General features: G+C 41.5%; 2 protein-coding genes across 3 annotated transcripts; one reads left to right on the top strand and one right to left on the bottom strand.

The window, feature by feature from the left end:
- Positions 1–13,673: 13,673 nt before the first annotated feature.
- loxl2b (lysyl oxidase-like 2b) lies at positions 13,674–83,441 on the top strand. 2 transcript variants are annotated; one of them, XM_021606388.3, is made up of 14 exons: positions 13,674–13,877; positions 22,619–22,987; positions 23,459–23,634; positions 41,504–41,715; positions 61,065–61,281; positions 70,158–70,341; positions 73,309–73,460; positions 75,320–75,487; positions 76,583–76,748; positions 77,063–77,303; positions 77,965–78,080; positions 78,496–78,632; positions 78,955–79,066; positions 81,804–83,441. In XM_021606388.3, the coding sequence occupies exons 2-14, from the start codon at positions 22,627–22,629 to the stop codon at positions 81,872–81,874; spliced, it is 2,313 nt and encodes a 770-aa protein (XP_021462063.1). In that variant the 5' UTR covers positions 13,674–13,877; positions 22,619–22,626; the 3' UTR covers positions 81,875–83,441. The 2 variants fall into 2 exon arrangements, with proteins under 2 accessions (XP_021462063.1, XP_021462062.1); XM_021606387.3 differs by having other exon boundaries at positions 13,676–13,877; positions 22,586–22,987.
- Positions 83,442–90,869: 7,428 nt separating this feature from the next.
- On the bottom strand, positions 90,870–131,179 carry LOC110525893 (golgin subfamily A member 7). The gene is made up of 6 exons (XM_021606386.3): positions 131,022–131,179; positions 119,015–119,140; positions 108,079–108,231; positions 97,882–97,983; positions 96,666–96,723; positions 90,870–94,897 (listed from the first exon to the last, which is right to left on the bottom strand). The coding sequence occupies exons 1-5, from the start codon at positions 131,028–131,030 to the stop codon at positions 96,682–96,684; spliced, it is 432 nt and encodes a 143-aa protein (XP_021462061.2). The 5' UTR covers positions 131,031–131,179; the 3' UTR covers positions 90,870–94,897; positions 96,666–96,681.
- Positions 131,180–131,807: the final 628 nt, after the last annotated feature.

Genomic DNA, 131,807 nt, shown 5'->3' with positions numbered 1-131,807 from the left:
ATAATTGTAGACCTCCACAAGTCTGGTTCATCCTTGGGAGCAATTTCCAAATGCCTGAAGGTACCACGTACATCTGTACAAACAATAGTCCGCAAGTATAAAAACCACGGGACCACACAGCTGCCATACCGCTCAGGAAGGAGATGCATTCTGTCTCCTAGAGATGAACGTACTTTGGTGTGAAAAGTGCAAATCAATCCAAGAACAACATCAAAGGACCTTGTGAAGATGCTGGAGGAAACAGGTACAAAAGTATCTATATCCACAGTGAAACGAGTATTATATCGACATAACCTGAAGCAAGGAAGAAGCCACTGCTCCAAAACCGCCATAAAAAAAGCCAGACTACGGTTTGCAACTGCATATGGGGACCAAGATTGTACTTGTTGGAGAAATATCCTCTAATCTGATGAAACAAAAATAGAACTGTTTGGCCATAATGACCATTGTTATGTTTGAAAGAAAAAGGGGGAGGCTTGCAAGCCGAAGAACACCATCCCAACTGTGGATGGCAGCATCATCTTGTGGGGGTGCTTTGCTGCAGGAGGGCCGGGTGCACTTCACAAAATAGATGACATCCTGAGGATGAAAAATTGTGTGGATATATTGAAGCAACATCTCAAGACATCAGTCAGGAAGTTAAAGCTTTGTCATAAATGGGTCTTCCAAATGGACCATGACCCCAAGCATACTTCCAAAGTTGTGACAAAATGGCTTAAGGACATCAAAGTCAAGGTATTGGAGTGGACATCACAAAGCCTTTCACCCATCTTATTGTGGGAAGCTTGTGGAAGGCTACCCGAAACGTTTGACCCAAGTTAAACAATTTAAAGGCAATGCTACTAAATACTATTTTAGTGGAAGTAAACTTCTGACCCACTGGGAATGTGATGAAAGAAATACAAGCTGAAATAAATCATTCTCTCTCCTATTATTCTGACATTGCACATTCTTAAAATAAAGTGGTGATCCTAACTGACCTAAGACAGGGGATTTTTACTAGGATTAAACGTCAGGAATTGTGAAAAACTGAGTTTTTAAATGTATTTGGCTAAGGTGTATATAAACTTCAGACTTCAACTGTACGTGGTAGTAGAGTAGGGGGGCCTGAGGGCACTACACTTAATATGTTGTGAAATCTGTTGTGACTGTATTGTAATGTTTTTTTAAATGTATAACTGCCTTAATTTTGCTGGACCCCAGGAAGAGTAGATGCTGCCTTGACAGCAGCTAATGGGGATCCATAAGAAATACAAATCGACACATGGATGAGCTGAACTTTGCTTGGAATCCCCAGCTTGCCTCATTTTCACACCAAAATAATACAAGTGTCTGTTCTTCTCATCTTCCTCAATTTTAAAAGCGTTCTTCAGCTCAGGTACGTTAGCAAGAAGCAGTGATTCAATTGTGGTATAATTCATTTTTTTTCCCTCATGCATTTTAGCTTCATCTGTTCTGAACTTGACTTGGAATCACCAGCTTGCCTAATCTTCCCATTGAAATGTTATTTTCATCCTCCTTACTGTTAAAAGTGTTATTCTTCTCACGTATGTTACTAATGAGCAGTAATGGGCTGTGACTATAATTAGGTTTAGGTATTTCTTCTTCACATATTACATCTTCCACCTATTGGTCTCTATCTTTATCCTTATGTGAATTACCAATTTGATCTGTATTCTCTGGTAAAATACTCATTGGTTTATCAATATCTTTGAAAGGAAAAATGAAAAGCCAATCTCCAGTAACCAGTAATTTATTTGCTGCTGAATCAGTAATAGCATTTCCAAGAATAGAGAATAATCTGTTGTCTCTACCGTCTTGCCTTTGTGCTGTTGTCTGTGCCCTATAATGTTGGTAACGTATTTTGTGCTGCTACCATGTTGTCATGTGATGTTGATACCATGCTGTGTTGTCATGTGTTGCTGCCATGCTATGTTGTTGTCTTAGGTCTCTCTTTATGTGTTGTGGTGTCTCTCTTGTTGTGATGCATGTTTTGTTCTATATTTTTAATCCCAGCCCCCGTACCCGCAGGAGGCAAAAGGCCGTCATTGTAAAGAAGAATTTGTTCTTAACTTACTTGCCTAGTTAAATAAAAGTTCAATCAAATTTAAAAATGTAACATTGTATTCAGTGTGAGCAGAAATTCTCACTGAACATATCTTTAAACCTAGATCTGTACAATGAATTAATCCCAAACATGGATGCAGCTGAGATTAGTCAAACTCTATCGGTTCAATGTGATCCTTTTCATCCTCAGACGGTAAAACATCTCGCTTTAAGGGATTTGCTAACTTTGTGTTCAAGCCAGGATACTCCACTTCTGAAACCTTGATTTTCTTTTGTTATCCTCATCCTCCTTTTCTCTGATTTCATTTGCTACTAATATTGCTGTACCAGGAGTGGTTTCACCCATCGTAGTGACAAGTGGTTCTGTTTTGCTCTCTTCCTCAAAACGTTCATATCCCCACCCTCTCCTGTGTCCTTCTCAGATGTTATACTTCGAATGTACCCCTCTCCTGCATCGTATATGGTTTCTCCTCCATTAACATCTTCCTGTGACTCTTTAGGTACAGTGAAAGAAAGTGTTTCTTCACCTTTATCCTCATCCTCAAGATTGGATTCACTAGACATTCTAATGGCCTTTTCAGTTGTAGAAATAATTACTGGAAAGATTTTCTCTTGATGTCTTATTCTTTCTGCTTCATTACCTTCTGATGTTGAAGCAGTGGGAGTGGATTATTCTGTCTCAGTTTCTAGGGGCTTCGTTTCTCTTTCCCATTCAGAACCTTCTGCTGTTACTTCTAAAAATGGGGAACCAGAATCGAAGGATGAGGTTTGAGTTTCACTGACTGCTGTTGTAGTCTTCCTGTAAAAACATCCCTTTGTTTTTTCAATATCCTCAACGAGTAATAGAGACACTGGAAGCTTCTTTGTTGATTGTGTCTTTAGTCCTCTTTCTCCTCATCAACATGTTTGTGTACATTATCTCTGTAGAAGTTGAATATTTGTGTATTTCTGTTGATTTTGTACTGGGTAGAAAATTGCCTGTTGACTTCTCCTGTAGTGTAGTGAAACCTGTAGTTTTGTCCTCTGTCTCTCCCTTATCCTCACATTCTGGTGTTGGTGGAGTTTTTGAAAGCTTGATTTCAGCATCAGGTTGTGGGCTGTCAGGTCCACTAGACATCTCACTGATCGTTCCTGTAGTTGTCATGTAATTTGTCTTGTGTTCATCCCTTTCTCTTATCATTTCAGTTGCCTCTGATATTGGTGTGCTTGTTTCATCCCAATCAGTGGCCAGTGGGATTGTTGTACTCTCCATCTGAAATAAGAAACGGGGCATCGGATTCAACAGAAGCTGTTTCGTCTTTACTGACTGTTGGTGGTTCAGAGTCTTTGTAGGTTGTAACACTAATTTCATAGCTTACTTTTCCTCTAAATTGTGATTGTGTATATCTGTAGATGTTGGATACCTTGCTGTTGATTGCTGCTCTTCATGGACATTTCTGGTTTTGTTGACATATCTGGTAGTGTAGTGACACTTGTTGTGCTTTAGTCTTTCTCTATCTTGTATTCCATTGAATTTCTTGTTGGAGTTTCTGAAAACTTAATGTCCTCTTCGGAGATGGGGCTCACACGTCTACTAGATGTTGCACTGAATATTTCAGTTGTTGTCATATAGTTCTGGTTGTCATCCTTCTTTTCTTTCATTTCAGTTGCCTTTTTATATCAGATACCCGTCATGCTTTCATCCCAGTCAGTCACCATTGGTTTTGTTGTCTTCTCCCTCTCAAAATGTTCTGTGGCTCTACCTAGAACTGGGGCATGAGATTCAACAGAAGCTTTGAGAGCTTCAGTGACAGTTGTTGTACGTCTTCTTCCTCAACCTCCTCAATAGTCTCTAATGATGTTTAACTTGTTTCTCCTATTTCACTGTCCTCTGACACAGGTATAGTTTGAGCCTGTTTGTTGGTTTTGGCAGTAATTTGATAGCCCTCTTTTTCTTCTTCATCGTGTTTGTCTATCGCTGTAAATGTGGAATACCCAGTACATTGTTTCTCTCCAAATCCATTTCTGGTTAGAAAATGACTTGTTGACATGTGTTGTAAAACTTGCATTTTTGTCCTCTGTCTCTATTTACTCCTCAATGTTTTGTGTGGATAGAGTTTCTGGAACTTGTATTTCCACATCAGTTTGTGGGCTCTCAGATTTACTAGACATTCCACTGATCATTCCAATAGTTGTCATGTCATTTGTATTTTCCTCATCCTGTTATTTTATCATTGCAGTTGACTCTGCTATTGGTGTACTTGTTTCATCCCAGTCAGTGGTCAGTGGCATTTTTCTGTACTCTCCATCTGAAAATGAATTTGGGCATCAGATTCAACAGAAACGGTTTGAGCTTCACTGTCTGTTGCTTTACCAAATACATGGTCTACATTGTCCTCTTCAATAATGTCTAGGTCTGTATGGTCTTCTGTTTTTTTCTACATCCTCAGTTGGTCCTTCGAAACATTGGCTCAACAGAAACAGTGTCATGCTCTATGGAGATTGTAACGCTACCTTTATGGTCCTCTTTCTCCTCTTCTTCTTTGTTAAGAGGCCAGCAAATATTATAGTTAAACTCAAATATGCTAATTGATTTAAAAAAAATTTAAAAAAATGAAAGATTGTTTAAAAAGGTATAGTCTGTAAATTATATCATAAATGGAGTTACAGTATGTCACACATGCAGCTAACAAAAACATAGGGAAATGTCTGCTCTACTCAAAATTATAACCAACTAATTGCAGCATTACAGCAAAAATTTAAGAGGCAAGCGGTCTGATGAGTACCAATGTAAGGAACTTGTCTGTCAGCCCTGCATTAAAGACCAAAATTGACTATAGAAAATTGTAATAAATGAAAAAGTATACCATTTTAACTTAAGGACCAAGAAATTGACAGCTGTCCCATATAGATTTCTCAGAATAAGAATAGACTGATGAGTTTCAGAAGAAGGTCTTTGTTTCTGGCCATTTTGAGCCTGTAATCGAACCCACAAATGCTGATGCTCCAGATACTCAACTACTCTAAAGAAGGACAGTTTTATTGCTTCTTTAATCATAACAATATTTTTCAGCTATGCTAACATAATTGCAAAAGGATTTTCTAATAATCAATTAGCCTTTTAAAATTATAAACTTGGATTAGCTAACGCAACGTGCAATTGGAACACAGGAGTGATGGTTGCTGATAATGGGCCTCTGTATTTATTTTTTTATTTTTTTTATTTCACCTTTATTTAACCAGGTAGGCTAGTTGAGAACAAGTTCTCATTTACAACTGCGACCTGGCCAAGATAAGGCATAGCAGTGTGAACAGACAACACAGAGTTACACATGGAGTAAACAATTAACAAGTCAATAACACAGTAGAAAAAAGGGGAGTCTATATATACATTGTGTGCAAAAAGGCATGAGAAGGTAGGCAAATAATTACAATTATGCAGATTAACACTGGAGTGATAAATGATCAGATGGTTATGTACAGGTAGAGATATTGGTGTGCAAAAGAGCAGAAAAATAAATAAATAAAAACAGTATGGGGATGAGGTAGGTGAAAATGGGTGGGCTATTTACCAATAGACTATGTACAGCTGCAGCGATCGGTTAGCTGCTCAGATAGCAGATGTTTGAAGTTGGTGAGGGAGATAAAAGTCTCCAACTTCAGCGATTTTTGCAATTCGTTCCAGTCACAGGCAGCAGAGAACTGGAACGAAAGGCGGCCAAATGAGGTGTTGGCTTTAGGGATGATCAGTGAGATACACCTGCTGGAGCGCGTGCTACGGATGGGTGTTGCCATCGTAACCAGTGAACTGAGATAAGGCGGAGCTTTACCTAGCATGGACTTGTAGATGACCTGGAGCCAGTGGGTCTGGCGACGAATATGTAGCGAGGGCCAGCCGACTAGAGCATACAAGTCGCAGTGGTGGGTGGTATAAGGTGCTTTAGTGACAAAACGGATGGCACTGTGATAAACTGCATCCAGTTTGCTGAGTAGAGTGTTGGAAGCAATTTTGTAGATGACATCGCCGAAGTCGAGGATCGGTAGGATAGTCAGTTTTACTAGGGTAAGTTTGGCGGCGTGAGTGAAGGAGGCTTTGTTGCGGAATAGAAAGCCGACTCTTGATTTGATTTTCGATTGGAGATGTTTGATATGGGTCTGGAAGGAGAGTTTAGAGTCTAGCCAGACACCTAGGTACTTATAGGTGTCCACATATTCAAGGTCGGAACCATCCAGGGTGGTGATGCTGGTCAGGCGTGCGGGTGCAGGCAGCGAACGGTTGAACAGCATGCATTTGGTTTTACTAGCGTTTAACCTGTCTACGATACTGGTTCCCAATTGGGGATCAACCCTCCCACGTTCAGCTGAAACGGTGGCGCATGGAACGCAAAAATATTCTTAAAAATATTTAACCTCCACACATTAACAAGTCCAATAGCTCAAATGAAAGATAAACACCTTGTTCATCTAGCCAGCAAGTCAGATTTCTAAAATGTTTTACGGCGAAAACATAGCACATATATATGTAAAACCACCACCAGACACAGCTCATTTCAATAGCCAAAACATGCAATCAACAAACGCAGGATTAAAAAATAAATCGCTCACTAACCTTTTGAAAATCTTCATCAGATGACAGTAATATGACATATTACACAGTACATATTTTTTTTTTCAATAATATGCCATTTATATCCATAAATGTCCATTTACAGTGAGTTCACCTTCAGAAATTACTCAAAAATGCCCGCAGGAAATCTATGTAGCGCGGCAAGATAACGTAAATAGACATCATAAACTTTGACTAAATATACATGTTCTACATATAGTTAGAAAGATACACTGCTTCTTTATGCAACCGCTGTGTTAGATTTATTTTTAACATTACAGAAATCGCACACTATTCCATATGCTGAGACAGCGCTCAGTTCCAAGCTACATTTCCACGTAATGTTGGAGTCAACAGAAACACAGATTTAAGCATAAATATTCCCTTACCTTCGATGGTCTTCGTTCAGAATGTTCTGGAAGGCTTCATACTTACCCAATACATCGTTTGGTTTCAAGTCTTGCGTCTTTGTATTAGCTACTGCTAATAACATCAGCTGAAATGCACCCAAAACGTCCTCTGGTCCGGAAAAGTTGCGCATCAAAACTTCAAAATTTCAAACTAAGTGCAGAAGCAAGCTTTATGATGTTTTAGACACGCAAAACAAACTTCAATTCAATCGGCCATCGTCTGCCCTTCTCTTGAGTGCTGGAACAAAGGAATGGCTGGGACCAATTCGCGCCCATACGCACAGCCTATTCTCTCGTGGCACGCACTAATTTCACTCCCATAGGGTCCATTCTCGCGGGATTTGAACGATTCAAAGCTCTAATGAAGGAGGACATCTAGCGGAAGAGATAGAAAGTGTCCCCAGAATCATAGCTGGTTGGGAAGGGTGGGGGCCATGACGTCAAAGTTGCTCCAACTTTCATGGCCACAAAAACTAGTTTGGAAGAATGCCTGCCCTGTGAGTTCTGCTATACTTACAGACATAATTCCAACGGTTTTAGAATCTTTAGAGTGTTTTCTATCCAATAATAATTTTTATTTGCATATATTAGCAATTTTTGACAGATTTTTTTTCCAGTTTACTAGGGGTACCCAATCTCTCCAAAGGGGGCGTATGTCTGCCATATCCTTAACAGGTTTTAAGAGCAGTTGGAGACCACGGAAGGAGTGCTGTATGGCATTGAAGCTCGTTTGGAGGTTAGATAGCACAGTGTCCAAGGACGGGCCGGAAGTATATAGAATGGTGTCGTCTGCGTAGAGGTGGATCAGGGAATCGCCAGCAGCATGAGAAACATCATTGATATATACAGAGAAAAGAGTCGGCCCGAGAATTGAACCCTGTGGCACCCCCATAGAGACTGCCAGAGGACCGGACAGCATGCCCTCCGATTTGACACACTGAACTCTGTCTGCAAAGTAATTGGTGAACCAGGCAAGGCAGTCATCCGAAAAACCGAGGCTACTGAGTCTGCCGATAAGAATACGGTGCTTGACAGAGTCGAAAGCCTTGGCAAGGTCTATGAAGACGGCTGCACAGTACTGTCTTTTATCGATGGCGGTTATGATATCGTTTAGTACCTTGAGCGTGGCTGAGGTACACCCGTGACCGGCTCGGAAACCAGATTGCACAGCGGAGAAGGTACGGTGGGATTCAAGATGGTCAGTGACCTGTTTGTTGACTTGGCTTTCGAAGACCTTAGATAGGCAGGGCAGGATGGATATAGGTCTGTAACAGTTTGGGTCCAGGGTGTCGCCCCCTTTGAAGAGGGGGATGACTGCGGCAGCTTTCCAATCCTTGGGGATCTCAGACGATATGAAAGAGATGTTGAACAGGCTGGTAATAGGGGTTGCCTACGTAGATATTTTATGTTATTTTAATGGACAAAAAATGTGCTCTTCTTTCAAAAACAAGGACATTCCTAAGTGACTCCAATCTTTTGAATGGTAGTGTATTTTAAATATATATTTACAAAAAAATATATGGGGATTGGAAATGATGCAGACAATTAGAATTGCATACACCCCCGCAAAAAAAAAGTTGCCAAGATGTATCACCATCTTTAGATAATCCCTGTTCTGTTCAGCAGAAAGAGTTGTGGGTTCTACATAGGTTTTCTCCTCTTTCTCAGCGTTTTCTTCAACATACTTGTCGGACAGAGGTTCAGACCCTCCAGTCCTTTTTTTTTCTGTGTCGTCCTCAATTTCACTAAAAGCGGTAATTTCATTTGTCATGTGAATGATTTTGTCTTGATCCTGTGTGTTATCTCCAATTGCCGCTGATGTTGGTGGACACTCTGTCAAACTAAAAGGATCAGTTGTCACAGGTTCCACATAATTGTCTAAGACTTGTGTTGCAGTCTCTTCCCATAAGTCCTAATGGTTCTGTCAAGTCCTCCAAAATCATCATCAGGTACTTCACTTTCCACAGAAAACTTCTGATTTTCATTTTTTTCTGTCATCCAATTGGATTCATTACTCTCATCCTCAATTGTTTGTGTTTCTGATTTTTCAGTTCTCCATACACGTTTATCCATTTTACAGGAGTATATCACTTATTTTCTCATGGTGTGCTTTCTGAAATATTTGGTAGACTACATAGTTTATTATGATTTTTGTCCTGATTTTATTCTCATAAATTGTGCAGATGTACAGTACCAGTCAAACGTTTGGACACACCTACTCATTCAAGGGTTTTCTTTATTTTTCAAACTTTTTTCTACATTGTGGAATAACAGTGAAGACATCAAAACTATGAAATAACACATATGGAATCATGTAGTAACCAAAAAAGTGTTAAACAAATCAAAATATATTTTATATGTAACCCGATTTAGGAAACTAGGCGTATGTTGCAAGTCACGGCTTCACAGGATAGCTGTTTGAATGTAAAAACTTTTTTTTTTATCAAAATGCGTTTTTTGACCGAAATGCCTTCTCGAACATATGAACTTTCATGTGCCTTAATATCAAACTTGTATGACATCTGTAAATACTAATAAAATTGTTTAATTACGAGCCTAGTTGGTTTAGCCACAGAAAAAGGGAGCAACCTTCCTTTCCGGGCTGGACATGCCGAGAGATGAGTTTGGATTGGTCTGCCATATAGCCCGCATCTGTCTATTGCAGCTGGTGAGTATGTTTAGGTAATCATGTCGAACGCAGCTTTAAAACAAAAAGTATTGCGTAGTAAAGCTGCATAAACCTAATGGCAAGTTAAAGTGTACTGTTAGCTAGCTAATGTTGGCAGGCTGGCTCGCTAGCTAACGTTATGTGTATGCTCTCCACTTTTTGGAGGACCGAGTTTTGAAATCAGTGGAATTGATATGGTAGCTAAGGATATGGAGAAAAAACACCACTAGTCTGGATTACATTGTCAAACTAAGGCAACCATGCATGGCATCAGACAGGAAACGCTTCCAAACATGATGCATACTGGTAAGATTTTCAGATATTATACATTTTTAATTTTGACAGAAAGTGGTTAAATTTCAAGTGTACTGTTAGCCAGCTAATGTTAAGTGTATGATCGTATTCTTTGTATCTCAGACACATTTACTTGACTAGTTGTACCCATAGATCTTGGTTGTTTAGCTACCTGCAGATTCATGCAGGGTAGTAAGGTCATGAGTTGTGATTATGGTAAATTTTTTAGCTAGCTAGCTATATGTCTTAACAAAAGACTCCACTCTAATTTTGACAAAGTATTTTCATTTCAAGTTAGCGTTAGTGTGCTGTTAGCTAATATTTCATGGACACTCTACGATAAAGGCCTGATTGATGGAGTGCTGCAGAGATGGTTGGCCTTCTGGAAGGTTCTCCCATCTCCATAGAGGAACTCTGTCAGGGTTCTTGGTCACCTCCCTGACCAAGGCCCTTCTCCCCCGATTGCTCAGTTTGGCTGGGCGGCCAGCTCTAGGAAGAGTCTTGGTGGTTCCAAACTTCCTCCATTTAAGAATGATGGAGGCCACTGTGTTCTTGGGGACCTTCAATGCTTCAGAAATGATTTGTTACCCTTCCCCAGATCTATGCCTCGAAACAATCCTGTCTCGGATCTCTACGTACAATTCCTTTGACCTCATGGCTTGGTTTTTGCTCTGACATGTACCGTCAACTGTGGGACCTTATTTATATAGACAGGTGTGTGCCTTTCCAAATGACGTCCAAACAATTACAATGGAGTTGTAGAAACATATCAAGTATGATCAATGGAAACAGGATGCACCTGAGCTCAATTTTCGAGTCTCATAACTAAGGGTCTAACTCACTTATTTCTGTTATTTATTTTTTATAAATTGGCACAATTTTTTTTTACCTGTTTTTTTCTTTGTCATTATGGAGTATTGTGTGTAGATTGATGAATTATTTATTTATTTAATCAATTTTAGAATTTGTCTGTAAGGTAACATAATGTGGAAAAAGCGAAGGGATCTGAATACTTTCCGAATGCACCGTAGGTGTGTTTGCACACAGAAAGCTAAGTTAAGATACCCAAACTTCCTTCACTGCTCCCTCAACATCTTTGCCTTGCACCCTAGACATGTCAAGAACTTAACCGGTTTGGCAGCATACTATATTAATACCCTATTCTGTACCTGTCTAGGCACAAGCCAAAACGTATGTCAGTGTGTGGTCTATTAAGACATGTTGCCACGAGATTGAGAAAATTAAGACAAAGCTTAAATTGCAACTCATATCCAGGTCAAGTGAGTTTTTTCATTTTCGTTCTGTAGCTATAGGCGCGGTGCTGTACTGCTTTCCCCTCACCTGGGGGTAGAATAAACTGCCCTGGATGCTGCTGCATGCTGGTGTCATGATACTGGCTCTGGTCTGCTCTGTCCTGGGGCTCTGTGCTGTGTTTGACTTCCACAACTCCAAAGACATTCCCAACCTCTACTCCTTGGATTGTTATTTGCACTAAAGCATTCTTCAGCAGCCAAAGCACAAATTAAAATGGCATTATCATAAAACAACTGTGAATTCATATTTGGCCATATTATGACCTACTTGTGTTATGCCTTACTTGGCATGCCTGGTGATTGTTAGAATTGTTATGCCATTTTCTATGGCTGTGAGAGGCTGAAATAATGTTTGTTTTGTTTTCAGTGGGTGGTGGCCCTTGTTGGTTTCCTCCTGCCCTGCTCACCCATGTCATTCCACAAGCTGCTAAAACGTGCCCATGTGTGGATGGGAGACAGCATACTGATACTCAGAATCGGGTCCTACATCTCAGGGATCAACCAGAAACTCTTCTTAGCATTGTAAGAGACATTGTTCACTAGGTAAGCCCATATTCTTATGGCGTCTCAGATTGCGCTGATCTAGGATCAGGTCCCCCTGTCCATGCAATATTATAAATTGTGATGTAAAAGGCAAAACTGATCCTACTCTGAGACTATGAATATGAGCCTGATTAGGTTAATTTCATATTTTGTGTTAAAGGACTTGGAGGAAACAATGTACTGTATACAAATATTTCCATAATGTACAGACAAAAAATTATATTTATTTTAGCTTTATTTAACTAGGCAAGTCAGTTAAGAACAAATTCTTATTGTCAATGCCTGTTCAGGGGCAGAACGACAGATTTGTACCTTGTCAGCTCAGGGATTTGAACTTGCAACCTTTACTAGTCCAACGCTCTAACCACTAGGCTACGCTGCCGCCCCGATATCTAGCTGTGTTGACAATATTACAAAAATATTCAAAGTGTAAAACTTCAGAATAACTTCTTCAGAAAATGAACTACAAATGGGACACAGCCATATGCCAACCTGCCACCTGAGGCATTGGTCGCCTTTGGATTGGCCGTTCTGAAGATGTTCTCCAATCAGAAATGGAAGCGACCAGAGCCTACAAGTGAGGACATGAGCTACAGGGTGAGTGCAACAAACCTGATGTCATGTTGCCAAGTCGGATGTCCTGACCAATATATATGATGTGTAATAGACAAATCATATTTTTCCAACAATGCATGCGGATAAAGCTGTAACATATTTAATGCTGTTTATATGTACAGTACTGTATTGAAAGACTTGTGAACCAACCCTACTTCCTCTCCAACAGATTCGTTATTTGAATGACATTTTAGAAGCTACGTTATATCCCTATTCTACATACATACTGGGTGAACATTTATTCACTGATGTATTCAACTCCTTTATGTAATCTTTTAAAACATACTTCAATGTTTCCACATGCAGTCACTGCTTCAAGACAACAGCTGATAGAGAAAAGAGAGGAGGCTTCAAACCTGCTCTCAGCTGCTAATCGTACTCTGCAAGCTATCCATCACTGTTATCTGCTCTTGCTGGATTCCAATGTTCCCTTAATCAAATGATGAGACGTTGAATGTACTAGCCACTGCCAGGACAGTATTGTAAGCAATAATATATGGCCCAACCAGATTTGCATATTTACAAAAGAGTGGATTTGACATTGCTGCCTTGTTTTTATATGAATAAAACAAATACATGAATATTATGTACCCAAAGAAATGACTGATTCTGCATTTCTTTGTGACTGCCATTGCTGTTGGGCATGGCATTTAGGCTAGTCTCATCATTAAAGCTAGTCTGGGATTTGAGAATCTGTTCAATTATTTCTATTGACCATTCAATATGTGGCCATGCAAACGATCAATATATTGTGTTCTTTTGTGGTAATGAAAACTACATCTGCTTTGGGCCTATTCAAGAAATACACATTTAACATGATGGCTATATCATTTGCACATGGTGGCAGCAGTTTATCAAGGATCAGTACAAAGAGTAACTGTCAGATGCTGTCGCGGACTAAATGGCATGCATGGGTAGGTACAGTAGGGCACAATGGTCAAAATATGTGCGTCTTTGTTTTCTGCCAAGCATTGACTCATGATAAAGGTGCGATTTTTTGGTTCTGGGTGCCAATTTGTACCAATGTGTCACAAAATCAGAGTTGTTGAGCTGCATTTTGCTGTCCTTCTGCGATGCTGTCGTCCCAGTGTCGCTCCAAATATCCAGGAATTACGGCTATTCCACTTCCAGCGCTCACTGCTCAGGCCATCGGTGAGGTCATTTCAGCAGTGGGCGTAACTGGGCAGATCCACAAGGCATAACTTTGTCGGAAGCGGCATTGAAATTGCAAGGGGGAGTGAAAGTTTAGAAACCATCCGAAAGTCACGTAGCAATCCTAATCCTTGGGGAGTAAAAATATACATTCGTGACTTGGGCATCATATCAGGCAGCCATATATAGTCTTCAACAGGATCAAGATCATTTTTTGATAATCGTCTGTGGTGAGAGCTTCTTTTGGAAATAACTTGAAAATTGTGTTAATCAAACAGTCACTAAAGGATATTACTGGAAAAATGTGCTTGATATGCTATATGGTCTTTGTGCTTCTTATTAAATTTAAGCAACTTTGGCTACTTATATGCCACGTATAACCAAATGCACTCTGATTTCATGTTGATAATGAAATTTGGTTGTTAACGGTTTCTATGTCTAGACTTTTGTATTTGTAAAATTGATTGTAGACGATAATGAGAATACATCGCAGCCTGTTTCGCAATGTTCACAAATAAGGATGCCAGCATATTGTGGGAACGCTGATAATATTTATGCCAGGAATGGATAGTTGTGGGATTTGTGAGATGAAAGGTGCACAGTATTCAACCACAGTTCAGTTGCAGTTACTTGGGGCGAGAGAAACAAAATGCCTCTGCTTTTGTGGACACTGATCTTACTGATTTCTCACATGATGATGTGTGATTGCAGCCTCTATAGCCTATAGTGGTTGTGTAATTAGGTAGCAGAGAATGTTAGTTAAATGGCATACCTATGTATTCTTACCTGGATGTGCTGTTCTGTGCTATAAATCAATGGCATGTGCCAGGAGTTCTCTGGCTTGATTCTAGTTTACTGTATTGTCCTTGAAGGAACAGTGAATAACTATTCAAGTTGATGGATTGGTTAACTTTGGTACACATTCTATGAGCTGCCTGTATGTAATGCATTTATAGCGTCTTCTCTCACCATCCCATAGTGCACGATAAGACTCCTTTCAGTTCTTCTATAATTATCCAGTTAGTTCTACACATTATAATGGCCTGAGCACAGGTATTGGGAAGGCTCCAACTCTTTCTGACCTGACATATTGAACCCGGAACCACCACCTTATGACCTAGATGCCCTACGGCCATGAGTCAGTGGAAATTGGGTCTAGCATTCTCGAGGGGAAACATGACAAGTAAAAACTAGTGGCCATTTTTTTTATGTCTCAGCGTAGATTTAATGTTGTCTTTCTTGTGAAAGAAGCGTTCTAGGTGGTTGATGGATGCTGCTGTGTTTAGTTTATCTGCCTGCACATATTGGTTTCCACTGAAGACTAAATGGAGGCAGAGCTTCCTGGATACCTTGCTTTGTGTGGCGGAAGCTAAATGACTTCTGTTTGATCCAAGGGGTCACTATTTCATGGGGTGGGCCATCTTATACTTTTGAATCTTTACCTTACATTTGCGCTAGGAATGTTTTTTGTGATACTGTACTGCACTCCACTTTGAGCCCTTAAATCTTTGAGTGCTGAAGCAGGATGGAATTTCAATTTAAGATATGGTCATATATCTTAGATCCCAGATGACATTTGTCATGAAGTACTGTATCTTCTGTGTGCATCTTATCCATGTGGTTTAATGAAAACATTAGAATGGTTATTAGGCTGTGAGGAGATGCAGACCCTGTGGGCTTGACTTTGTAACGTCTATGTTTTGTAACTTGTGTAACCAACTGCCCACGTTACATTGAAGAAAATAGAAAGATGCTGGAAAATGGAAAAATCCAACCCCCACTGCCAGATATACATAGCCTTTAGTTTACATCACTTGAAAGCCACTATATTGTTGAATTGCTTAATGCCTTGTGTGAAATGTTGCTGCAGTCTTAAAAGGAGTTATGCTTTAAAAAAAATCAGGAATCAAGGTAAGACCCAAGTACAGACTGTGTGAAGTAGCAATGTTTATTGCAACCACAGGGACAGGCAAACGACAGGTCAAGGCAGGCAGGGGTCGAATAACAAGTAACAGTCTCAACGTCAACAGTGAAGAGGCGACTCCGGGATGCTGGCTTTCTAGGCAGAGTTGCAAAGAAAAAGCCATATCTCAGACTGGCCAAATAAAATATTAAGATGGGCAAAAGAGCACAAACACTTGACAGAAGGTCAGCATCCCGGAGTCACCTCTTCACTGTTGACGTTGAGACTGGTGTTCTGCGGGTACTATTTAAGGAAGATTCCAGTTGAGGACTTGTGAGGGGTCTGTTTCTCAATCTAGACACTCTAATGTACTTGTCCTCTTGCTCAGTTGTGCACCAGGGCCTCCCACTCCTCTTTCTATTCTGGTTAGAGCCAGTTTGCGCTGTTCTGTGAAAGTACACAGCGTTGTACGAGATCTTCAGTTTCTTGGCAATTTCTCGCATGGAATTGCCTTAATTTCTCAGAACAAGAATAGACTGGCGAGTTTCAGAAGAAAGTCCTTTGTTTATATATATATATATTTTTGGAGAAATTGTTTAAAAAGGTATATTCTTTGTAAATTATATCATAAATAGGACTTGTGGAGTTACAGTATGTCACCCATGCAGCTAACAAAAACATATGGAAATGTCTGCTCTACTCAAAATTATAACCAACTAATTGCAGCATTACAGCAAAAATTGAAGAGGCATGCGGTCTGATGAGTACAAATGTAAGGAACTTGTCTGTCAGCCCTGCATTAAAGACCAAAATTGACTATAGGAATTTGTAATAAATGAAAAAGTATACCATTTTAACTTAAGGACCAAGAAATTGACAGCTGTCCCATATAGATTTCTCAGAATAAGAATAGACTGACGAGTTTCAGAAGAAGGTCTTTGTTTCTGGCCATTTTGAGCCTGTAATCTAACCCACAAATGCTAATGCTCAACTGCTCTAAAGAAGGCCAGCTTTATTGCTTCTTTAATCAGAACAACAGTTTTCAGCTATGCTAACATAATTGCAAAATGGTTTTCTAATGATCAATTAGCCTTTTAAAATTATAAACTTGGATTATCTAACAGAGCGTGCCATTGGAACATAGGAGTGATGGTTGCTGATAATGGGCCTCTGTACACCTATGTAGAGATATTCCATCAAAATCTGCCGTTTCGAGCTACAATAATAATTTACAACATTAACAATGTCTACACTGTATTTCTGATCAATTTGATGTTATTTTAATGGATAAAAAATAAGCTTTTCTTTCAAAAACAATTACATTTCTAAGTGACCCCAAACTTTTGAATGGTAGTGTAAATCAATGTTTTTCTCTGTGACTTCATGCCACATGACATCCTGCCATGATTGACCAGAGCGGAGTGATAGTTTGTTGTTGTTGTTAAGCCCCCCCAAGCCTTGGCTTCCAGGCCTCATTCATGCTGTTCTCTAGAGCCCGGGGAAGTTCATATTAGAAAAGTAGGTATGAGTGTAGCGCTCATTGCCAGCGGCTGCTGGGTGATTTTTTTTAAACAACCACCCCTTCCACATGCCGCTTTAGAAGTGCAAATGATCCAGAGTGAGCTCATTTATGGTGCTAGAATACTATCCTGTATTTTTTTTAATGTATATTTTGGAAATGGTTTTTATTTTAAAATTTCAAAAGGCACTTGCACATCTGAGCTGTCGTTTTTGCAGGTGCATGGTAACAGTTTACTAAAATGAGAAAAAAAGAAGAAACTCGCACACACTGCTCTTGATAGTATTACTGCTCTTTAATAAGCTTGATATAATTCGGTTGAAATGACACTACCCAATGTGGGCACCACTGAAAATTATTGGCTTTCGGTTTCAACTCTCCACCTCTGTTTGAAAGTGCCTATTCACATTTTTGGGAGAACTTTCACAGGCTTACATAATTCATACTGAAAGTATGAATTATTTCCCTCCACCTAGAAAAACTGTACCTCAATTGACCCTTCACCAAGCACCACCACAGAATTTTGGGTAACCAATCACAGCGCAATGGATAGCAGCTTTTGTCAGTCCCTACACCTCGTACAAGCTCACGTTTGAAATCATGAAAGCCAGTGAGGCAATGGCAAAAACTGAGAGATTTCTTTAAAAAATGTATTGTCTAAATGGCTCAATAATATAACAGTGCACCAGGGGTACTTACTACTGTGATTCCTGAAATGCAGAGCCTGTATTTTCTAATCCAAAATTACATTTTTGTTACATTGTTTGCTAGCTCGGCTGGTTAGCTAGCTCTCAGTCTCATTTGATTACCAAACGTTGATAACGCTAGCTAGATAGCCCCTTAAAGTACCACACGAGCAGAAATTCACTTTTTTTACTGAAAGACGATGCCCCGAGCTTACCCATGATGTTGCACAACGATGGAAGTCAATAAGTCAAGGTTTTAGTCAAAGTATGATATATTTGGGCTTTAAGTGGGAAATCTGAAGGGGGGACTTTTTTTCTCGAGTCGCCTCTATGATATGACATGATAATATTTTTAGTCTACATTGATTTTCAGCCAAACAGCTTTTCTCCAAAGCCTACACTTGGCCACCTGAACTATGCAGCAAATTAAAATAGGGGTGCAAACCTATGTTTTTGCACCTCCACTTTTTTTTATCAGAAAGTGTACATAATCCATTGGATAATTGGTAAATGTTCACTTATTTTGTAGCTAGTCTGTATTAAAATTACGATATATACAGTGCATTTGCAATGTATTCAGACCCCTTGACTTTTTCCACATTTTGTTCAGTTACATCAATCTACACACAAAGTAATTTTTGTTTTTGTTATTTAAAATAAATAAATAATGGTTTACATAAGTGTTCAAATCCTTTCCTATGAGACTCGGAATTGAGCTCAGGTGCAACCTGTTTCAATTGATCATCCTTGAGATGTTTCTACAACTTGATTGGAGTCCACCTGTGGTAAATTAAATTGATTGTACATGATTTGGAAAGGCACACACCTGTCTATATTTAGATAAAAAAAAAAAAAAAAGAACAAATTCTTATTTTCAATGACGGCCTAGGAACAGTGGGTTAACTGCCTGTTCAGGGGCAGAACAACAGATTTGTACCTTGTCAGCTCGGGGATTTGAACTTGCAACCTTTCGGTTACTAGTCCAACGCTCTAACCACTAGGCTACCCTGCCTATATAAGGTCTCACAGTTGGCAGTGCATGTCAGAGCAAAAACCAAGCTATGAGGTTGAAGAAACTACCTAGACTCTTCCTAGAGCTGGCCGCCCGGCCAAACTGAGCAATCGGGGGAGGAGGGCCTTGGTCAGGGAGGTGTCCAAGAACCCGATGATCATTCTGACAGAGCTTCAGAGTTCCGCTATGGAGATGGGGGAACCTTCCAGAAGGACAACCATCTCGGCAGCACTCCACCAATCAGGCCTTTATGGTAGAGTGGCCAGACGGAAGACACTCCACAGTAAAAGGCACATGACAGCCTACTTGGAGTTTGCAAAAAGGCACCTAAAGGACTCTCAGACCATGAGAAACAAGATTCTCTGGTCTGATAAAACCAAGACTGAACTCTTTGGCCTGAATTCCAAGCGTCACGTCTGGAAAAAACCTGGCACCATCCCTACGGTGAAGCATGGTGGTGGCAGCATCATGGCGGGGCGATGTTTTTCAACTGCAGGGACTGGGAGACTAGTCAGGATCGAGGGAAATATGAATGGAGCAAAGTGCAGAGAGATCATTGATGAAAACCTGCTCCAGAGCGCTCAGGACTTCAGACTGGGGCAAAGGTTCACCTTCCAACAGGACAATAACCCTAAGCACACAGCCAAGACAACGCAGGAGTGGCTTTGGGACAAGTTTCTGAATGTCCTTGAGTGGCCCAGATAGAGCCCGGACTTGAATCCAATCAAACATCTCTGGAGAGACCTGAAAATAGCTGTGCAGCGACGCTCCCCATCCATCCTGACAGAGAGGATCTGCAGAGAAGAATGGGAGAATCTCCCCAAATATAGGTCTGCCATGCTTGTAGCGTCATACCTAAGAAGAGTCGAGGCTGTAATCACTGCCAAAAGTGCTTCAACAAAGTACTGAGTAAAGGGTCTGCATACTTATGTAAATGTGATATTTTCGGGTTTTATTTTTAATACATTTGCCAAAATATAAAATATAATGGGATATTGTGTCAAGGTAAAAAGTCAAGGGGTCTCAATACTTTCCGAATGCACTGTATAATCATATAAATCTACGTAACTGAAGGGATTTGGTCAAATTTAGCAGAGTAAGAGAACAAGTACAGTCCACAGAGAGAACTAGAAAAGTACTAGTTCCTCCCAAAAACTTTAATTGCAGAGGGGTAAATCAGGGTCACACAGAGTGATTCTTGGTAGTCTTAAACAAATCTACTTTGAAACAAAAGCATACAATTGTGTTCTTAGCAAAGAGCATTTTCTCAAGCAAGTATTTTGCTAGGATGTCTTGATGTGGTTTCAGTGGGGAGGGGAAACTGATAATTTGCTGCTATTGGCAGAGAGGTTTGGAACTCTTTTCTTATTGGTCTATTAACTAATTTACTGCATGGTGAAGTCACCATGGAAGGCCAAAATTCCCTCCCACCAAAACAAGCTGAAATTTCTGTCGGTCTTTTCAAATAGCTCTTATACTAAAGGGGCATTATTATCATGTTCACAATTTTACAGTAAGTTTAAAATCAAATGTTATTTGTCACATGTGCCGAATACAACAGGTGTAGTAGACCTTACAGTGAAATGCTTACTTACGAGCCCCTAACCAACAATGCAGTTAAAAAATACGGATAAGAATAAGAAATAAAAGTATTTAAAGAGCAGCAGTAAAATAACAATAGCGAGACTATATACAGGAGGTTACCGGTACAGAGTCAATGTGCAGGGGCACCGGTTAGTTGTTGTTGTCCTGACACCACACGGCCAGGTCTCCGACCTCCTCACCATTGGCTGTGTTTTCATTGTCAGTGATCAGGCAAACACTGTTGTGTCATCGGCAAACTTAATGATGGTGTTGGAGTTGTGCCTGGCCGTGCAGTCATGAGTGAACAGGGAGTACAGGAGGAGACTGAGCACTCACCCCTGAGGGGAACCTGTGTTGAGTATTAGCTTGGCAGATGTGTTGTTACCTACCCTTACCACCTGGAGGCGGCCCATCAGGAAGTCCAGTTGCAGAGGGAGGTGTTTAGTCCCAGGGTCCTTAGCTTATTGATGAGCTTGGAGGGCACTTTTGTGTTGAACGCTGAACTGTAGTCAATGAATAACATTCTCACATAGGCGTTCCTTTTGTTCAAGTGGGAAAGGGCAGTGTGGAGTGCAATAGAGATGGCATCATCTGTGATTCTTTTGGGGCGGTATGCAAATTGGAGTGGGTCTAGGGTTTCTGGGATAATGGTGTTGATGTGAACAATGACCAGTCTTTCAAAGCACCTCATGGCTAGAGATGTGAGTGCTACAGGTCAGTAGTCATTTAGGGGGTTACCTTAGTGTTCTTGGGCACAGGCACTATGGTGGTCTGCTTAAAACATGTTGGCATTACAGACAGGGAGAGGTTGAAAATGTCAGTGAAGACACTTGCCAGTTGATCAGCGCATGCTAGCAGTATACGTCCTGGTCATCCGTCTGGCCCTGCGGCCTTGTGAATATTTACCTGTTCAAAGGTCTTACTCACATTGGCTGCGGAGAGCGTGATCACACAGTATTCCAGAACAGCTGGTGCTCTCATGCATGTTTAAGTATTATTTGCCTCGAAGCGAGCATAGAAGTAGTATAGCTCGTCTGGTAGGCTTGTGTCACTGGGCAGCTCTCGGCTGTGCTTCTCTTTGTTGTCTGTAATGGTTTGCAAGCCCTGCCACATCTGACGAGCATCAGAGCTGGTGCAGTACGATTCGATCTTAGTCCTGTATTGACGCTTAGCCTATTTGATGGTTCGTCGGAGTGCATTGCAGGATTTCTTATAAGCTTCAGGGTTAGAGTCCCACTCCTTGAAATCGTCAGCTCTGGCCTTTCGCTCAGTGCGGTTGTTGCCTTTAATCCATGGCTTCTGGTTGGGGTATGTACGTACGGTCACTGTGGGGACGACGTTATCAATGCACTTATTGATGAAGCCAATGACTGATGTGGTGTACTCCTCAATGCCATCGGAGGAATACCAGAACATATTCCAGTCTGTGCTAGTAAAACAGTCCTGTAGCTTAGCATCTGCTTCATCTGACCACTTTTTTATTGATCTAGTCACTGGTGCTTCCTGCTTTAATTTTTGCTTGTAAGCAGTAGTTAGGAGGATATAATTATGGTCAGATTTGCCAAATGGAGGGCGAGGGAGAGCTTTGTCTGTGTCTCTGTGTGTGGAGTAAAGGTGGTCCACACACATAGTGTGGAAATATATATAAAACACAGCACAATCAAGTTTTCGATTGCAATGGGCCTTTAAGTACATGTAATGCGTTACTTGTAGCGCGTCACTACCCACCTCCGCTTGTTAGCTCCAAAAGTGGTTAGTAGCTGTGACTGCTTGCTGACAGTGAATGCCGAGCTTTTCAGAGGCTAAATACACTGCAAGCATAATTTTACCTGGTTCCCGTGAAGCAATCGTAATGACAGTCCACCACAACACACCCGAGTATCTCCTGATTAGCAAGGGGTAGTCTGTGTTTAATTTCATTGCGTTTTAAAAACACAGTTGGAGATCATTGTGTGTGGATTTTGCCTGTGGTTTGAGTGGTGAATTGGACTTCCTGGGAAAATGTTGTCCGAGATTGCATCAGTAACCAAGAGGGGCTTAGAGAAAGGTCAATTGGCATTACTGTAATTCTTTGAATGTAGGTGAAGCACTTGCTGCCCTTATTAATCTCCTTTGCTGCAATCCTGAATTCCAAACCCCAGGCAGTCTCCCTGTGAAAAACCATATGACAAAGTAGCCAAAGGAATTTTAAATGGGTAATGTTATTTTCCTCATCTCTGCCTACTCTCCCATAGATAACCTCTTCTGTCTACTGTCTGACTTGACAGACACCACCATGCTGGCCGCCTGGTCGCTCCCCTGCTGCTTCACCATCCTGTTGGGCCTGTTAGAACTGTGCCGGGCCCAGTACGAACACCTAGGCTACCCACACGGCTATCCACAGGGCTACCCAGAGCCTGAGCAGGAGCAGTACAGTGCCCCGGAGCTGCCACCTGACACACCCAGGATACAGCTGCGTTTGGCAGGGGACAAGCGCAAGCACAACGAGGGGCGCGTGGAGGTTTTCTATGATGGCGAGTGGGGCACAGTCTGTGATGATGACTTCTCCATCCATTCTGCCCAGGTGGTGTGCAGGGAGTTGGGCTACCTGGAGGCGGTCTCCTGGTCTCCATCCTCTAAATATGGGAAAGGAGAGGGTAAGATGTCCATTATTGCACTTCAAACCTTTATATGTGTAATGATGAGGGGAAATAATTGACTATTTTAAGGGATGTTTTTTTATTGGCCAGGATTAACCAATTTTCCTAGTGAAACTTTTCAATAGGCCATTTGGATTTATGTTTATTCTGACATATTTCACTGACAGGTCGGCTTTTCCATGAATAAATGCTGGATGTTTTGGATTACCGGTAGTGCTCTTTGTCTACGTTCTGACTCAACTTTTGCCGAAATGGACAAGGCACATCTGTAGCTTAGATCTGTTAGGGATAAGGTAGCCAGTGTACAATCTCAGCAGCATAATTGCTGTCAGTGTCCAGTCCACTTTTCCAAAGTCGCTTGGCTGTTTGACCACGCTAGCTACAACTAGTCAGGTGAAAGAAAGATTTATCCCTACAGAGTTCTTTTTGATATATCCACAGTGTGTTCAGAATCCTGATGTTTTTCAGGACGCATCTGGTTTGACAATGTCCAGTGCACTGGAAAAGAGAAGACCCTGGCACTGTGCACCTCCAACGGGATTGGTGTGTCCGACTGCAAGCACACAGAGGACGTAGGTGTGGTGTGCAGCGACAAAAGGATCCCCGGATTTAAATTCATCAACACCATGGCCAATAATGTGCAGGTAAACAATCTACCTTCTATAAAGCCTGCCTTAGTTAGACACAAAGGGGTGGTTTCCTAGACACAGATTAAGGCTAATCCTAGACAGAAAAAGGACTAGGTTTAATCTGTGTTCAGGAAACGGCCCCGAAGACACTTGACTTTGGTTGACGTTGTTGACTGACATTTTTACACTGGGCCAGAACATTTGGTTCCTGACTGCTCCTCAGAGAAAGCCCTCACAGCTGGTTTTATTGAGCTGTTCTGTGCAGAGTGAAGACACACATTTTGACAGCATCTAAGTATTACGTACATGTGGCTTTCAAAAAAAGTGAATAGTCAAGCCAAAACTAAATTGTGAACTCAAAATGATGACTTTACAGTCATGTGCACTAGCCCACGTGACGTTTTACAAAGAAAGTGAGGCTACTGGTAACTAACTAAATAAGTAATCATAGGTGTTGCACTCACAACTGTCAGTGTAATCCTGTTGGGCTCTTAAAGGCTTCATTGCGCACCTCATGGAAGTATGTCCTACAAGCCTACAGCTAATTGCAGAGTGTTATCTTGCTGTTCTGCTCACTCTGCAGGCCCCCGAGTTCACATACCAATCTTATGAGGGGAGTGCAGACCAGAGCTCTCTGAGTTTCAGCTCAAACCATAAGTTTCCATTTTTAAAATGTCTCTGAAATCAAGTGATGACAGACAGCACTTTAGAGTAACAGCTGGATGCCTCAGGGTGATTCTGGGGGTTTTTGTGCATTGAAAAATATGCACATCCAACATCCAAATATTCACATCAGGTGCAGGACAGAAGAACAGATCAAAGAAAAAAGAGATGTCCTTAACTCTGGTATGCTAACTTGGTGATTTAATCAGAAGCATTTTGATTAACTGGAATTAGTCAATAAACACAATAGCTGACATAGACTGTGACATAATTTTGAATTAGGCTTACAGTTGCTTAGGGCCGGACTACACGATGCAAACCTACATCAATCAAGCTCAGCCGTGTGAGTTTTATTGTCTAATCATGTTGCGTTCTCTGTTTGTGTAGTAATATTAACAAGTACAAGTTTGCTGCAGTTTGACAGGATTTTCATCCTCCCCAAGGCCAGGAGTTTTTCCAGGAGTTTTTTTCTTTAACCATGTGACCTGATAAAAAAATCTGGTTCTATCATATCCCATATTAAACCTTCTTACAACAGATTAATCACGTTATACCGTTATACCGTTACTAGATAAGGAAGAACTAGGGGCCCCAGATGTTTTTGTCTGCCACACCACTCTGGGACCTGTGATGCCACCTCTGATAGAGATGATAATGATCCAGAGAGCAGTGCTGTAGAGGTCTAGACGTATAGACTCAGCCCTTTGTGATCTCTCCAGCTGTGATATTTACTGAGAGAATATCAGACTCAGCTTTTCCATTCACTAAGACGTGGGGCATGTGTGGCTAGCTCCACACAGAAGCTCTGTGAAACACAGCCAGGCTTAGGCAAAGCCCTCCACACAGATTCCAAATGGCATCCTATTCCCTATGTAGTGCATTATTTTTGACCAGGACTCATAGGGCTCTGTTCAAAAGTAGTGCACTGTGTTGGGAATAGGATGCCATTTGGGGTGCAGACACAACCTTAATGGAGACTTTACCTTTTCATCTGGAAATGGTCATCTGGTGGTGACTCACAGCTGCAGGTTGAGGTTACACTAGGGTGCGTCCCAAATTGCACTTTGTAGTTAATATGGTGCCATTTGGAACATACATGGTCTAATGTTAGCGATGAGGACAGACTAGTGTGGTTCTGTGGTGGGGGATAATGAGAGAGGTATGGGGATTCAAATTAGGGGCTTTGGCTGAGAACATTTCCGCCCACATTTTAGAGTTTAGAGCAGTGTTCACCAACCTTTTCTGAGTCAAGATCACTTTCCGAGTCAAAATGCAAGCCGAGATCTACCGCTCAGATTTTTTTTAAACATTACTTAAAAAACTTAAGCCTATGCCACGTTAACCTATTAAAAACAGTTCTGAAGCAATGAGGTTTTTGCAGTAGGCTATAGGCCCAATACATTATCACTGCATATTGGCTATGGTATAATTGCCCTGCCAATGTTGTTCTTCTCAGACCATTTTGTTATTATACTTTTAAAAAATGTAGGTATATGATCACACTGGTAATAGATAATTTGTTGTATTACTTGTGAGGCACAATCATTTTTATTGTTTTATTTGACTGGACTGATGGCCTGCATCTGATGGTCAGTCTGAGAGGAGGGAGGGAAGGAGGGAGAGAGCAGCGATGAGGCTGCCTCTCACCCAACTCACCGTCCCTCCGCTCTCCCTCCCTTCGCTGAGAAAAGTCTTCCAGTTGATGGCGAAACTCAAGTCGCACTGCATTATTCTGCCTCATGCACCAATTCATGTTGTTACTCCTATGACCAGAGAAAGTTAAATATGCCTTGTGTTAAAAAAAGACACAAGCTGCTAATAATTACACAAGCTTATCGAAAGAATTTACTATACACCAGGCTGCATCACATCCGGCTGTGATTGAGTCCCATAGGGCGCGCACAATTGACCCAGCGTCGTCCTGCTTATACGTGTTTTAAAAAGTGTTGACAGTGCTGAATAACAACGTAGACATGAATTACTCTTAAAAACAGCAGCTCTTTGCTGTATTCATTGGGTCTGTCTCTAGTCATGGTTTTAAACGTTTTGAAATCTCACAATCTCACAATCTCACACCTTCACTGTGTGCTGGAGGAAACTGTGCCGACACGGTGATCTGAGCTATCTGATTGGCCAGCGGTAGGCCTATAGGTGCGCTTGATTTTCTCTTTGGGTCTGCCGGGTACGCAGAGTTCTACCTTCAGACACATCATATGGTTAAAAATGGGAACACTTCACCTTCCCTGTGCTAGGGCTGCTGAATCAAGGGCAACTACTGCCAACAATGTGAAACAAATATTTAAAAAAATGGAAAGGCTTTGTCGGTGGGGGTTTTACAGAAATGTTTGGTGATCGAGTAGGAATGCCTTGGCGATCGACCGGTTGGTGACCACTGGTTTAGAGACACTGTTGCCCTTTCATCGTGGGGCACATGCAATGTCTTAACGACAATAGCTGGCAAGTCAACCACAAAGAAACTACAAAGAAAATGTTTCAAGGAGTTAGTTAAGAGAGAGGTGAAACCGGAATCTTGTACGCAGTGCCTTTGGGGGTCCAAAGCAAGATTGGGAGGCAAAACGGCCCCCCCAAATCACAGGCAAAACGTTTTAATGTCCCCCTCTTGGCAGTGGATTTTTTTTTGTTTTTGTGGTGCTCCGTTTTTTTCCAGGAATTCTAAACATTTTGTTTAAAAGCAACATTTCCGCAATTCTTCACAATTTGCAACGGGGCAGAGAAACATTTGAAGTTTTAAAACTAATTTCTACACATTTTGCCATGGGGTGGTGAGAATTTTTTTGCAGTTTTAAATCTAATTTCCTGCAGTTCTACACATTTTGACATTACTTATGCCATATTCACATGATATCTGTGTGAGAGTTACTAATAAAATCCCATGGAGGTCAGGGTACCTGAACACATTCCCTGCATGTCCGGTCAGAAATTTGGTGATGATTAGGCGTAGATAGCAGCCGTTTTACAGACTCCTGACCAATTCTGCAATTTTGTGTGTTTTTTAATCTAATCATAACTTTTTTTGTCTTTGTCATCATTTCCTATGACCGTAAACAGCTTCTGGACATCAGAATGACAATTTCTACTTCAATGAGTCAGCATCCTTGGGTGAGACGGAGGGGGGAGGGGTGTATCTCCTTGTTAACAACAGCTGGTACACAATCTCTAAAGTCATGGACGTCTCGAGTTTTTGCTCGCCTTAGTAAGAACACCTCATGATAAGCTGTAGGGATGTAACGACTCACATTGGTCCACGATTCTAATGTGTAAGATGCGAGTACATCGGTCCGCGGACCCCAAACCGATCCAAATGTAGCATGCGTCGGTCAGAAAATTTATTCAAATGTTACGAATCACCAGTTCACTTTTTGTATTTTTTATTATTAAATGATTTCTACCTTCGGAAAATACCTCTCTCATCTTTTGTGACAACTGATGCGTCGTCTCCTTCAGTGTTGAACTAAGCTACAAGACATTTTGCATGCAGAAGAACCCCAGGCAATATCAGTAGCCCAGTCAAACTAGTGCACTGTGCCCAGCTTTGTGCATTGACCAACGTGAGGTAGGCATCCTGTTCCTGATCTGCCGGCACCTTCAGCATTCAAATGCTAAAATGTCTTGATATTAGGCTTTGTTAGGTAAGTGTCAACCTATGTCATTTGCTAGGTTATTGTTATCTATGCACTGTTGAAAATGGTGCTTTACCGGAATAAATGTAACCTACTGGAGACACAACTATCATCTGGCTATACCTGCTGAAGGGGGCTTACAATAGATTGTGTTTCAATTGTTCAGGTTCACCATCAGCAATAGTTTTGATCATTTTGCTTTGAACAATCTGCGTATGTGGTCATTTTTAGATATACAGAGTAAAGTTGATGATTTCATACAAGGACAGAAAAGAAGTTCACTCCGTAAATCTTCCAAACGGTCAAAACATTCATGGCTCATTTAGAAATGATAGTGATACATTACTAGCTCAAACACTTAATCTGCAAAAAATGACAGGTTAATTAGTGGGTGATGGTGATTTCATAACCAAAGTGGGGTGACAAAAAACATAGGCTACATTACCCCCCTTAAATGATAGTGGTAGTCGGGTGGTGGATGCCTAGTCTACCTTATGTCTCAGCTCAGGTGCCTACATAGTACATAGTACATACACCATAGACATACATAATGTACATACACCATAGACATACATAATGTACACACACACACACACATGCATCGAACCGAAGCGCATTGATTCGTTCTCTAATCAAACCGAATCGCACCTAATCGTTTCAAACTAAAATATATAATTTCGGTATTGTATCAAAGCCTAGATACACTTGAAGTCAGAAGTTTATATACACCTTAGCCAAATATATTTAAACTCAGTTTTTCACAATTCCTGACATTTAATCCTCGTAAAAATTCCCTGTCATAGGTCATTTAAGATCACTTTATTTTAAGAATGTAGGCCTCCTTGCTCGCACATGCTTTTTCAGTTTTGCCCATACATTTTCTATGGAATTGAGGTCAGGGCTTCGTGATCTCCACTCCAATACCTTGACTTTGTTGTCCTCAAGCCATTTTGCCACAACTTTGGAAGTATGTTTGGGTTCATTGTCCATTTGGAAGACCCATTTGCGACCAAGCTTGAACTTCCTGACTGATGTCTTGAGATGTTGCTTCAATATATCCACATAATTTTCCGTCCTCATGATGCCATGTGTTTTGTGAAGTGCACCAGTCCCTCCTGCAGCAGAGCACCCTCACAACATGATGCTGCCATTCCCGTGCTTCACAGTTGGGATGGTATTCTTCGGCTTGCAAGCCTCCCCCTTTTCCTCCAAACATAACAATGGCAAAACAGTTCTATTTTTGTTTAATCAGACCAGAGGACATTTCTCCAAAAAGTACGATCTTTGTCTCCATGTGCAGTTGCAAACCGTAGTCTGAGCGGCCTTTTAGGTTATGTCGATATAGGACTCATTTTACTGTGGCTATAGATACTTTTGTACCTGTTTCCTCCAGCATCTTTACAAGGTCCTTTGCTGTTGTTCTGGGATTGATTTACACTTTTCGCACCAGAGTAAGTTCATCTCTAGGAGACAGAACGCGTCTCCTTCCTGAGCGGTATAACGGCTGCGTGGTTCCATGGTGTTTATCATAGTGTACTATTGTTTGTACAGATGAACGTGGTACCTTCAGGTATTTGGAAATTGCTCCCAAGGATGAGCCAGACTTGTAGATGTCTACAATTTTTTTCTGAGGTCTTGGCTGATTTCTTTAGATTTTCCCATGATGTCAAGCAAAGAGGCACTACTTTTGAAGGTAGGCCTTGAAATACATCCACAGGTACCAATTGACTCAAATTATGTCAATTAGCCTATCAGAAACTTATAAAACCATGACATAATTTTCTGGAATTTTCCAAGCTGTTTAAAGGCACAATCAACTTAGTGTATGTGGGGCGGCAGGGTAGCCTAGTGGTTAGAGCGTTGGGCTAGTAACCGAAGCATTGCAAGTTCGAGTCCCCGAGCTGACAAGGTACAAATCTGTCGTTCTGCCCCTGAAATAAGTAAAGGTAAACAATTATGTAAACTTCTGACCCACTGGAATTGTGAAATATTCTATCTGTAAACAGTTGTTGGAAAAATTACTTGTGTCATGCAAAAAGTAGATGTCTTAACTGACTTACCAAAACTATAGTTTGTTAACAATACATTTGTGTAGTGGTTGAAAAACAAGTTTTAATGACTCCAACCTAAGTGTAGGTAAACTTCCGACTTGAAATGTAAGTATTGAATCTTCTTGAAATGTAATAAGCTGCAGACCATACTATTTACCGATAGAGTTTTAATCCCCCCAAAATTGTATCTGTCTATTTACCACTGCAAATGCTGGTTTACCACCACAGACTGCACTCAACCAGCTGTATAGGGCCTTAAGCAAAGAATAAAATGCACACCCAGAGGTGGTGCTTCTCGTGATTTTAATGCAGTGAAACTGAAATCCGTTTTACCTCATTTTTACCAGCATGTCACCTGTTCAACTACAGGCGACAAAACTCTCATCTTTACTCCACACACAGAAACGCATACGAGGCTCTCCCTAGCCCTCCTTTTGTCAAATCGGACCATAACTCTATCCTCTTGATACCTGCTTACAAGCTAAACTCAAAAAGGAAGTACCAGTTACGCGGTCAATACAGAAATGGTCCAATGAATCCCAGCCGCAAACTGCCCAGTGATGCGAGCCAACTAGACAAGCTAAATGCCTTCTAGGCTCGCTTCGAGACAATTATCACTGAACCATGCATGAGAGCAACAGCTGTTTCAGACGACTGTGTGATCTCGCTCTTCATAGCTGATTGTCCAGTCCTCTGGCAGTCTCTATTGGGGTGCCACATGGTTCAAATCTCGGGCTGACTCTTTTCTCTGTGTATATCAATGATGTTGCTCTTGCTGCGGGCGATTCCCTGATCCACCTCTACGTAGACGACACCATTTTGTATACTTCTGGCCCTTCCTTAGACACTGTGCTATCTAACCTCCAAACGAGCTTCAATGCCATACAACACTCCTTCCGTGGCCTCCAACTGCTCTTAAACGCTAGTAAAACCAAATGCCTGCTTTTCAACCGTTCGCTGCCGGCACCCGCACGCCCGACTAGCATCACCACCCTGGATGGTTCCGACCTAGAATATATGGACATCTATAAGTACCTAGGTGTCTGGCTAGACTGTAAACTCTCCTTCCAGACTCATATCAAACATCTCCAATCCAAAATCAAATCTAGAATCGGCTTTCTATTTCGCAACAAAGCCTCCTTCACTCACGCCGCCAAACTTACCCTAGTAAAACTGACTATCCTACCGATCATCGACTTCGGCGATGTCATCTACAAAATGGCTTCCAACACTCTACTCAGCAAACTGGATGCAGTTTATCACGGTGCCATCCGCTTTGTTACTAAAGCACCTTATACCACCCACCACTGCGACCTGTATGCTCTAGTCGGCTGGCCCTCGCTACATATTTGTCGCCAGACCCACTGGCTCCAGGTCATCTACAAGTCCATGCTAGGTAAAGCTCCGCCTTATCTCAGTTCACTGGTCACGATGGTAACACCCACCCGTAGCACGCGCTCCAGCAGGTGTATCTCACTGATCATCCCTAAAGCCAACACCTCATTTGGCCGCCTTTTGTTCCAGTTCTCTGCTGCCTGTGACTGGAACGAATTGCAAAAATCGTTGAAGTTGGAGACTTTTATCTCCCTTACCAACTTTAAACATCTGCTGTCTGAGCAGCTAACCGATCGCTGCAGCTGTACATATCTCCATCAGTAAATAGCCCACCCAATTTACCTACCTCATCCCCATACTGTTTTTATTTATTTACCTTTCTGCACTTTTGCACACCTGCACATGACCATCTGATAATTTATCACTCCAGTGTTAATCTGCTAAATTGTAATTATTCGCCTACCTCCTTATGCCTTTTGCACACAATGTATATAGACTCTTTAATTTAATTTTTTTTTTTTTTATTCTACTGTGTTATTGACTTGTTTATCGTTTACTCCATGTGTAACTCTGTGTTGCTGTCTGTTCACCTTGCTATGCTTCATCTTGGCCAGGTCGCAGTTGTAAATGAGAAATTGTGAAAGGTGGAAAAAAAATAATAAATGTGAGTAATGCCTTTAAACAGGTTAACATTCACAAGGCCACAGGGCTAGATGGATTACCAGGACACGTACTCAGAGCATGCGTTGACCAGCAGGAAAGTGCCTTCACTGACATTTTACACCTCTCCCTGACTTAGTCTGTAATAGCTACATTTTCCAAGCAGACCACCATAGTCACTGTGCCCAAGAAAGCTAAGGTAACCTGTCTAAATTAGTTTTGCCCCGTAGCACTCACATCTGTAGCCATGAAATGCGTTTAAAGGCTGTTCATGGCTCACATCAACACCCAGACACCCTGGACCCACTCCAATTCGCATACCGCCGCAACAGATCCACAGATAATGCAATCTTTATTGCACTCCACATTGCCCTCTCCCACCTGGACAAGAGGAGCACCTATGTAAGAATGCTGTTCTTTGACCACAGCTTAGCGTTCAACACCATAGTGCCCACCAAGCTCATCACTAGATTCAGGACCCTGGGACTGGACACCTCCCTCTGCAACTGAATCCTGGGCTTCCTGATGGGTCCGATCCCAGATGGTGAGAGTAGGCAACAACACACCTGCCACGCTGACCCTCAACACGGGGGCCCTTCAGGTGCGTGATTAGTCCCTTTTTGTACTCCCTGTTCACCCACGACTACGTGGCCGCGCACGACTCCAACACCATCATTACGTTTGCTGATGACACGATGGTGGTAGGCCTGATGACTGAGACTGCCAGGACAACAACCTCTCCCTCAACAACCTCTCTGCAAGACAAAGAAGCATGTGACAAATAACATTTGATTTGATCCAGTGCTCCTCTGAGAAGTCACTGTTTGCTTTCCGTTAAGATTTATTAAATAGGAATTCATTTTCTGTTTATTTTCCATTTATCATACACCATTTTTTTCAGCTATAGTCACAGCTATATACTTTGGGGACAGTATATAAAGATTAGTGCCCAAAAACTCGTGTCCTACTCCATAATCCTTCGGAATGTATCCTCTCACTGCCGTTCAGCTTTTACTGTAGACGATTTAGAGGTGAAGTTTGTGTTTGTGGGGATGTCTGACCTGTGATCAAGCACATGCAATTACATTCTGCTCCAACCAGATTTAACATTGAACATTCCTCTATGTTTATGAAAGGTCATTCTTGGCTCTGTACATTTCCTAGCTGGCTTACCACTGAGCTGCATTTATCAATGCAGACTTTATGTACACACCAATGTGTTCTGTTGCAGTAGCAATTTAGGAAACATTTGAGATGCATTCATTGCCTGCACTCTGCATCCGACATGGAACAAACAGGGTACTGTGGGCTACTAGAAGCTAGAAGGAATACAGCCTGAAAGAAGTTTATTATTGGTTGTTTTTTTGTGGGCTCAATTGGGCTCAATTGAACGTCAGCTGTTGAAACATCCCCCGGAGAGGTGGTTGATTGAGGTTTATTGAAGGAAGTAATATATAGTAAAGTAAGGTGTGATGGTGGTTCATAAAGGAGTATTTTTGTTGTAGTTAGATGATGTATGTGGTAACACGCCTTGAAACAACCTTGTTCTACTTCAATGTATTTACTTCCATTTGTTTTTGCTCCTTTGGTTTGGAGGAATCTCCTACCATGCTGTGACACGAGCTGGGGCTGGGAAGCTGGGAGGCTAGGTGGAGGCAGGGCTACTGTGGCAGACAGGTCAAATCTGTCCTAATGTTAATTGGGATTGAATGCTATATTATTTCTCTCCCCTTGTCTCTGTCTGTCTGTCTGTCTGTCTGTCTGTCTGTCTGTCTGTCTGTCTGTCTGTCTGTCTGTGAGTGACAGTCACTCACAGACAGACAGACAGACAGACAGACAGACAGACAGACAGACAGACAGACAGACAAAGTCTCTGTTTCTCCCAAAGCAATAGTTTCCATCTTCCTTACCTCAGTTTTTCCCCTCAGGCTTAAGGTCAAACCATCCACTTTTTCCTCTGTAAACCTCTGGCCTTGTCATCATAGTAGGGTTCTGTAAAGTGTAATGTCAAGCCTAATAGGAATGGCACCATGAACTTGACTAATGTGGGGTTGAAAAAGTCATTTGACATTTGAATTTGAACAACTGAATTAACTTCTCACATAACTGATGGGTAGCTCTCTGGCCACGTAACAACAATGAAAAGTCTACACCCCAGTGCACTGCATTCCCACAATACAATTCAACTGAATAGGATGTTTAGTTTATCCTCTGAAATACTCAGTCTAAAATGTAGCCCTTAGTCTCTTACAACTCATAGCTGTGGAAATCAAGATTCGTTTTTACAGTCAATGTGTGAGTTTGTGCCAGTGTGGCACAAACCATGAACTTCTGTGTCTAATTTATAAATGCCACACAGTAATAGATAAGGACATTTTCTTCCAATTTAAGTAGTTTATCTATGATTTATCTCAGATTCAACTACAAATAATAATTGCCTTATGTCTTTCGCCAAATAAGTCAAACTGTATTTTTTCAGGATTTGTAAGTTTTGTGGAACATCTGTTTCCACTTTGTCAACAAAGGCTCTTTTAATGTTTTCTAAGGAGCATGAACAAGTGAAACAGAGACGTGAGGTAAATTGCCTGCACTGCCACATCATAAACACTGTTTCTGGAAAGAACAAATCATCCATTTGTGTTGTGGCTCACAGAATAATCAGCACCCAACAGCGCTTGTCTGGTCAGCACATCACATGTGATCTTGAAACAGATGCAGTAAGCCCAGGGAGGGGAAAACTTGATCCCAGGAAGTCACTTTAGCTCAATACTGTTGTGATGTTCTAGAGAAATGATTTGTTCTCTCACTTGGAATGTCTATGTAACCCCGTTTCACAAGGATATTTGGTGAATTCTGTAAGAAGTCAATGGAGTTCGGGGTCTCTATTGGAACCATGTGCTGCAGGCTCCATTGCCATTGTTTTTGCTGGCATTAGCACTGTGTTTTGGTGGAGGCTTGAGGTTACAGTCTGGCCTGAGATGATGAGAAGTAGGATAATTGAAGATTACACACTAAGTCACACCATTGTCTAATTGCTCCAAACGGACATCCTTGCCATAAAGAGTATTGCGCCTTAGTACTGAGAGTGCAAGTGACACTTGAATCTGAATGTTTGCATTCGTTTTCCCTCGTGTTTCATTGGCATGTCTTATTGGTTTCAGTTGCATTTGAAATGCATATTTCAGTTCATTTCTCAAGGGCAACAAACATCATTGTGGATGTGACATTTTAGAACGAATGCCCCAAGCTCACTTTCTAGTGTATGATTCTGGGAATGGACTATTGTAGCCTACATAATAAACCCTCACAAATAGTACAATTGTCAGTGTTAGCCCTTGTGGGGATATTTTTGCTCTCCGGTTGGAGCTTCTCACTGGGCACAGATGTCAATGCAATGTCTATTCCACGTTAGTTCAATGTAATTTAATTGAAGTGACGTGGAAACAACGTTGATTCAACCAGTGTGTGGAGAGTGGGTTGGCTGATTCTTCTGTCCTGTGGTCAATGCGTAAGATAGCTCTAAATCATTCTGACACCAGAAAATAAGTTGAAAGACTCAATTCATGGCAGTTACATTCTGTTCAAATCCAAGCCCGGAGGGTTAGAATGACACACTCAGTCTGGTCTCATTCCAAAGGACCTCATTGAACTTGTTTAGTTGAATGACATATTCTCTTCAACTACCAATGGTAGTTACAAATGCACTACATTGATTTCATGGAGCAGTCAGGAGCAAAAGAGAATCACAGCTCAATGAGCTTTCCTGAAAGATGATATTTGATTGACAAACTAAAAGTTGATGAGATATTCCTTTCTCATTTACATTATAATAAATTGCCATTATGTTGCTACAGTGCCTTGAAAAATATTTATTCCCCTTGGCATTTTTTCTATTTTGTAGCATTACAACCTGTAATTTAAATGTTTTGGGGGGGATTTCATGTAATGGACATACACAAAATAGTCCAAATTGGTGAAGTGAAATTTAAAAAATAACTTAAAAAAAAAATATCTTAAAAATGGAAAATTGGTGTGTGCAATTGTATTCACCCCCTTTGCTATGAAGCCCCTAAATAAGATCTGGTGCAACCAATTACCTTCAGAAGTCACATAATTAGTTTAAAAAAGTCCACCTGTGTGCAATCTAAGTGTCACATGATCTGTCACATGATCTCAGTATACATACCTGTTCTGAAAGGCCCCAGAGTCTGCAACACCACTAAGCAAGGGGCACCAAGCAAGCGGCACCATGAAGACCAATGAGCTCTCCAAACAGGTCAGGGACAAAGTTGTGGAGAAGTACAGATCAGGGTTGGGTTATAAAAAATTATCAAAAACTTTGAACATCCCACAGAGCACCATTAAATCCATTATTATAAAATGTAAAGAATATGGCACCACAACAAACTTGCCAAGAGAGGCCCACCCACCAAAACTCACAGACCAGGCAAGGAGGGCATTTATCAGAGAGGCAACAAAGAGACCAAAGATAACCCTGAAGGAGCTGCAAAGCTCCACAGCGGAGATTGGAGTATCTGTCCATAGGACCACTAAGTTGTACACTGCACAGAGCTGAAATTTACGGAAGAGTGGCCAGAAAAAAAGCCATTGCTTAAAGAAAAAAATAAACAAATACATTTGGTGTTCACCAAAAGGCATGTGGGAGACTCCCCAAACATATGGAAGAAGGTACTCTGGTCAGATGAGACTAAAATGTAGCTTTTTGGCAATCAAGAAAAACGCTATGTCTGGTGCAAAACCAACACCTCTCATCACCCCGAGATGAGAGGTGTTTTTCATCGGCAGGGCCTGGGAAACTGGTCAGAATTGAATGAATGGTAGATGGCTACATGCAGGGAAATGCTTGAGGGAACCCTGTTTCAGTCCTCCAGAGATTTGAGACTGGGACAGAGGTTCACCTTCCAGCAGGACAATGACCCTAAGCATACTGCTAAAGCAACACAAGTGGTTTAAAGGGAAAACATTTAAATGTCTTGTAATGGCCTAGTCAAAGCCCAGACCTCAATCCAATTGAGGATCTGTGGTATGACTTAAAGATTGTTGTACACCAGCGGAACCCATCCAACTTGAAAGAGCTGGAGCAGTTTTGCCTTGAAGAATGGGTAAAAATACCCATGGCAAGATGTGCCAAGCTTATAGAGACATATCCCAAGAGACTGGCAGCTGAGATTGCTGCAAAAGGGGTCTCTACAAAGTATTGGCTTTGGGGGGTGAATAGTTATGCACGCTCAAGTTTTCTGTTTTTTTTGTTGTCTTATTTCTTGTTTGTTTCCCAATAAAACATATTTTGCATCTTCAAAGTGGTAGGCATATTGTGTAAATGATACAACCCCCCCCCCCCCACCAAAAAAATATATTTTAATTCCAGGTTGTAAGGCAACAACATAGGACAAATGTGAAGGGTGGTAAAGACTTTCACAAGCCACTGTATATAGACATCATATATTAACTAATTGATTCTGGATGATAGCAACAATGAGACAGCCAGAGAGAGGGGCCACTTGCTTCCTCTCCTTTGGTCCTCTCTCTACCTCCTCACAAAGACGTATCCCACTAATGGCTTTTCCATCTGCTGCACCCCCCCCCCCACTGCCAATTTCTGGAAACATAGAAACAGGCCACATATGTTAGAAGTATCTCACCGGCTGCTGTTTTTCTGCTGTGCTTTTCTACCACACCACCGCTGCAATCAACAGGCATTTATTTTCTAGACATTTGAATGAGGCACAGAAGTGCAGTCTTGAACTCTAAACAGGAAGTCAATCATTAAAGGGGTTGGGTACCCAATAGCAAGGAGGGAAGGTGGAGGTTGGGTTGCCATGTGAGTTTCAGTTACTGAAACAAGTTCACTCCTTTCTTTCACAGCAAAACAAATTAAAGAGGAGGGGTATTCAGAATAATATTTTGATGACTGGCTTCTATGTAAGACTATTAGGTTTAAGTACAGCTTGAGAGACTGCTTCATCCGTACAGGTAAATCCTGTATGTTAGAGTTCTTAGCCAGGGATAGTGTTTGTCTTGGCCAGTATAAGTCTGTTGGGAGGAAATTGTATTTTTATTATATCATGCCTGTCAGAGCAGTTGTATCTTCTGTCTGTGTATTCATCTCTGTAATATGTTTTGGAGTCAGGTCATGTTATTATTGTTAAGTACTATACCTGTTCACTATTAATGTAAAGTTCTGGAGGAGGTGATAAGTCTGTTATCTGCGAGAATCCTGCTTGAAGGTCACTATGGGCCCTGGTTAAAAGCAACTGCACTACATGGGGAAATAGCGGGCCATTTGGGAGGCAACCTTGGTTGCTTTTAACCAGGGATAATCTAAAACAGACAAGGTTGCGATCACCACAGTTTCCTCAATTATCATGTTGTCATGTCACAGGGTTGGAACCCCCAGATAGTTTTACATCCTCAGCATGCTGCATCTCTTCGCTCCACTCACTGGTTAATCCTATCACTGCAGATATCCCAGCAAATATTGACTTTTCATTTATCTGACTTTCTTTTATATGCATGTCCAGCCCTTATATTTAACCGTACAATGAAGTGTTTTACCATGTTCTTTTCAGGACAACCATGGCTACAAGTAGAATGTGAAACAATTTGACATAAAGAGTTATATTCATTCGTTTTATTGACGAATGTGAATGAAAAAATAAGGTCCTCCAGAGCAAGAACCTGATCAAATTAATTTATATGAATGATGTAAGTACAGAAATAGTTTGCTCAGTGGGAAATTAATCTCCACATAGTCAGTGACAACTTTGTGACAGCAACGATGTGAGCTTATTACAGTATTATAGACACTACAGTGGCGGTCGGGTGCTGTTTAAGATTAGGGAGGACATTTTTTTTATGAGCATGGCTTTTATATTAACATTGATAGGTTTAGATACTCAAATTTCCACTATACCCATCATGAGGCTGCTACAACCTAGCCTACGGATGAAAGTTTGTGGACACCTGCTCGTCGAACATCTCATTCCAAAATCATGGGTATTAATATGGAGTTGGTCCCCCTTTGCTGCTATAACAGCTTCCACTCTTCTGGGAAGGCTGTCCACTAGATGTTGGAACATTTCTGCAGGGACTTGCTTCCATTCAGCCACTAGCATTAGTGAGGTCGGGTACTGATGTTAAGCGATTAGGCCTGGCTCGCAATAGGCATTCCAATTCATCCCAAAGGTGTTTGATGGGGTTGAGGTGAGGGCTCTCGTTGCTGTGCAGCAACACTCCCCATCCAACCACGCTCCCCATCCAACCTGACAGAGCTTGAGAGGATCTGCAGAGAAGAATGGGAGAAACTCTCCAAGTACAGTTGTGCCAAGCTTGTAGCGTCATACCCAAGAAGACTCCAGGCTGTAATCTCTGCCAAACGGGCTTCAACAAAGTACTGAGTAAAGGGTCTAAATACTTATGGAAATGTGATATTTCAGTTTTTTATGTTTAATACATTTGCAAACATGTATTAACATGGGGTATCGTCTGTAGATTGATGATTGATGATGGAAAAATTATATGTAATCTATTTTAGAATAAGGCTGTAACATAACAAAATGTGGAAAAAGTCAAGGGGTCAGAATACTTTCCAAATGCACTCTATGCTTAAATATTTATTCTATTCTACTGAGCCATTTACTTTATGCTCCTATTATTATGTTTTCTTATTTCTTATTGTTGTAGAATTGTTGAGAAAGAACCTGTAAGTAACCATTTCGTTGGACGGTGTATACCATGTGTATCCTGTACATACAACTAATAAAACATGAAACTCGAAACTGTCCTGGGATTTCCTATGATCTTCTATGTAGAAGAACCCCTTACCGTTTAGCAATCATTGTGACCCTTGTGAGCATCATAGAGCAAAACATATTACCTGTGTGTTCATGAGAGTCTTAGAGTTTCATAGATAGTAAAATAGTTTGTAGCTCAAAACATTCTACAGAGGTTTTTGTAAAAAAGTCCTGGCCCCGGGCCCCCTCAGGATCCACCCTTGTCTCACAAACATTGCTTTAGCTCAGCCCCCATTAATAACACAGACTAATGGTTGGTACTGTATCAATGGTTGCAGATGAAATTGAAAATAGACAAATCCAATGATACAACCCAGAAGTCTGAAGCTTAAACACACAATGTTTTAAAGGGGTTAGATGTCCTAAACACACCAGCACTATGGTGGGACTGTTGGAGTTAATGTGGTCGTCTTTGGGAAAAAACAGTTGAGGAAAGAGTAGACTGAGCTTTTTCAGTTTCTCTGTGGTTCGGTGGCATCTGAACATTTCTGTGGAATGATGTCAATGACATTTCAGGAAAACCTTTCCATGGAGATGTAACTGGCCCTATGGGCCCTGGTCAAAAGTAGTACACTACATTGGGAATAGGGTTCCATTTGAGACACAAGCCAGTGGCTTTAGGTCTGAGAGGACAGGACCTGGGTTTGATTTGTGTCTCAGCCAGACCTTTCTCAGCCTATCCGCTAAGAAAAGACAAATATCCATCAGACAGTACTTCTCTCCTCTGTTGCCCATGGCCTACACAGTCACATAGCGCAGGAATGTGGGTTGGGGTTTTGGAAGAGAGGCTGTTTATTCAAACCCCCAACAGGCATCACAGAGGAAGGTCTCCAAGTTACTTTTTGACACAGACAGACATGTAGACAGATATATGCTGCCTTTGAAATGATACAGTATTGATCTGGAAATGCTTTCAGGAGAAGAGAGAAACACCTCAGGCAAGTCAGCATGTCACTCTCACCACAGATGGTTCAATAAGTGGAACAATATTCAAATCTTATTTCTTGTAATATTACAGTAAATGGAAGATCTTTGGTGGAGAGTTGCCATTGATTTTACAACCAATCATAATGCTTTGTGGGTGTTTTTCTCTATTTAGAACAAAAAATGAATCTGCACACTGGTAAAATGCTACGGAAGTGTTTAATAGGCCAACGTTTTGACCCCAGACTGGGCTTTCGTCACCTACCAGCATCTTTCCAGTGACACCCTTTAAAATGTGATAGAAAGTGTTGTATGAGTTGCCATGGTCACTCCTTTGATTTCCTTGTTGCCAAGCAGTTGCAGTTACAGCTGGGTCTGAGCTGTCATTAATTAGGTGATGGGATTGTAAAAAGGTTTGGGTATACTGTAGAGGCTTTACGAGGGAATGCAATTAGAGTGCCGAGGGGGGGTCGATGCCTTCGGTATACGATTATGTAACAAGGGAAAACGGCCAAATGTACTCACATGTGGAGTGGTTATTTTGAAGATGATAAGGAAAAGACCATAGAGTAAGAGAGGGCCATAGAGGACCACAGGGGAAGAGACCTATAATTTATAATGACTTACATTTTTACAATACAGATGCATCTTCGTCTATGAATGTGAAATGAACCCTACCACCTATTAACGCATCTGATATGCTCAATACCTTGCTCATTCAATCACTGAAAGCCATAGCAGATATATTGTATTAGCTGACACTCATATACTCAAATATGCACGTTTTTGTTCACAGAGTTTAAACATTCAGGTGGAGGACGTGCGTATCCGGGCCATTCTGTCGTCATATCGCAAGCGCATCCCAGTGACGGAGGGCTACGTGGAGGTGAAGGACGGAGGGAAGTGGAAGCAAATCTGTGATGTGGAGTGGACCAAGCACAACAGCAGAGTCATCTGTGGCATGTTCGGTTTCCCCGGAGAGAGGAAGTACAACGCCAGAGTCTACAAGTGAGTGAGAGCCGGGATTTTCCTTAACTGAATCCTCTTTGTCCCCTTTGGGACTTAAGGCCACAATGAGCTCCCTCTGTTTCTTCCTGTCCTTGGCTAAAGGGATGGGAGTGTAGAGATGAATACTGTATTCGTCTCTATGGTTGGGGCGTGGCAGCAGCAGGGTCCATTAAATTGGAGTGTTATGGAGCAGGACAACTGTACATATAAGTAAGTATGCCTTGTCCGAGCCAGAATGGCCCATCTCCTGTTTCTGTAGCGTGAGGCCGCCTTATGTACAAGTACATCCCCTGGACAGGACGCTACTGTACATACTGTATGTTTTTCTTGCAAAATGCTTATTATGTCAACTTGAGAGACCTTGTTTTGATCAAGCACGGGCCTTTATTCATCTTCAGACATGTATGTATTAAGGCTGGGGCGGTCAATGTATAATTTACACTTACTCTCCCAGTTACTCTCCTAGGCCCAGTGCAACAAAGCAGTAACAGACCCATACCTCATGTTAGTCAAGATTAATTATTGGTACACAACATAGAAACCTTGACTCTTAAGCTCTCCACTCACTTCACTCCGTTATTTAGCACGTGTGCGTGCGCTTGGGTGGAATCGAATATTTTGGAGCAACGCGAACCTTTTTGTAACATGATACACTAGTACATGACCACAAAGTATATGGACACCTGCTCGTCAACCATCTCATTCCAAAATCATGGGCATTAACCTTAAAATGGAGTAAGTCCCCCCTTTGCTGCTATCTTCTGAGAATTCTACTGCCAATGTTTGTCTATTGAGATTGCATGGCAGTGTGCTTAATTTTATACACCTATCAGCAACGGGTGTGGCTGAAATATCCAAATCCACTCATTTGAAGGGGTGTCCACATACCTTTGTATATGTAGTGTACCTCGCTGGTGCGCGGAATCCTAGACTCTCAAAAATAGCAAGATTCACTTGTGGGCGATAGCAGATGATAAAAACAAAGAAAAATCACGTTGAAAACATCATCACCACTGTTATCTTAAACCAACTGCACATTTGAATAATAGCTACATCCCACTGGGCAAATCACGTCATTTCAAGGTGGACAATTGAGTAATATTTGGTTGAGATGTTAATCAATGAGATTACAACATATATTCACCCACTCAAAAAGACAGCCATTTCCATTGTATTATCACTATGCTTTCAGACCTCTACATGCTTTGTAAATAGGAAAACCTGCAAAATCGGCAGTGTATCAAGTACTTGTTCTCCCCACTGTATACCGTGAGTGCAAATGAGGTAAGATAAGGGAGTTAAGTCAATAAATAGGCCATGGTGGTGAAGTAATTACAATATAGCAATTAAACACTGGAATGGTAGATGAGCAGATGATGAATGTGCAAGTAGAGATACTGGGGTGCAAAGGAGCCAGATAAATAAATAAATACAGTATGGGGATGAGGTAGATAGATGGGCTCTTTACAGATGGGCTATGTACAGGTGCAGTGATCTGTGAGCTGCTCTGACAGCTGGTGCTTGAAGCTAATGAGGGAGATATGAGTCTCCAGCTTCAGTGATTTTTGCAGTTAGTTCCAGTCATTGGCAGCAGAAAACTGGAAGGAAAGGCGACCAAAGGAGGAATTGGCTTTGGGGGTGACCAGTGAGATACACCTGCTGGAGCGCGTGCTACGAGTGGGTGCCTCTATGGTGACCAGTGAGCTGAGATAAGGTGGGGCTTTACCGAGCAGAGACTTGTACATAACCTGTAGCCAGTGGGTTTGGGGACGAGTATGAAGCGAGGGCCAACCAACGAGAGCGTACAGGTCGCAGTGGTGGGTAGTGTATGGGGCTTTGGTGACAAAACGGATGGCACTGTGATAGACTGCATCCAATTTGTTGGAGGCTATTTTAAAGATGACATGGCCGAAGTCGAGGATCGGTAGGATGGTCAGTTTTACAAGGGTATGTTTGGCAGCATGAGTGAAGGATGCTTTGTTGCGATATAGGAACCCGATTCTAGATTTAATTTTGGATTGGAGATGCTTAATGTGAGTCTGGAAGGAGAGTTTACAGTCTAACCAGACTCCTAGGTATTTGTAGTTGTCCACATATTCTAAGTCAGAGCCGTCCAGAGTAGTCATCGATTGAATAGCATGCATTTAGTTTTACTTGCATTTAAGAGCAGTTGGAGGCCACGGAAGGAGAGTTGTATGGCATTGAAGCTTGTCTGGAGGTTAGTTAACACAGTGTCCAAAGAGGGGCCAGAAGTATACAGAATGGTGTCGTTTGCGTAGAGGTGGATCAGAGAATCACCAGCAGCAAGAGCGACATCATTGATGTATACAGAGAAGAGAGTCATCCTGAGAATTGAACCCTGTGGCACCCCCATATAGTGCCAGAGATACGGACAACAGGCCCTCCGATTTGACACACTGAACTCTATCAGAGAAGTAGTTGGTCAACCAGGCGAGGCAATCATTTGAGAAACCAAGGCTGTCGAGTCTGCCAATAAGAATGTTGTGATTGACAGAGTCGAAAGCCTTGGCCAGGTCGATGAATACGGCTGCACAGTAATGTCTCTTATCGATGGCAGTTATGATGTTGTTTAGGACCTTGAGCGTGGCTGAGGTGCACCCATGACCAGCTCTGAAACCAGATTTCATAGCAGAGAAGGTAAGGTGGGATTCGAAATGGTCGGTAATCTGTTTGTTAACAGGGCTTTTGAAGACTTTAGAAACACAGGGTAGGATAGATATAATAGGTCTGTAGCAGTTTGGGTCTAGAGTGTCACTCCCTTTGAAGAGGGGGATGACCGCAGCAGCTTTCCAATCGTTGGGAATCTCAGACGATAGGAAAGAGGGGTTGCAACAATTTCGGCAGATAATTTTAGAAAGATAGGGTCTTGCCTGGCTGATTTGTAGGGGTCCAGACAATGAGAGACTTGTTTCTGGAATGGTGAATTTTTAGAAGTAGAAGCTCGAATTGTTTGGGTACAGACCTGTATTGTAAGACAGAACTCTGCGGGCTATCTTTGCAGTAGATTGCAATACCGCCCCCTTTGGCAGTTCTGTCTTGGCAGAAAATGTTATAGTTAGGGATAGAGATTTCAGGGTTTTTGGTGGTTTTCCTAAGCCAGGATTCAGACACGGCTAAGACATCCGGGTTAGCAGAGTGTGAGAGTGAGAGTGTGAGTGTGAGTAAAACAAACTTAGGGAGTAGGCTGCTAATGTTAACATGCATGAAACCAAGGCTTTTACGGTTACAGAAGTCAACAAATGAGAGCACCTGGGGAGGGGGAGTGAAGCTAGGCATTGCAGGACCTGGATTAACCTCTACATCACCAGAGGAACAGAGGAGAAGTAGGATAAGGGTACGGCTAAAGGCTATACGAACTGGCCCTCTAGCACGTTCGGAACAGAGAGTAAAAGGAGCAGGTTTCTGGTAATGATAGCATAGATTCAAGGCATAGTGTACAGACAAAGGTAGGGTAGGATGTGAGTACATTGGAGGTAAACCTAGGCATTGAGTAATGAGAGAGATATAGTCTCTAGAGATGTTTAAACCAGGTAATGTCATCGCATATGTAGGAGGTGGAACAACATGGTTAATTAAGGCATATTGAGCAGGGCTAGAGGCTCTACAGTGAAATAAGACAGTAATCACTAACCAGGACAGTAATGGATGAGGCATATTGATATTAGAGAGAGGCATGCGTAGTCAAGTGAACATATTTGTCCAGTGAGTGGTTGGGCTGGTTGAGGACATGGCATTCCGACAGTTAGCAAGCCGGTGCTAACAAGCTAGCAGTTAGTAGGCCGGGGTTAACAAGCTAGCAGTTAGCAGACCGGGGCCAGCAAGCTAGCAGACCAGGTTAGCAAGCAAGCAGTTAGCAGACCGGGGCAAGCAAGCTAGCAATTAGCAGATTCGGGTCAAGCAAGCTAACAGTTAGCAGACTGGTGCTAGCAAGCTAGCAGTTAGTAGACTGGGGCTATTAAGTTAGCAGAAGGGCCTTTGGCAGACGTCAGGATGGAGGTACAGTGGGGCAAAAAAGTTTTTAGTCAGCCATCAATTGTGCAAGTTCTCCCACTTAAAGAGATGAGAGAGGCCTGTAATTTTCATCATAGGTACACTTCAACTATGACAGACAAAATGAGAAAACAAATCCAGAAAATCACATTGTAGGATTTTTTATGAATTTATTTACAAATTATGGTGGAAAATACGTTTTTGGTCAATAACAAAAGTTTATCTCAATACTTGTTATATACCCTTTGTTGGCAATGACAGAGGTCAAACGTTTTCTGTAAGTCTTCACAAGGTTTTCACACACTGTTGCTGGTATTTTGGCCCATTCCTCCATGCAGATCTCCTCTAGAGAAGTGATGTTTTGGGGCTGTTGCTGGGCAACACGGACTTTCAACTCCCTCCAAAGATTTTCTATGGGGTTGAGATCTGGAGACAGGCTAGGCCACTCCAGGACCTTTTAAATGCTTCTTACGAAGCCACTCCTTCGTTGCCCGGGCAGTATGTTTGGGATCATTGTCATGCTGAAATACCCAGCCACCACGCCATCTTCAATGCCCTTGCTGATGGAAGGAGGTTTTCACTCAAAATCTCACGATACATGGCCCCATTCATTCTTTCATTTACATGGATCAGTCGTCCTGGTCCCTTTGCAGAAAAACAGCCCCAAAGCATGATGTTTCCACCCCCATGCTTCACAGTAGGTATGGTGTTCTTTGGATGCAAATCAGCATTCTTTGTCCTCCAAACACGATGAGTTTAGTGTTTACCAAAAAGTTATATTTTGGTTTCATCTGACCATATGACATTCTCCCAATCTTCTTCTGGATCATCCAAATGCTCTCTAGCAAACTTCAGACGGGCCTGGACATGTACTGGCTTAAGCAGGGGGACACGTCTGGCACTGCAGGATTTGAGTCCCTGGCGGCGTAGTGTGTTACTGATGGTAGGCTTTGTTACTTTGGTCCCAACTCTCTGCAGGTTATTCACTTGTGATCATTTAACCCCACGGGGTGAGAACTTGCGTGGAGCCCCAGATCGAGGGAGATTATCAGTGGTCTTGTATGTCTTCCATTTCCTAATAATTGCTCCCACAGTTGATTTCTTCAAACCAAGCTGCTTACCTATTGCAGATTCAGTCTTCCCAGCCTGGTGCAGGTCTACAATTTTGTTTCTGGTGTCCTTTGACAGCTCTTTGGTCTTGGCCATAGTGGAGTTTGGAGTGTGACTGTTTGAGGTTGTGGACAGGTGTCTTTTATACTGATAACAAATTCAAACAGGTTCCATTAATACAGGTAACAAGTGGAGGACAGAGGAGCCTCTTAACCTCTAGCGTTGAGCAATCCCGTATCCGGGAGCGTAATCATATCCTCAAGCTCATTACCATAACGCAACGTTTCCTATTCATGAAAATCGCAAATGAAATGAAATACATATATTGAAACACAAGCTTAGCCTTTTGTTAACAACACTGTCATCTCAGATTTTCAAAATATTCTTTAACCAAAGCTACACTAGCATTTGTGTAAGAGTATTGATAGCCTAGCATAGCATTAAGCCTAGCATTCAGCAGGCAACATTTTCACAAAAACAAGAAAAGCATTCAAATAAAATAATTTACCTTTGAAGAACTTCGGATGTTTTCAATGACAAGACTCTCAGTTAGATAGCAAATGTTCATTTTTTCCAAAAATATTATTTGTGTAAGAGAAATAGCTCCGTTTTGTTCATCCCGTTTGGCTAAGAAAAAAAAATGAAAATGCAGTCACTTACAACGCCAAACTTTTTTCCAAATTAGCTCCATAATATCGACAGAAACATGGCAAACGTTGTTTAGAATCAATCCTCAAGGTGTTTTTCACATATCTATTCGATAATCTATCAGTGGTGGCAGCTGGCTTCTCATCAGAAGAAGTACTGCAGCTGGAGATTACGCAATAATTGCGACGGAGGACACCAAGCGACCACCTGGTAAATGTAGTCTCTTATGGTCAATCTTCCAATGATATGCCTACAAATACGTCACAATGCTGCAGACACCTTGGGGAAAACGTGGAAAAGGTAAGCTGACTCCTAGCTCCTCCACAGCCATATAAGGAGTCATTGCCATGAGGCGGTTTCAAAAAATGCGGCACTTCCTGATTGTATTTTTATCTGGGTTTTTTCTGTAACATCAGTTCTGTGGCACTCACAGACAATATCTTTGCAGTTTTGGAAACGTCAGAGTGTTTTCTCTCTAAAGCTGTCAATTATATGCATAGTCGAGCATCTTTTCGTGACAAAATATCTTGTTTAAAACGGGAACGTTTTTCATCCAAAAATTAAAAGAGCGCCCCCTATATCGAAGAAGTTAAAGAAGAAGTTACAGGTCCGTGAGAGCCAGAAATCTTGCTTGTTTGTAGGTGACCAAATACTTATTTTCCATATTTGATATATAGGCCTAAATAGCATAATTGATAACACATTATTGATAAAGGATGGTCACATTTAATTTACTCTGTTAAACCTACCATTTGGAGTAACTTAGATAGTGAATCTATTTTGTTTTTAAACCTGTTTGGGATAGGGGGCAGCATTTTCACTTTGGATGAAATGTGTGCCCAGAGTAAACTGCCTCCTACTCAGTCCCAGATATATGCATATCATTAGTAGTATTGGATAGAAAACACTCTGAAGTTTCTAAAACTGTTTGAATGATGTCTGTGAGTTTAACCTGTTGGATCTCTAGGGGCGCTATTTCATTTTTGGATAAAAAACGTTCCCGTTTTAAGCACGATATTTTGTCACGAAAAGATGCTCGACTATGCATATTCTTGACAGTTCTTGAAAGAAAACACTCTGAAGTTTCAGAATCTGCAAAGATATTGTCTGTAAGTGCCCCAGAACTCATTCTACAGGCGAAACCAAGATGAAACGTCAAACAGGAAATGAGCAGAATTTCTGAAGCTCTGTTTTCTAATGTCTCCTTATATGGCTGTGAATGCGACAGGAATAAGCTTAGACCTTCTGCCATTTCCCCAAGATGTCGGCAGCATTGTGACGCATTTGTAGGCATATCATTGGAAGATTGACCATAAGAGACTACATTTTCCAAGTGTCCGCCTGGTGTCCTGCGTCGAAATTGGTGCGCAAAGCCAGCTGCAAGTATTTTCCATTTGATTGAGAGGAGAAACCATGCTTCCACGAACGATATATCATCGAAGAGATATGTGAAAAACACCTTGAGGATTGATTCTAAACCACGTTTGCCATGTTTTCAGTCGATATTATGGAGTTAATTTGGAAAAAAGTTCGCGTTTTGAGGACTGAATTTTCTGGGGTTTTTTGTAGCCAAATGTGAAAGAATCTTTTTGGAAAAAACTGAGCATTTGCTATCTAACTGAGAGTCTCCTCATTGAAAACATCCGAAGTTCTTCAAAGGTAAATTATTTTATTTTAAGGATTTTATGTTTTTGTTGAAATGTTGCGTGCTGGATGCTAACGCTAATGCTAACGCTAAATGCTACGCTAGCTAGCTACTTTTACACAAATGATTGTTTTCCTATGGTTGAGAAGCATATTTTGAAAATCTGAGATGATAGAGTTGTTTACAAAAGGCTAAGCTTGAGAGATAGCATATTTATTTCATTTCATTTGCGATTTTCATGAATAGTTAACGTTGCGTTATGGTAATGAGCTTGAGTCTGTATTCACGATACCGGATCCGGGATGGGGAGATCAGAGAGGTTAACAGAACTCATATGGCAGGCAAAAACCTGAGAAAAACCCAACCAGGCAGTGGGAAATCTGAGGTTTGTAGTTTTTCAAAGCTTGGCCTACCAAATACACAGTGTCTATGGGGTCAAGTTGCACTTCCTAAGGCTTCCACTAGATGTCAACCATCTTTATAAACTTGTTTCAGGCTTCTGCTATAAAGGAGGGGGGAATGGGAGCTGAATGAGTCAGTGGTCTGGCAGAGTGTCTCAGGCTCGTGACGCACGGTCCCGACAGAGTTAGCTCTCGTTCCAGTGCTTTTCTACAGACAATGGAATTCTCCGGTTGGAACATTATTGAAGTTTTATGTTAAAAACATCCTAAAGATTGATTCCATACATCGTTAGAGATGTTTCTACGACCTGTAATGGAACTTTTCTAGTTTTTGTCTGGACGTAGTGCTTGTGCCTCCTGAAGATGGATCACTGGGTTTAACACGAGTGGCTATTTGGACATAAATGATGGACTTTATGGAACAAATCAGTCATTTATTGTCGAACTGGGATTCCTGGGAGTGCATTCAGATGATGATCATCAAAGGTAAGTGAATATTTATTATGTTATTTCTAACTTCTGTTGACTCCAACATTGCAGATATTTCTTTCGCTGGATTGGGCTCTGAGCTCCGTACTCAGATTATGATTTTTCCGTAGTTTTTGTGAAATCTGACACAGCGGTTGCATTAAGGAGAAGTCTATCTTTAATTCTGTGAATAACACTTGTATCTTTTATCAATGTTTATTATGAGTATTTCTGGGATTTGATGTGGCTATTTGCAAAATCACCGGATGTTTTGGAATCAAAACATTACTGTAACGCGCCAATGTAAACTGAGATTTTTGGAAATAAATATGCACATTATCGAACAAAACATTGAGTAACATGATGTCCTATGAGTGTCATCTGATGAAGATCATCAAAGATCATCAAAGGTTAGTGATTCATTTTATCTATATTCTGCTTTTTGTGACTCCTATCTTTGGCTGGAAAAATGGCTGTGTGTTTTTGTGACTTGGCTCTGACACATATGTTGTGCTTTCACTGTAAAGCCTTTTTTGTATTGGACTTGTTAATGTGTAAAAGTTATATATTTCAAAAAAATATTTTTGAATTTCGCACGCTGCCTTTTCAGTGGAATGTTGTTGAGGGGTTCCACTAGCGAAACGCCTGCGCTAGAAAGGTTAACAATCAATTTCACGATAGCACATTGGTAATAGTTACTGACAAAGATCATCGCTAAGCTGGGCTTGGTGTAAACCCTGGATGGGAGACCAAAGGGTAGCTGTAGATAGATCAATGCTCCAGTAGGAGATGCTGCCCAGACTGCTTTTTTTTCTAATTGTTGATATAACATTGAAGATCTGACGTTGTTTTAAAGATGCACTATGCTGAAATTGCTCCGCCATTTCCTGGTTGCTACAATTCTAGTAGTTTATGTGACAAAACAAGGAAGTATAGTGTAGATAATCATTGTACCATTTTAACCACTGTGAAATATATTTTCCATAACCAAAAATATTGTATTTTCAGCTGTTTGAAGCTGGTTTACAAAACAGGAAGTATAAGACGTAACAACAAAAAAACTAAGAACGAGGAGCATAGAAATAGCGCACATAGAACAGATTTAACGCTTCTAAAAAGTTATATATTGCAGCTTTAAAGGTACAAATTAAACATATTTTGTACAAAGTTTGTCTATGTTGAAATGTGGTTACCATGATGACATAATCCTTTGATTGAAATTTTACCCTCAAAACCACTTTGATTACTTTTTTCAAATCCAATATATTTTCCACATGACAATATGTTGACAAAATATGTTGAAACAACGTTGATTCAAGCAGTTTGTGGCCAGTGGGATGTAATGAAAGTTTAGATTTGTTTTTAGTTTACCTCATTTTGTGCCTGCCAGTTGGCTGTAGGCTACTCCGCTAGCAGCTTGCTGGCTAGCTGGCTAAAAACAGCAAGCAAGCTAACCTTTTAGCTTCTCACATCTCCCCCATGTGAAACAATCCACTGTGTAGTTCAATAATATGCCGTGGCAAGTATTCTTATACTTGCCAGTGTAACCTACAACATTAATCTTTGACAACAGTGTGACACGACAGTTCCACACAATCGTGTTTCTGCGCATGAGCTTAGCTAGCTAACATCGCCAGGACATCGCCTACAAGTGTGATCATGGATTTCTACTGGAGAAGCAGTTTCTAGGCATCTTCATGATAAACCATCTTTGTTGGGATCCTGGGGCTGAACACCTCGCTCTGCAACAGGATCCTGGACTTCCTGATGGGCCAACCCCAGGTGGTGAGGATAAGCAACAACACCTCCACCACGCACTGATCCTCAACACGCAGGCCCCCCAAGGGGATGTGCTTAGTCCCTTTCTGTACTCCCTGTTCACACACTACTACATGGCCACGCGCGACTCCAACACCATCATCAAGTTTGCTGACTACACGACGTTAGTAGGCTCCCTCGACTGCAAGGCCCTACAGAGGGTGGTGCGGACGGCCCAGTACATCACTAGGGCTAAGCTCCCTGCCATCCAGGACATTTATATCAGGCAGTGTATGAGGAAGACCCGGAAAATTGCCAAAGACTTCAGCCAACCCAGCAATGTACTGTTGTCTCCACTACCATCTGGAAAAAGGTACAGGAGCATCAGGTCTCAGACCAACAAGCTCAGAGACAGCTTCTATCTCCAAGACATTAGACTGCTGAATAGCTAACCAATGGCTGCTCACCCCCCATCCATCGTCTAGCTGCATTTACTCAATCTGCACTGACTTAATGCACACTCTCAGGTCTCTATCCACACACACTGTCACTCTCTCTCACACACACACGTGCGCACACACACAGCGCACACACAAACACACACTTACACACACCTTAGAGGATGCTGGTGTGGGCTCATTATAGGAGGAAGGGCTCATTATAATGGCTGGAATGGAATAAATGGAATGGTATCAAACACATCAAACATATGGAAACCAGATGTTTGACTCCGTTCCATGAATTCCATTCCAGCCATTACATTGAGCCCGTCCTCCTATAGCTCCTCCTATAGCGCCTCGATGCTGCTTCTATTTATTATTACTTATCCGGCTGCCTAGTCACTTTTTACCCCTGCCTACATGTATGGGTATATTACCTCAACTTACACCATATCCCTGCACATTGGCCTTGTACAGTATATAGCTTACATTTTTGTGTGTTTTATTTCTCATGTGCTTTTATTTTTATCTGCTCTAGTGTTGTTTCCATGTTTTTTTTAAAGATCCTATTTCTATTTGGTACCTCTGATATTGAACTCCGCATTGTTGAGGAAGAGCTTATAAGTAAGCATTTCGCTGTATGGTTCACACCCTGTTGTATTCTGTCAGGTGACAAATAAACTTTGATTTTATTTGAGTTATTCCAGTTTGATATGTATCAGCTAAAAATAGAAGATCATCATTTTTGCTTACTGAGAAAAAAACACATGGCTAGCAGCTATTTTTACCATTACCAAAATAGCCTAGAATCATATTGTTATTATATAAAATTCATTTTGGGGGGATTCTAGTATAAGGCATTAAGGCTTTCTTTCATATCTTCTTTTTGTTTTCATTCTGGGTTTTTTCTTCTTCATTACCCTTACTCGTCGATTCTGCTAACTTAACTGTAATGGTCTGAATTGGTTACTTATTTTGTTTTACAGTATTATTTTTTTGTTAATACCTTAAGACCAAAAATATGCTGATTAAAAGATTTCATATGTAAGGCTGCCACTTGCCGTTATGCTGCAACCCCGTAATTATAGTGCAGGTTGGGGGAACCGGGACGGAAGGGCTAGGGGGGAGGGGGGCTGGGGAAGGGGGAACGATTTGTAGAGAGGTTCTTCTGGGTGGGAAGCGACCAATGAGTGGGTTTCCTAGTGGTTCATGCTTTTTATTTTATACCCATGGGCTTATCAACACTAAAAATAACAATTACATTTTAGATAAAGCTAGTGTGACCATTATTTTTATCTTCAAAATGAAACTCTTCATACAAATGAGACACACACACACATCAAATGTATCTAACTTAGTGACAACCGATGTGACATATTCAAAACACTACTATCAGAGCTTATTTCAGTGTGAAGACCAAGATTTTGTTGTCATACTGTATATTGTTTGCATGTACTCAAACAAGAAAGGAACACCAATGCAAGTTTTATATTTCAACATCAATCAATACATGACAAACAGCATACTGTAAGTGTAACAGTATAGACTTTACTCCCGTCCCCTCGCCCCGACCTGGGCGCGAACCAGGGACGAACCAGGAACCACTACTTCAAGGTCTCAGAGCAAGTGACGTCACCGATTGAAACGCCACTAGCGTGCACCACCGCTAACTAGCTAGCAATTTCACATCGGCTATATATGCACACATACAGTAAATATGCAAACATACAGTAAATATATTTTGCATATGCAAAGGAAGAAAAATAGTCCTATTTGTACTACTGTACTGTACAGTATGTTAGATCAATTGTTTCGGAATAGATAAAGAAACTGTAAAAATACAGTAAAATCACAATCATAAGGCAAGAAACAAGTACTGTTGTTTGGTCCCACCACAGATTTTCATCAACATCACAGGCGATATTCTCCATGGCCAGACAGTGGGGGAAATATCTTCTGGCATGACACATCCACCCATGACAGGACTCTGCTGGAATGTCACCACAGGCCTCCTCCATTGCCTGGAGAAGGGCCATACCTTCATGGGGTTTGCGACCATACACCTTCCACACCATGCTGAAAACAACTCCTCAATGGGGTTGAGAATTGGCAATATGGTGGGAGATAAAGAAATGTAAACCTGGGATAGTCATGGAAGCAGTTGCTGACCTGAGTAGCCCAATGGAAACGTATGTTGTCCCAAATTAGAACATACATTTGCTGCTCAGCATCACCTGGCACTCTCTGCTCTGGGTGAAAAAGATTGACATGTACTGTAAGGTGTTCAGGAAATTAAGGAGATGGGCAGTGTTCTATAGTCCAAGGGTGGCATGGCGGTGGATGACCCCATTTGAGGCTCATAGCTGCGCATATGGTGACATTTCCCCCGCGGTGGCCAGGTACAGAGCATCAGGAAAGTATTCAGTTCCCTTTACTTTTTCCTCATTTTGTTATGTTACAGCCCTCATAAATCTACACACAATACCCCATAGTGACAAAGCGAAAACAGGTTTCAGAAATGCAAATGTCAAAAAACAGAAATACCAAAAGTTTCTCCATGAGCTCAAAAGGGAATTAGGTATCATGAATAAAGGCAAATCACCTGGTTGTGACGGTATTCCTCCTGAGGTCTGTTGAGTTCCACTGTTACTCCAAATGATTAATACAGCCGTTCACAAAGGTTTATTGGGAAGGGATGTAAGTACAGAACTAATTTTGCTTTTATTTAAAAAAAGCTAAGGACACCTCCCAGTGCTCTCACTGTCGCCCTCTGTCTTTGATAAACGCAGATATTAAACTATTTTCAAAAATTATGTTGTCGCGTCTTGAAACGTACTTACCCAAATGGGTAGATCTGGACCGAAGGGGGTTTGTTAAAAAAAATATTATCCTCAGATAAACTCCGTCGTTTATTTCATATCTTACATGCTTCGTCAGAAACCAAATCTCCTTGGGCAGTTCTATCTCTCGACGAAGAAAAAGCTTTTGATAGACTAGAATGGCCATATCTTTGGGCATTTTTGGAACATATGGGAATTTCTGTAGTTCAATGCTTCCCTTGTTACAAAATGTATATGACAAGGATAAAATTAACAAACTTGCAGATGGGAAAATACATGGGACTATCCATATCAAATTTTAAATGGTATTTTCAGGCACTAGCATTTCATCCCATCCTAAATTGGTTTAGACATGATTCTTCAGTCCCCTGGCTGAGTATAGAAAGATATGGCGTCTCCTATTGCCCTGGAAGAGGTGGTCTTCACTGATATATCCCTTAAACAATGTAAACTATGCTTTTGTCCTACTATTGCGCACACAATTTAAATTTGATGCAAATCAAAATGTCATGCCCATACTCCTTTCACAATAACCCCTTGCGATCTGGAGGGTGGCCTTTTGCATCGCCCCCAATGGTCCAAATATGGAATCCGTACCCTTGCCGATGGTGGTGGGTGACTGACCAGCAACCCTAGTTGCTAGGGCAGATTGTGGGTATAGTACATGTTTTATAAACGTATACTGTAATTTAAAATGGATAAAGCCCCCCAACAAAAAATAACAAAACAAATAACAATTAAATAAGAGTTCTCTCATAGTGGAAATTATGAACCTATGTGGTTTCTTTCACACCCAAATATGCTACTGAAACTTTAGGCCATTATTCACCAAACGTACAACTCACCAGAACGTTAACCTTCTTACCCTCTCGCTGTGGATAATTTTTTTTCTATTATTGGTGCTCCACTTTATCGGAGAGAGAACATATTTGCCTTAATCAGTGGTGTAAAGTACTTAAGTAAAAATACTTTAAAGTACTACTGAAGTAGTTTTTTGTGGTATCTGTACTTTACTTTACTATTTATATTTTTGCCAACTTTACTTTTACTTCACTACATTCCTAAAGAAAATAAAGTACTTTATACTCCATACATTTTCCCTGACACCAAAAGTGCTTGTCGACAGGAAAGTGGTCCAATTCACACACTTATCAAGAGAACATCACAGGTCATCCCTACTCACTCTGACCTGGCGGATTGAGACGTAGCCCATGCAAAAAAACATATATCTCGAGCTCAAACAAGACGGATTTTGAAGGGGATTTTTTTTAATGCTAATTATATTTCCGCGGGGCGCGGACATCAACTCTAGGGGGTTAATACAGAGCAATAATACAAAAACATCCTGTATTCTGCTTCACATCACACAATCTTTTAGAATTGACAGTTTTTCTCAATACTACAAAAAATGTTTTCAACAATGTTGTCGATTTTCAAAACAGAGTCTGCAAGGCACAGAAATTTCTGGCCTTTTGCAAAACATTAAATGCTTGTCCAAAATGATGTTGCCTTCTCAAAACAGAAATACATTCATCAAAACGATATTATACAGTCAAAATTGCAGATAGTGTACATTCATCAAAAGAACATGTCTGCCTTCAAAATGATTAATGCAACGACACTTATCTCTTGAGTCCTAGCAGACAAAACAGTAAGATAGTTTGTCTTTAAAAAATCTCACTAAATCATGATGATCAAAATTGGAAAAACAACTATCCAAAGGTGCTGAATTATGGGCAAGTACTCTCCTTTTATGCATACTTCACCAAACAATTTCATACACATTAAATCAAATATTATTTTTGATTTAAAAACAAAAAAAATTTAAAGCAAATTTTTCGGCGTCATCACAATCCACAATAGTAATAAGGAAAGATTAATAGAATGGAGGACGTGAGGAACGCAACTAATATGAGTGCATAGGCCTCAATCCACACCAAAGCAAAGCTCCATAATGGAGGGTCACAATGTCGAAGATGATGACTTAGAAGTATCCCAACTTCATTCTCTACATCTCTGAATGTCTGCAATATTGTAAAAAAAAAATCATAAAAATCATCAACCATTGCCTAGATGACATTTGTATTTAAAGTCATTTTCTTGCATTACAACCTGACCTTAGAGCACCTAAGATATGCAAGTCAGGTACTAAAGCAAGAACATTTCTGAAATTCTGTAAATGTATTTGATCTTAGGTGTTCTGCTATAGAAAATTGCTTGTGCGCGATTGAGAAAAACTGTAAGTAACCTTCCCCCCCCTTTGTATATATACTGTGTATACAGGATCAGTGCATTCCTTAAAGTAGTCGTAATGGGGTACTGACTGGGCTGGGGAAAGATCTAACTCTTACATACACGTGGAAACCTGCAGAGGAATAGCCAGCGGTTATTAATCACTCAAACCTTAGCTCTCGCCTCTAGATCTGAAGCAACCTTGAATATACTGTCTCAGTAGGGGTAGAGAAGGAGAGAAGTTTCCTCTTAGGTAAACACAGCACAGCAGCTCCAAACTTTCCATCTCTCCCGGCCTGCACCTGGTTTAAACCCATGAAACATGCAGATTGTTTTTATAGTCTGGCGTTTGGTCTAGGCGGCGGCACACAGCCAATGTCTACAGTTATTTCATAATCCAAACTTTGCCTCTGCTCAAATGCCTCTGTATGCCCTCTAGTTTAACTTAGCATATTCCAAATCATTTGGAGGTCATAAGGGTTGAGTACACATCTTCCAGATGCATGTCATCCGTGCTGTGGTATGTTTCATTTAAAAAATGCATCTTTCAAAATAGATGACAGCACCTGCAAACTTTCAAGCTGATGAAAAGTACACCGTAAAGGAGTTACTGTAATCTAAATACTGTGTAATGACATACAGTACAATACAGTAGAATTGACTGTATTGTATTGTAAAAAAAAGTAAATGCTACCATAATCATAATACATTAATGAATGGATGAATTAATTAATTAAATTCATTGGGGGGAGATTTCACAGTATTTCACCTGAATTACATGGGGATTGGTGCAAGCGGGTTTGGCTGCTAGGTAATGTGCTACACATTACATCATATCAATTTGAGATCCTTTGAACTTCCTTTGAACTTCTAGAAGCCGTAACAAAGGCTTTTAAACTGGCAGCAACTGCAGTGCAAAAGAGACCAAAAGGACATGACAAAATACTTAACCTCTTGAAACTAGAGGGTACTATTCTTATTTTTGGAAAAATAACATTCCCAGAGTAAACAGGCTATTTTGTCAGGACAAGATGCTAGAATATGCATATAATTGAGAGCTTAGGATAGAAAACACTCTAAAGTTTCCAAAACTGTAAAAATATTGTCTGTGAGTATAACAGAACTGATATTGCAGGCGAAAGCCTGAGAAAAATCCAATCGGGAAGGGACTCTTATTAAGAAAGCTCTGCGTTCCTATGCGTCCCTATTGAGCAGCAGTGAATGGGAATTCCGGTGGATTTCTCAACTAAACATGAAGTACAACCGGAGGTATTTCAGATATAAAAATAATCTTTATCGGACAAAATGAACATTTGCTGTCTAACTGGGAGACTCGTGAGTGAAAACATCCGAAGCTCAAAGGTAAACAATTTAATTTGATTGCTTTTCTGATTTTCGTGTCCAAGCTGCCTGCTTAGGCTAGGCATAATGCTATGCTATCGATAAACTTACACAAATGCTTAAAGCATAATTTCAAAATCTGAGATGACAGGGTGATTAACAAAAGTCTAAGCTGTGTTTCAATATATTTCACTTGTGATTTCATGAATATGAATATTTTCCAGTAATATTTTTTGCCCGTTGCGTTATGCTAATTAGTGTCAGTTGATGACAATTCTCCCGGATCCAGCAGAGGGGGTTCCAAGAGGTTAAGCAATAAATATTTAAAACTTGCTGCCATTCCAATCTGGCCCTTATATTTTATAAATTGATGGGGCATTATAACCACATATGAGTTAAATTGGTACAGACTCACACTAACAGTTGCAACAAGGCATGCCTCAAAATATAATAATGGTATTGTTGTTTCTGGCTCATTATCATATTTCGAGGTGTGCCTTATAAGAGGCGTGCATTGACTAGTGGTCCAAAAAAAATGTAGCACTCCAAAAATACGGTATTGTACTGGATTCTGTAGGGTGGAGATACAGAGCCAAAACATTTCTGCAGCATTGAAGGTCCCCAAGAACACAGTGGCCTCCATCATTCTTAAATGGAAGAAGTTTGGAACCACCAAGACTCTTCTTAGTACTGGTCGCCAGGCCAAACTCAGCAATCGGGGGAGAAGGGCTTTCATCAGGGGGGTGACCAAGAACCCGCTGGTCACTCTGACAGAGCACCAGAGTTCCTCTGTGGAGATAGGAGAACCTTCCAGAAAGATAGCCATCTCTGCAGCACTTCACCAATCAGGCCTTTATGGTAGAGGGGCCAGACGGAAGCCACTCCTCAGTAAAAGGCACATGACAGCCCGCTTGGAGCCAAAAAGCACCTTGAGAAACAAGATTCTCTGGTCTGATGAAACCAAGATTGAACTCTTTGGTCTGAATGCCAAGTGTCAAGTCTTGAGGAAACCTGGCACTATCCCTACGGTGTAGCATGGTGGTGGCAGCATCATGCTGTGGGGATGTTTTTCAGTGCCAGGGACTGGGAGACTAGTCAGGATCGAGGGAAAAATTCATGGAGCAAAAAGCAGAAAGATCCTTGATGGAAACCTGCTCCAGAGTGCTCAGAACTCTGAATGTCCATCAGTGGCCCAGCCATAGCCCGGACTTGAACCCGATCGAACATCACTGAAGAGACCTGAAAATAGCTGTGCAGCGATGCTCCCCATCTAACCTGACAGAGCTTGAGAGGACCTCCAGAGAAGAATGGGAGAAACTTCCCAAATACATGTGCATGAAGCTTGTGTCATACCCAAGAAGTCTCCAGGCAGGAATCACTGCCAAAGGTGCTTCAACAAAGTACTGAGTTAAGGGTCTGAATACCTATGTAAATGTGCAATTTCAGTTGTTTTTAGGTTTTTTTTGCCAAAAAATTCTAAAAAACAGTTTTTGCTTTGTCATTACGCGGTATTTATTGCGTGTCACAGGAGATTGAGATTTTTTTTTTAAATCCATTTTGGAATAAGGCTGTAACATAACAAAATGTGGAAAAAGGTCAAGGGGTCTGAACACTTTCCAAATGCACTGTATATCCCTCTTTTATTTGTGGAAATACTTTGGAACAGATTTCCTAGATTAAAATCACTTGGAGCTGATTTGCTGGTGTTTTTGAAGTCATTTATGTCCAATAATTAAAACTAATATATTTCAAAACAAAACGTGTTTTTCTTGTTGCTTAGAATAAAAATCACTGCCATTTGGGGAACCCTGATTTACAGTATGCTGCAGTATAATGCTTTCTCAATATTTTATTGTTGATAATACCCCACATTACTGTGTAAATTGCAGTTTTCCATTAAAGCGTAGCAATAGATCACTGTTCCAAAACAAACATGCGATTGCTTTTTCGGTCCTTTTTCCCCCGAAGTTCTATTTTTCCACCCGGCTTAGAACGCTGGTTTTGGATGGGTTCCAGACAGTGAGCGGCAATATTCTTTATCCAGGTTCCAAATGGAAAACCAATGCCGTGTGCGTGTCTCCTCCTCTTTAATCTGCTTTCATGTACACCTCTCAGACATGTGATATAGACGCAGGATGAGCACACGCTGTTCTGACCTAAACGTTCATTAAACACTTTGGTTGGCTAACTATTAAAAAGGAAAGGAATGGATTAACATCCCTACAGGCCTGGAAGACCTCAATTAACCTCACGTGTTGTTCACATCCCAGACTAAACATGCACATCTGTATCCTAATACTGAACCCTTTGTAATCGGATATGCCTTGTTATTTACCCACTGGCTCACTACATACGGTTATGTTTGCTGCTGTAGTGTATAGGTGTTAGGGAAAAAGGGATAGCAGCCTTGTGTATGAAATGTTGTTATTTGACTATGTGTTCCCTGTGTTCTCAGGATGTTTGCTCGCAGGAGAAAGCCCTCTTACTGGGATTACTCTGTCAACTGCACTGGAAACGAGGCCCACGTGTCAAGCTGCAAGCTGGGCCATGCCGTGGCAGCAAAGGCCAATAGCACCTGTGGTGGGGGCACGCCCGTGGTGGTCAGCTGTGTGCCAGGAAGAGCCTTCTCCCCAACCCCCATGACAGGCTTCAGGAAGGCCTTTAGACAAGAGGTAGGCACCACATACATTTATTTTTATTCTATTGGTTGCAATAATTTTGTATAATAATTTCAATTGGAAAAACTCTACGTTTTGAACCTGGCATTGTTTTGTGTATTAGTTCATGTGCCATGTGCCATGGAATCGGCACATCGAAAATCTCTTCCCGAATATTTTGCAACCTGTATGGCACAGCTGGCAATTTTTGGGCCCTTACATGAAACTGGTATACTTATTTATTTGTCACAATTTTCTTTAACCAATTTTGATCTTTAATGTAGGGCCGACAGACAAGTTCCTTATGTTCTCTCCCTTCCACTTGCTTCCTCCATTTTTGCGGTAATGCTGCAATCAGTTGGTTATAATTTTGGATATAGCAGACATTTATATATATGTTTTTAACTGCATGTGTGACAACTTCACCAGTCCTATTTATAATATCATTAACAAATATTATGCCATTTTCCCCCCTCAAAACAATGTAAAAATAAAAAATAAAAAATTATATATTTGAGTTTAGTCATAATATTTGTTGTAATATTCATCTGTCTGGTGGATTAAAATAAAATTTCAAACTAGCTTTATATGACTTGTTTAAATTTGTTTTGATATTCTGGAGATGATTTCATTTTCAAATAACCAAAGTGAGATGTTGCAATCTGAATAAAGGAAAAAGGCCAGTTTTGCCACCACGGAGTTACTAAACCACTACATTCTTTCTATAGAAATATAATCACCACCGGATATAGCCAGACCTATTGACTTGACTGGGGATACCTGTTCTAGTGATTATATTTCTATTATTCAGTCAGATTTCTGCTGTGCCACTGCTGGGCTATGGCAAATAAAACATACAGTAGATAGGGGAAATACTGTAGTTGTGGGGATCTAACTATATTCTGTCAATATGAGTGTGCTAACTTATCGCTGATCTGATTAATCCTGTGAGAGATCGATGGACAATGTAGTTTTCTGAGGTGCATTGCTAAAAAACACTGACACTCAGAAACACTTTATCTACTTGGCTTTGTTAAGCCCATCTGCAGTTTTGTATGTTTACTGTCAAGTGATGCATCATCATGGACTCAGGATCTGTGGGAAGGAGATAAATCATGCTGGTCTAATGAAAACATCTTGTGGGAATCCCACGTCTATTTTGCACATCCAAGTGCTGTACAGATGTAGGATCTTAATTTGCACTAACTATTTTGACTCAACACATAAGCTGCTGCTACTGTTTATTATCCATCCTGTTGCCTAGTCACTTTACCCTTACCTACAGTATATGTACATTACCTTCTATATTTTTCTCTCTGCATTGTTGGGAAGGGCCCGTAAGTAAGCATTTCACTGTTAGTCTACAGCTGTTGTTTACGACTAGTGTGAATTTGAATTTGATCACCTTGTTGCAAGAGAACTTTAAAGCAATGCAAGAAATGTCAAACTTGTAGTGTATTGGAGGTTTAAAAAAGCTTCTGAAGTTTGTCATTTCCACTTTGAAATTTCAGACTTGATTTTCCTTTACGAAAAATGTATCAAAATGTCCATTCATTTTAATCCAGATAATAATTCACATTTCCTGTTGCTGCAGAAATATTTTCCTGCTGTGGCAAACTGGCTCAAATTAAGATTTTACATTAGAATGCATGCCTGCCTGCTCTGTCACTTTCCACATCTCAGTGTTTTGTAGCGAGCTGTGCATAACCAGGGACATCCCATAGGGTGTGTCCCAAATGGCACCTATTACCCTATATGGTGCACTAATTTTGACCAGAGCCTCATGGGCCCTGGTAAAAGGTAGTGGATTATAAAGGGAATAGGTGGCGATTTGGGACGCAGTGTATTACCATTATACATGTTTAGCTCTGCCTCAAGGTTGTCCAGATCCAGAGTACATTTCACAATAGCTTTATCTAATAGCATATCCAAATGACCTGGATTGCAGTTGAAATGACATTAAAAGTACATTGTGCAAGTGATCAATGCTGTTCAATATTCTGAACAAATTATTAAAACAATTGTGAAGATATCCACGGACCTGTGATGACCTATGCACGCTGTCTTGAACATGCAGCTTTATATGATTACATAGGAAGAAATGTATAGTTACAGTAACCTCAAAATGTGGTCATGAAAGTGTTACTCATTTAAAGGTTGAATGTTGCATTAGTTTGTAAGATAGCCTTAATTTTAGGCTTTTGCCTGTATTTTTAAAGTAATATTTAATATCAACATTTAAAGGAGATGTGCATTCGTAAAGTATTCAGACCTCTTGACTTTTTCCACATTTTGTTATGTTAGACTTATTTTAAAATATATATATTTTTTTAAATGTCCCCATCAATCAATTTCCTCAAACAGGTTTTTCGAAATGTTTGCAAACGTATTACAAATAGGGCCTCCCGGGTGGCACAGTGGTTAAGGGCGCTGTACTGCAGCGCCAGCTGTGCCATCAGAGACTCTGGGTTCGTGCCCAGGCTATGTCGTAACCGGCCGCGACCAGGAGGTCAGTGGGGCGACGCACAATTGGCCTAGCCTCGTCCGGGTTAGGGAGGGCTTGGCCGGTAGGGATATCCTTGTCTCATCGCGCACCAGCGACTCCTGTTGCGGGCCGGGCGCAGTGCGCGCTAACCAAGGTTGCCAGGTGCATAGTGTTTCCTCCGACGCATTGGCTTCCATGTTTGGATGCGCGGTGTGTTAAGAAGCAGTGCGGCTTGGTTGGGTTGTGTATCGGAGGACGCATGACTTTCAACCTTCGTCTCTCCCGAGCCCGTACGGGAGATGTAGCGATGAGACAAGATAGTAGCTACTAACAATTGGGGATATCACGAAATTGGGGTAAAAAAAGGGGTAAAAAAAAAAAAAAATTAAAAGTATTCAGACCCTTTGCTATGAGACTCGAAATTGAGCTCAGGTGCATCCTGTTTCCATTGATCATCCTTGAGATGTTTCTACAACCTAATTGGAGTCCACCTTTGGTAAATTCAATTGATTGAACAATATATAGAAAGGCACACATATACAGTGCCCCCTTTAACTTTGCGACCTTTTGCCACATTTCAGGCTTCAAACATAAAGATATAAAACTGTATTTTTTTTGTGAAGAATCAACAACAAGTGGGACACAATCATGAAGTGGAACGACATTTATTGGATATTTCAAACTTTTTTAACAAATCAAAAACTGAAAAATTGGGCGTGCAAAATTATGTATGTTCCCACAGTCGATAGTCAGAGCAAAAACCAAGCCATGAGGTCGAAGGAATTGAGCTCCGAGACAGGATTGTGTTGAGGAACAGATCTGGGGAGAGGTACGAAACATTTCTACAGCATTAAAGTTCCCCAAGAACACAGTGGCCCCCCTCATTCTTCAATGGAAGAAGTTTGGAACAACCAAGACTCTTCCTAGAGCTGTCCGCCCAGCCAAACTAAGCAAACGGGGGAGAAGGGTCTTGGAGGTGGAGGTGACCAAGAACCCTATGGTCACTCTGACGGAGCTCCAGAGTTCCTCTGTGGAGATGGGAGAACCTTCCAGAAGGACAACCATCTCTGCAGCACTAAAGGCCAATCAGGCCTTTATGGTAGAGTGGCCAGACGGAAGCCACTCCTCAGTAAAAGGCACATGACAACCTGCTTGGAGTTTGCCGAAAGGAACCTAAAAGATTCTCAGACCTTAAGAAACAAGATTGTCTGGTCTGATGAAACCAAGATTGATCTCTTTGGCCTCAATGCCCAGTGTCACGTCTGGAGGAAACCTAGCACCATCCCTACGGTGAAGCATGGTGGTGGCTGCATCATGCTGTGGGTTTGTTTTTCAGCGGCAGGGAAATGGGAGACTAGTCAGGATCAAGGAAAGATGAACGGAGCAAAAAGAGATCCTTCATGAAAACCTGCTCCAGAGCGCTCAGGACCTCAGGCTGGGGTGAAGGTTCACCTTCCAACAGGACAATGACCTTAAGCACACAGCCAAGACAATACAGGAGTGGCTTTGGGACATGTCTCTGAATGTCCTTGAGTGGGCCAGCCAGAGCCCGGATATAACATCTCTGGAGAGACCTGAAAATAGCTGTGCAGTGGCACTCCCCATCCTACCTGGCAGAGCTTGAAAGGATCTGCAGAGAATAATGGGATAAACTCCCCAAATGCCAAGCTTGTACTGTCATACCCTAGAAGACTCGAGACTGTATTTGCGGACAAATTTGTATTGAGTAAAGGGTCTGAATACTTATGTAAATGTGATGACTAGTTATGACTAATGTCACGGATCCCTCCGGAACTTTCATCACGCACACCTGTCCCCTATTCCCACTGATTAGTATTTGTAAATATGTGCCCTTTGGTTTCCATGGTCTTGTCGATTATTGTTACAATGGCCGTTGGTGCGTGTGAGTACCTGTGCTGTGTGTTTTGTGTTTCCGTGCCCTTGTGGATTGCGCAGATGATTACAGGACTCGTCCTGTGTGTTAATTATTGTGCGCGTGTGTATTCATTCGAGGTACTCCTCTCTCTTTTGTTTGGGTTTCAACCCTGTGTTTTGTGTACGTGTTTGTTTGGCCTTCGTCCCCGTGCCTTTACACGGCACACCGTAATTTGGACTGAATAAAAAACACTATTACTAGGCTACCTGCCGCCCCAAATAGCTAACCAACCAGGTTCAATGTTAGCTATAACTAGCAATGCAAATGGCTCTGACATACAAATAATATTACTCCACAAATCATACACGTAATGTTAGCTAGGGAGCCAACCAGCTAACGTTAGATAGCTAGCTAACAGTACGCTTTAACTATGAATGAAAACGACTTTCTTACAAAATTAGAAATGTGTAATATCTGAAAAGGAGGCTAGCTGGACTATCTTACCCGTATACATGGATGGATATTTCTCCCTCTCTGTCATGGATGCCATGGTTGCCTTAGTTTGAAGATGTAATTTTTATTCAGGTGTTCGTTTTTCGACTCCGTCTGCATATTTGCATTCAAACGCCAGAATTTTCTCCATCTCCTAAGCTATCATACTCTAATTCCACTGTGCATTCCACTGATTTCAAAACTCAGTCCTCCAGAAAGTGGAGAGCAACAGCTTTGCAGTTCTACTACGTTATATCTTTCAACAAGCCGCGTTAGAAAGGATTACCTACACATACTGACCAGCTCATGTTATAGACAGAAGCATGCTACATGGCAGACCAATCCGAACTCATCTCTCGGCATGTCCAGCCCACCCATTATCTCAGCCAATCATGTATTTTTCTGTGGCTAAACCAACTAGGCTCGTTAACAATTGTATTTGTATTTATAGATGGCATACACGTTTGTTATTACGGCACATGAAAGTTCACATGTTCCAGAAGGCATTTCTGCCAAAAAATGCATTTTGGTAAAAAAAACGGTTTACGTTCAAATGGCTCTCCTGTGAAGTAGTGACGTGCGACATAAGTCTAGTTTCCTGAAATGAGTCGCATATGGCCGACCGGTGGCTTCAAAGCCTCTCAATGGCCAATATATAGCAATAGCAATCCAGGGTTTATATACCTCATTGGTTGTTAAACGGTAGTGACGAGTGTGTTGATATAATAGTAAAACTGTCAAAATTCAGCTTTTAACAACCAGAAAATCTAAAAAAAAATGAATTAAGAGAAATGATTGTGTCAAGCAAAATTATATCAAACGTTTTACCCTTGCAACGTTAATATGTACAGTCACATTCACCGTGATTGTCTGAAGCGTGCTATAGAGTTCCCAGCTTGCGATGCCTCGTTGCAATTGGTTATTGTTACGTTCCCCAGGTTATGTGTTGTAGTTTATGTTTGTGCATGTGTTTATTTCAGGAAATGGCTTCCTGAAATCCCTCAAGCAGCTGATAAACGGTACCACATTCTGCCTGTTGTCATCCTTACTCGCACCTACAGTCCATACCTTTTTCACTTCACGGAGAGTTTAGTTGTAGCAGGGTGTTGCGTTCCCTCTTCATAGAGGCGTGCGTAACAGTTATTCCCCATCATTTGCAACAATGTCATTGACCGTCATCACTATCTTTCCTTTGCTGTACCTCAAACTGTCGTGATTACCAGGTGAAATAAACATTTATGAGTTGATTTTACTCCTGGCTCAGAGTTTGTCTGGGCAGTGTCTTAGCATCACCCTAAAACCTACTCAGAGTGTTTTTTGTTTTAACTTCTTATGGCTGGGGGGCAGTATTGAGTAGCTTGGATGAATAAGGTGCCCAGTGTAAACTGCCTGCTACTCAGACCCAGAAGCTAAGATATGCATATTATTAGTAGATTTGGATAGAAAACACTCTGAAGTTTCTAAAACTGCTTGAATGATGTCTGAGTAGAACAGAACTCATATGGCAGGCAAAAACCTGAGAAAAAATCCAACCAGGAAGTGGGAAATCTGAGGTTTGTAGGTTTTCAAGTCTTTGCCTATCCAATATACAATGTTAAATTTGGTCTGATTGTACTTCCTAAGGCTTCCACTAGATGTCAACAGTCTCTAGAACCTTGTTTCAGGATTCTAATGTGAAGGGGGAGAGAATAAGAGCTGTTTGAGTCAGGTGTCTGGCAGAATGCCATGAGCTCAGTGTCGCGCGCGCCCATGAGTGCTAGCTGCGTTCCTTTTCCTTTCTAAAGACAAAGGAATTGTCCGGTTGGAATATTATTGAAGATTTATGTTAAAAACATCATAAAGATTCAATCTATACATCGTTTGACATGTTTCTACGAACTGTAATTGAACTGTCATCTGAACTAAGTGCCTGCACCTCATGAATTTGGATTTGTGAACTAAACATGCAAACAAAAATGAGGTATTTGGACATAAATTATGGACTTTATCGAAAAAAATAAACATTTATTGCGGAACTGGGATTCCTGGGAGTGCATTCCGATAAAGATCATCAAAGGTAAGTGAATATTTATAATGCTATTTCTGACTTCTGTTGACTTCACAACATGGCGGGTTTTCTGTATGGCTTGTTTTGGTCTCTGAGTGCTTTTTCCGTAAAGCTTTTCGAAATCTGACACAGCGGTTGCATTAAGGATAAGTATATCTTTAATTCCATGTATAACATTTGTATTTACATCAACATTTATGATGAGTATTTCTGTAAATTGATGTGGCTCTCTGCAAAATCACCGGATGTTTTGGAAGCAAAACATTACTGAACATAACGCGCCAATGTAAACTGAGATTTTTGGATATAAATATGAACTTTATTGAAAAAAACATACATGTATTGTGTAACATGAAGTCCTATGAGTGTCATCTGATGAAGATCATCAAAGGTTAGTGATTAATTTTTATCTCTATTTCTGCTTTTTGTGACTCCTCTCTGGCTGGAAAAATGGCTGTGTTTTTCTGTGAATAGGTGCTGACCTAACATAATCATATGGTGTGCTTTCGCTGTAAAGCCTTGTTGACATCGGACACTGAGGTGGGATTAACAACAAGTTTATCTTTATAATGGTGTATAATACTTGTATGTTTGAGGAATTTTAATTATGAGATTTCTGTTGTTTGAATTTGGCGTCCTGCACTTTCACTGGCTGTTGTAAAATCGATCCTGTTAACGAGATTTCAGCCGTAAGCAGTTTTAAAACCGGTTTTAATAGTCTGTGACAAATATCAAAGATAAACAGCACTGGGTTTGGTTAAAACTCTCTTTGGGAGACCAAAGGGTAGCTGTAGATAGATACATTCTCCAGTAGGAGGTGCTGCCCAGTCTATTTTTCTGATAGTGGATATAATGTTGATGATCTGACGTTGTTTTAAAGGTACGAATTCAACTTATTTTATACAAGGTTTGTCTATGCTGAAATGTGGTTACCATGATGACATAATCCTATGGTTGAAATTTCACCCTCAAAACCACAGTTTACATTGATTACTTTTTCCAAATCAATCCAATATATTTTCTACGTAGATTCCACATCACAATATATTGACAAATTATGTTGAAACAACGTTGATTCAACCAGTTTGTTCCAAGTGGCAAAGCATTATTTTTACACTGAAGTATTAGGATCCTGAACTAGTTGAGGCAGAAGCCTTGAGGCAGAATAAGACTTCGCTGTGATGCCAGAGTTGTTTAGGCACACTGCTAATATGGCACACTGCTATTAAGCTAATTATCTACATTTGAGAATGTTATTCCTGTCCCTGCTTTGGTTCAAATTGTCAATCCCATTTTCAAAACCATATTTCCCTCTTTCCCTGCCACAGGTGCACCTAAGAAATATTCAGGCATCACTCAAATACTTACTGCTTTCAAATATGTAAACATTCTATGATGGCTTTGGTATTTTATGTTTTTCAGATACCTATTTAGAATATTATATGTATACTGGCAATAAACATAGGTTATAGTTTCCTTTTTTGGTATGGGAACACAAACCACAAATCAGTGTCAATCCCAAACTGCATGCAAACACTTATGCATTGCTGTCTGTAATTACAAATCGGAGTAAATAAGATACGGTTATGCTACTAATGTGTCCACTTCCAATTTGCCAAAACTGTAAATGGGAGTAACATGTACCACTGTGTAAACTTGGAGCCACCCAGTCTGTAGCCTCACAGCCCTCACTCAATCGTTCTTCTAGCTTCTCAGAAAGTCTGGGAAAGAGCCAATTCAAAACGGAGGTTTTGTAACTCTTTATAGATGGCAACCTCTAGACAGTTATTTATTTCTCAATAAGGAATCATTCATTTATGGAAAGTTGAACTCTGTATTTCTGCTTTTTGGACCAGTAAGGTCTACTTACTGTACCTTCTGTTGTCTTTCATATTTCAATATGTGTTCATGTGACTTAATGCATATGCCTTGCTTTGGGTGTTCGAATAACTCAGCCTACTATGAGTCTGATCTCCCTCTTGTTCCTGCAGCAAACGTTGGTGCGTCTGCGAGGTGGGGCCATCGTAGGGGAAGGTCGTGTGGAGGTGCTAAAGAACGGCGAGTGGGGAACCATCTGTGATGATAATTGGAGCCTCCTGTCAGCCACAGTGGTGTGTCGAGAGCTGGGCTTCGGGAGTGCCAAGGAGGCCCTGTCTGGTGGTCGGCTTGGACAGGGTAGGGATTGGAACTCAGTCCTACTTACAATAACAGTGCCAATCACAGCATTACATCTGGCCAAGTACATGATGGGCATTCCAACATATTGGTCAGACTAGCAGTGGACTGGGTTGAAGATGAAGTGGACTATTATAATGTTTGATCTATGTAAAAGGCCTTGAATAGATTAAAAACACACCTTTGTTATTGCATAGGTCATCAAAATCAGATTAGAGGTCATGCAAGTTTGACTGGTCATTTTTAGAGTAGCTGTCCAAGAGTATTGGGTTTGTTTCACCATTTTCAATCAACAGTCAATCAAACAACATTGGCCTAACTGCGCAAAGTCTGAGTAGAAATCTGAGATAACCACTTGAATTCCTGGAATACAAAGAAACATCTACATGAACAGCTTCATTGTGTACTGTAGCTTTAGAACTACATGTGTTCACCAAATGTCCAAAAGATCTAACAGTCTGTAATACTATCCCTTATTTGCCGACTTTTTGAGCCGTCACTAACCCTGACCTGAAAAACAGGAAGTCTGCTGGAGGACCGGATCAGGCTGGGTTATAGAAATGGAATGGATCAGTTAAACTTGTTATTTGTTCTCTGCAGTTCGGAGCCCATATTCATAAAGCTTCACAGAGTAGCAGTGCTGATCTAGGATAAGTTTGGCCTTTTGGATCATAATGACTGAGATAACATGAAAAGGGGGGACCTGTTCCGCGATCAGCATTCCTACTCTGATTCTTTGTGAATACAGGCTCAGAGTCACAGTGAGCTGAACAATGCAAGGCCGTACTTGCCATATTCCAGGACTGTAATTGAAAGGCTGTAGTGGACAGAAATGCTATATTTAAAGAGTACATCATGTATCCACTCCCTTATTCTAGACCTCGTCTTTCCCTCCAGGGACATGGGCCCTGCCAAAACGAGGACATACTATTTACTGAGCAGTTTTCTCTCACTCAGTGTTACCTGCGGGGATATTAGTTACCATAGATATGTTTTTTTCTGGCAGACCAATAACGGAGGCATAAAGGCATGGACCCTCCCCATATACAGTAGGTATCGCTGACTCGCAGTCAAAATGAGGTATTCAGCAGATCTTACAGTAACTGTAATCGTTAACATCGACAGGGCTGTAGTGGAGCGGGTCGAGAGTTTCACGCTCCTTAGTGTCCACATCACCATCGAACTATCATGGTCCAAACACACCAAGACAGTCGTGAAGAGGTGCACAACAAAACCTTTTCCTCCTCAGGCCTCAGGGGACTGAAAAGATTTGGCATGGGTCCCCAGATCCTCAACGTTCTACAGCTTCACCATTGAGAGCATCCTGACCGGTTACATCACTGCCTGGTATGGCAACTGCTCGGCATCTGGCCGTAAGGCGCTACAGAGGGTAGTGCGTACGGCCCAGTACATCACTGGGGCCAAACTTCCTGCCATCCAGGATTTATATAATAGGCAGTGTCAGAGGAAAGCCCATAACATTGTCAGAGAATCCAGTCACCCAAGTCATAGACTGTTTTCTCTGCTACCGCACGGCAAGCGGTACCGGAGCACCAAGTCTAGGACCTAAAGGCTCCTTAACAGCTTCTACCCCCAAGCCATAAGTCTGCTGAACAACTAATCAAATGCCCACTGGACTATATACATCATCCCCCACCCCCCCATTTGTTTTGTACACTTCTGCAACCCACTGTTTATTATCTGTGCATAGTCACTTCACCCCTACCTACATGTACAAATGACCAAATGAACTGACCTGTACCCCCACACACTAACTTGGTACCGGTACTCCCTGTATATAGCCTCGTTATTGTTGTTTTATTGTGTTACTTTAGTTTATTTGAACTGCACTGTTGGTTAAGTGCTTGTAAGCAAGCATTTCACGGTAAGGTCTACACTTGTTGTATTCGGCGTATGTGACAAAGTTTGATTTGATTTAACTGTGTCTTTAAATAATTCACCTATTTTCAGTGAGGCTGAAGTAAAGGGCCATGCTGAGCTACACGGGACACTATAACAGGGTTGAAAGGAATTGCACACTGCTGTTTTCCGAATAGGTACAGCTATTATTAATTTTATCTGCGAGCTAGTCCACACAGGCATGAGACTGAAAAAAGGAGTAGTAAATTACAGAATAATGGCACATTATGGAACATGGAAACAGCAGATGGGCTAAGTTTCAAATGGCACCCTATCCCTTACATAGTCCCTACCTTTGACGAAAAGTAGTACACTATATCGTTGCTGTCTGATGAAAACCTCTTATCTCCAAAACAGGAACTTTTCAAAACATACAATTTTCCCATTAACAAACAAACATTTCTGAAACGTTTGGAGTTTCTTTTTATACATTTTTTGGGGTCCTGGAGTCCTGACATGTTCAGTGTTCATTGAAGGGAGTTACTGCTTTCAATAAATGTGTATAAAAGTAAATTAAATCGGCAAACATTTTATTACAAGGTTTTCATCAGACAGTGACGATATGGGTGCCATTTGAAAAGCATCCAGGGAGAATTCTGGACTGGATTTTCCTTTTGGAAAAAAATATTTTCCCCACATGATTTACTACTGTCAAGGAGAAAGGAACACTATCACTGTATCTAAGGCCTCCAGGAAAATAAGTTACAGAAAGACACATCTTAATAGCAGACCAGCTAGAACAGATATGAAAACATCCTCTTTAACCTTCAATAATGAAACTCATCTAAAAAAAGTGTTGACAAGACCCTGCAATCCTGCAATGCATTCAAATGCGTGGTCTCCCATGAGCTTGTTGACTGAAACAAGAGAGTCTTGGACTTTGACTTAGATTCACCACAGTTCCATTTACATGTCAACGTGGAACCACACCGTTTTTGGCCACACTCAACTGTTGTTTTAGCTTCCCTGAACATCTGGGAGAGTGTCAACTCCAAGAGTCTCTGCCCCATCTCTTACCAGTATTATTCTTCTTTGTGTGTTTCCCAGGCATGGGCCCAGTCCATATGAATGAGATTGAGTGCTCTGGCTTTGAGAAGTCCATCACAGAGTGCTTCTTCAACAAAGAGTCGCTGGGCTGCAGCCATGAGGAGGATGCAGCCGTGAGGTGTAACGTCCCAGCAATGGGCTTCCAGGAGAGGGTGAGTGTCTGTGTGCTTGTGTCTGTGTGCGTGTGTCTGTGTGTTAGCCTGTGCTCTTTACCTGACTATCTTTAATGGAGACTTTACAGTGGGGAGAACAAGTATTTGATACACTGTTGCCGATCTTGCAGGTTTTCTTACTTACAAAGCATGTAGAGGTCTGTCATTTTTTATCATAGGTACACTTCAACTGTGAGAGACAGAATCTAAAACAAAAATCCAGAAAATCACATTGAATGATTTTTAAGTAATTAATTTGCATTTTATTGCATGACATAAGTATTTGATACATCAGAAAAGCAGAACTTAATATTTGGTACAGAAACCTTTGTTTGCAATTACAGAGATCAAACGTTTCCTGTAGTTCTTGACCAGGTTTGCACACACTGCAGCAGGGATGTTGGCCCACTCCTCCATACAGACCTTCTCCAGATCCTTCAGGTTTCGGGGCTGTCACTGGGCAATACGGACTTTCAGCTCCCTCCAAAGATTTTCTATTGGGTTCAGGTCTGGAGACTGGCTAGGCCACTCCAGGACCTTGAGATGCTTCTTACGGAGCCACTCCTTAGTTGCCCTGGCTGTGTGTTTCGGGTCGTTGTCATGCTGGAAGACCCAGCCACGACCCATCTTCAATGCTCTTACTGAGGGAAGGAGGTTGTTGGCCAAGATCTTGCGATACATGTCCCCATCCATCCTCCCCTCAATACGGTGCAGTCGTCCTGTCCCCTTTGGAGAAAAGCATCCCCAAAGAATGATGTTTCCACCTCCATGCTTCACAGTTGGGATGGTGTTCTTGGGGTTGTACTCATCCTTCTTCTTCCTCCAAACACGGCGAGTGAAGTTTAGACCAAAAAGCTCTATTTTTGTCTCATCAGACCACATGACCTTCTCCCATTCCTCCTCTGGATCATCCAGATGGTCATTGGCAAACTTCAGACGGGCCTGGACATGCGCTGGCTTGAGCAGGGGGACCTTGCATGCGCTGCAGGATTTTAATCCATGACGGCGTAGTGTGTTACTAATGGTTTTCTTTGAGACTGTGGTCCCAGCTCTCTTCAGGTCATTGACCAGGTCCTGCCGTGTAGTTCTGGGCTGATCCCTCACCTTCCTCATGATCGTTGATGCCCCACAAGGTGAGATCTTGCATGGAGCCCCAGACAGAGGGTGATTGACTGGCATCTTGAACTTCTTCCATTTTCTAATAATTGCGCCAACAGTTGTTACCTTCTCACCAAGCTGCTTGCCTAATCTCCTGTAGCCCATCCCAGCCTTGTGCAGGTCTACAATTTTATCCCTGATGTCCTTACACAGCTCTCTGGTCTTGGCCATTGTGGAGAGGTTGGAGTCTGTTTGATTGAGTGTGTGGACAGGTGTCTTTTATACAGGTAACGAGTTCAAACAGGTGCAGTTAATACAGTGGAGAACAGGAGGGCTTCTTAAAGAAAAACTAACAGGTCTGTGAGAGACGGATTTCTTACTGGTTGGTAGGTGATCAAATACTTATGTCATGCAATAAAATGCAAATGAATTACTTAAAAATCATACAATGTGATTTTCTGGATTTTTGTTTTAGATTCCGTCTTTCACAGTTGAAGTGTACTTATGATAAAAATGACAGACCTCTACATGCCTTGTAAGTAGGAAAACCTGCAAAATCGGCAGTATCAAATACTTGTTCTCCCCACTGTATGTGCTGTTCTCATCACTATAGTCAATAAGATTTAACATTTTCCTACAGTACATTTCATTCTTTCATAAAATATAAACATTGTATAGTGCAGTAATGGACAAAGTAGTATTCCTATTGCTGCTATCTGTATGTTTGTAGCTAAATACCTCTCATGTGTCTCTCTGTGCAGCTGCGTCTGAGTGGGGGACGTAACCCAAACGAGGGGCGTGTGGAGGTGCTGGTGGAGAGGAACGGCTCCCAGGCATGGGGTACGGTGTGCAGTGATGGCTGGGGCACCATCGAGGCTATGGTCGTGTGCAGACAGCTTGACCTCGGCTTTGCCAGCAATGCCTTCCAGGTGAGAAATGTTTTTTGGAAATGTCTATTTATTGAACCTTTATTTATACAGGTAAATCAATTAAGAACAAATTCCTAATTTTGACGACCTGTCCGAACATGCAGCAGTGCTCTCCGCAGCATTACAGCACTGTACAGATACCCTACTGAAAAAAGGTAATCAGCCTGTTGTGAATCAGAAAAAATCATTGTCCCCCATACCATGTAATCTGTCCTTTTGACATCAATTCTGTTCCAAATGACAGCTTCCCCAAATTAGGGCCCTCATTCAGTCTTCTAAAACTGTGTGTGTATGTCTCTAGTTGCTACGGGTGACAAATACCTCCTCTGGTGTTGTAGGACCGTCATCTCTTAACTGTTTGCACCTGAGAAGCATTACGCAGACCTTCCCATCAGACAGCACAGTATTTGTTGTGTCAAATGGATTTTTACTAGACTGCTTGATAACAGTAATAGTGGGTTTGGGGAATCTCTGTAAACCTTGGAATGGTGGAAATGATGGTTGCTATAGAACCGAGATTTATGAGGAATGATTACTGTTACTCCTGAATTACAATTTAACACAACGTATGAATACCATTAGACCTTGTCTACTTTGTAGTCTGTAGTTGGTTTTAATGTTTGTGATGGCTACACTTCAGGGATAAATGAAGAACTAAGCCAAGGAACAGTGCCACTAATGCATAGCTAGAGAGATAATGAACAGGTTGCCCCCTCTTGTGGTAAAAATATATATATATATATATTTATATTTAAAAAAAATAGTTTTTCATTTAGGGGGTAGATCAGCTTTAATTTTGCAGATAGATACCAACCCTCTTGTGGTTGGTAGAAAAACTGCTTTGCCCAAAGAGTATGTCTTGCTATCCTCCTTGAATCCATAGTGAATGTGAATACTACCGGTACACTTTTCAACTCATTTACACTTACTGGTATCTACATACAAGTACTGTTGAATTATCCAACTACTTATTTGAACATATAAATATAATAATATATTAGCATAGCAAACACAACCTATGACAAAATTCCACAAATTCTCTGTCTGATCTAAACCACTCAATGACTGCTATCATGCTGTGTTCCTGTCCTGTAGGAGACGTGGTACTGGCCAGGGGAGGTGAGTGCTGACCCTGTGGTGATGAGTGGAGTGCGATGTTCTGGCACTGAGATGTCCCTTTCCCAGTGCCTGCACCATGGAGCTCATCTTACCTGTCCTAAAGGAGGGGGACGCAATGCTGCCGGAGTCTCCTGCTCAGAGAGTAAGAGGGAACTCATACTGTCTTTTCCTCACAGACAGTCGTCTGCCTGGACTAGATGTCTTGCATTGAAAGAGGATGATTGCTTGCATGCTAAAACATGCATTTGTCCCGCCTGGCCTACTATGACTTAATGGCTATTATAAGCATCCTTCAGGCTCATCCTACCTGCAATCTCATCTTTCAATCTTTGAGTGCGAATCTGTAACATTGTAATTTCCGTAGTCAGCAGGACGACACGTTACAGTAAATTGTGAGGATAAAGTATGGTCTGATTTCGAACCTGTAACCGCCACAACTCCCTGCTCTCCCCTCAGCTGCCCCTGACCTGGTGCTGAACCCCCAGATAGTGGAGCAGACCACCTATATGGAGGACAGGCCCATGTTCATGCTGCAGTGTGCCTATGAGGAGAACTGCCTATCCACCACCTCCAGTGAGACCCCTGCCAGCTCTCACCGCCGCCTGCTGCGCTTCTCCTCCCAGATCCACAACAACGGGCAGTCTGACTTCCGTCCCAAGGCTGAACGCCACTCCTGGGTGTGGCATGACTGCCACAGGCAAGTAGCTCCATGGATTTTCCTGTCTGTTTGTCTGTCTGTGAAACTGTACGATCATTTCCTTTTTTTGTTGTTGTTTAAATTGGTGATTTATTAACCTCACAGTTGTGTCGCTCAACAGGATTGGTTATTTTAACACTGTTTGGAAATAACTGTCAGAAGCAACAAAAAAAAACGATATGTTTAGAGAAAGTTCCACTGAACGTTTTCCATTTCCATAAGTTCTCTGCCCTGTAATTGACCATGGACTGAAACGTCTCAGATGTTTGTGGTCAAGGCATTGGATGAACTGTGCAATGTTGGCAGCTTCACACAGTCACCAGCTCTACACACATCAAACCCTTGGTGTATCCTCAGGTGGCCAAAACATGACAGCATGCAGTGGCGCTCCAATCAGCCTTCTGCCAACGGCCCTGTGGGATTATACATAGAATCACTAAATATATACCATTTTTAAAATAAATGTTTATTTTCGGTTTCTTTGGCCTTGGTGCCATGTGTTTCAACAGTGTCTCGAGCTCTTGTGCTTCAGAGAGAATATACTAGGCACCTCACTGTGATTGCACTGTGATTGAACTGTGATTGCACTGTGATTGCACTGCGATTGCACTGCGATTGCAAACTAGAGGTTAGTTGAATAAACGTGTCTCTCTGTGTCCAGCCATTATCACAGCATGGAGGTGTTCACCCACTACGACCTGCTCAGCCTCAACGGCACCAAGGTGGCAGAGGGACACAAGGCCAGCTTCTGTCTGGAGGACACCGAATGTGAAGAGGGTAAGAGCCCGGAGAGACAGGCTTGCATCCCAAATGGCACCCTATTCCCCAGTGCACTACTTTTGCCCGAGGCCATGCAACTTCCCCATTCATGCCACCCTCCGGCAACCTTTGACCCTTTTTTACACTATCATGGCAACCTGAACCAAACTGTGCCGCGTCATTCCTTTCAGCCTGGTTCCAGTAACTATGGCAGATGTGTAAATAGGCATTCTCAGTAGGTTTGGCTACGCTCTGTTCAGCTCAGTAGTGTGGAAAGCCCTCGTCTACTCGGTGTTCCTCACTCCAAGCGGAATATAATACAGCCTATATCCATCCAACTCCGAGCAATAGCCAAACTGTCACTCACAAAAGCATCCATCGTGCAAAAGTATGTGCTTACCTGTTTGTCTTTGATTGATTATAACTTTGGCAGGTATTGAGAAAAGATATGAGTGTGCCAACTTTGGGGAACAAGGCATCACTGTGGGCTGCTGGGATACGTACAGACATGATATTGACTGCCAGTGGATCGACATCACAGACATTAAGCCCGGAGATTACATATTCCAGGTAAGTGACTTTGCTGGTTACATGCTGTAAACTCCCAAATGGCAACCTATTCCCCATATAGTGCACTACGTTTGATAGGGCTCTGGTCAAAAGTAGTCCACTATAGGGAATGGGGTGCAATTTTGGCCGTAACCAAAGTCATGCCACCACTATTATTCTATGTTATCGATTGAGGTTCTCATGTAGTATGCAAACTATGTATTTTGTTAGTTGTAGTGTTGGATTGGCTTCCTCGTCATCTCCATGTTGGACTAGTTGTCTCTGCCAGACACTTGTTAGATTGTCACTATGGCCACTCACAGCATTTGCCTCTGTCCCACAGGTTGTTATTAACCCTAACTATGAGGTGCCTGAGTCCGACTACTCCAATAACTTCATGAAGTGCAGATGCAGATACGACGGCCACCGTATATGGATGTACAGCTGTCATAATGGTGAGACAATGGTGCACCAAGCATTGGTAGAGCGACTGTTTTACATCAGACATTCGGTGTTACTGCATTGTTCCACCACCCTGCTTGAATTAAAAGATAATTTCACTCTTAAATGAAAGTTAGATGTTTTCAGAAGTAGACTAATGTCAAGATATATTGACCCAGCTATATGGCATTCATTTTTGGTGGAGGCATACGCAGTTGTTGGATCTACACAACTGCTGTCGTGGGTGTTATGTATGTTACTGTATGTTGTAATGGCTTACGACAATGTGCTGCTTTACGTATGAATGGGTTGTCAGAATGAGTGGCACATGTCATAAAATGTCAGAGTGATGTATTCAGTCCTCTACTGTGAAACAACCTGACCCTGAACGGCGAAAAGTGCACCTTTACAGCTCCAGCCGTTGAGTTTGTGGGAGTCCGCCTGTCGGCCAAAGGCATTGGCCCACTCATGTCGAACATTGAAGTCGTCCACTGCATCCCAGAACCTACCTCAGCCTCTCAGGTGTCCTCATTCTTGGTCATGACAGCCTAGTACCTCCGGTTTCTGCCCCACTACCCTCAGACCACAGCGCCCCTTCGGCGACAGCTCAAGAAGGACGAGCCATGTGCCTGAACACGGGCCTGCTAAGACGCGGTCCGCTCACTGAAGAGCCAGCTCACCACAGCCCCAGTCTTCGCTCACTTTGACCCCGTCTGCCCCACCATTGCCACCTGTGAAGCCTCAGCTGGAGCACATGGAGCTGTCCTCTCACAGCTGCAGAATGGAATTGAGAGGCCCATCGCCTTTGCTTCGAGGGCCCTGAGCCCCACTAAGTAATGGTACTCTGTGGTCAAACGAGAAGCACTGGCCTGTGTCTGGGCGTGCAAAAAGTGGTACCTCTACCTATACGTCCGGCTGTTCACGCTCCGAACTGACCACCAGTCTCTCACGACGCTACTGTGAGCCTCAGGAACTGGCCACAAGCCACTTCGGCTGCACAGATGGGCCAACCGCCTCAGACAGTATGACTATCAGCTGAAGTTCTCTCTGGGGAGGGATAACATGGTTGCAGACCTCCTCTGACGCTCCATTGACACTCCTACTCCGATTGTCTTGCCAGACGACAAAACAGAGCTCGTACAAATGCTCTACGCTCCCCTTCAGCCAGCCGTGTCAGGAACTGAGAACTGAACTGGAGGAACTGAAGCAAGCATCGGAACAGGACCTCACACTGTCTACCCTGCACACCTACATACGCACTGGATGGCCAGCACGTGTGCCGGAAGAGCTGGTGCCTTTTGCCAGGGTGAAGCACAAACCTTCTTGCTGGGAAGACGTCTGTGGCTCTCGAGGGTTGTGCATTGTGGTCCCGAGTAGCCTGCATGCGCGTGTTCTATCCATAGCCCACAAAGGTCACTTGGGCATAGTGAAGGTGTCGAGACCTTGTGGGGTGGCCAGGCATCGACCACGACATTGAAGCCCTGTTTAGGGATTGTGCTGCATGCCTCCTCAGTGGGAAAACAGGAAGGTCCGCCCAACCTCCCCCTGCAGCCTCTCGCATGGCCTCCCCGCCCCTGGACATCTGTTGCGAGATCCATGGGCACACAGTCCCTCACCATCAGCGCTTCCTGGTGGTGGCGTATGAACTCAGTGGCCAGAAGTGCTTCCTGTCGGAACTGTCACAGCACAGGCCATCATGGACATCCTAGACAGCCTGTTCACAAGGTGGGGCCTACCCCTCACCCTCACCAAGGACAATGGGCTCCAACTGACTGTCGAGTTCTCCTCCTATCTCAGCAACAAGGGAATCAAACACATCTGCACGGCCTACTACAACCAACAAGCTAAAGAAGGGGTGGAACGTTTCAACCAAATGCTGTAGAACGGCATCAGAGCGCACCTGGTCTAGGGGTGCACGTTCTGTACTGCCTTGACTCAAACTTTCATGCGCTACAGAGCAAGCAAACACACAACAACACAGGTCTCCCCGGGATCTCTCATGCTTGGTCGTGAGATGGAACTGCCACTGGACAGACTCAGAACACAGAGCGTAGCAGCACCGGCGACTAGGCGCATCCAAGCAAAGCAGGCAGGTACCAAAGAACAATAAAACAGGGTTTCAACAAGACAGAGACACCACCTGATGGACCTCCACTACTACCACCTGAGTCCCAGCCTCTGTGGGCTCCCGAAGGGCCAGAGCCACAAGCGGTGGCGGCTGAAGAACGGCCTATGCGGGCACGAACTCGCCCCGCTCATCTGGAGGGCTACTAAACCTCCATTCCCTCTTAGGCTTTGTTAGGTGTCTTCGCCAACCTCTAGGTTAATGGACTGAAGTGTCTAGTTTGGAAAGTCGTTGTTTACCTCTTCCGTTTAAGGGTTAATGTTTCTTTCTTACAGGTATCACTCTAGGTTCTATGGACATTTTTCGTTGGTACCAGTCCCTGGTTTTGGAAAGGGGGGGTGGGATTGTTATGTCTGGTACGACGTGCTGTACGTCAGAGTGTGGGTTGTTATGGTTTAAGACCGTGTGCTGCTTTACGTATGAATGGGTTGTCATAAAACGTACAATGCGAAACCGCGCCGATGTGCGTTCTTTTACAGCTAAGCTAGATATAACAGTGGGACTTGCTTTCATCTTGACATTTAGACGTCTGACGAACTTTGGTTTGAAAGGGTAATGCGTTAAGAGTGTTGTGACACTTTGAATTGTAACACTGGGTGAACATTTGTCTCCTTTCCTGTGTCCAGGTGGTTCGTTAAGCACTGAGACTGAGGAGTCCTTCCCTGGGCTACTGAACAACCAGGTTATACACAGATAAAAGGATGAAAGAGGAGAACAGAATCATCACCACCACAGAGAGACTGCCAAAAAGCCCCCAAACCCCTCGCTCTCTCCCCCTGTCTCTCCCTCCCAGTCAGCAATCCAGGATAACTATTTTATTGTGTTGCCAATACACGCCTACAGCTGTTATGAACCCTCCTAGTGGGGAGTGCCACAGTATATGGACAGCACTCATTGGTTATGCCTAAAGAAGCAACCCACTGCCCACCTCTTTCAGACATCCCCTCTGCTTCTTAGGCAGACCATTTGATGTATCCTTCTGTCTTCCCAGAACCAGGTAGCCTCTCCCAGTCCCAGCTCTCTGGTTGAGGTCAATACGGGACTTAGAGTTTCTCTGTCACGCTTGGGTTAGAGACATGAAATGTACAACCCCACTGCTCCCCACTAGAGGTGATGATGAGACTCATATGGCACCCTATTCCCTATATAGTGCACTATGTTTGGGCCCTGGACAAAATTAGTGCATTATAAAGGGAATTCGGCCGCACTTTCTTTTTTTTAATATGATAAAGCGTTAATTCAAAAGGTAATTTTCCCGGAGTTTGGATATCTCTGACAATAATTCTCTCTCTTGGACTATGAACAAAGGCATATTTGGGAACACTACAGACTTTATTGATCATTAGCTAATAATAGTTTGTAATGGCTTTATGCAGTAGGTGCCTCATGTAGGCTACTCTCTGAGTAGCTTAATGAAGATGCTTATTGAGGATACAGTACAGTACAATACCATAATAGAATGCAATAACTAACTGCCAGTAAGTGCATTGCTGTTGGGAAATGTTTAACAAACAGTCTTATTCCAAGAGATGTCCTGTGCCTTTTTTTTCTCACTTAGAATTGTGCAGCAAGTTGATTTCATAATTTATTTGATTTCCTCTTCCTTGGGAAATTTAGACAACATCATTTTGAAGTGCAGGGTTGTTACCCTCACCAATCTTTTCATCTGTGGTACAGGGTACTCCCTCAGATGTCATCAGTATGCTCAACATGCTCTATTTGAAGTTATTCTGTGGTGTTCTCTCACTCTGACATCTGTAATAAACCCAGTACCAGTCCCAAGTGCCTGAAAAGTTCCTTTTCCATTGTAAAAACTGTGACCAAATAGCAGACATTAGTCTGCTCCACACCACAACAGAGTGGTGGTGGTACGGTAGTTAAAATGGAGGGATACAACTAATCCCCCTCAGTGCCTTATAGTGAGAAAATACATGTTTTTTTGTTTGTTCATGAATGTCGAAAAGGAAACAATCTCATATTTTCCAGCAAACATAAGTAACTTATTGTTGTAAAAGTCAGGGATTTTAAAATCAATTTTTTTTCTTTGTTTTTTTCTTTTACAATAATGTGTGTGCGAGTGTCTCATTTTATTGTACTTTTTATAATGGTGCTACCCAACTGTCATCCTCTGTTTTATGAGGGTACAGTGACAGCTGAATCGCTAAAGTATGTTATGTATGCTAACTGTATACTTGATTGGAGTGTTTAAATCCATAATTTGCTTTGTTAACTATATTAAAGGTAAGATTTAATGAGCAAACAAATCAAAGTTGTCGGTTGTATTTTCAGATCTATACATTTAAATTAGGCCTAATGCCACCTTCATCACACATGTCAGGGGGCGGCAGGCTAGAGAGCCGAGCCAGCAACTGGAGGGTTGCCAGTTTGAATCCTGGGACCAATGGGAAAAACCAACGGGAAAAGTCCCCCAGTTTTTTGGTGCATATTTGTTATGCATTTTGTTGTAGAGAATTCCAGCTAATACTAGCTAGCAACATACTGTGTCTGGTGGGGGTAGGGGGGGGGCAATTTTGTGCTGTTTCTATCAGGGACATTGTTCAAAATATTATATTGTATATTGCAATTGTTATATTATTTTGTTAACTACATTACCCAGTGGACAAGCACCAAACCAGCGTGCATCACGTGCAGAGTTGGATGGTGAACAGTGCATTGCATGATGTGCAATTTTGTGCTGTTTATCAGAAAAGCTCCATGACTGGTGCTACAAGTTGCAGCTCGTGTCGATGATTGATTGTACACAACGCAAGAAGAGTACTATTACAGTGGTGCCGTGACCGTTCTTCTGGATCGGATCATCCGTCGCTGTATTTCCATCCCAGAACTTCGCCATGGTTGCCGTTGAAGAATCAAATAAGACGTTGCTGGTGCAGTTTATGGCGATATCGCATTTTGCCACAGGAGGGCGCTACTGCAGCGTTTTAATTATCGAAATTGATGATTTCTCTGGCTGAGACTCTCCACAGATAAACGATATAACTTTTGTGTTACTTGTTTATTTGCAATTCCAACGCATATCTGATATAAGTAGGGTGAGTTTTACCAGTGTACTAGATATGTTAGATTTTGACATGAGGTTAAAAAATATATATACTTTCTTTGCTATTTAAATTTGTTATTAGTGTGTTGATTTCCCATTGTTAAGATGGAAGGTGTTGGGAGAGGTAGGGGTTTCCTAACATTTAATCTGTCACCATCTGTTGGTAGGGGTTCAGCCAAAATTCCAGTTTCTTCTACAACTATGCCTAAACTGGAGGGTTTTAATGATAGTTTACCCACGGAAACGCCCAAGGATGTGTATGAAAGAGTTTTGCCGAATACAGGGAGTGGGGAGGTCTCCATGGGTTTCATAGCAGACATAGTACAGCAGATTGGTCATTCCATTGGGGAGAACATTTCCTCCTGTTTGGGGTCAAAGGCAATTGTTGGACATGTTGGGAACAATAGTATGGGGAATGCATGCAGCTCTAGGGGTATGGATGTGTCAGGCCTGAACCTGGTATTGAAGTCATATCAGGGAACCGGTGTACTTTCGGGGGGATGGCTCTGAAAAGTGCACAGTGCATGAGTGGGAGGATATGGTCATGGTTTACATGCGTAAGAGGGGCGTATCTGTGATGGACCAAGCAGTTGAGGTTATGGGAAGGGCCCGCGATGTTGTTAAAGTGGGCATACGCAGAAATCCCTCCGTTGATTTATCTAAAGGCCCGAGTCCCATCTCTGACATACATTCTGACCAAAGCAAAGCTTGATGCTTGTAAACAGAGATGGGTCGCCAAGCTGCCACCGTACGAGTTTGACATCAAGGACATCCCTGGAAAAATAAATGTTGTTGCAGATGCTTTGAGCAGAGAGCCCTTCGTATGACCCAGTGCACTCCATCGCCTGACAAGGGTCCCGTACGAGACCGTACTAGCTGAAGCTAACGCTGTGCGCACAGACAGTGCAAGATGTGTTTCGCTGGTCCAGCCACCCCTTTGACAAAGCCTCTGACTCAGAAGAAGTGGTCATTAGCTGTCAGACTACTGTTGACCCCCCCCCCCCATCTGGTGCTTTATCAAGACATGAAGTTGCAGCTGTTCTTCATTCACACAGGTGCTGGGTGGGTGAAGTGGGCTCACATGCACTGCTGTTGCCACAGCTTCCACAGGCTGTTATGCCATCAGAGCAGACCAATGTCGATGTTCTGCCACACGACCTACTGATGAGTAAGCAGCGTGATCAGCAGAGTCACCTTCTTTGTGGAGAGGGGGAGAAGACCATCCCTGAGAGAGCGTGCCCATGAGAGTGTTGAGGTTTTGTGTCTTCTCAGAAGTTGGGACAAGTTGACCATGAAGATGTGTGTATCGTGTTTCGAAGAATGTGGTTACAAAGTGGAAAACGTATCTGTATGTGGTTCCAGCCTCCGTGAACGCAATGGTGTTGAAGGGTGTCCATGATGAAGCTGGCCACCAGGGCCAACAGAGAACAGTCTACCTGACAAGACAGAGGTTCTTCTGGCATGGCCTGGAGAGGGAGGTAAAAGCTTATGTGAAGTGCTGCAGGAGATGCGTGGTGAGCAAGACTCCTGATCCGGAAGCAAGAGCTCCTCTTGAGAGCATAATAACAACTGAGCCTCTTGAACTAGTGTGCATAGACTTCTGGTCTGCAGAAGATTCTTCAAACAAGTCCTTGGATGTGCTCGTTATTACTGACTACTTTACCAAATTGGCTCATGCCTTCTTGTGTCCGAGCCAGTCAGTAGCTTATCAGTTTCTATTTCTGTGTCCACGGGATGCCTCGCCGTATACACTCAGACCAAGGAGCCAACTTTGAGGGCGCTTTATTAGCCGAACTGTTGAGTGTTGCAGGTGTTCAGAAGTCTCACACAGTACCATCCGAAGGGGAACGGGTCCTGCGAAAGGATGAATAGGATGTTGGGAAACATGATCCGGGCCCTGCTGACGAGAGCAAGGCACAGATGGCCTCAGGCGCTCAAGTCCCTCACGTTTGCGTACAATTGTACAATCCACGAGACCACAGGCTTTGCCCCTTTCCTGCTAATGTTTGGGAGGACGCCAAGACTGCCTGTTGACAGTCTTTGGCTCTGTCATAGTCGACAACTTCTGGGTTCTCTATGACCGGTTTGTTCAGTCTGAGGAGAGATCTGAAAGAAGCCATGAATGCAGCACAGGCATCTGCAGTGAAGCAGTTGAAGAGGCATGCTGACCTTTATGACAGAAGAGTCAGAGGAGCACGCACCAGTGGAGATTGGGGATCGAGTATTGCTGGCTAACAAGGGGGAGCGAGGAAAGCGGAAGCTCGTTGACCGTTGGGAGGATACTGTCTACCTTGTCACTGGATTGAATGCTGACAGTCACACTTTTAAGATTCAGAACAGCTCCACTGGACAGGAGAAGACGGTACATCGCAACCTGATAATGCCAGTCAACTTTCTTCCTCTTCCCCATGCTGCCGTTGATGATGGAACAGACATGTCTGGATTAACAGAGTCTGTGGACATGAATGACAGCCTTGTGGTCTCAGCTGCCATGGACACTGCAGTGGATGATGGTGCTGAGTACAGAACAAAAGTGTGGGTGTCGGAGTTGCCTTCTGAAAGAACAGGTGACACAAGCCTGGAGGGTGATGTGCGATCCTTGGATGCTCAGGATATTCCACCTTTGGATTATGTGGATGATATACTGCAGCTGGAAGGTCTGCCTTGATCAGAGAGTCTTCAAGAATCTGACCGAGACCGTAACAGTGTAGTAAGTGAGCTAATTGACCAGTCTGCTTACGATATCCGTCTTGACCTACCAAACGCAGACCATTCCTTACCTGATCAGTTACGCACTGACTGTGTTGACAGACCCACTATTGCAACAGTACACAACACTGTTACCCCTTATGCAGTTGAAGGTAGTCGGGGTCGTATTAGGTCAAGGGCAGGAAGACTATTTGAACCAGTGTCAAGACTGATTGAGATTATGAATCAGCAGAAAGTTCCCTCTTGAAGGTTAAATAAGTGAATAGAGGGTCAATGATATTGACATATTTTATTTGTTTTTACACCATTGTGACCATGTGTAGAGGTTTCAGGATGGTAATGTGACATATGATAAAGTCTCTTATGGTGGTTTATTTTATTACTTGGATGTTTTAAAAAGTCACTGAGGGTACTTAACATGTAACAGGCATGTTTACCTATGAGGGCTAAGGGGATTGATCCACCACTTTTCACTCTAATTCTCATGGAGAATAGTCTAATGACTGGAATATTTAGTGACTGTTTTAAAGCAGGGTCTGCATCCTCGACATACACAGCTTTACCTTTTAGTTTTCTCTATTAGGTATAAAAATATATCTATACTTTATTTTTTCTCCCTCTGGATTATTCGGTACATATGTTGTGTCTTTGTTCCTAATATGTTTGCACAGTGCAGTTTGGTATTTTTATTATTTTTGTTTGCAAGTGGAATTCAGTAGGGGGGAGTGTAACAAGGTGGTGATTCCCCTTGCCACTTTATTGTTAAGCCAATGGGTTTTTGGTTTTAGTTTTGTCTTGCCTTCACCTACTCAACATGGCATCTTATTGGCTGGTTTGCGTAGCTTGCTTACCAGGGAGGATGTTTCATTAGAATCGTCCCAGTGAACAAGCACCAAACCAGCGGTAAGTTGTTGGTTGCAAAAGCACTGCACTGTCAAAAGTGATTTTTATACTCCCAAGTGATGATTTGTTTGTAAATGTTATTCGAACATCACACATAAGATGCAGCGTTATTTGGTGCATTTTGTTGTAGAGAATTCCAGCTAATACTAGCTAGCAACTTACTGTGTCTGGTGGGGGGGGGGGGGGGGGGGGGGGGGGTTCGTATATTTTGTACAGTGCGTCACGTGCAGAGTTGGATGGTGAACTGTGCATTGCATGACGTGTAATTTTGTGCTGTGTCTATCAGAATAAAGTTCCATGACTGGTGCTACAAGTTGGAGTTCGTGTCGACGATTGTACACAACGCAAGAAGAGTACTGTAACATTTACACACACTACAGTTTGTTCTTCATTGCTCTGCTGACGTTCCTATCACTCCTACAGTATGGCCAAGGGATGTCCTTTAACATCTACATTGCAGTAGTTCAACAGGAGTGACATTTTTTTCTGTGTGGCGTCAGCAACATTCTCACAACTAGTTTAACTCTTTCATGTATGTATCCATGCCTTTTGTTTTGGAATTATGCATTGTGCTATATCTAAAGAGGTGAGCAATACAGTTACTCTACATTTACGTTCGCAAGTGCCATGCCCTATCAACTGAACCACAACAGACATCATAGTCCTTAAGGCAAATGTCAGAATGAGTTTGAAGTACTACAATAGTTTTTGACTTTCTGCACTAAAACAGCTTTGTAACAGCATTGTATGCACTTAAATTGGAGCTGTTCAGTGAAAACTAGAGATGGACTTCCTGTTGTCATTGGTTGGAGTAAATCCAGGCCTCATTGCTCTTTGTTTGGACTGTCTCCTGTGCTAATGTAAGCAACCCTGTATTACTCAGCAGCAGGACTAATAAGGTTAATCGCCAGCAGCCCCAGGAACAGGGCTGCTGTTAAGAAGACTGTGAAGCAGCTTTTCTGGTTAAGACAAATGCTCCAGGTCTAAAGCAGAGGCTGTGTACCAAATGGCACCCTATTCCACACACAGACTACCTTTGACAAGAGCAGTATGGGCCCTGGTCAAAGTTGCCTAGTGCACTATAAAGGGAATAGGGTGCCATTTGGGACACATATAGATGTAGCAGCTAGCCTCAGCAATTCATAGCCTGCTACCCTGGAAGATGGGATTCATCCAGGACCATCAATTACACACCTAACACCCCCTCTGACACTTTTAGTTTTTAGTCCTGCAGACTGATTAGATGTTAGAGGCGCAGGCAGGCGACATATCCAAGTGGTTGTTTAATCCCTTACCATCTACCAAGACCACCCATTACCGTGATGTACTGTAGCTAGTCTCTCTATTAATCCACGTCTTCCCACCAGGGCGGATAATGGTAGCAAGAGCCATCTGAAGACCGGAAACCCCAAACCAGAAGGTCTCCACCAAGTAAATACACACACTAGACATGCACGCAACAACCACACGTTTGTGACACACACACACACACACAAAAGTCTGGCTTGTTTTGCAAACAGGGAGGAAGGACCACCTACCGTGCTGTGCCACCAGGAGGGGGAATGTCACAGGTAACTTGAGACGGAGTTCAGTGGGTAACGACAGACATTCGGTTGACTAGACACACTTGGGCCAGGGAAAATCTCCTTCTGCTCTATGAGGTAACAAAGAGCTGCATTCATGTGATAAAAGGTTAATTATGCGAGGCTTGGCTGAATAGATTCTGTGCGTGCTAAAACTGAAGGGGATGGTTCAGCAGTCTCTTTCTCAGGCTCGGCCTGAGAGAGGACAGGGAACCAGAACAGGTGATTGGGTCTAATTTCTCTTACGGTCATGAGTAACCTCAGAGTTCATGGGAAAGTCCTATCTCTGTGCTAGCATCCTAAATGGCACCCTATTCCCTACGTAGTGCAGTACATTTGACCGGAGCATAGGCTTACATAGGAAATAGGGTGCCATTTGGGATGCTGACTGTGTCCCTTTGTCCAATCTTACTCGAAATTGCTTCACCTCCTTAGTTATACCCAGAATGACTTTTCTGGGAATATTTAGTTTAACGGTGAGAAATACTACTACTTTCTGGGAGATTTAGTCAGGCTGGTCCTCCTCTATAAATCTTGTGGACAAGAGAATATATTACCTGGAACTGAAAGCAGCTTTCTGGGAAGTCCTGTTTTTCAAGCCCCTAAGTTGCAACTTTTCCCTCTAAAAAAAAACACTCTGACCAGACATCAGTACACACACACAGGCTGTGTGAAACCAGTGCTTGTGCATCCATGCTACTATTGGATTGATGAAGAGGGCCAATCTCAGTCGAATGTGCTGTCCCAAAAGAAGACGTGAATATGTACATTTACAGAAATCATTTCTATTACAGATTATCATACAGTTTGTGTACAAATTGAAGTTGCAACATCCATTTTTGGACGTATTAATTCATAATATGTACCCATTGATTCTTGAAGAGTATAACTAATGAATATCTCATGAACTTAGTTCAACTGTCGTACCCCATCAGAACCCAAAATATAAGCTTTTACTCTAAGTTTGTAAGTGTAAATACTGCATAGCTTCAAAACATGTTTAAAACTATACTTTTCATGTTGTGGATTGTATTTATTTATTTAACTAGGAAAGTCAGTTAAGAACAAATTCTTATTTTCAATGACGGTCTAGGAACAGTGGGTTAACTGCCTTGTTCAGGGGCAGAACGACAGATGTTCACCTTGTCAGCTCGGGGATTCAATTTAGCAACCTTTCGGTTACTGGCCCAATGCTCTAACCACTATAGCTCTGTCTATGAATTTGAGCTTTTTACTGAAACAGTGGTGGGGAACACACTTCGTTATTGTTTCAACTGTGGAATTGCCCCTTTAAGCTAAAACATCCAAATGATTTTCTGCATCATCCAGAAGTTTAGAAGAAGTATACGTTTGATTTATTATGATACAATTCACAAGTTAAGGAACCGTTTGCATTTGAACAACAAAAAAAATATACATATAAAAAGGGATACTAATTTATCAAATTAATGAGTTTAATGTTAAAAAGGCCAAATTAAATACATTTTCACTTTGCTCAACATTGCCATTTTCAGAATACATTGAAATAATATTTACAATATATGAGAATAAGTAATCTGACTTTCATTATAACCTACCCTCAAAATGTTCTATAAATCTATAGTTGGACATTTCTGTAGTGTTAGATTATCTGTAATATAGCACTAACAGATTTACGTCAGACAGAAGAAACTCAGCATTCAAAACACATTATGAAATGGATGTAATTCCATGGAGCAATGTCAAATTTAACCAATTACTTATAAACTAGATGACTGACAAGGAGCTGTTTTGAAGCCACCACCCCTCCATCTTGACACCCCAACCATGGTAAAAAATATATTTTGGAAGCTATAGAAAAGTCCAAATTAGTTTTAGCCACATTTATTCCATTACAGACTCCGTAAAGCATACTTTAAAATTACATTATGTAAGCTAAACATAAAAAATAATTATGAAACATACGAATATATACAGTACCAGAGAAAAGTTTGGACACACCTACTCATTCAAGGGTTTTTCTTTATTTTTACTATTTTCTACATTGTAGAATAATAGTGAAGACATCAAAACTATGAAATAACACATATGGCAGTAACCAAAAAAGTGTTAAACAAATCAAAATATATTTTAGATTTCAAAGTAGCCACACACAAAGTAGTCAATTTGGAAAATTTCAAGATCTTTGACAATGTCTTTAAGTGCAGTCGTAAAAACCACCAAGCGCTATGATGGAACTGGCTCTCATGAGGACCTCCACAGGAAGGGAAGACCCTGAGTTAACTCTGCTGCAGAGGATAAGTTCATTAGAGTTACCAGCCTCAGAAATTGCAGCCCAAATAAATGCTTCACTGAGTTCAAGTAACAGACATGTCAACATTAACTACTCAGAGGAGACTCTGTGAATCAGGCCTTCATGGTCAAATTGCTGCAAAGAAACCACTACTAAAGGAAACCAATAATAAGAAGAGACTTGCTTGGCCCAAGAAACATGAACAATGGATATTAGACCGGTGGAAATCTGTCCTTTGGTCTGATGAGTCCAAATTTGAGATTTTTGGTTCCAACTGCCTTCTTTGTGAGACGCAGAGTAGGTGAACGGATGATCTCCGTATGTGTGGATCCCACCATGAAGAATGGGGGAGGAGGTGTGATGGTGCTTTTCTGGTGACACTGTCAGTGATTTATTTAGAAATCAAGGCACACTTAAATCAGCATGACTACCACAGCATTCTGCATCGATACACCAACCCATCTGGTTTGTGCTTAGTGGGACTATCATTTGTTTTTCAATAGGACAATGACCCAACACACCTCCAGGCTGTGTAAGGGCTATTTGACCAAGAAGGAAAGTGATGCATCAGATGACCTGACTTCCACAATAACCTGACCACAACCCAATTGAGATGGTTTGGGATGAGTTGGACCACAGAGTGAAGGAAAAGCAACCAACAAGTGCTCAGCATATGTGGGAACTCCTTCAAGACTGTTGGAAAAGCATTCCAGGTGAAGCTGGTTGAGAGTATGCAAAGCTGCCATCAAGGTGGCTACTTTGAGAATCTCAAATATAAAATATATTTTGATTTACATAATTCCATATGTGTTATTTCATGGTTTTGATGTCTTCACTATTCTTCTACAATGTAGAAAATAGTAAAAATAATGAAAAACCCTTGAGAGAGTAGGTGTGTCCAAACTTTTGACCGGTACTGTATATATAAAAAACATTTGTCAAAGTATAATTTTTTTAAAGTTCTAATGCTACCGTCCCCACTACAATAAAAAAATACTTAAATACATGTAATTTTGTCTTCGATACATTTAATTGAAAACTGCTTCTTCTGAGGAGTGCCACTATGGCCGACCTTTGGCTTCAAAGCCTTTCATTGGCCAATACATATCAGCAATCCAGGGTTTATATTAATCATTGTATTTAACCCACGTACTGTCCATGTATATCTATATCATCACCAAAAGTTAACAATCTAATGTCCTTCATTCATACAATTGATCGATACAAAAACAAAGAAATCAAGAAGTTGAGGTTGTTTAGGAATCGTCTTCGATTTTTAACATGCTTGCTGCAGAAAATAAAGCGAGCAAAAGTTAGGATAAGCTAAATAAGATGGCTGCTAAAATAGTATGCTAAGATACACTTGACCTGAACCCACTGAGCTGACAGAGGCAATCTTCACAGAAACTACAGGCACTGGAGACAAACAAGAGCACTTCTCGGCCTAACGCTTCACTTGAAGGCAATCAAATGTGCTTACATAGCTAGACATAGCCTACCCACACACATACAAACAAGTCAATCAACGCACGGCAAAATGAACAGTAGTCACCAAACAAACACTGTGCACGGCACATTTACGTTTTACAAAAGGACCATCTGAGCATTGACGCAACATGCAAGAAGAATGCAAGCATAATTTGGGCCATTTGGTTTTGTAAAGCAAGCGATCTCTGTACAGGCAAAAGTAAACAGACTTAAGATGCAGTAAGTAAATGGTTATAAATACAGAGATAGGAAATACATTTTTAGAAGATTAGGAGTCTGGGGATGTATTACAGAAAACAACCTAACTGTCAAATCGTATCTTATTTCACTTTAGAGGGGCCTTTAGAATTTGAATGTGTAATACAGCCCCAGCATTATATACTGTACATGCGTTAGTTGAGTGGAGTATAAAACAGTGTGAGGGAGTCGAGTACAGGGGAGATTGTAGAGACGCAGTAGTCAGAAAGTAGATGTGGATCCTGGATGGGAGCCAGGAGGGCTGGTATGATGTTCTGCAGGCTAAAGTTTCAGGTGGTCCTCAGTCTGGAGGTGCGGTGGTGGTCCCACCTACCCAGGACCAGGGGCCTCATTTATCAACCGTGCGTACATTTCTCACTAAACTCTGCCGTACGGGAGGGATGCTAGGATTTGCATGCACAACTAAATTATTGGGATTTATCAAACTACTGCACACAACATATACGAACGTTTTTGTTACCTTTTATGGTAATAAAGACACCCTCATTTGATGTATGATTTGGAGATGTTGGAACTGGGCCATTACAGTTTCTAAAAGAAAGTGCAATGGAAAATTTTATCACGTTTATGTAGAGCTGAGGGCAGAATACTTACCTTTTTCAAACAAAAAAATGCATGCCGCCTATAGAGAGTGCCAAACACTGGTAGCACATTCTGAAAGTTTGATTCCCTATTCGAACAGCTCAAAAGTAAATGCTACAGCACACTTCTATGAAAAATACTCATTCCTGTTCAATATTTTGAAGTAGATGATTGTGTTTCTATCTCCTGCCTTGGTATAGGCTCTGAATTGAAATAGGCTATGATGTGGCAATACTGTATCCTACACACTGTCAAATTTAAATAGGCTACCGGTCTATTTACTTTTGAGCATGTTTGGCTCTCCTCCTTTCTCCAGGAGAAATGGAAGTTAGGTTGAAAATACTGTATCCCTGAAAACCAGAAAGATCCTCTTTCCGCCAACGCCGCTAAGAGTGGAAAAGGAGAGACATGTCCTGCTATATGATTATAATTTAGGCTTATATAATACAAGTAAAAGAGACGCATTAGGCTACATGCTGCTATGTGATCTCCTTACCAACGGCAAATGCATCTGTTCTATCATTAGGCCTTTATGTTTTTATTAGCCTACCATTATTATAATTCTTGTGCATCAAACACCTACATTTTTTCTCAAAATAACAATATTTGCTTGCGATACATGTTGATCTACCACTAGAAGTTGTGCGTACGGCTGGTCTGAGATTTCCGTGGAGATAAGCACACTTTCCCTTCAAGTTCAAAATGGATAAATACTAACATTTGAGGGAAAACTGGCATACGCAAGGTTTAGACGATTTTTTGTGTGAACGCACCTTTGATAAATGAGGCCCCAGGTGATGCTGAGCAGAGCCAGAACCAGATAGAACCAGCCCCTCAAGAGCTCTTGTCCAGTCAGTCTGGGATCTGCCAAAAGTGAGAAGGTCAGTGAGAAAAAACGCCCTTTAAACAGCAGGAATATTTATTTTTTTTAAAGACAAAACGGCAGCCAGTATGACGCAGATAAACTTTAGTGAAGCCATAGTTTATTTTTTGGGATCTGCCAAAGAAATGTCACAGTTAGCTAGCTACTCATCTCTATGGCTCTAAACGCCCACCATCATACATCACCGTGCTCAACAATGTGCACTAGTTACTACCTGACTGTATCATCAACTTCTGTTGTATCAAAGCTATTCGGTCATTTCAAAGTTGTTCTTCTGAGAAAACATGTATCTTTATTTTAAATATCATAAACCTTTTCACATATTCACAATTGACAGCATTTATTCTCTCCAAAGACTAATGATTTGAAGGTCAAGATAGTCCAGGTGCCCGCTCTCTAAAGCAGTGCCAGTCAGTGTGCTGGCAGGTTGGCACCAGGAAGAACCAGTACAACACACAGTGCATTGGTCCTGCTCCTGAATAGTGAGCACTGTGGTGGAGGAGCATAGGGAGATAGACTTGGCACCGCCGTCTGTTAATGACTCATTTTGAAACCATTAACTGCTGAACGCCTGTTTTCCTACACTGCGGTCTGGTGCAATTACACCAGAGGACCATTCATCACACACTTCACCCCGAACAGTGAAATTCCACAACAGGTCCACTGAGGTCCGCCATCGGGGCCTTCTGCTCTGCTATGTAAGGAAGAGCATGCAGCAGAGTAGCGGGACAATGCAATCGCAACACTTCACATTGGGCCTTTCCAGTGGGCCTGCTGCACGGACGGAAGGACAGATTGCCTAAAAGACCATGGCAACAGTCCAACGGACTTCTCTCAACAGCTACTTATAAAAGAGCAGTTTACATTCCTCACAAATACATGTATAGAGGTGCCCGTCAGGAATTTCTAATGAAAATAATAACCCCTGTATGCACTTTGTTCCACCAGGCCAGAGCTGAACCAGCACTTGATGAACAACTAGGGCCATGTTCTTCAGCAGATCCATTAAAGAATTGTTGCTCTCTCTTCATGTAGAACATTATCAGAGACAGTTTGGGTTTGGCGTGACTGAAGTGTCTGTTGAAAAACACCAGGTTGAGACATTGTCATTAAGAGTTCGTAAACAGTTTCGCAGCGTGACACTTGTTGTTGAAAATAGTTGCGATCTTAAATGGGGGAAATGATGTTCTTTGTCATATGCAATAACCTACACAAGGCAGACAGATGTGCTTGATTGAGGCAAATAGATTCATGACACATGTAGTCCTCTTGAAATACATTGGGAGAAAAACCATGTGCTGTCTGCCAGTACATTTTAATTAACTCTCCGATGTTCGAAACCCATAACGGAGAGGCGTGATACTGTAGAGAGCATGGTAGATGGGAACTGCACAGCATGAGAGTAAATACAAATTGCTGTGGGACAATGACTTGGTCTCAATGATTTTCGTAACAGCATGGGGTGAAACCATGAAGAATATAAATGTCAGTCTTGGAAAGCAAGAGCAGCCATATTTCAATTCAATAACATGCCACATCTATCCATCATTAGATTAAAGAAATTGCTCTCACGCACTCACTACTCAAATACTTATAGATTTCACCCTTTGAGCAGTTTTTTGACAGTATTCTTCCTCAGATTGCGCCAGAGTAATTTGGAAAGTAATACAGAATGGCCATGAATACACATGAGGCATATGCAATCTGTTGTACACATCCTGTGTGACATGACCGTGTCTTGAAACTCACCATAGTACTGTAGATTTTATCTGCCAAGGCTCCTGTCTTCAAAGATGGTTACTTCAACCTTGATCGTGTTTAGTTAAAGGCAATGCAGAATTCCTCTAAAATATGACATCTACAGACGCATACTGCTGTGAGTAAAGCACTTGGGCAGCAATAGTCAAAACATAAAATCAGACACTCGAAAATGCAGACATTACTTGTTCAGGTGCATTGAGAAGACATGGGGGGGCAGGTGTGACATTCCTGTCAATCTCCACTCTGCTATCACAGCCGCTCCCAGGCCAAAATCAGCAGCTCTGCAGTGCTGGAGAAATAATCCAGGAGGTCGCCATAAAACCAAGGTCTGCTTTCCAAATGACACCCTATTCCCTAAATAGTGCACTACTTTTGACAAGAGCCCCATACGGTGCCATTTGGGATGCAGACAATGAAATCATACAGGAGGTCCTCAGCTGTAAACGATTTCAGTCATATTTCACTGCCTGCTCCAGCCCTCAGTACAATTCATTTTGGATGTTGAGTCAGTCACTCAGGCTACACCCCATACACTTGGAGAACGTAGACCATTTCTGCACCCTCTGATTTTGAGCAGATGAAATTGATTAAATATAACTTTTATCTGGTATTATTACAGGGTACCACTGTGAGCTGCCCAGACTCCTGGTTTCCATTTACAGGCAGGGGTTCGAGAGGGGAGCACACCACACAGAGCCCTGGGTAACGCGTCCCAAATGGCACCCTAATCCCTATGGGGTTCTGGTCAAAAGTAGCGCACTGTAATGGGAATAGGGTGCCATTTGGGATGCACCTGTGGAAACACCAAATACCAACTCGGTCACACACCAGCAGCAGGTCAATGTGAAACTTCATTGTTTTAAATAGTACTACACAGCACACATCAACATGGAGCTAGCCCAGCCCTGACTTAAATATACATCAGCCTGCATGATGAAACCTAAGAAACGCATAAAGGAAATATCACTGAAAAAAAGCACAAGACTTATTTTCTGATCTTCTAATTCTAAATATAGTAGTACCTTGTTTATCCCGTGAACGTAGCACATATTGAGGCTGCATTCCAAAGGCACACTATTCCCAATATATAGTGCACTACTTTACAAAGTAGTGCCCTTCAAAGGGTGCCATTTTGGATGGAAGTCTGCGTTACCTTTCCAGACACGTTGCTTTAATGGCTATCACACTGCTTTCTGAAGGATACAACTCGGAGGCCTCTCTCAATAGGGTCAGTGAGGAGCAGACCTCGTGGAGCATAGATCTTATCATTCTGCTCCTGGATGAACTTAGCAATCTTCTTCAAAACCTGAAAAGAGACAATAAGAAGAAAAAAAACTTTTTCAGTTTTCCAACTTACCTTGTCATACATAGTTTTGGTTGAATATACATAGTTTGGTTCCTCTCTAGGTTTCTTCCTAGGTTTTGGACTTTCTAGGGAGTTTTTCCTAGCAACCGTGCTTCTACAGCTGCATTGCTTGCTGTTTGGGTTTTAGGCTGGGTTTCTGTACAGCACTTTGAGATATCAGCTGATGTACGAAGGGCTATATAAATAAATTTGATTTGATTTGAATAGTTGCATGTTAGAAGATTACATTATTAGAATTTATTACATCAAATGTACTTTTTACCTAGAACATTTGCTTTCACCAAACAAGGGGTAGCCTACTGGTAGACTGTCATCTCTCAACGTTTACTTATTATAATAATTTGTTTTAAACACATTTATTTTATTTTTTTTACATTTTACAAACATTAATTCATACAGTGCCTTTGGAAAGTATTCAAACCCCTTGACTTTTTTCCACATTTTGTTACGTTACAGCCTTATTCTAAAATTGATTAAATTGTTTTCTTCCTTCATCCCGAGTGGCGCAGCGGTCTAAGGCACTGCATCTCAGTGCTAGAGGCGTCACTACAGACCCTGGTTCAATCCTGGGCTGTATCACAACTGGCCGTGATTGGGAGTCCCAAAGGGCGGAGCACAATTAGCCCAGCGTCGTCCGGGTTAGGGTTTGGTCGGGGTAGGTCATCATTGTAATTAAGAATTTGTTCTTAACTGACTTGCCAAGTTAAATAAATAGGTTTCAAGAAAAATACATCTACACACAATACACCATAATGACAAAAGCAAAAATGGGTTTGTAGACATTTTAGCACTTTCCTGTTCTAAGTGGGCTGGAGGAGCCACCCCTGGTCTTTGCTAGGCCACCAGTAGCCAATTTTATGGGTGTGCTCAGTTGAAAAGTCATTTAAAACTTGACTTCCATCTTCATGAGCACTCATAAAATATAAAAATTCAGAACTACAACTTTTCTCTGGCACAGTATAAGACAAATATGAATGACACCAATTGGAAAGCTTTTATTGGGCCTTTTTTGGAAACAGGCTGTACCGTGTATTGGCCTATATAACCAGCTGTCTGACATACTGTGCATTCGGAAAGTATTCAGACCCCTTGACCTTTTCCACATTTTGTTACGTTACAGCCTTATTCTAAAATGGATTAATTAAAATAATTTCCTCAATCTACACAATACCACATAATGACAAAGCAACATTTTTGCACATTTATAAAAAAATGAAAATAATATATTTATTTACATAAGTATGCAGACCCTTTGCTATGAGACTCAAAATTGAGCTAAGGTGCATCCTGTTTCCATTGATCATCCTTGAGATGTTTCTACAACTTGATTGGAGTCCACCTGTGGTAAATTCAATTGATTCGACGTGATTTGGAAAGACACACACCTGTTTATATAAGGTCCCACAGTTAACTGTGCATGTCAGAGCAAAAAACAAAAGGGTACCAAAAAATGTCTGCAGCTTTGAAGTTTGGAACCACCGAGATTCTACATAGAGCAGGCTGTCCGTCCAAACTGAGCAATCGGGGGAGAAGGGCCTTGGTCAGGAAGGTGACCAAGTACCCGATGGTCACTCTGACAGAGCTCCAGAGTTCCTCTGTGGAGGTGGGAGAACCTTCCAGAAGGACAACCATCTATCTATAGCAATCCACCAATCAGGCCTTTAAGGTAGCGGCCAGACGGAAGCAGCTCCTCAGTAAGAGGCACGACAGCCCGCTTGGAGTTTGCTAAAAGGCACCTAAAGCACTCTCAGACAATGAGAAACAAGACTCTCTGGTCTGTTGACCAAGATTGGAGTCTTTGGCCTGAATGTCAAGCGTCACATCTGGAGGAAACCTGGCACCAAAGATGAACAGAGAAAAGTACAGAGAGTTCTTTGATGAAACCCTGCTCCAGAGCACTCAGGGCCTCAGACTGGGGTGAAGGTTCACCTTCGAAAAGGACAACGACCCTAAGCACACAGCCAAGATAACACATGAGTGGCTTCGGGACAAGTCTCTGAATGTCCTTGAGTGGCCCAGCCAGTGCCCGGACATGAAACCGATCGAACATCTCTGGAGAGACCTGAAAATAGCTGTGCAGTGACTCTCCCCATCCAACCTGACAGAGCTTGAGAGGATATGCATAGAAGAATGGGAGAAACGCCCCAAATACAGTTGTGCCAATCTTGTAGCGTCATACCCAAGAAGACTTGCTGTAATCGCTGCCAAACGTGCTTCAACATTGTACTGAGTAAAGGGTCTGAATACTTTCTTTTAATATACATTTGCAGAAATTTCTAAAAACTTGTTTTTGCTTTGTCATTATGGGGTATTGTGTGTAGATTGATGAGGGGGGGGGGGGGGGACAATTTAATACATTTTAGAACAAGGCCGTAATGTAACAAAATGTGGAAAAAGTCAAAGGGTCTGAATACTTTCCGAATGCACTGTACATAACACTATTTCACCTCTATACATGTTCCCAAAGGTTGCTTACACTTGTTCACTTCCCTTCATGGATTTGAAAGGCAATGACTGGCATAAGGAAACAGCCGCAAGTTAATACATGGCTAAACCAATCTAATAATTTTACATTTGTGGGGAGCTAACGCGGAACGCAATAGAATGTTTTTGTGCTGGTCAAGGGCAGACAGGTCTGGAGTGAACCAAGGACTATATCTATTCCTGGCTCAATTTGTTTTGAATGGAGCAAGCATATTTAAGATGGTGAGGAAGGCACTTTTCGGAACAGAGAGTAAAAGGAGCAGGTCCCTGGGCACGATAGCATAGATTCAAGGCATAGTGTACAGACAAAGGTATGGTAGGAAGAGAATACATTGTAGGTAAACCTAGGTATTGAGTAATGATGAGAGAGATATAGTCTCTAGAGACGTTTAAACCAGGTGATGTCATCGCATATGTAGGAGGTGGAACAACATGGTTGGTTAAGGCATATTGAGCAGGGCTAGAAGCTCTAAAGTGAAATAAGACAGTAATCACTAACCAGGACAGTAATGGACGAGGCATATTGATATTAGAGAGAGGCATGCGTAGCCAAGTGATCATATGGGTCCAGTGAGTGGTTGGGCTGGCTGGGGACACGGCGATTCAGACAGTTAGCAGGCCGGGGCTAACAAGCTAGCAGTTAGTAGGTCGGGGCTAACAAGCTAGCAGTTAGCAGGCCGGGGTTAGCAAGCAAGCAGATTAGCAGACCGGGGCTAGCAAGCTAGCAGTTAGCAGACCGGGGCTAGCAAGTTAGCAGAAGGGCCTTTGGGGGACGTCGCGATGGAGGCAAGTCTGTTTTCGCCTCCTCGTGCGGTGACGTCAATAGACCAGTCGTGGATTACTAGGGTTCTAAGTAGCTCTAGATAGCTAGCAGGCCGCGGTTAGCAGAATGGGCCTTCAGCGGACGTCGCGCCTGAGGGGCCTGTTGGAATCCTCGGGCAGATTATGACGGTATTCCAGTCGTAGAGGATCGGCGGGGTTCCGTGCCCAGTACCGGCAGTAGAAGGGGTCCGGATATTGTAGCCCAGGAGTGGGCTTTGGTGGTAGCCCAGGAGCCCAAGCCGGGCTAGCTTCAGGCTAATTGGTGCTTGCTCCGGGATGGAAACGCTAGCCAGGAGTAGTCACCAGGGATTGCAGTTAGCTAGTTGCGAAGATCCAGATGAAAAGGTTCAGAGTTTGCAGTAGGAATCCGGGGATATGGAGAGAAAAATAGGTCCGTTATGCTCTGGTTTGAGTCACATTGTACGAACTGTCGAGAGCTTTCCAAGCTAAAGGTTAGCTGATAACCGCTAGCAGTGGTTTGCTGACTGATAGCTGGTAGCTAGTTAGCTGGATAGCTTCAGTTGAGGGATTCCAGATCCGATGTAAATAGAAATACTTTAGGAAAAAAACAGATCCACTCCACATTGGGTGAGGCGGGTTGCAGGAGAGTATTTAGAAGTTGAGTTTTAGGAAAATATTTAAAAAACCATATGCGAAGAAAAATATATAAATATATATATACACACAAGGGACACGACAGGACAAAGACAAAGACGTCTAACTGCTACGCCATCTTGGAAACAATTTACAGCTCAGATTTTCTCCCCATCATAATCAAGGGGGTAAATAACAGTGGTTTCCTTGAACAGAAGAGAATTTGAGCTTTGCAAAAATGGCAGAAGTATTACTCTACTCATAATATTTAACTATTAAAACTATTAAAAACTATGAACTGTTTTTGCCACAGGAAAAAAGCAACTGCAGCTCGTATTTACGGACCACAACGAAAAAGCGGCAACATAGATGAATAAATAACAGCGCACATGGGAAACAGAGCTTCTAATGTGATTAAAGCAAAAATAGCCTACATGAAAGTAAACATGGTCTCTAGTTGAGGTATCTTGGCTTTGCATCAGTTCAAAAGATTGACAAGTGACGGAAGTAACCGCCTGGGATCTGTATGGGAGAGCTGGGCAGATCAGCTCAATCAGACCGCACAACTGATAGATGCAATCTGCTCATTGTCAGAATTGACATGAAATATACTTCATGCATTCTTATGATTGGACAAAACAAATGAAAAGGAGCTTCATGTAAAATTAATGGCCATTAGTCTGACATGGAATTCACATCTCGTCACATTTTCGTTGACTAAAATGAAAAGTAATTTGCAATACTTTGTTTTTTTCCGGGGCACCTCGTCTCTTCATCATTATAGTTTTAATAAGGAAAAATAGGTGGTTGACGTATTTTTCGTCCTAAAAAAGTGTTGATGTAATTAACACTGGCACAAATCAGGAGGAAGGAGAGATTAATGGGACATAACACGTATTTCTTATTGGGGTGCACGGCAAGGCACTGGAGTGACGAACCACCCTTGCTGCCTCCGCCTGGCCGGCTCCCCTCTTTCCCCTGTGATTCTCTGCCGCTGACCCTATTATGTGGGCTGAATCACTGGCTTACTAGTGCTCTTTCATGCTGTTCCTAGGAGGGGTGCATCACGTCGTACCAAGCTTTTTTCGTTACACTCGACTTGATCTTCCTGTCCGGTTATGTTCTCCCTCGGGCTCGTGCGGTCAAGAAGATATTCGTGGGCTATACTCAGCCTTGTCTCAGGGTAGTAAGTTGGTGGTCTGTTGATATCCCTATAGTGGTGTAGGGGCTGTACTTTGGTAAAGTTGGTGGGGTTATATCCTGCCTGGTTGACCCTGTCCGGGGTATCGTCGGACGGGGCCACAGTGTCCCCTCACCCCTCCTGTCTCAGCCCCCAGTATCTATGCTGCAATACTCTATGTGCTGGGGGGGCTAGGGTCAGTCTGTCCTATCTGGTGAAACTCTACTGTCTTATCTGTTGTCCTGTGTGAACTTAAGTATGCACCCTCTCTCTATGCTGATCCAGTTTCTGCTGTTTTGCCTGTGGCTATGGAACCCTGACCTGTTCACCAGATGTGCTAACGTGCTACCTTGTCGTGCTGCTGCTCCAGTTTCAACTGTTCTGCCTGCGGCTATGGAACCCTGACCTGTTAGCCGGACGTGCTACCTTGTCCCGGAACTGCTGTTTTCGACCCTCTCTCTCTCTTTCTCCCTCCTTCTCTCACCCTACTGTACCTGCTTTCTCGACCTATGAATGCTCGGCTATGAAAAGCCAACTGATGCCATTAATGTTATTGCTAGTTTGACCACCAGAGGGCATCTTTGAGAAGCATTTAATAGCCTTCAATAGTGGCTGTACTAGAGAATTTAAAACCTTTTTTTGTAAGAACATACTATATCGGACTGATTTTAAGAAATGTTTCTTAATTCATTTGATTAATATTATGGTGTTTCTATTCCAAGAAAAACCTCTGTGTTTCCATAAGGATGATATGGAAAATATGGTGCTGTACAAAGTGACGGTCAGGAGTAGGCTACAGTGCTGGGCTACTTAGCTAAAGAATCCCCGCGTCGTGCGGGCACGCGGGAGACCGGGGTTCAATTCCCCGACAGGGAGGAAGTAGGCTGTCCTTCTAAATAAGAATTTGTTCTTAACCTCTTAAGTCGACCCACTACTTTTTCAAACATTCTGTTAAAAATCAAGCAACATTTCAGCGTCCTGCTACTCATGCCAGGAATATAGTATATGCATATGATTAGTATGTGTGGATAGAAAACACTCTGAAGTTTCTAAAACTGGTTAAATAATGTCTGTGACTATAACAGAACGTGAACAGCAAGCGAAATCCCAAGAAAAACCTGGTCACAAAAACCACAGAAAAGTATTAATCCGCCAGTCTCTGAATTGTTTATTGCAAGCAAAAATATATAGCCGGGAGCTTGCAGTTCCTACAACTTCCACACGATGTCGCCAAAAACGTCATTTTCATTGAAAAAAATCCTTTGTGTAATGACAAATAGATCCTTCATTTCGTCCAGCATACAGGAAAAGATTTTTGGAAGAGAGAGAAAGGACAACGTAGCTGCTATTGAATACAGATCGCCCAGTGATCAATTTGATCGATTATTGACATTTACAAATACCTAAAGTTGGGTTAGAAAAGTAGTTTGAAGTGTTTTGTCAAAGAATATAGGCAACTTATATAATTTTAAAAAATGACGTTGCGTTTTGGAACGGAGGTTTTTCCTGAACCAGACAGGCTATACAAATGGATATTTTGGGCATTCATGGACGGATTTAATCGGGGAAAAGACCCAATTGTGATGTTTATGGAACATATAGGAGTGCCAACAAAGAATATCATCAAAGGTAATGAATGTTTTATATTTTATTTCTGCGTTTTGTGTAGCGCCGGCTACGCTAATTCTTTTGTTTACGTCCCCTTCAGGTATTTTGGGGTGTTGCATGCTATCAGATAATAGCTTCTCATGCTTTCGCCGAAAAGCATTTTAAAAATCTGACTTGTTGGCTAGATTCACAACGAGTGTAGCTTTAATTCAATACCCTGCATGTGTGTTTTAATGAACGTTTGAGTTTTAACGAGTACATTTAGCATTTAGCGTAGTGCATTTGCATTTCCAGGTGTCTAGATGAGACGTCTGCGTCTCAGGTGGGAGTAAGGATGATATGGAAAATATGGTGCTGTAAAAAGTGACAGTCAGGAGTAGGCTACAGTGCTGGGCTACTTAGCTAAAGAACCCCCGCGTCGTGCGGGCACGCGGGAGACCGGGGTTCAATTCCCCGACAGGGAGGAAGTAGGCTGTCCTTCTAAATAAGAATTTGTTCTTAACTGATTCCATATGTGTTATTTCATAGTTGGGATGTATTCACTATTATTCTACAATGTAGAAATAAAGTAAAAACCTGGAATGAGTAGGTGTGTCCAAACTTTTGACTGGTACCTGCTTAATTAATTTGCTTAATATTATGGTGCTTATATTCAAGGAAAACTAAAAACCCTCTGGGTTTCCGTTAGGATGGAACGGAAAATATGGCGCTGTACAACGTGACGGTCGGGAGTAGGCTACACAGTTCTGGGCTATTTAGCTAACGAATCCCTGTGTCGTGCGCGGACTTGTGGGAGGCCAGGGTTCAATACCACGATGGGGAGGAAGGAGTAGGCTGTCCTTGTAAATAAGAATTTGTTTATAACCGACTTGCCTAGTTAAATAAAGGTTACACTAAGAGCATAACATTTCTACACCATAATTGTTGTCTAACCAAATAACACCTACACCACTTTTAACAGCACATTACTCACTAGACTCATGTCGCCTATAGCAGACCTACACTATATCGAAAAATATGACGTGACTCTCCGCCAATAATTACACATACATTGGAGGATTCTAATAATGGGCTATTATAATACTGTACACGGTGTCCAGGTCAGGATAACCAAAACATTTCTTTATTAAAGACTATCAGAAAGAATGTTGGTACTTAATGGAATGATGAGATATATGTTCTTCCTCTCTGTTTTTGTTTTATTATTTCACTGCCATACTGTGTTTAACTGTGTTCGATCTTTTCTAGCCATCTTGTCTCAAGAGGACCACAATGGAAATAAGTCCCAGACTCTATTGTGTGTTATCCTCAATGATTTTATTCATGTGCATGTATGGCTTTTTCAAGTTTTATGTGTGCTTGTTTTTTTAAATGGTCGAATTAATAAACGAAACTATTTATTTTGATCCAAAGCCATGAATGAGTGAGTCAATTAGCTTTATGTAGGTGCCGGCCATCAACTTGATAATATATAATGATATTTTGGAGGTTATTTCGAAAGTGAGCAATTGTAATCTGAATAAAGGCCAAAATAATATTTGTAAAGGCCAAAACATTTATTTCTATATTTAGAGGGAGAGAAACGCTGGGCCAATTGTGCACCGCCCTATAGGACTCCCAATCACGGTCGTATGTGATACATAATAATAATGTCACTTAACTTGGAACGTAACTTAGAAATACATTTGACGATAGAATTCTCCCCCTACCCTCCATCTAGGCAAGTCTATTGTCCAGTTACCTGCTAGAATAGCGGGAACGTTTCCCTAGTCAGCGCCATTATTAATGCATTGCCCCTTAAAGTGTTGCTCTGTGCTACCCAGTATGGCGGGGCGGGGCTCCACCCACCCTCCCTCCTTCTCCTCTGTTCCCCATGGGTAGTCTGTCTTCTGTGCGCGGCTCTGCAGCCCATCCCGCGCCCCCTGCCCTCGTGCCTTGAACCTCGTGCATTTTCAGTGGATACAGCTGGAGAACTGCAAGGCAATCCCATTGTGTGCCCTCGGGAGCCATGACAGATATATATTGTCCTGCCAATAACAGGGTTAATAATATATCTGTGAGAATATCCAAGGGGCTTTTATATCATTCTAAATTAACAATCAATTTGTTTTTAAAAAATGATATTTTGGAGATTATTTCATTTTCAAATATCGTAAAATGAGCGAGAAAAAGGCCATTCTTGAACATGGGGTGAGACATTGCTACTAATTTGTAAAGCCAGTTTGTTATTTAGAATGATTTATTTCTGTTTTTAGAGGGAGAGAAAACAAAAACCTACAGTCATCTCATCGGTCTCCCAGTCGAGGCCGGCATAGGTATTGAACCAGCATCTGTAGCAAGACAGCTTGCACTGCCTTAGACCGTAGTGCAACAACAGTTTTAGTAAGTAATACTGAGGTAGTGCACAATTATCAGTTTCTATTTAGGTTTATGTCGCCCATTCATTGTCAGAGACACAGAAGGACCCAAAAGCATAATTAGTGCTCTAACTCCCCCTTGCGCTGGTCTGGAGCAATGAAGTGGTGACGCAGGGTACCGTCCTAAACCACAAATTACCTCTATGTACCGCAGCATGATCACAAAACTTTTAGTTGAGCAACCACTGTATGTGCCAACCGGTAGAGCTGGATCTGAAAAAATGCTTTTGTGTAGTAACAGTATACTCACTCTAAATGTTAAAATCACATATTAGATTATGTATATACTGTATCTGCTTGTATGGGCACTATTGTTAGAGCTGTACTGCTCTCTGCCATTTTAACTCTGCCATTAATCATATTAATATCAATACTTCACATCTCATTTCAACTTCCATGAAATGTGATCACTGTACTAGTTTGGATTCCCCCTTACTAATTCTAAATGACTAACTTGCAATATGAAAGCTAAACCCATTGACCAAATATCTTGATGACATGACAGTAATAGAGGCCTTCAATATGGGATCAAAACGCACTTATAATATCAAGCAATTTCTGAGGGGGCATTTCTTTCTGACTCCAGAAAATGGCTGCTGACTGGCTTACAATCTATTCTAGAGTGTTGGTCCACAATATAATTCAGAGAATTCCAAAGCATTACTTGGGTGTATTTTTGTACAACACATTGGCTTTACCTAGTCAACACTAGCTTTGAAGTCAGCACACATTAAGTTGTGTAGAGTTACAAAATTCCAGTATGTTTCCCCAAATTCCCAGAAATCCTGCTTGGAGCATTCTGCATTTGCTGCTTATTCTCTTCTGATTCCGGGAATCTTCCAACCAGGATTTTTTGGAAAACCTGGGAATTTTGAGAAAGTTAACAGAATTTTGCAACCCTAGTTGTGTGGATTAGTGAAGCTCTCTCACCTTCTCGTAGTGTGTCTCCATACAGAGGAAGATCATGTAAGCTGTGAGGCATGCCAGACAGCCCTCCAGATATGACGAGCCTCCCAGCTTCTCTGCCTCAGCATACAGGTTGTTCAGCGTCCTCACCGTCTCCTCAAACTGCTGCTTGTCAATCTGAAACACGGGACCAATCAAGTTGTGTCTCAAATAGCACCCTATTTCCAATATAGTGCGCTACTTTTGAACAGGGCTCATAAGGCTCTGGTCAAAAGTTGTGTACTTTATAGAGGGAATAGGGGAGCCATTTGGAAAGCAACCCAAGTAAAATCAAAAACTGTTTCTGAGGATGATACACATGGTGAGATCTAAAGAAAGGCAATCAAGATAGAAAAATACATCACATAGTTACTATTTTAGATGATCAAATGGAGTGTTAGATATCTAACAAATGGAAAGTTAATTATACATTCTTTTCATCCTTTTCATCCTCGGTATAAATGATGAGTGGTTTGATTCGAATCGTGTTTTTAATCAGAGAATGCTGCATCTCTCTCCACTTTTGGCAAAATAATTAGGAAGGCTTGGCCGTGTGCTCACCGCATGTTTTCACTTTATACCGCAGCAGGAGACACCAAAACCTCTAGTGAGGAATCTGACTGTCTCTCCTTATCTACTGGCAGAGACTAGCTAGTAAAAAAAACAACTTTCCCAGTGTTTCCATCAATCTGGTGATGTTAGCTCTAGTGTTGCCGATATGAGAGATGCAATGTGGCTCTGACAGAGTTGAAGCCATTACACTCCATAATTCCGGACAGAGTGGAACTAAGGGCTGGCTAACACTAACATTCACTCATCACGTCAGGTCAGGCCTGCTCCACTGAGGAGAGGCCAAGGGCCGTTGGACCACTGGAAGTAGTGAAGGGTGTTTTGACTGAGTGTTGGCGTGAGTCTCCACTCTGGTCTCCTCAGCAGGCCTAATGGAGTGAGACTGCATCCCAAATGGCACCTTATATAGGAGTACTACTTTTGACCAGGGCCCATCGAGCTCTAGTCAAAAGTAGTGCACTTTATAGGGAATAGGGTACCATTTGGTACACAGCCTGAGAGAGCGGACTGCAGACCAGACCAGATGAAGGGAGCAGCCAGGCCTTCTGTGCCTCTGAACAGCCTCCAAGTTATGCTCCCATGTGCCCAAGGAATGTAACAACAAGCTCCAACAGATCAGTGGTCTTAGGCGTGTTTGGTGCCCGCCGTGAGGAGTCTTTGTTATCCCTCTAATTTCCCCATCTGAAGGCTGGGATTCAAACCACATTTCTCCTTCGTCTGAGCATTTTTCCATTACGTTAGATGCTGTGATTTTAAAAGTGTAGATGTGCACTTTAGGAAGTATGTGCTATGGTAGTAGTATTAGACGATAGATTAATCGTGCCATGTCACCCACCATCTCAGATTGTTCTGAAATGGTTTCTGTAGTTAAAATAATATTGCAGGAATGTTTCTAAATAAACTAATTGGCCATTTCAATTGATAGTATTCATATAATATTCAATAAATAGTATAGTACCCAACATTCGATTCGGAACAAACCTCTTAACAATGATTAAGATTCGAGGAATCCAAATAAATCATAAAACGCCATGGCCCACCCAAAACCCACCCCAATAGCCAGTATAATTTCTCTATGTTTGACAAGTAGTATGAAGCTGTGGCTTGGAGTATTGTTTATTGAGACTATGTAATATATTCTCAGTAAATTTGTTGATGTCACCCCCTGTTTAAAGAAATTAGCAATTGAAGTAGCCATTGAAATTTGCCATTGCATTTTTCCTCAAAGATTAGTGTGAAAGTACCAGGCTTTGCCCACAAGATATCGCTGTTCCTGCTACTGCCACACACTTTTATCCTTTTTGTTGGTCTCTTGTGTTTATCAAATGGATCACAACATTTTCTTTGCAAATTTGGGTTGAAAGCTTTTGCTCATGATGAAAATATATTATGTGGTCATCCTCACAAGTCAAGTCAGTCTTCCATGAAAGCAATTTAGTTTGTCCTTCTCTTAGCAACCTAATGCTTTAATCCAGGTCTCCTTGAATAGTTCAACAAGTGGCAGCTCTCTGAAAGGGCTTTCCATATGGTGCAATTCTCATATAAGGCCAAATATTTCCTGGAGAAATGGGCAGTTACTAAATATTGTGACTACCCTAATACAAAAATACAATTAGAAACCATTTCATGGTAGTCTTGTGTTTTTTTTTTATACATGTTGTGTGATAAGTGACATTTAACATTAGACCCAACCCAATACCATTACAACACTATACAGTGTGTGTTTGTGACTTTTACAATTGAAGACCCTTCGAAACCATTCGAACTGCTGTAGTCTAATGGTTTGCTTGCTCACCAGGAATGGTCTAACTCAGGGAAGCGCAACTTTGATAGAGGGGACACAAAAGATTGGAACTTGTCATGAAGGCCTGCAGTTTTACAGCTAATTTCCTACATTTCAACATTTTGGCCATATTGTTGAGATTTTTTGTTGTTGCAGTTTTTAATATGATATGAGTGAGATCGTCAATGGAACACCCGCCCAATCGGTAATTCGGCCATGATTACTAGAAGTTTAGATAACTGGCCGTCAGACTAATATACCAATCTAAAACAATTAATTGTTGACATGGGTTGATTGAGTGACTGTCAGTGACTGACATAAGAGAAAAACTGTTGGATGCACAACCAAATTTCTAAATTGCACCTAACGCTCAACAATTGGTCCACGGGCCGCCAGTTGCCCATCCCTGGTCTTACTAATCCCAAACTTTTTCAAAGGGGAATAAACCACACATACAGGGGCCATTTCCTGGACACAGATTTAGCCTAAGAGAAGAATAAAGTGAATTATTTTCATTGTGGACTGGTTTGAATTGTGAGGATAACCACACAATTTATTTCCATCATGAACAGAAACTATTGGTTTTCTACCCAAAGTTACAAAGAAAATTGTGATTAATTTAATAAAAGAGAACAGAAAAATATAACAAAAGCATAAACACAACATGCAATAATTTCAAAAGATTTTCCTGAGTTACAGCTCATATAAAGGAAATCAGTCAATTGAAATAAATTCATTAGGCCCTAATGTTGTGGACTTTACACGACTGGGGATACAGATATGCATCTGCTGGTCACAGATACCTATTGGTGGGAACTGGAACATGCTATCGTACACGTTGATCCAGAGCATCTCAAACATGCTCAATTGGTGACATGTCTGGTGATTATGCAGGCCATTGAAGAACTGGGACATTTTCAGCTTCCAGGAATTGTGTACGACATGGGTCCGGCGGCGGATGAATTGCACAATAACGGGCCTCTAGATCACATCACCGTATCTCTGTGCATTCAAATTGCCATCGATAAAATGCAATTGTGTTTGTTGTCCGTAGCTTATGCCTGCCCATAACATAACCCCACCATGGGGCACTCTGTTGACATCAGCAAACCGCTCTTCCACACAAGACAATACACTCTGTCTGCCATCTGCTCGGTACAGTTGAAACCAAGATTAATCCGTAAAGAGCAAACTTCTCCAGCGTGCCAGAGGCCATTGGAGGTGAGCATTTGCCCACTGAAGTCGGTTATGGTGCCAAACTGCAGTCAGGTAAAGACCCTGGTGAGGATGAGGAGCACGCAGATGAGCTTCGCTGAGATGGTTTCTGACAGTTGTGCAGAAGTTCTTCGGTTGTGCAAACCCACAGTTTCATTAGCTATCCTCGTGTTTGGTCTCAGAAGATCCCACAGGTGAAGAAGCTGGATGTGGAGGTCATGGGCTAGCGTGGTTACAGTTGGTCTGAGGATGTGAGGCCAGTTGGCCTTATAGCGGCTTATGGTAGAGAAATTAACATTAAATTATCTGGCAACAGCTCTGGTGAACAATCCTGCAGTCAGCATGCCAATTGCACACTCCTTCAAAACTTGTCCCCAGCACAAGGTGCATGCCGTTTAATCAGCTTCTTGAAATGCCACACCTGTCAGGTGGCTGGATTATCTTGGCAAAGGAGAAATGCTCACTAACATAGGTTTTTATATTTTTTATATTTCACCAGGTAGGCAAGTTGAGAACAAGTTCTCATTTACAATTGCTACCTTGCCAAAGCAGTTTGACACATACAACAACACAGAGTTACACATGGAGTAAAACAAACATACAGTCAATAATACAATAATACAGTAGAAAAATAAGTCTATATACAATGTGAGCAAATGAGGTGAGATAAGGGAGGAAAAGGCAAAAAAAAAAAAGGCCATGGTGGCAAAGTAAATACACTATAGCAAGTAAAACACTGGAATGGTAGATTTGCAGTGATATAAAAAAATGGGGTGCAAAGGAGCTAATTAAATAAATACAGTAGGGGGAGAGGTAGTTGTTTGGGCTAAATAATAGATGGGCTATGTACAGGTGCAGTAATCTGTGAGCTGCTCTGACAGCTGGTGCTTAAAGCTAGTGAGGAAGATAAGTGTTTCCAGTTTCAGAGATGTTTGTAGTTCGTTCCAGTCATTGGCAGCAGAGAACTGGAAGGAGAGGCGGCCAAAGGAAGAATTGGTTTTGGGGGTGACCAGAGAGATATACCTGCTGGAGCGCGTGCTACAGGTGGGTGCTGCAATGGTGACCAGCGAGCTGAGATAAGGGGGGACTTTACCTAGCAGGGTCTTGTAGATGACCTGGAGCCAGTGGGTTTGGCGACGAGTGTGAAGCGAGGGCCAGCCAAAGAGAGTGTACAGGTCGCAGTGGTGGGTAGTATATGGGGCTTTGGTGACAAAACGGATGGCACTGTGATAGACTGCATCGAATTTATTGAGTAGGGTATTGGAGGCTATTTTGTAAATGACATCGCCGAAGTCGATGATCGGTAGGATTGTCAGTTTTACAAGGGTATGTTTGCAGCATGAGTGAAGGATGCTTTGTTGCGAAATAGGAAGCCAATTCTAGATTTAACTTAGGATTGGAGATGTTTGACGTGAGTCTGGAAAGAGAGTTTACAGTCTAACCAGACACCTAGGTATTTGTAGTTGTCCACATATTCTAAGTCAGAACCATCCAGAGTAGTGATGCTGTACGGGTGGGCAGGTGCAGGAAGCGATCGGTTGAAGAGCATGCATTTAGTTTGACTTGTATTTAAGAGCAATTGGAGGCCACGGAAGGAGAGTTGTATGGCATTGAAGCTCGCCTGGAGGGTTGTTAACTTGTTATGGCTGCAATCCCACTAACGGGATAAGTGTCATAAACAACCGCTGAATAGCATAGCGCTACATTCAATAAATATTACTACAAATATTTATATTCATGAAATCACAAGTGCAATATAGGAAAACACAGCTTAGCCTTTTGTTAATCCACCTGTCGTGTCAGATTTTGAAATGATGCTTTACATCGAAAGCAATCCAAGTGGTTGTGTAAATGTATCGATCGCACGACAAAACATTAAGTACACTTAGCATCAGGAAGCTTGGTCACGAAAATCAGAAAAGCAAACAAATTAATCGTTTACCTTTGATGATCTTCAGATGTTTTCACTCACGAGACTGTTGCACAACAAATGTTCCTTTTGTTCTATAAGATAATTTCTATCCAAAATACCTCCGTTTGTTTGTCGCGTTTTGTTCAGAAATCCACAGGAAAGAGCGGTCACGACAACGCAGACGAAAATTCCAAATTAGTTTCCATAATGTCCACAGAAACATGTCAAAGTTTTTCTTATAATCAATCCTCAAGTTGTTTTTAAAATATATAATCGATAATATATCAACCGCAAATGTCTTTCACAGTAGGAGAGGGAAAAGCAATACCTATCCAAACTCTGTAGCGTGAGCAAAACTCATGTGACCACTTGACGCGATGTTATCGTTCTGGCTCATTTTTCAAAATAAAAGCCTGAAACTATGCTGAAGACTGTTGACACCTTGAGGAAGTCATAGGAAAATGAATCTGGTTCATATCCCTTTAAATCCAGCAAAGGGAGGCTATGGAACATGGAGTTTTCAAAATAGAGGCCACTTCCTGTTTTGATTTTCCTCCGGGTTTCGCCTGCAATATCAGTTCTGTTATACTCACAGACAATATTTTGACAGTTTTGGAAACTTGAGTGTTTTCTATCCAATACAAATAAAAATATGCATATATTAGCAACTGAGACTGAGGAGCTGGCCGTTTACAATGGGCACCTTTTCATCCTACTCAATACTGCCCCTGCAGCCATAAAAAGTTAACACAGTGTCCAAAGAAGGGCCAGAAGTATACAGAATGGTGTCGTCTGCGTAGAGGTGGATCAGAGACTCACCAGCAGCAAGAGCGACATCATTGATGTGTACAGAGAAGAGAGTCGGTCCAAGAATTTAACCCTATGGCACCCCCATAGAGACTGTCAGAGGCCCGGACAACAGGCCCTCCGATTTGACACACTGAACTCTATCAGAGAAGTAGTTGGTAAACCAGGCGAGGCAATCATTTGAGAAACCAAGGCTATCGAGTCTGCCGATGAGGATGTGGTGATTGACAGAGTCGAAAGCCTTGGCCAGGTCAATGAATACGGCTGCACAGTATTGTTTCTTATCGATGGCAGTTAAGATATCGTTTAGGACCTTGAGCGTGGCTGAGGTGCACCCATGACCAGCTCTGAAACCAGATTGCATAGCGGAGAAGGTATGGTGGGATTCGAAATGGTCGGTAATCTGTTTGTTGACTTGGCTTTTAGAAAAGGCAGGGTAGGATAGATATAGGTCTGTAGCAGTTTGGGTCAAGTGTCCCCCCTTTGAAGAGGGGGATGACCGCAGCTGCTTTCCAATCTTTGGGAATCTCAGACGACACGAAAGAGAGGTTGAACAGGCTAGTAATAGGGGTGGCAACAATTTCGGCAGATCATTTTAGAAAGAAAAGCCCGGCTGATTTGTAGGGGTCCAGATTTTGCAGCTCTTTCAGAACATCAGCTGACTGGATTTGGGAGAAGGAGAAATGGGGAAGGCTTGGGCGAGTTGCTGTGGGGGGGGTGCAGTGCTGTTGACCGGGGTAGAGGTAGCCAGGTGGAAAGCATGGCCAGCCGTAGAAAAATGCTTCTTGAAATTCTCAATTATAGTGGATTTATCGGTGGTAACAGTGTTTCCTATCTTCAGTGCAGTGGGCAGCTGGGAGGAGGTGTTCTTATTCTCCATGGACTTTACAGTGTCCCAGAACTTTTTTGAGTTTGTGTTGCAGGAAGCAAATTTCTGCTTGAAAAAGCTAACTGCCTGTGTATATTGGATTCTAGCTTCCCAGAAAAGTTGCATATCACGGGGGCTGTTCGATGCTAATGCAGAAAGCCATAGGATGTTTTTGTGGTGGTTAGAGGTAAACAAACTTGTGCACAAAATTAGATAAATAAGCTTTTTGTGCGTATGGAACATTTCTGGGATCTTTTATTTCAGCTCATGAAACATGGGACCAATGCTTAACATGATGCGTTTATATTTTTGATCAGTGTAGATAAAACGGTGTGGCAATAGCAAGAACAGCGGCATCTAGAGGGGGCAAAACTGGTACTGTTACTTTCACACTTATTTAAGGGGGAAATGAAAACTACTTCAAATTCACTGAGAATACATTACATATTATGAATAAACAATCCTCCAAGCCGCAGCTTCATATTACTTGTCAAATATAATATAATGATATTGTATACATATATATTTTTTAAATGTAACCTTTGTTTAACTAGGCAAGTCAGTTAAGAAGAAATTCTTATTTACAATGACGGCCTACACCAGCCAAAGCCCTATGGGACTCCCAATCACGGCCGGTTGTGATACAGCCTGGATTCAAACCAGGGTGTCTGTAGTGACGCCTATAGCATTGAGATGCAGTGGCTTAGACCACTGCTCCATTAGGGAGCCCATCATTTAATATTATGTGAATCCTATAAGTTAAAATGACCAATTTGGGTGCAATCAATTAGCTTAATGTAATCAGAGATCAAACTATATTTCAACAAAATAACTACAGAAACGTTTTCAGAAGATTCTGAGGTGGTGGGTGTCAAAATCCTCTTTCTTGTGCTTTTTGTGATGGAATGACCCAGATACCATCTTAAACAACTTATTTAGCCTACTTTGCATCAAGCGATCTACTGTAGATCTGTGAATTCGAAGAAGGGAAAAAAAGGGAAAGGTCAACATGTGCAAATTAGAAGTGGAGGAAATTTGACAGCATTATCAATTTATTTCACTGTCCCTGGCAGGTCTGGCTAGCTATCTGCCAAATACAATGAACAATTTTCCAGACATTTTCTTCTACCTAAACTTAAGATAGAAAAAGAACATGTAATAATGTATAATAACAACAACTAAATAACCTTAAATAGAGGTGAAAATCATCAACACAATGTGCTGCCCCATGATCTATTCCAGCTAAAGAGCAACATGAATCCAAAGTTGAATAAAATTAAGTATTTTATTAAATTGATGAACGAGGTATTTTGTCACTCCTGAGATTTGAAAAAGAAAGAAAATAAAATCTTGACAAGGTGAAATAAATATGACTGTATAAAAAAGAACAAGCTCACTTAAAATGTTTGGCAGTACATTGCCTATGATATACTATGCTAGCAAGGGGATGGGAGAAATGTTGGAAAGGTTTTTTATGATGAGGCACTGTAGCTGTGGATGGACTCCCTGAGGAGTAGCACAATGTATTTCTTCAGCAGTGGTATGTGTAGTGCATCCTACAGGAAAACAAGTGTGCCAAAGAGAGACCACCCAATCAAGAGGGAAGTGCCATTAAACCCAAAAGCTGTGTTGTAAAGCTACTCTTTTCATGTGACACATGAATGTCAACCTCCCCATTTTGCTAGCAGCACATTTATTATGTGGGCATGGAACAGGTGGAGGCAGTTTTCCTCATGGACCTGCTTCATTCCATTCCCTGGATCATTACCAAACACTGTTTTTTAAACCAGTCACTGCTTTCAAGCATAACAGGATAAAGGGTAAATACTAGATCAGTGAAAGTGTATTGGAGTCGTCAGCTGCACTTGATGTTTTCTGCTCCTAGCCTTCTGCTAACCCCACACGGCTCTAACTGAGAGGAGATGAGAGATTCTGAAAGAATTCAGACCCCTTGACTTTTTCCACATTTTCAGCATTATTCTAAAATGGATTACATCATTTTTCCCCCGCATCAATCTACCCACAACAACGACAAAGTGAAAACAGGTTTTTAAACATTTTAACAAATGTATTAAAAATAAGAAAGCATTCAGACCCTTTGCAATGAGATTAGAAATTGAGCTCAGGTGCATCCTGTTTCCATTGATCATCCTTGAGATGTTTCTACAACTTGATTGGAGTACACTTGTGATAAATTCAATTAATTGGACATAACTTGGAAAGGCACACACCTGTCTATTTACATGTCAGAGCAAAAACCAAGCCATGAAGTCGAAGGAATTTTGTCGAGGCACAGATCTGGGGAAGGGTACCAACAAAATTCTGCAGCATTGAAGATCCCCAAGAATACAGTGGCCTCCCTCATTCTAAAATGGAAGACGTTTGGAACCACTGAGACTCTCCTAGAGCTGTCCGCCCGGCACCACTGAGCAATCAGGAGAGAAGGGTCTTTGTCAGGGAGGTGACCAAGAACCCAATGGTCACTCTGATAGAGCTTCAGAGTTCCTCTGTGGAGATGGGAGAACCTTCCAGAAGGACAACCATCTCTGCAGCACTCCCCAAATAGGCCTTTATGGTAGAGTGACCAGACGGAAGAGACTCCTCAGTAAGGCACATGATTGCCAGCTTGGAGCTTGCCAAAAAGCACCTAAAGGAATCCCAGACCTTGAGAAACAAGATTCTCTGGTCTGATGAAAACAATATTGAACTCCTTGGCGTGAATGCCAAGTGTCACTTCTGGAAGAAACCTGGCACCATCCCTACAGTGAAGCATGGTGGTGGCAGCATCATGCTGTGGAGATGTTTTTCAGCGGCAGGGATTGGGAGACTAGTCAGAATTGAGGGAAAGATGAACAGAGCAAAGTACAGCGAGATCCTTGATGAAAACCTGCTCCAGAGCGCTCAGGACCTCAGACTAGGTGGAAGGTTCACCTTCCAACAGGACAACGACCCTAAGCACACAGCCAAGACAACGCAGGAGTGGCTTTGGGACAAGTCCTTGAGTGGCCGAGCCAAAGCCCGGACATGAACCGGATCGAACATCTCTGGAGAGACCTAAAATATCTTTACAGTGACTCTCCCCATCCAACCTGACAGAGCTTGAGAGGATCTGCAGAGATGAATGGGAGAAACTCCCCAAATACAGGTGTGCTAAGCTTGTAGCGTCATACCAGAGAAGACTCAAGGCTGTAATTGCTGCTGATAATACTTATGTAAATGTGATAGCAGTTTTTTATTTTTAATACATTTGCTTTGTCATTATGGGGTATTGTGTGTAGATTGATGAGAAAAAAATAACAATTTAATCAATTTTAGAATAAGGCTGTAATGTAACAAAATGTGGAAAAAGTCAAGAGGTCTGAATACCTTCCAAATGCACGGTATATCTGCAGGAGCTGGACACGGGAAAGAATCATGTTATACTTCCAGGGCTCTACGCTGACCATTTTTACAAGGTGCACTGGTGCTCCTAAATAGCAAGATCAGCACAGCAAATTAGATCAGCACAACAAATTATTTTGGTGCATATGCGAGTAAAATTGTCACACTGTAGAGCCCTGATGTCGGTCTGATCTATCAAATAGATCTTGCGAGAAGGCTTTGCAGATAAGGGAGAGTGCTGATTTAGGATCAGGTCCTGCCTATCCATGCAATCTTATTCATTGTTATCTAAAAAAGGACAAACAGATCCTAAATCTGCACTCCTACTCTGAGACACTATGCATATATGCTCAGATCAAAGTGTTATCAGAGTGCTTTAGCGTACCCTGGTCTCCAGTTCAGAAGGGAACTTGGTCTGGAACTGGCAGACAGTGCCATTGGTGTAGTCTCTCTGGATGAACACTTTGGCAGCGATAGCCGCCTGCTGCCTCATATCCTGCAAGCTGTGAGTCTGGAAGGAAGGAGAGGGAAAATGGGCTTTAGGCTAGTTGAAGAGCTCAGTGAGGATTTAACAAAAATGTATTAATGTTTAGGCCTAGATCGCATACATAGATGACATAGCCAAGATGTGCACACCAGACAATTTGAATTTCTACGACAAAAAAAATATATTTTGCCTATTAGTCAAATCTATTCAACATCTGTTGGCATGAAGTAGCTAGAACAAACTACCATATCAACAAGCATAATTCATTTGTTTAACCGAGAGCCCTATTCTGTCACTTTTACCCCTACCTACATGTACATATTACCTCAATTACCTTGTACCCCTGCATATTGACTTGGTACCAGTACTCCTTGAATATAGCCTCATTACTGTTATTTTATTGTGTTACTATTTACCTTTCCCCTCCCCCTTACTGTTTAACTCATGTGACAAATACAATTTGATTGATTTGTAAATAATATAAAATGGCTGCCATTTTACTGAAAAACAGATTGCAGTTTCTTGTTGCTAAGATTACAATGCAGTAGGGAGTGGACTCTATAGCTGCCCTGCAGCTTGTTTTAGGAACACTGATAGATAATGAATGCTGACAAATGGAGGACTGTTGAAAACAAAATGTGTAAACTATTAATCACAAATTAGACTTGGCAATGCTTAAACACCAGTATAAGGAAACAAATGACATGGAACACCACCCTATTATCTGATCCAACAAGAAGGCAATGAATTAGGACGGCTAACGTTAATCATTCATAACTTTAACATGTTTCATAATGGAAACCACAACCAGACTGGGAGACCATCAACCTAAATGACCCCCAGCGGAGTGGGAGGGATGGCTTGCATTCCAACTGGCACCCTATTCCCTTTATAGTGCCTGCTTTTGACCAGAGCCCAATGGACCATGATAAAAAGTAGTGCACTACATAGGGAATGGGGTGCCATTTGGGACAAAGCCTCTGAATAATGATTAGCCTACAGTGTGCTGTGCTAAAATGATATACTTTGTGAGGTCCTTCATAAACCACACTGTAGCTTCAGTAGTGTCTCAGACTACTGTAGCATAAAGGCATTGCTATGTAAAAAATAAAACAAAAAATTTAAAAAACTTGACCACTAACATGTGAAGTTCATAGGAACACATCAGATTGTGTCAAATGAAAGCTAAAAGTCTATTTTTTTAGATATTTAGGCATATAAATATTTCTCAAGCATTTTCCATCCTAAATATTAGAAATGGCAACTGCTTTGATTTCTGTTCAAACAGATGAAAAATAGGGCTTAAAAAAAATGGCTAGCAGAAAAGGGGCTTTAAAAGGTATTAGCAATACATCAAGACACAATAGTGTGTTGAAGTAAAGACCATGCCAACACTTTTATTTTGTTTTGCAGAAAAAAAGTGCCTTCTGTAAGTTCAAGAAATATTGCCTAATGTCTTGTCATTCTGTTACCAAAAATCTCCCTCATGACAAGGGAGGATAATGAAAGTTCACAGAAGTACTAAGTAAAGGTAGCAATTAGTAATAGGGTTTTTACTGATAATAAATCATAAACCAGATTGTTAAGTGGTTGAAACACATCATTCTGTTACCAAATCGCTAACAGAATGACCCTCACCCCCCAAAAAGATGCAACAGAATGACTGCAACGGAAACGGCAACAATGGGAATTCATAGTAGTGACAATCCACCGTTGGGTCACCTGCTACTGTCCTCCCTTCCACTTGTATACTGTCATGTTCAGCTCATAACTGTTTGCTTTGTCTTTCAATCAAGATGTGGTTAAAGCAGGAGTATAAAAACAGTCTGAACAACCCCTCCCTCTCTCTCACCCAGTCTCTCTTCTCTCCAGTTAATATCATCTCTCCATGAGTCCCCGCTCTTTCCATTTACTGTAACAGCCCTCTCACCCACTGAGCACCGACTGAAGCCGGATGTCCACGGACGTTGAAAAGTTGTTGAAATTTGGCCAATCCAAATCTGAACCAACCATAAACATCTGTTTCACACCTTTGGACAGCACAGTTCACAAAATAAGGCGTATTAGCTAAATTCACAGAAAGGCACTTGATCCAGACGGATCTGTTGAGTTCAATATAACTACGTTAGACATTTTTGATTTATGAATGTATGCATTAATGAATCAATTGTACAAATCATACAATCAATTTGACTTAGGCTTTTTATCAACCTAACTACATATCATAATGGTAATAATTTATTTAAAAAGGTAAATCTCTAGTCTATTGATAAATTGTGTAAATCAAAATGTAGCCTAGGTCTATTCACAATACAGGTGAATGCATATTTAATAGGAGTGTGTGCATGCAAAAACGCCATTCATTTTCCTATAGGCTTTGACCAACGAACCATAGCACAGTTATTGCCTACAAAAAGACGTCATTACTATTTCTCTCTGTTTGAGGATTGAGCAAAGAGGATCTTGACTGGGAGAGACATGAGGTGGGAAGAAGAAGTGAATAAATAAAGTTTATGGTGACGATCAGCTTTGAAATCAGCAATATTTTGTGTTAACAAAGTACTAGAGTATTGAATTGATGTTAGCTTCAAGGAAAGTTAGCCAGCAAGGAAAGTTACCGGTGGCTTCCAGCTTTGTAGACTATCTTCTTGCATTGTAAAGTGGTCTAGCCTGTGATGGACATTGTCTTGTGAACAGTTATAACATTTCTATATGCTGTTTTGCATTATTCAAGTGTGATGCAGCCCAGACTCCCAGTGAGTGAAGTGGTTCCTCAGGACAGGCTAGAGCTAGCAATAGGTAAGCGGAGCAAGCACGGTGGTCTCGCGCTACAAGGCGACATCAGCTGCGCTGATGGACAGACTTGATCCTATTTCAAATCGGTAGATGACGTGAGACACATTTGAGAGAAGTACCAAACTGTTTTTTAGGTTCTAGTATCGAAAAAGTACAGAAGTTTCGGTATACCGTGCAACACTATGCTGTACAGAGTAGAATAAAGTATAATTTATTGTATTGTACTGAACTGCATTTTACTGTACTGAACTATACTCTGCTGCGATGTCCAAACTTGTGAAATACTGACGTCTATTATTGGTACAGATTTGGTCCAGTCCCATCAAATTTGGTCTTGTTTGGGGCAGTGCTCATTAGAATAATAGCCATTGTGTGGAATAACAACCAAGCATTCAAAGGAGGATATTACATTCTTCTACCTATTCAGGATATAGCACTATGAAGAGAATGACATTCATAATTATGCATTTCTCTATAGTACAGATCAGGGACCCATGATGTTACTATCATTCTGTTACCAGGTGTTGATCCACTTCATTTACTGTAGTTCCATTAAACAAAATAGAGGTTTCAAACTCAAGGTGTCATATAATAGCTGACACCCCATTCTTTCTGCAGACATCTTTCAATCTTAATTCTGAGTATTAATTAAGTAATTCATTTGAAGTATTAATAAATTAACCGTTTTTGGAATATGTGATCACATAAAAAACTGAGGGAGTTATTTACAGTCATTTAGTTACAAAACTTGATATCTGCATTGTTCTTAGAATGTGTTTTTGTGAAATTGTCAGTGTAACTTGTTAAAAGTAGTCCTTGTGCATATGGTTGTATGGTTTAACTTTGTAATCAATGGTTTTGTTTGGCATACTTTTAAAGTAAAAAAACTGAGTATGAGTGACAATTTGTTAACGTGGAATTGCCCTACACTCACTACAACTTTGTTTTGTACTGATGAAATGTCCTCAAAATTACATAAACTTCATATGATGTGTGAGCGCCCTGCAGTTAAATGCTGCTAGGACAAAGTTACATAATAAATGTTAAGGAGCATGAATGTAAATATTTAATGCTTTGCATCTACAATATTACTTAACGCTGACAGCTTCCTCAATCTCTCAGTCAATCAGAGGTGATTACTGCTGTCAGGCAGCACTGCCGCAAAAAACAAATGTTGGCTCACTCTCTCCCAATTCGCCAGTGGATACAGTAACTATTAGAAGTCATAACAGAATTAACGATAATGAATGGAGTAAGTCAAGGAACAATTGAGGCCTAGACAAATACATTTACTGTGTAAAGAATAATCTCAGATAAAGCCCAACACATATATACATACATATACACACACACACACACACATACATACATACATACATACATACATACATACATACATGTGTGTATATAAGTATTTAGTCAGACATCAAATGTGGAAGTTCTCCCACTTAAAAAGATGAGAGGCCTGTAATTTTCATCATAGGTACACTTCAACTATGACGGACAAAATTAGAAAGAAAAATTCAGAAAATCACATTGTAGGATTTTTAATGAATTTATTTGCAAATTATGGTGGAAAATGGGTATTTGGTCAATAACAAAAGTTTATCTCAAAACTTTTATATACCCTTTGTTGGCAATGACAGAGGTCAAAAGTTTTCTGTAAGTCTTCACAAGGTTTTCACACACTGTTGCTGGTATTTTGGCCCATTTCTCCATGCAGATCTCCTCTAGAGCAGTGATGTTTTGGGGCTGTTGCTGGGCAACACGGACTTTCAACTCCATCCAAAGATTTTCTATGGGGTTGAGATCTGGAGACAGGCTAGGCCACTCCAGGACCTTGAAATGCTTCTTACGAAGCCACTCCTTCGTTGCCCGGGCGGTGTGTTTGGGATCATTGTCATGCTGAAAGACCCAGCCACGTTTCATCTTCAATGCCCTTGCTGATGGAAGGAGGTTTTCACTCAAAATCTCACGATACATGGCCCCATTCATTCTTTCCTTTACACGGATCAGTCGTCCTGGTCCCTTTGCAGAAAACAGCCCCAAAGCATGATGTTTCCACCCCCATGCTTCACAGTAGGTATGGTGTTCTTTGGATGGAACTCCGCATTCTTTGTCCTCCAAACACGACGAGTTGAGTTTTTACCAAAAAGTGATATTTTGGTTTCATCTGACCATATGACATTCTCCCAATCTTCTTCTGGATCATCCAAATTCTCTCTAGCAAACTTCAGACGGGCCTGGACATGGTACTGGCTTAAGCAGGGGGACACGTCTGGCACTGCAGGATTTGAGTCCCTGATGGCGTAGTGTGTTACTGATGGTAGGCTTTGTTACTTTGGTCCCAACTCTCTGCAGGTCATTCACTAGGTCCCCCGTGTGGTTCTGGGATTTTTGCTCACCGTTCTTGTGATCATTTTGACCCCACGGGTTGAGATCTTGCGTGGAGCCCCAGATCGAGGGAGATTATCAGTGGTTTTGTATGTCTTCCATTTCCTAATAATTGCTCCCACAGTTGATTTCTTCAAACCAAGCTGCTTCCCTATTGCAGATTCAGTCTTCCCAGCCTGGTGCAGGTCTACAATTTTGTTTCTGGTGTCCTTTGACAGCTCTTTGGTCTTGGCCATAGTGGAGTGTGACTGTTTGAGGTTTATACTGATAACAAGTTCAAACAGGTGCCATTAATACAGGTAACGAGTGGAGGACAGAGGAGCCTCTTAAAGAAGCCACCCAAACTAAGTATTTGGTCACCTACAAACAAGCAAGATTTCTGGCTTGTTTGTAGGTGACCAAATACTTAGTTTCCACCCTAATATGCAAATAAATTCATTAAAAATACTACAATGTGATTTTCTGGATTTTTTTTCTCTCATTTTGTCAGTCATAGTTGAAGTGTACCTATGATGAAAATTACAGGCCTCTCTCATCTTTTTAAGTGGGAGAACTTGCACAATTGGTGGCTGACTAAATTATTTTTTGCCCCACTGTATATATCAAAGACTGCTGGTAAAAAGTTTTAGAACACCTAGTCATTTAAGGGTTTTTCTTTATTTTTACTATTTTCTACATGTAGAATAATAGTGAAGACGTCAAACCTATGAAATAACATATATGGACTCATGTAATAACCAAAGAAAAGTGTTAAACAAATCTAAATATACTTTATATTTGAGATTATTCCAATAGCCACCCTTTGCCTTGACAGCTTTGTACACTCTTGGCATTCTCTCAACCAGCTTCATGAGGTAGTCACCTGGAATGCATGTCAATTAACAGTTGCGCCTTGGGGCTATCTTCTGTATACCACCCCTACCTTGTCATCACAACACAACTGATTGGCTCAAATGCATTGGCTCAAAGTAAAGAAATTCCACAAATTAACTTTAACAAGCCAAAGGGTGGCTACTTTGAATGATCTCAAAAGTAAAATATATTTTAATTTGTTTAACACTTTTTTTGTTACAACATGATTCCATGTGTGTTATTTCATAGTTTTGATGTCTTCACTATTATTGTACAATGTAGAAAATAGTAAAAATAAAGAAAACCCCTGTAATGTGTAGGTGTGTCCAAACGTTTGACTGGAACTGTATACATGCATGCATGTTTGTACAGTGGCAAGAAAAAGTTTGTGAACCCTTTGGAATTACCTGGATTTCTGCATAAATTGATCATAAAATGTTATCTGATCTTCATCTAGGTCACAACAGTAGACAAACACAGTCTGCTTAAACTAATAACACAAACAATTATACGTGTTCATGTCTTTATTGAACACACTGTGTAAACAGTCACAGTGCAGGGTGGGAAAAGTATGTGAACCCTGGATTTAATAACTGGCTGACTGAATTTTGGACCATTCATATTTACAAAACCGTTTCAGTTCAGCAATATTTTTGAGATGTCTGGTGTGAACTGCTCTCTCGAGGTCATGCCACAGCATCTCAAATTGGGTTGAGGTCAGGACTGACTGGGCCACTCCAGAAGGCGTATATTCTTCTGTTGAAGCCATTCTGTTGTTGATTTACTTCTGTGTTTTGGGTCGTTGTCCTGTTGCATCACCAAACTTCTGTTGAGCTGCAATTGGAGGTCAGATAGCCTAACATTCCCCTGCAAAATGTCTTGATGAACTTGGGAATTCATTTTTCCGACGATGATAGCAAGCTGTCCAGGCCCTGAGGCAGCAAAGCAGCTCCAAACCATGATGCTCCCTCCACCATACTTTACAGTTGGGATGAGGTTTTGCTGTTGGTGTGCTATGCCTTTCTCTCCACACATAGTGTTGTGTGTTATTTCCAAACAACTCAACTGTAGTTTAATGTGTCCACGGGATATTTTGCCAGTAGCGCTGCGGAACATCCAGGTGCACTTTTGCAAACTTCAGACGTGCAGCAATGTTTTTCTTGGAAAGCAGGGGCTTCTTCCGTGGTGTTCTCCCATGAACACCATTCTTGTTTAGTGTTTTACATATCGTAGACTCATCAACAGAGATGTTAGCATGTTCCAGAGATTTCTGTAAATCTTTAGCTGACACTCTAGGATTCTTAACCTCATTGAGCATTCTGCGCTGTGCTCTTGCAGTACTCTTTGCAGGACGGCCACTCCTAGGGAGAGTAGCAACAGTGCTGAACTTTGTCCATTTATAGACAATTTGTCTTACCGTGGACTGATGAACATCAAGGTTTTTAGAGATACTTTTGTAAACTTTTACAGCTTTATGCAAGTCAACAATTCTTAATCTTAGGTCTTCTGACATCTCTTTTGTTCAAGGCATGGTTCACATCAGGCAATGCTTCTTGTGAATAGCAAACTCACATTTTGTGAGTGTTTTTTATAGGGCAAAGCAGCTCTAACCAACATCTCCAATCTCGTCTCATTGATTCAACTCCAATTAGCTTTTGGAAAAGTCATTAGCCTAGGGGTTCACATACTTTTTCCAACCTTCACTGTGGATGTTTAATTGATTTATTCAATATAGACTAGAAAAATACAACAATTTGTGTGTTATTAGTTTAAGCACACTATGTCTATTGTTGTGACTTAGATGAAGATCAGATCAAATTTGATGACAAATTTATGAAGGAAACCAGGTAATTCCAAATGGTTCACATACGTACATACAAACAGTGGAAAGAAAAAGTATGCCAATTCATTTTTATATTTTTTACTTTCTTTGCAATCAGGCCCACGGGGAAGGGGTGGTATGGGTTGGGTTTTCTGTAGTCCCTGGGGGGGTTGGCAAGCAACCTTGGATGTTTAGGCGGATGGGGGACTTAGGGGAATCTAAGTGGAGGGGGGTGGGCAGATATATATGGGGGGGTAGGGAGTGACAAGACAACCAACCTGTTTTGCTAGGCGGGGTGGGAAGGGGTGAAAAACATGGTTTCTGGGGGTAGCTGGGGGAGGAGGCCCTTTTTGTTTATTTTTCTTTACACACCAAGTTTATTATCACAAATCCTATGTGATCAATATGATAATTTCTCTGTATTTTTTTTACTTTTCTTTTTCTTTTGAGTGGCAGCCCACAGGAGCATGTTATATGAACTGAATATATGAATTGGCATGAATGTTGTACCTGTGACACTCCAACAAAAAATGACAAAACTAATTTTAAAACTTGGTCACCATGTTTAATATTTTACGGCTATTAGATGCATAATCCATTATTACGCCAAGCTGTTTTAACAGTGGTCTCTGGCTGCTTCCCAGACAACACTAAAAGATATCATCAACTCTAATCTGACATGTTTATCTAGCTAGGTTATCGGGATTTATCTAAGCAATGATGTTCTAATTGGTGGGAGAGTATAGGAGCTATAGCCATTTCAGGGTTATTTTTGTCTGAAGGAAAAATCTATTCACATAACATGCCAGAGAAGAGTAAAAGAATGTATGCACTCACTACTGCAAGTCGCTCTGGATAAGATCGTCTGCTAAATGACTAAAATGTAAATAGTTACACCTATTGGCTAATAGTCCCATGGTCGGTCGGTCCGTCGGTCGGTCCATCGCTCTCTCGCTCTCTCGCTCTCTCTCTCGCTCTCTCGCTCTCTCTCTCGCTCTCTCGCTCTCTCTCTCTCTCTCTCTCTCTCTCGCGCTCTCTCTCTCTCTCTCTCTCTCGCGCTCTCTCTCTCGCGCTCTCTCTCTCGCGCTCTCTCTCTCTCTCGTGCTCTCTCTCTCTCTCTCTCTCGCGCTCTCTCTCTCGCGCTCTCTCTCTCTCTCTCTCTCTTAACATTTTAAATAACCAGCACCAATAGCTTAGATGTTTTTTTTTTCAACATTGCATTCTGAAAACAGACTCACTCTCATGAAATACTTAACTAATTAGCTAGCATAGCTATCTGAATAGTGTTATTGTGAAGTACACAGACAGATAAGGGACATTTAATAACTCCTTCTTAGAGTTTTGATAGCTAAGCTAAAGTAAGTGAACACAATCAAATCCACAATTACATTTCTACTCTCATATGCTGACTTGTCTACCCTACAACCACCTACACAAGGTGGGCCAATAAGTTACTACCATTGCATTGTAATAAGTGAATAGCGTTAGTTATATTACATTAAGAGTTATAATATTAGCCATTAGTTATAATAGTTATGAGGGGGAAACCTATTCAACTTCCAGATAAAAAACACTGGAATGAGGGAATGTGTTATTGTTGGATCTGATTTAAAAGTGGAACTTACAATGTTTTAGCAACAATACATTTTTATTAAATCTGTTTAATATACCCCCAGGAAGAATATTAATTATTTTGTATTTTTGTTACATTATCTGACAAGCGAGTACTTAGATATGGTCATTTTCACATTTTCATAGAATGTTTCAGAATAACGTATAGTAAGGCATTTGTGAACATTCTATAGCAATACACAGTGGGAAAGCGGCAGTGCATTTGGACAATTAAGACACTGCAGTAAATAAAACCTAATAAAAAACATCTGTCTTGTCAGGGGTTGAAGTCTATGCAGACCGGTGAGCCATACCCAATCAGAGCTAAAGTAGGTTTATATGCAAGTATACCATTTGCCACACGGCCCTGCCATCATTCACATTGAACTGGACTGTGTGTTTACAGGCAGTAGCAATAGTGTGACTTTAAATAACTAGAACTCATTCGTCAAAAGCCACAAAATACACCTGAATGGACTTCTGCAAATATGTATATACCACGAGAGTCCTCTTGGATTTGGGAACTTCACAGTCCTATTGATCAAACAACCGTGAACAAGTAGGCTCTCAACCCCTCAGTTGCCTACGCACATCAACAACAAGATCAACAACTAATTCTAGCCAGAGCAAGATGAGCTAAAAATCGAACAAGGGAACATTAGATAAACCCTTTCAAACTTTTTCAGCTAGTTGGCCGTCAAAATTGCAATGATGAACGACGGGGAATAGTAGCCTGCTCGTCCTTCTGCAGCTTGCCTGCCAATGCATGCTTGTCCCAACCTACGTTTTCACAACTGAATAGGAACTTGCCTGCCTGTCCGCTCATTTGATCAATGACAAATACATTTGATTTACAACTAAGAGATATGCTAACTGTGGATAGCAGTTGTTCAAGTTCAGCATAGCTAGCTAGCAAAGCCATTCAATTCACACTTCTTGCTAGCTAACCAAACGACACCTGCATCTCTAGCTGTAGCCACCAAAAAACGACGATGGGAAAGGGTCAGTCACTCACCCACTCCTCCAATGACATGACATCCTCCCAGCTGATAGCTAGCTAACGTGTTTCTAACTTGCTAAATAAATAACTAGCCACATAAGTAGACACGCTAGCTCAGAGGTGTCAAACTCAATCTGCACACTGGCCATATATAGCCTACTTGTTGTTTTTTAAACATGCAACCTAAACTGGCCATTGTTTTAGTAGAAAAAATATGTCCATTTATAATGTCCACTTATGTACATAGGAAGCTGTATATAGCATTTTAACATATTAAAACAAAATAGGTCAATATTTGTCCAGCCTTCGCTTGCTGCTTTGCTGGCAATGTGCATAATATGCTGCGATCCTAATCAAAAAGGATTTAATAACTTTAAATTAAAAAAAATTAAAAACGAGCTATAGGTTATTGTAACAATTACACTTAAAACATGTTCACCTGTGCGGTTGAATGCATCTTTGCTGTATTGTGCACTCAAAATGTATTGTAGTTAAATAGCCAGCCTAGGCTACTGCTCAAATGTTGCTGTAATAGGTCTACACGTTTCTCATTTACACGGTGATTTGTAGCAAGCAGGTTGTGTGTCGCTTAAGGGTCCTATTCGGCCGGTTGGCCTTGTGTTTGACACATGTGCTAGACTATTAGCCACGTTATGACTGACTTGTGATCATTGCTCTTGCTAGTTTGATTGTATTGACATTCCTAGCCTTAGTGACAGTGGACCGTTTTTGTTCAAAATATTGAGTACAATTTGTATTGAAACAGTGCATCCGAATGGGTGTAGGCAGCAAACAATGTAACAGGCCAGCTGTGATTTAAAACCTGATAGCAATATTTTTTGGACTACGAAGAAATGAATTGGTGAATTATGTGAATCATCCATTGAATTGCATCCATCTATTCTACTATTCCGCCAACAATGCCTTACTGTACGTCATGGAATTTTGTCACATATAACCTATTTTTGAAACATCTTATACAATTGGTTTGTACAAAGTAGTTAAACGCTGTCTGTTCCACTGTAAAGAAGCACTAGCAATGTCATTATCTAGCTAACGTTAACTCAGAAGCAAAACGACGTTTCTCAATCTGCTTCACAAATTCGTTAGAAAAATAACACCAAAAACGAGTTGGCTAATATAATTTAATACAATTACAATGCTAAGTTTAATCATATCAAAGACAAACAACCCACCATTCTTTAGCTGTATAATGTTAGCCATTATCATTTCGATAGGCTTGCTAGCTAACGTTAACTACTAACTTAGCCGAGTTAGCTAACAAGCTAGTTAACAGTTAGTCAGGGGTAAAGACGATATCCATTTGAGTTAGCAAATGTGTAACTATTATACTATTCAGATGACGAAAGTGTATTGTTACAGACTGCTGGGGGGTATTTATGATTAAAACTGATCACAAAATCCCTTACCTCAGCCATGTTGACAGGTCTCTGTTTACCTTCCGCTAGCTCTAAACTGAGTACAGCAACTAATGTGTCCGGATACAAGTTGTCCAATTCACGAGGTTCCGTAGCAGCAAACTGCAATGCACTCTGTAGGAATAACGAACAAAAAATCTTAGAATTCTTAAAATTATAGATAGAGTTTATGAATCTTAGATATACATTGCCCATTATTGGATAAATGAAACAGATTTTTTGTTAATTTTCTACTTTTCCAACTAGCTCTGGTCCATGGCATCGCGAACTACGCCCTACACCAGAGCTACTCTCAAACCAACGATGTATATAGGCCTAAACCCTGATCTTGATGCTCATTCTTGGCCATTGAGAGGGTTTGAAGCCATCGGTCGTCCATATTGGCACTGCGCAGTAGACGTCTGTAAAACAAAGAATGTTAAAAAACGAATGTAGACAGTAAAAAACCGCTGTGCTATTTGTCTGTATAACCAAATAGCGATGTCTCTCAACTCTAATCTAATAGACACAATCTAATTCGAGAGATTAGGAGCATGGGTTTTTTAGTCTATGATGAGAAAATTGAGGACTCATTCTAGTCATTAGCAAGTTAATTTTTTTATCTGATAGGCATGAAGAATTTTCATGGTGGATTAGTGTTACAGCTTTTGGTGCCAATACAACCATGTGAAGGTGTGAAAAATACTGAGATAACATTACCTACCCCCACCATTACACATTTTATTGCACCCTTTACCAGGCTGTGAGTTTCTTTCTAGGCCTATCTTTTAAAAAAAA

This window comes from Oncorhynchus mykiss, chromosome 6 (assembly GCF_057628025.1).
Source record: "Oncorhynchus mykiss isolate SJ-2025 chromosome 6, ASM5762802v1, whole genome shotgun sequence".
NCBI lineage: Eukaryota > Metazoa > Chordata > Actinopteri > Salmoniformes > Salmonidae > Oncorhynchus > Oncorhynchus mykiss.
This window is presented reverse-complemented; position numbering and strand designations above follow the sequence as displayed.

Bases quoted from the DNA above. Each gene is read 5' to 3' on its own strand.
- loxl2b (XM_021606388.3), top strand. From the start codon at position 22,627: ATGCTGGCCGCCTGGTCGCTCCCCTGCTGCTTCACCATCCTGTTGGGC. The intron at 75,488-76,582 runs GTGAGAAATGTT...CCTGTCCTGTAG, and splicing joins TTGCCAGCAATGCCTTCCAG to GAGACGTGGTACTGGCCAGG. The intron at 76,749-77,062 runs GTAAGAGGGAAC...CTCTCCCCTCAG, and splicing joins CGGAGTCTCCTGCTCAGAGA to CTGCCCCTGACCTGGTGCTG.
- LOC110525893 (XM_021606386.3), bottom strand. The intron at 108,232-119,014 runs GTACGCTAAAGC...CCCGTGTTTCAG, and splicing joins CTTCTGAACTGGAGACCAGG to ATTGACAAGCAGCAGTTTGA. The intron at 97,984-108,078 runs GTGAGAGAGCTT...GTCTCTTTTCAG, and splicing joins TGGAGACACACTACGAGAAG to GTTTTGAAGAAGATTGCTAA.